We start from the raw sequence: 144179 nt of genomic DNA, 5'->3' as shown, positions 1-144179 counted from the left end.
AGATGGTGTTGAATTCTTCAAAGGACTTTGTACACCAAGAAGAATGATTCAAGAGAAGGTAGTGGCTGGAGAAGATGTAGAAGGCATCAAAGAGGACAAATTTGAAACCACAATTCCCAAGGAAGTTGGATTTTATGACACGGGACAAGTCATAACTTTCGAAGGGGTGTTTATTCTGGAGTTCATTTTGGAGCACACAGGTAAGCCGCCTCCCCGAATTTCAATTTTCTTTTATACTAACATGTGGTTAATGATTCAGGCACCCAATCTGGAATTTAAACTATTACCGGATCATTTCAAGTATCACCGCCCATTCAAAGATAAATTCCATGCCGTTTGATTTTATTTATGTTAATAAAAAAAAAAAAAAAAAAAAAAGAAAGAAAGATACTAAACATGGAGAAAGGTGGAGCTTCACAAAGGTTGTTTACGTGAAGCCCCACTACGAGGCGCAGAAGCGGAAGGCGCAGAAGCGGGAGGCATAGAAGCGGGAGGCATCGGAGCGGAAGCCATCGGAGCGGGAGGCATCGGAGCTAGAGCATTCCAGGCCTCAATACTTGGCCAAGCGCTGGATGACCCAGGAAAAAGGTGCCTCTGGAGATAAGACGCAAGCCTTTGACGGTCACTGTGAATTCGACCCTCAGATTCTTGCAGCTCATCAAGCTTCCTTTTCATCCCCGACGAATAGTTATTTGCAAGCACATGCAAACTTCTATTCTCGTACTTAAGCTGCTGGATCTCTTGCTTAAGTCTTTCCACCTCTGCCATCAACGATTCCACCTGACGAGAGCGGGCAAGCAGGCGTAGGCCCATGTTGGACACAGAGCTCGCACACTGAACACTAAGTGCGAGGGACTCTTGAACGGCCAACTCATCAGACCGTCCTGACAGCAGCCTACTATCTTTTGGAGTGAGGAGGTTCCTAGCTACTATTGTAGCTGTTGTGGCGTCCTGCATCACAGAGTCTTCACCTGAAAGAGGACCGTTAGAAGATAAAAAAGAAGGGCGCCATACGTTACCTTGACGCGGCGCGCCCGTATCACTGCTAAGGCTCAATTCCAAGCTAAGGTTCGATGAGTTTGCCATTTTTTCAAAGGTGTTCAAAGATAGGGGTTGATGGAGTAAATTTTCAAAGGGTCGGAGTCGATTTTCAAGAATGGGAGTTCTTCAGAGTGTGTTTGTTGTGGTGATCGATAGCTCTATAAGAAGCCAAGGCGACGCGTCCACCAATTCAAAAAGCCGGAATTTCCGACGTAATTTAGGCGACGCGTTCTCGGCTTTTCAGAAGACGCGTTCAACTTTGTCTAAAGATTTCTGACAAAGCTGAAAACACGTGGAGGCCATCATCGCAACTACACATCTTTAGCCGACAAGCGCAAAGTTCGGCGACGCTTTCTCTGCTTTTCAGAAAACGCGTGCAACTTTGTGAAAAAGGAGCCGCATCTGCACTACCACGTGTCGTTCAGAAAGCGAAGGGGCGTCGTTCAGAAATCGAAGGGGCGCCTACTCAGAAATCGAAGAGGCGAATTCAAAGATCGAAGAGGCGCCACTATTTCAAAAAGCCGGAGTTGCGGGATCAAAACGTTTGTCGACAAAGGTAAAAAGTACCACCACTTGCTATTATCTCTATATATGTCGACCTTCGTCTTTTATGGCAGGGCAAACCTGAAGAAAATGCCCAACTCTCCCTCACCTCTGAGGGCGCACTCCCAGCAAAGCCTTTCGAAATACTCAATTCTTTCTTCTTCCCCAAAGATGATACCAGATGCCTGGAGTACATATGACCCAGGAGGAAGCAGCACAACAAATACATGTGCTGATTCATTCACCGCTTCTTCAAAAGCAAAGGTATCTCATATCATCAAGGTCAAAAGCAAAAGTATCTCATATCATGCTCTTTCCCTGTCTTTTTCTTTGTCCTTGTTCTTACTCGCATGGCAAAGTAAACGAAGCAATCAGCCGGCATTTGGAGTCAGTCTTCCGTTCTGGAGCCAACTGCCTGGAATCTATTCCTGATTGCTTACCTAGCGTTGCTCTCGAGTAGTCATCTTCAACGGTTGATACACTTCCGGAGAAGGGACCACTTCTGCAAAGGGGAGCGAGTAAGGCAAGTGAAAATGATACATTGAAGCATGTGGAGACAAACATAGGCTGAGTTATCCTCCAACCCTTTTCAATACGAATTGGAAAGATTGAACAAAGAAATAGACCAAAGGGGTATGCTCAGACCTTCGGGGAAGACCAAATGAACCATCCTGCTGCCCAGTTCAAGAAGTAGCACAAAGGAAAATCAACGATGGGCAGAAACCAGTTCAAGAGTAAGCCTGTGGAATCACAAAGATCAAAAGCCTCAATGCAATTACCAAGGAGAAGATGGAATTTACACTCTATAACCAGATTTGCATCTCTAAACTCTTCTCTTTGTTAATTACATTATGCCATGTTTTGTATGTTTAAGTGCTTTTTGTGTATTTACTTATGCTTTGTGTGAATCTATGCTTAAAACATTGAGGACAATGTTTGATTTAAGTGTGGGGGGGGGGGGGGGGTAACTAAGTATGTTGATGCAAATTCGTTGAATTTTATCACCCATAACTTCAAGTGTTGTTCCTTGCTGTTTTAAAAATGTTTTTAAACTGTTTTAGTGTGTTTTGACTTAAAAATTCGAAAATCCCATAAAAATTTGAAAAATTGTCTTAAAAAACCCAAAAAGAGTTGTTTTAAAGTTGTTTTTGTGTGTTTGTGTCGTAGGTCACCTTCCAACACAATGATAAGGATTTGGTTTGTAATTGCATGACTGTTAAAAAGAGTTATAAACATGGAGAAAAGTTTGATTTACTCTTGGTATATGCTTAGTTATGGTTATAATGTATGACTTCACATGCAATCATAAAAGAAAAATTGGTTTTTGTAACATGCTTGAAGGAAGGAACTCGTACAAACGCTACAACCTTGTGAGACTCGAGCTATTACCTTCTTTGGAGAGTTATAATCTGTGATTCTGTGTTTTCTAAAGTTGTTGCATGATCTCATTATTCCTTGCTTGGTTGCTACTTAGAATGCAATTGTATCATGATAGAACTAAATGCTAGAACTTATATCCGTTTCATTCAAAGCATGACATTGAATTGCATAACATATATCAAGATGAAGTTGTGTAGTTGCCATCATAGCCAAATAGCCTTACTTCCCATATTTCGTATACATTAGTTTTAACCCCGTTGAGCCTCGTTTATCCTATTTTCTTTGCTAACCACATCACCCCTTACCTAGCCTAGAGTAGGACTTTCCTATACCCTTGTTCTTAAAGTATAGTAAGCATGACTTAAATGAATTCCTTTTGAGTTACATTATGCAAGAAAATGAGTGTGGGGGAGTAAAAGTTTGTTCTTACGTTTATATGTATGTTCCGAGATTCAAAAAAAAAAAAAAAAAAAAAAAAAAAAAAAAAAAAAAAAAAAAAAAAGAGTGAAAATAAGTAAGAATGAACTCACGAGCGTTGATGGTTGAAGAAAGGGTCCAAAAAGTTGAATATGGCCCTAAGTTTTGTGTGACTTACCCTTGGGTGTTCAAAGTTGATTTTTGCGTTCTAAAGGGAATTCTAAGTGCCTAATTCAAATACTTTGCTCACTATTGCTTTAAGAATGTTTGTTTATCCTTCACCTTTCACTGTTAGCCAATACCCTAGCCCCGTTACACCCCTTTGACTTCTATCTTGAGTGTTGTGTATTTCAATTTGTGGAGTTTGAACTTGGTATGAGCTTATGGTGTCACTGGTTCTCGCGTCTAAGTAGTAGCATTCCATTCATGAGATCATATTCATGTCATTGTCGTAAATCCAGAAAATGCTTTCTTTAATATAACATATGTGAGTGTTAGAATTCATTTTTACATCAATCTTCTCACATATAGCTAGTGTAGGGTGTGTAGTCAGAAAATCTGTGTGAAAAATGAGTGCATATCTTGTAAGGATTTGAGCAAATTCTCTAAGGCATGTTACTACATTCAAAATATAGTTTTAAATGCTTAATTGTGAATTAGTATGTGGTGACTATGATTAAGTATGTACTTAAGTGTAAAGATAACCAAAATCTGTGGGAATAATGATTTTTAACTTGTCATGTGCATTGGAAATCCCTGAGGCAACGTTGGAAGGTTTAAGATTATGTTTTACTTGTTTAGTTTGGTTTTGTTTTGTTTTTCTTTCTGTTTTGCTCGAGGACTAGCAAAAGATAAGTGTGGGGGTATTTGATAGGAGCTTATTTAGGCGACTTACTTTGCTTATTCTCGTGCATTTACGTTGTGTTTCTTTAGTTATTTTAGTCCTTTATGCTTCTTTTGTGTGTTTTCAGGATAATAAGACGTGTTTGACGAAAGGATGCATTGTGGAGTGTTTTGGAGCACTATTGGGCTAAGGATGGATAGCTTATACTTGGAGCCCAAGTGTTGGATGAAATTGAAGGCCTTGTATGCACTTGAAGACACAAAACAATGGCCCTAACCCAATCACATAAACACCTTGCCATGGGCTTAACACAAACACCATTCCTTGCCATGCAAGGAGGAGCAATTTGGGTCCATTTCATGTACTTAAACTCTAGCCCAATCCACATTCACTTCAAAGCCATGCATAACCTTTCAACACCCTTTAATCATCCCCCTTTAAGTTATGATTTTATTTCCTAACCCTACATGCATTATTTATTGCATCTTCACATGCATTCACACACACTTTACACATTCAAACACTAGCCAAACCGTGAGCTCCCATTCCTTTATGCCATTTTCAGATTTTCACCCACTAACCTAGTCATCAACACATGCACTTCCACCTTTCATCCACAATGATTCATGATTCATTCACTTTGCATCCTTTAATTCAATCACATACTTTCCCATTGTATAATACATCCACATGCATCTTTAACCAACAAACATTACAACCACATGCACCCTTTTCTCCACATTCCAAACATTGCCGTGTATCCCCTTCATCAATTCCAGCATCTTCACATGTCTTCTAGCTTTCCCTTTCATTTCCACCACTCATTCTTCATCATTTCAGCCACCTACATGCATTAATTATTAAACTCTTCATCATTGCATTCAGAAAATGAGCAAGAAAGCTTCTCAATGCCGTGTATCCCCTTCACCATTTCAGCACATTCCAACACCTTCACATGCAATTCCAGTTTTCACATGTTTTCCTAACTGATTTTCCATCATTAAATTAGCCACTTGCATCTTAAACAAACAGCCATATGTTCCCTCCACTACTCCTATAAATACCCTTGCATTCATTCATTCAACATCATCTCATTTCATACACAACACACCACAAACACTTCCATTCCTTCTCTTTGCCGTGAGTCCCCTTAGAATCCAAAACCATCTTTCCATTTCCACCACTTCCCAACCCTCCAAACCACTCCTCTACCATTTCCATAATCCCCCAAACCTCACCTTAGACCTTGTGCTACAATAACGAGGAAGATAAGAGGGCCTAAACGTTCATACAATTCAAGTTTGAGTTGTTGGAATGTTTAGGTGTTTCTTTGATTTCAAAGTTTAAATTCAATTCTCTTTGTTTTGTACGTATGAGGAATGGAAGAGAAGAGTGCCTAAACGTTCATACAATTCAAGTTTGAGTTGTTGGAATGTTTAGGTGTTTCTTTAATTTCAAAGTTATGAGGAAATAAACCCCCCTTTAGCTAGGGGGTGATTCGAAACTATGTTTATATTTGCAATATGAATTGATTAACTTTCGTTGGAATTTCATAAGTTGTGGATTCAATTCGTTTAACTGTTTGATTGATAACTTATTTATGTATGTTCATTGAGATTGCAAGCTTAATTTTCATGCATGAATATGACGCTAGAATATAAGTGAGTTTCACCTAAACGTTACGAACTTATATTCACAAGTAGTGGAGGTTGCTCATAAACAATCGCGTTAAACGAATTCTTGGCATAAGTTTCATGCGTATTCCATAGTAACGAATGCCTCGTCGATGTTTATGATTTCCGTTGAACTTAATGATCTTTGTTGAATGTCTCTATCATGCGTATTCCATAGTTAGGGACTTTGATTAAGAATAATTTGGTTGTAATGCGTATTCCATTCAAACCAACGAATCTAGGGAAATCTGAAAGTTAATTTAAGCGAACCTAATTAACTTGGAGCATTGAGTTTCATAATTTATCGAAAGACCAACTGAGAATCAATCTTGTATGCAAGTGTAACATGTATGGAGATGAACCCCTTAGCTAGCATTCATCCATAAACTTCATATTTACATTCTGTCTAGTTTATTAACTTGTTTCGTTATTTCAATTTTCGTAAAAACCTCAATCCCCCTTTTGCTTTAATGTTCATTTTAGTTAGAATTCAATTTAGTTTGTGTTTTTAAAGCATTTTGAGTTTTTGGTTTGTCTTAGTGTTTTAAATTTTTAATTTTGCATTCTTTGAGTCTAGTTTAGTGTTTTAAACTTTATTTTACGTTTTTGAGTCAGTTTCCAAGAGATTTGCAATCCCTCCTAATCCCCGGTCCAGAACGATCCCTACTTGCACTTATACTACAAATCGTCAAAAAGAGGGTTTAATTTGTGTGCGCATAAATCACGCATCACATGTGGGTTAATTAATGAAGGAAATGCATGTGCAATGACAATGTGTTAGAATGGATGTGTGTTATGCATGTTAAGTGATAAGTGATAAGTGATAAGTGATAAGTGATAAGTGATGATGATAAGTGATAAGTGATTATGATAAGTGATATGATAAGTGATGATGATAAGTGATAAGTGATAAGTGATGAGTGATATGATATGTGGTTATGATATGATAAGTGGTGATGATAAGTAATGATATGTGGGAGTGTGGCTGAAATGAATGAGTGGAATGTTGGAATGTTATGCACGGCTAAGGAAATTGGAAAGGTTTAAATGTCCTAAAACTAAAGGGAACAAGGTTCCAACACTTTGGTCTTCAATTAGGTCTTCAATTTCGTCCAACACTTTGGCGCCAAGCATAAGCTATCCATCCTTAGCCCAAAAGTGCTCCAAAAGTCTCCAAAATGCATCTTTTTGCTCCTTTAGCCCTTTGGACCTACAAACACACGAAAATAGCTTAAAGTACTAAAATAACTAAAGAAACATAACGTAAATGCACGAGAACAAGCCATTTAAGTCGCATGAATATGCTCCTATCAATTTCCTCAAAGAAAACCCTATTGATGAAATAGCTATAAAGATGCATTTATACCACTTCACATTTGAGTGGCAAACTTGCAATTAAGCCAAGTTCATTACCCCTCACTCTTATGGCCGGCCTTGATGGGTTTAATGGGCTTTCAAGCTGATGCGAGATTTACTTGACACTCAAATTAAACCCTCGTTTGACAATTGTAGTAGAATGGATAAGTGAGGGATCGTTCTAGATCGGGGATTAGGAGGGCTTGCTAAAACCTTCTAAATTGACTTAAAAACATAAAAACTAAATTAAAATACTCTTAACAAGACTACTATGACTCAGAATGGCTTTGAAAAACTCAAATTGTCTAAAACAATCAAATTGACTCAAATAGAAGCTAGAACTTGATTTAGACGAATTTGCAAGTGTTTATGACTCCAAAAGCTTAAAGATACAAAAATAAAACAAATACGAATGATTAAGACTTAACAAAATAGGGGGGGGGAATTGTGGTTGGACGATATTAAATTAAATGGACAGAATATAATTAAAGGCAAAATGTAAATATGAATGTGATGAAAAATATGGATGATGGAATAGCTAAGGGGTTTTTCTCCACACATGTTACACTTGCATACAAGATTGATTTTCGGTTGGTCTTTCGATAAATTATGAAACTCAATGCTCCAAGTTAATTAGGTCCGCTTACATTAACTTTCAGATTTCCCTAGATTCGTTGGATTGAATGGAATACGCATTACAACCAATTTATTCTTAATCAAAGTCCCTAACTATGGAATACGCATGATAGAGACATTCAACAAAGATCATTAAGTTCAACGGAAATCATAAACATTGACGAGGCATTCGTTACTATGGAATACGCATGAAACTTATGCCAAGAATTCGTTTAACGCGATTGTTTATAAGCAACCTCCACTACTTGTGAATATAAGTTCGTAACTATTAGGTGAAACTCACTTATATTCTAGCGTCATATTCATTCAAACGGTTAAACAAATTGAATCCACAACTTATGAAATTCCAACCAAAAGTAATCAATTCATATTGCAAGCATAAACATGTATTTTGAATCACCCCCTAGCTAAAGGGGGTTTAGTTCCTCATAACTTTGAAATCAAAGAAACACCTAAACATTCCAACAACTCAAACGTGAATTGTATGAACGTTTAGGCACTCTTCTCTTCCATTCTCATACGTACAAAACAAAGAGAATTAAATTTAAACTTTGAAATCAAAGAAACACCTAAACATTCCAACAACTCAAACTTGAATTGTATAAACGTTTAGGCACTCTTTTCTTCCTCGTTGTTGTAGCACAAGGTCTAAGGTGAGCTTTGGGGATTATGTGAAGTGTTTTGGAGGGATGGGAAGTGGTTGGATAGTGGCTGCAATGAAGGAGAAAAACTGCACAGAAAATGGAAGGGGAATTGCGGCAATGGATGTGTATTTGTGTTGTGTGAAGTGTTGTGAATGGAAATATGAGATATGAATTGAATGGGTGAATGCAAGGGTATTTATAGGAGTAGTGGAGGGAACATATGGCTGTTTGTTTAAGATGCAAGTGGCTAATTTAATGATGGAAAATCAGTTAGGAAAACATGTGAAAACTGGAATTGCATGTGAAGGTGTTGGAATGTGCTGAAATGGTGAAGGGGATACACGGCATTGAGAAGCTTTCTTGCTCATTTTCTGAATGCAATGATGAAGAGTTTAATAAATAATGCATGTTGGGTTAGGAAATAAAATCATAACTTAAAGGGGGATGATTAAAGGGTGTTGAAAGGTTATGCATGGCTTTGAAGTGAATGTGGATTGGGCTAGAGTTTAAGTACATGAAATGGACCCAAATTGCTCCTCCTTGCATGGCAAGGAATGGTGTTTGTGTTAAGCCCATGGCAAGGTGTTATGTGATTGGGTTAGGGCCATTGTTTTGTGTCTTCAAGTGCATACAAGGCCTTCAAATTCGTCCATCCTTTTGGCTTCATGGATAAGCTATCCAATCCATGCCCAAAAATGCTCCAAATGGCCTCAAAATGCACTTTCTTGCTCCCTAGACCCTTAGAACCTGAAAACACACAAAAGAAGCATAAAAGACTAAAATAACGAGAGAAACATAACGTAAATGCACGAGAACGAGCCATTTAAGTCGCATGAATATGCTCCTATCAAATACCCCCACACTTAGCTTTTGCTAGTCCTCGAGCAAAACAGGATAAAAACAAATAAACAAAACGACACTAAACACGTAAAACACAACCTAAACCTTCCAACAACCGTCTTAGGGATTTCCAATGCACATGACATGTTAAAAATCATCATTCTCACAGATTTTAGTCATCTTCACACTTAAGTACATTCTTAATCATAGTCACCATATACTAGTTCACAATTAAGCATTTAAAACCATGTTTTGAATGTAGTAACATGCCATAGAGAATTTGCTCAAATCCTTACAAGATATGCACTCGGTTTTCACTCAGATTTTCTGACTACACACCCTAAACTAGTTATATGTGAGAAGATTGATGTAAACATAAAAACGAACACTCACATATATGTATTTCAAAGGAAGCAATTTCTGGAGTTAATAAGCATGTTTAGATATGATCTCATGAATGGAATGCTACTACTTAGACGCGAGAACCAGTGACACCATAAGCTCATACCAAGTTCAAACTCCACAATTGAAACACATAACACTCAAGATAGAAGTCAAAGGGTTGTAACGGGGCTAGGGTATTGGCTAACAATGAAAAGTGAAGGATAAACAAACATTCTTAAAGCAATAGTGAGCAAAGTATTGAATTAGGCACTTAGAATTCCCTTAAGAACGCAGAATTCAACTTTGAACACCCAAGGGAAAGTCACACAAAACTTAGGGCCATATTCAACTTTTTGGACCCTTTCTTCAACCATCAACGCTCGTGAGTTCATTCTTACTTATTTTCACTCTTTTTTTTTTATTTTTTTTTTTTTTTTTATTTTTTATTTTTTTTTTATGAATCTCAAAACATACATGTAAACGTAAGAACAAACTTTTACTCCCCCACACTCATTTTCTTGCATAATGTAACTCAAAAGGAATTCATTTAAGTCATGCTCACTATACTTTAAGAACAAGGGTATAGGAAAGTCCTACTCTAGGCTAGGTAAGGGGTGATGTGGGTTAACAAAGAATAAAGGCTAAACGAGGCTCAACGGGGTTAAAACTTACAATAAATACGAAATATGGGAAGTAAGGCTATTTGGTTATGGTGGCAACTACACAACTTCATCTTGATATATGTTATGCAATTCAATGTCATGCTTTGAATGAAACGGATATAAGTTCTAGCATTTAGTTCTATCATGATACAATTGCATTCTAAGTAGTAACCAAGCAAGGAATAATGAGATCATGCAACAACTTTAGAAAACAAAGAATCACAGAAAATAACTCTCCAAAAAAAAGTAATGGCTCGAGTCTCACAGGGTTGTAGCGTTTGTTTGAGTTCCTTCCTTCAAGCATGTTACAAAAACGAATTTTTCTTTTATGATTGCATGTGAAGTCATACATTATAACCATAACTAAGCATAAACCAAGAGTAAATCAAACTTTTCTCTATGTTTATAACTCTTTTTAACAGTCATGCAATTACAAACCAAATCCTCGTCAAACGTTGGAAGGTTCCCTAAGACACAAAAACAACTCAAAACTCTCTTTTTAGGCTTTTCGAAAAATGTTTTTTTTTTTTTCAAATTTTTATGTGATTTTCGGAGTTATAAAACAAAACACGCTAAAACAGTTTAAAAACACCTTAAAAACATTTAAAACAGCAAGGAACAACACTTGAAGTTATGGGTGATAAAATTCAACGAATTTGCATCAACATACTTAGTTACCCCCCCACACTTAAATCAAACATTGTCCTCAATGTTTTAAGCATAGATTCACACAAAGCATAAGTAAATACACAAAAAGCACTTAAACATACTAAACATGGCAGAATGTAATTAACAAAGAGAAGAGTTTAGAGACGCAAATCTGGTTATAGAGTGTAAATTCCATCTTCTCCTTGGTAATTGCATTGAGGCTTTTGATCTTTGTGATTCCACAGGCTTACTCTTGAACTGGTTTCTGCCCATCGTTGATTTTCCTTTGTGCTACTTCTTGAACTGGGCAGCAGGATGGTTCTTTTGGTCTCTCCCGAAGGTCTGAGCTTATCCCTTTTATCTGTTTCTTTGTTCAATCTTTCCAATTCGTATTGAAAAGGGTTGGAGGATAACTCAGCCTATGTTTGTCTCCACATGCTTCAATGTATCATTTTCACTTGCCTTACTCGCTCCCCTTTGCAGAAGTGGTCCCTTCTCCGGAAGTGTATCAACCGTTGAAGATGACTACTCGAGAGCAATGCTAGGTAAGCAATCAGGAATAGATCCCAGGCAGTTGGCTCCAGATCGGAAGACTGACTCCAAGTGCTGGCTGATTGCTTCTTTTACTTTGCCATGCGAGTAAGAACAAGGACAAAGAAAAAGACAGGGAAAGAGCATGATATGAGATACTTTTGCTTTTGACCTTGATGATATGAGATACCTTTTCTTTTGAAGAAGCGGTGAATGAATCAGCATACTTCAATCCGCCGTTTCCTCCTGGGTCATCTGTACTCCAGGCATCTGGTATCATCTTTGGGGAAGAAGAAAGAATTGAGTATTTCGAAAGGCTTTGCTGGGAGTGCGCCCTCAGAGGTGAGGGAGAGTTGGGCATTCTCTTCAGGTTTGCCTTGCCATAAAAGACGAAGGTCGACATATATAGAGAAAATATCAAGTGGTGGTACTGTGTTTTTACCCTTCTCGACAAATGTCTCTTCGATATCTGAACGACGCCTCTTCGATTTCTGAGCAGGCGCCCCTTCGATTTCTGAACGACGCCCCTTTGCTTTCTGAACGACACGTAGTAGTGCGGATGCGGCTCCTTTTGACAAAGCTGCACGCGTTTTCTGAAAAGCAGAGAAAGCGTCGCCGAACTTTGCGCTTGTCGGCTAAAGAGGTGTAGTTGCGATGATGGCCTCCACGTGTTTCTGAAAAGCCGAGAAAGCGTCGCCTAAATTACGCCGGAAAATCTGGCTCTTTGAATCGGGGGACGCGTCGCCTTGGCTTTTTATAGAGCTATCAAACACCCCAACACACACACTCTGAAGAATTCCCATTCTTGAAAATCGACTCCGGCCCTTTGAAATTTAACTCCATCCCTTCTCTTTGAACACTTTTGAAAGAAAATGGCAAACTCATCGAACCTTAGCTTGGAATTGAGCCTTAGCAGTGATACGGGCGCACCGCGTCAAGGTAACGCATGGCGCCCTTCTTTCTTTTCTTCTAACGGTCCTCTCACAGGTGAAGACTCCGTGATGCAGGACGCCACAACAGCTACAATAGTAGCTAGGAACCTCCTCACTCCGAAAGATAGTAGGCTGCTGTCAGGACGGTCCGATGAGTTGGCCGTTCAAGAGTCCCTCGCACTTAGTGTTCAGTGTGCGAGTTCTGTGTCCAACATGGGCCAACGCCTGCTTGCCCGCTCCCGTCAGGTGGAATCATTGATGGTAGAGGTGGAAAGTCTCAAGCAGGAGATCCAGCAGCTGAAGTATGAGAATAGAAGTTTGCACGTGCTTGCAAACAACTATTCGACGGGCATGAAGAGGAAGCTTGATGAGCTGCAAGAGTCTGAAGGTCGGATTCACAGTGACCGTCAAAGGTTTTCGTCTTTCCTCCAGAGGCACCTTTTTCCTGGCTCATCCAGCGCTTGGCCAAGTATTGAGGCCTGGAATGCTCTATCTTCGATGCCTCCCGCTCCGATGCCTTCTGTTCCTACGCCTTCCGCTCCGATGCCTTCTGTTCCTACGCCTTCCGCTTCAAGAGTAAAGCCACGTAGTGGGGCCTCAAGCAAACAACCTTTGTGAAGCACCATCTTTCTTTGTTTAGCAGTGCCTATCAATAAATCAAACATTTTCTCAATGTTACAATCATAGACTCACACAATTAATAAACAAACAAACAATAACAACTAAACAACCTAACAAGGCAGAAACGAAATAGCAACAAAGAGAAGAGTTTTTTAGAAATCTGGATCTGGAGTGCTTTCTAAGTCTTCCTTTGTTGAATGCATGGGTTGCCTCCCAAGTAGCGCTAAGACACAAACAAACACCAAAATGACTCAAATGACTCTAAAAACACATATTTTTGGGTTTTTCAAAAGATTTTTTTTTTTTTTTTTTTTTTTTTTTTGTTTTTTTTTATCAAATTTTCGGAGTTTTATACCAAGACACTATAAAACACACTAAAACACTCTAAAAAAGCTTAAAACAGCAAGAAACAACATTCTAAGTGAAAGGTGAATAAATCCCACGAAATTCATGCAAATACAAATTGTTTACCCCCCCACACTTAAATCAAACTTTGTCCTCAATGTTTTAAGCAGAAAGTCACAACAGAGCAAGCAAATAAACAAATACGAGAAAGAAAGCAAAGTAAAGGCAGTAAAGAAAAAGAAAGGAATAAAAATAAGTCTCTTAAAGGGGTTTCCAAGTTCTTCTCTATTCGGATGCATGGGTTGCCTCCCATGAAGCGCTTTCTTTTACGTCTTGCAGCCGGACGGTACCTCCGTTTAAGCTTGACTAGGTTCCACGGCATGGAGGGGTACCTCCTCCACGACATGCTCCTCAAACATCTCGTAATAGGGCTTCAATCGATGCCCATTCACTTTGAATTCTTGCTGCGTCCTTGAACTTTTGATTTGCACTGCACCATGAGGGAAAACATTAGTAACAACAAACGGGCCAATCCATTTAGAACGCAACTTACCAGGAAACAACCGTAGGCGAGAGTTGAAAAGTAACACTTTCTGCCCAACTGTGAAGGTCTTGGTTCGAATCATTTTATCATGGAATGCTTTGGTCTTGGCTTTGTACATCCGGGCATTCTCATAGGCTTCATTCCGAATCTCCTCAAGTTCATTCAATTGGAGCTTCCTATGAACTCCCGCTGCATCTATGTCCATGTTGAAAGTCTTCACGGCCCAATGTGCCTTGTGCTCTAACTCTACGGGCAAATGACATGGCTTACCATAGACGAGCCGAAAAGGTGACATCCCAATGGGTGTTTTGTATGCCGTACGATATGCCCACAGTGCATCATCTAAACGTAAGCTCCAATCCCTCCTTGTTGGTCCAACGGTCTTCTCCAAAATTTGTTTGATTTCTCGGTTAGACACCTCGGCTTGGCCATTTGTTTGAGGATGGTAAGGTGTGGAGACCTTATGGTTGACATGGTACTTTCTTAGCAACGCCTCAATGGTCCGATTGCAAAAGTGTGACCCTCCATCACTTATGATTACTCTCGGCATTCCAAACCTAGCAAGAATGTTAGTTTTCACGAAATCTGCAACCACCTTAGAATCGTTAGTACGGGTGGCTTTTGCTTCCACCCATTTAGAAACATAATCAACGGCTAGCAAGATATAAGTGAAACCATAAGATGGAGGGAAAGGGCCCATGAAATCAATGCCCCAAACATCAAAAATTTCAACATTAAAGACAGGGGTTTGCGGCATTTGGTCCTTGGTACCTATGTTACCCATTCGTTGGCAACGATCACAAGACATACAAAAGGTTCTAGCATCCCTAAATATAGTCGGCCAATAAAAACCACACTCTAGAACCTTGAGGGCAGTGCGTTGTGTGCCAAAATGACCACCACATGCATATGTGTGACAAAAGCTTAGAATTGAGTGAAATTCAGAATCATGCACACATCTACGTACAATTTGATCTGAGCAATACTTCCACAAATAAGGGTCATCCCAAACATAGAAACGTGCATCATTTTTAAGCTTATCACGTTGGTGCTTGTTTAGTTCATTTGGAATTTGTTTAGCCACCAAGTAATTCACTAAATCTGCATACCATGGTTCACTTACCTCAATGGATAGCAGCTGCTCATCGGGAAAAGTTTCAGGGATAGGCACGGCATGTTCATGCTCCTCGTGGATCATTCAGCTTAAATGGTCAACCACTACATTCTCGCTTCCTTTCTTATCCCGGATTTCAATATCAAATTCTTGAAGAAGAAGAATCCAACGGATAAGCCTCGGCTTTGCTTCCTTTTTCGTGAGCAAGTACCTCAAAGCTGCATGATCAGAATAAACGATTACTTTAGTACCAATTAAATATGAACGGAATTTATCTAAAGCAAAAACCACAGCTAGAAGTTCTTTTTCCGTCGTGGAGTAGTTCAATTGGGCATCATTGAGAGTCCGAGAGGCATAGTATATGACATGCGGCCGCTTGTCTCTTCTTTGTCCTAGAACAGCTCCTAATGCATAGTCGGATGCATCGCACATGAGCTCGAACGGAAGGCTCCAATCTGGAGGTACAATAATGGGGGCCGAGACTAGCTTCTCCTTGAGTTGGTTAAATGCCGAATTACACTCTTCATCAAACTTGAATGGCACATCTTTTTGGAGCAATCGGCAAAGAGGGTTAGACATCTTGGAGAAGTCCTTGATAAAACGCCTATAGAACCCTGCATGGCCAAGAAACGAACGTACCTCTCTAACCGAAGTAGGAGAGGGTAAGTGACGTACAAGGTCTATTTTCGATTTATCTACTTCAATTCCTTTTTCTGAAACAATATGTCCTAAAACTATACCTTGTTTCACCATAAAGTGACATTTCTCCCAATTCAAGACAAGGTTAGTTTCAACACATCGTTTCAAAATTAAGGTCAGATTATTTAAGCAATTATCAAATGAACTCCCAAATACACTGAAATCATCCATGAAAACCTCAATGATCTTTTCAACAAAATCGGAAAATATACTTACCATACACCTTTGGAAAGTGGCCGGTGCGTTGCATAAGCCAAATAGCATGCGACGATAAGCAAATGTTCCAAAGGGACATGTGAATGTGGTCTTCTCTTGATCATCCGGGGCTATCACAATTTGGTTATATCCAGAGTATCCGTCAAGAAAACAGTAAAAAGCATGACCGGCTAACCTTTCGAGCATCTGGTCGATGAATGGCAAAGGAAAATGATCTTTCCTAGTCATGGCATTTAGCTTCCGGTAATCGATACATACTCGCCATCCAGTCTGAATGCGTGTAGGCACGAGCTCATTCTCATCATTCTTGATAACAGTTACTCCGGACTTCTTGGGAACGACTTGAACTGGAGAGACCCAACGGCTATCGGAGATAGGGTAGATCACTCCGCAATCCAAAAGCTTGATTATTTCCTTCTTCACCACTTCCATCATCGGAGGGTTGAGACGGCGTTGAGCCTCTCGAGTTGGTTTAGCCCCCTCCTCAAGAAGTATACGGTGCATGCATGTGGTAGGGCTTATTCCTTTAATGTCGGCCAAAGTCCACCCTATGGCCGTTTTGTGCTCTCGCAGCACCCTCACAAGCTTCTCCTCCTCCATTGCCGTGAAACTTGATGAAATGATGACGGGCAATGTTTCGCCTTCTTCCAAAAACACATACTTCAAATGGTCCGGCAACGGCTTAAGTTCAAGCGATGGTGCCTGAACAACAGAAGGTAGCATCTTAGTGGAAACTGAATTTGAAAGTGAGAGTGGAACCTTACCATATTGTTGTGGCAATGACTCAAGGGCTGCCACAACCTCAATTATTTCTTCACTAGAACCCATTGCAAAGAATTCCTCCTCATTGCCGTGGCCTTGCATTGGCCCAAATCCTTCATTTTTGCGCTCTATGGCCTTAGTGATGGTTGTTTCCAGGGCGTCCTCGTTCAATTCTTCAAGGTATACCTGCGCCAAAGAATCGATAACATCAATTGAAAAACAAGAATGGTCATCAACGGGATATCTCATAGTTTCAGAAATATTAAAATCAATCACTTCCCCATCGAATTCCATTGTCAAGGTGCCTTTGTATACATCAATCTTCGTTCGGGCCGTCTTCATGAATGGCCTACCAAGGAGAATCGGCAAAGATGTAGAATGGGCTGAATCCTCCATGTCTAGGACGTAGAAATCAGCCGGAAAAATTAAATGGTTCACCTGCACAAGCACATCTTCCAAAACTCCTTTTGGATACGCGTTAGAACGATCAGCCAATTGTATAATTACACCATCTTGTTTTAATTCACCCAAATTCATAGATGCATAAATAGAATAAGGCATGACATTTATGGATGCACCTAAATCAAGCATGGCATGTTCAAAACGATTATGTCCAATCACACAAGGAATCGTGAAACTACCGGGGTCTTTGCACTTGGTAGGTAGTTTACGTTGCAAAACAGCGGACACATTCTCGCTTACCTTCACTACCTCTTTGTTTGCCCTTCTTCTCTTTGTATTGCATAGGTCCTTGAGGAATTTAGCATACTTTGGAACCTGTTTGATTGCATCGAGAAGCGGTATGTTCACTTGCACCTTCCGGAACGTTTCAAGAATGTCCTTCTCGCTTTCTTCCTTTTTTTCTTGCATGAACCTGCGAGGAAAAGGTACATTGGGCAAATTAGGACGTGAAGTACATGAATTTGAACTTAAATTACCTGATTTGGCCGAGTTAGGGTGATCTGCCTCAGGTTGTGTCGTCTCTTCATCTACTTTCTGGGCAGATTTGGGATTGTTTGGCTCGGTCCCAACTTCTTTTCCACCCCTTAGGGTGATGGCCTTGGCGGATTCGAATCCTCCCTTTGGATTGACTGTGGTTGAGCTAGGAAGCTTTCCTTGCTCTCTAATCTGTCCAAGGAACTCAGAAATCTGCCCTATTTGTTTCTTCATATCCGTCATCTCCTTCTCGTTATTTGCTATCCGGTTGTTTTGATTTTGCAACCCCTGCGAAATAGAGGTTAGTAATTGCATAACTTGATCACTTTCCAAGGACGTACCTGAATGAGATGATGCCGAAGGTTGTTGAGGTTGTTGGGGTGCATACGGCTTGGAATAAAAACCAGGGGGGTTTGGCCTAAATCCTCCTTGTTGGGCAGCTTGTTGTGGCTCCCTCCATTTGAAGTTTGGATGGTCCCTCCATCCGGCATTGTAAGTGTTCGAGTATGGGTTGTTTTGATTTTGTCCTTGGAAACCAATTGCATTGGCAGATTCCCACCCACAAACTTGGTGTTCTTGTGCTTTTGGACCAATCACAACCTGAGAAACAAGAGAATTAAGATTAGCAAGTTGTGATTGAATTTCAGAAATAGCACTCACCTCATTTACACTTTGTTGCCGTGGGGCTTCCCTTTGGCCCACTCCTTCATATTGTTGAGCGTTGAGCGCTCGGTTGGCTATGAGAATCTTGGCATCCCTTGGTGTTTTGTCCACCAATGCTCCTCCCGCTGATGCATCAAGCATTTGACGTTCGATAGGAAGGAGGCCCTCATAGAAATATTGAAGGAGAAGTTCCTCCTTCATTTGATGTTGAGGACATGAAGCTACAAGGCCCTTGAAGCGCTCATAATAAGCCGGGAATGTCTCACCATGATTCTGTTGAATACCACTAATTTTCTTCCGTAGGAGAATCACTCTCGAAGTAGGGAAGAATTTCTCCAAGAAAGCACGCTTCATACTCTCCCACGAAGTCACAGTTCCCGGGGCTAGTTCGTAGAGCCAATCTTTGGCCTTGTCCATAAGTGAAAATGGAAAGGCCTTCATCTTCAATATACTCCCATCCACATTGACGGGGGTCATGCTTGAACAAACCACCTCGAACTCCTTCAAGTGTTTGTTGGGGTCTTCCATAGACAAGCCATGGAACTTCGGAATATGGTGTAACAAACTGGATTTGAGTTCAAATTCCTCAGTCTTCCCCTCTGCAGCCGTGGGGTATTGGATACAAAGAGGCAATGCATTATCCAAACCCGAGGCCGAAAGCTCCTTGATGGTTCTATTATCTGCTGCCATGGCTTGTTCTTCTTCAAAAATCTGATCCGTGGGCTTTTCTTCTACACCTACTTCGTCTTCTTCAAGCCCAGGTTGTGGTGGAGGTTGTGGTGGCTCTTGTTGACTCCTCGTTCTCCTCAAAGTGCGTTCAAAATCACCGTCAAAGTCGGAGATGTTCTCTATAATAGGCCGAGAGCTACGAGTCATACATAGTACCTAAAAAACAAGGAAACAAACAAACTAAGAATCTGAAATAAGAATGCACGAAAAACAAAATATAAAAATAAAGACAAAGGATTAGCAAAGTTGCTAATCCCCGGCAACGGCGCCAAAATTTGATGCGAGATTTACTTGACACTCAAATTAAACCCTCGTTTGACAATTGTAGTAGAATGGATAAGTGAGGGATCGTTCTAGACCGGGGATTAGGAGGGCTTGCTAAAACCTTCTAAATTGACTTAAAAACATAAAAACTAAATTAAAATACTCTTAACAAGACTACTATGACTCAGAATGGCTTTGAAAAACTCAAATTGTCTAAAACAATCAAATTGACTCAAATAGAAGCTAGAACTTGATTTAGACGAATTTGCAAGTGTTTATGACTCCAAAAGCTTAAAGATACAAAAATAAAACAAATACGAATGATTAAGACTTAACAAAATAGGGGGGGGGGAATTGTGGTTGGACGATATTAAATTAAATGGACAGAATATAATTAAAGGCAAAATGTAAATATGAATGTGATGAAAAATATGGATGATGGAATAGCTAAGGGGTTTTTCTCCACACATGTTACACTTGCATACAAGATTGATTTTCGGTTGGTCTTTCGATAAATTATGAAACTCAATGCTCCAAGTTAATTAGGTCCGCTTACATTAACTTTCAGATTTCCCTAGATTCGTTGGATTGAATGGAATACGCATTACAACCAATTTATTCTTAATCAAAGTCCCTAACTATGGAATACGCATGATAGAGACATTCAACAAAGATCATTAAGTTCAATGGAAATCATAAACATTGACGAGGCATTCGTTACTATGGAATACGCATGAAACTTATGCCAAGAATTCGTTTAACGCGATTGTTTATAAGCAACCTCCACTACTTGTGAATATAAGTTCGTAACTATTAGGTGAAACTCACTTATATTCTAGCGTCATATTCATTCAAACGGTTAAACAAATTGAATCCACAACTTATGAAATTCCAACCAAAAGTAATCAATTCATATTGCAAGCATAAACATGTATTTTGAATCACCCCCTAGCTAAAGGGGGTTTAGTTCCTCATAACTTTGAAATCAAAGAAACACCTAAACATTCCAACAACTCAAACGTGAATTGTATGAACGTTTAGGCACTCTTCTCTTCCATTCTCATACGTACAAAACAAAGAGAATTAAATTTAAACTTTGAAATCAAAGAAACACCTAAACATTCCAACAACTCAAACTTGAATTGTATAAACGTTTAGGCACTCTTTTCTTCCTCGTTGTTGTAGCACAAGGTCTAAGGTGAGCTTTGGGGATTATGTGAAGTGTTTTGGAGGGATGGGAAGTGGTTGGATAGTGGCTGCAATGAAGGAGAAAAACTGCACAGAAAATGGAAGGGGAATTGCGGCAATGGATGTGTATTTGTGTTGTGTGAAGTGTTGTGAATGGAAATATGAGATATGAATTGAATGGGTGAATGCAAGGGTATTTATAGGAGTAGTGGAGGGAACATATGGCTGTTTGTTTAAGATGCAAGTGGCTAATTTAATGATGGAAAATCAGTTAGGAAAACATGTGAAAACTGGAATTGCATGTGAAGGTGTTGGAATGTGCTGAAATGGTGAAGGGGATACACGGCATTGAGAAGCTTTCTTGCTCATTTTCTGAATGCAATGATGAAGAGTTTAATAAATAATGCATGTAGGGTTAGGAAATAAAATCATAACTTAAAGGGGGATGATTAAAGGGTGTTGAAAGGTTATGCATGGCTTTGAAGTGAATGTGGATTGGGCTAGAGTTTAAGTACATGAAATGGACCCAAATTGCTCCTCCTTGCATGGCAAGGAATGGTGTTTGTGTTAAGCCCATGGCAAGGTGTTATGTGATTGGGTTAGGGCCATTGTTTTGTGTCTTCAAGTGCATACAAGGCCTTCAAATTCGTCCATCCTCTTGGCTTCATGGATAAGCTATCCAATCCATGCCCAAAAATGCTCCAAATGGCCTCAAAATGCACTTTCTTGCTCCCTAGACCCTTAGAACCTGAAAACACACAAAAGAAGCATAAAGGACTAAAATAACGAGAGAAACATAACGTAAATGCACGAGAACGAGCCATTTAAGTCGCATGAATATGCTCCTATCACAAGCCCTTTGTGTTTTCAAGTTGTCATACAACTTGAGTTATTGGACTTGACATTCAAATCCCATTGGACCTTGAGGCCCAAAACTAACCCAAGGTCTAATACGAACTTATTCGTTTGATTAATTAACATATTAATTAATCCTAGCCATAAATAATTAGACCATTTAATTATCCTTACTCATCTCCATTGTTTCTTCAATCTCTACCTTACATGGTGTACGATCCATTAGGTTCCTTTTAGCGAGGCAGTAGGTGATTAGAACTCTTCAAATCTATTGTGAATTGAAACGTACTTTCAATTCTCCCTTTAGTGATTATACACCTTTAGGAGTGACACCTAGCAGTATATCATGGCTACCCAAGCTAATCAAAAGAATGGATAACCTATTCAGTTTAGGATTACAATGCAATACAGTCTTTCTCAAATACAATACTCTTGACCACATTGTTTGGTTTGATAGTTTATTCATGTCTACTATCCAATGTGATTCTCTTACTTATATGATTACTTTGAACGTGAATTGGAACGACTTCCTAAATCTCATTCATACTCTGGCTAGAGATTCTTAATCATATCATAGAGTATTCTCCCTCAAACGGTTTGAAGGTTAGAGATCCCTTGTTGCGTATTCACTTACCTCTATGACTAAGTGGCTTAACCCCAACTATGCTATGGACACCCTTTGACGGAGTGACTTTGACATAGTCAAAGATCAAGGACCTAACCACAAGACAACTATGATGCCTCAAGTCAAAGGACTACTTTGCATTATCCCAACCATGTGTTCTCATGTGACATGAGTATGAGAACTCCTTGTTGATCGCGTTCAGTGAACTCATTCTCTAATGAGCACCTACATGTTTGTCTTGGTGTCAATCACACCAATGACTCGAGACCAGTCACTCTCCCTAAGAGAAAACATAGCACGTACTGATCTTAACGGACTGTCAATGCCCAATTAGCAATCCTATGATCAGAAACTTTTAGGATATGTATAAGAAAGAGAATGGTCTCATGAATCTAACTTTTTTAGATCACATTCTCCCAATTACATATTCCTTGGATTTATCATTTAAACATATAACATTTATATGAGACGGCTTTCAACAATAATATTTTCCCTTTATATTAAACTAGAATAGTTTAACGTGTGAAATTTCCGTAAAGTATGATTATATGATTGGTTTTAGGGCACATTTCCAACAAAAAGGGGATGTTGAATATTATATAACAATTTTTTTTTTATCTTTTCTTTTATTATGACATTTATAATATTTATATAAACTATTTATAAATAGCTGTGAGTTTTGAAGAATGTACTCTTTACCTTTTTTTTTATTAAGATATTTATAATTTTGTTATTCTATTCTTTTCTCTAAGGGTCGTTTCTTTTTTACCTTGTCCCTATTTTATTTTTGCAGAACCTCTGTATATTCTATCTTCTGCCACTCACTACTTTTCTCCCCTTCTCTCTTTGTCTCTCTCTACCAGATCCTAAGAAAGGCTGGGTCGCAGAGAAAGAAAGGCTAGGTCGCATCAACTGATTTGAGGAGGAAGGATGGACTCCAATTTTGGGACTTACCGTCGGTGTTAGGGGCGAAGGCGTTGAGGCTTTCCTGTTGAGATTTTGGGTGTCAAGCAGAAGCATTCAAATCTAGCATTCTTTGTGCGATCTAGATTTTGACAAGGCCCAGAAATCTGACGAAGAGGCCCCGAATTTTGACAAAGCCCAGAAATTCGATGAACGTCCTGCCGCTCCTGTCCCAGAAATCCGAAAAAACTTATAGTCAGAGAGTACGGAAAAGAGACATGGCAAGGTCGGCAACGAAGTCGACGGGGTATAATGTGTAATTTATTTAATTGCTAAGGGCCATTTGGGTATTGGAAAATTTCATTAAAGGCCTTAGCGCCTCTTGCGAAATCAGTTCGCGCAGAAGTTGTGGAAGCAAAACTGGGTTTTACAGCTTTCTGTTTTTGGCTTTTTTCACCCAAAATTGTGAAAAAAAAGTTAAAGTTGAATGTTTACCAAACACAAAAAGGCTCCCAACTTTTTTTGAAACTTTTTTCTTTTTTTCTTATTTCAGAAGCACCTTAGTACCAAAGCAGGGCTTAGAAGTCTCCAACTTTGGAGACTTTTGGAGAATCCATTCTCTAAGAAATCCATAAAGCAAAGAAGCAAGAAGTAGGGCCCTCTCTCTTGGGTGATTAGCCTTTGCTCATGATAGGAACATATTCATGCGACTTAAATGGCTTGTTCTCGTGCATTTACGTTATGTTTCTTTAGTTATTTTAGTCCTTTATGCTTCTTTTGTGTGTTTTCAGGTTCTAAGGGCAAAGTATGCAAAAGGATGCCTTTTGGAGCCTTTTGGAGCAAATTAGAGATTGGAATGGATATCATATGCTTGGAGCCAAGAGGATGGACGAAATTGAAGGATTCCTCCTCCATTGCAGCCACATGCACATTCAATCATTCACACCAAAACCTTGCACATGCTTTCCCATTTCATTATTCATTCACCTTGCAGCCATTCCACATGCTATTTCAGCCACATGCACTCATAATCATTCAACCAACATGTGCACATGCAACCTAGCTGTCATGTTCCCCCCATTTCACCTATAAATACTCATTCATACACTCTTCCATAAACACTCATCCATTGCAGAAATGTAGACCATCAAACTCCCTTGTGCCGTGCTCTCCCTTACAATCCAAACACCATCCTTCCATTTCCACCACTCCTCTTCCATATCTCCACCACTCCCCAAACCATTCACACCATCAAACTCACCTTAGACCTTGTGCCACAACGAAGAGGAAGAGAAGAGTGCCTAAACGTTCATACAATTCAAGTTTGAGTTGTTGGAATGTTTAGGTGTTTCTTTGATTTCAATGTTTAATTTCAATGCTCTTTGTTTTGTACGAATGAGGAATGGATGATAAAAGGGCCTAAACGTTCATACAATTCAAGTTTGAGTTGTTGGAATGTTTAGGCGTTTCTTTGATTCTCTTTGTTTTGTACCATGAGGAACTAAACCCCCATTGGTTAGGGGGTGATTCGAATATATGTTTATGCTTGCATTTTGATTTGAATACTTCTAATTGCGTTTCATAAGTTGTGGATTCAATTCGTTTAACTGTTTGATTGATAACTTATTTATGTATGTTCATTGAGAGTGCACACTTAATTTTCATGCATGAATATGATGCTAGAATATAAGTGAGTTTCACCTAATCGTTATGAACTTATATTCACAAGTAGTGGAGGTTGCTTATAAACAATCGCGTTAAATGAATTCTTGGCATAAGTTTCATGCAATCCATAGTAACGAATGCCTCGTCAACACTTATAATTTTCATAGAGCGTAATGATTCTTGCTTGTACCTCTTCTATGCATTCATGTTGAGGACTTGTGGGGAATGTTTTGAATTGTCGCATGCATCATCCAATTCAATAACGTTAGGAAGATTTGAAGGTTAATTAGTGCATCACGGTTAACTTGGGGTGTTGAGTATCATAGTTTATTGAAATGCAATTGGAAATCATTTTATTATGCAAGTATAACATGTATGGAGATGAACCCCTTAGCCATTCTATCATCCATTCATTCCATTCCATCAAATTCGTTTTACAATCTGTTTAGTTTATTAACTTGTTTTGTTATTTCAATTTTCGTATAAATCTAAATCCCCCTTTACTTTAATGTCCAATTTAGTTAGAAATCAATTTAGTTTGTGCTTTTAAGTGTTTTGATTCATTTTATTTCCCAATTTCGTCCAGATTCACCAAAGTGCTCAAAACTGCCCAGAAAGTGATTTTAAGGCAGTTTTGAGTGTTTTGGGTGATGTTTGAGTCTTTTGGTTTGTTTTAATGTTTTAAGTGTTTAGTTTTACATTCTTTAAGTTAGTTTAGTGTTTTATATTGTGTTTTTACGTTCTTGAGTCAAGTTATTACTTAATTTCGTCCAAATTTGTGTTTGTGCTCAAATCTGCCCAGAAAGTGGTTTTTAGGCAGATTTGAGTGTGTTTGTGTTGTTTTGAGTCTTTTGGTTTGTCTTAGTGTTTTAAAGTTTAGTTTTGCATTCTTTGAGTCTAGTATAGTGTTTCATATTGTTGTTTTACGTTTTTGAGTCAAATCCAAGTGGTTAACAATCCCTCCTAATCCCCGGTCCAGAACGATCCCTACTTATACTTATACTACAATTTGACGAAAAGAGGGTTTAATTTATGCGCGTATAATTCACGCACCAAATTTTGGCGCCGTTGCCGGGGATTAGAAAATTTGCTAATCCCTTGGATTGTTTTATTTTTGTTTGTTTTTATTTTTCCAGATTCTTAATTTTGTTTTGTTTCTTGTTTTAGGTACTAGTTCATGACTCGGAGTTCTCATCCGATTTGTGAACATATCCTGGAGTGATTGGGTTCTTCGTCCGGCTGCAAGACGTAAAAGAAAGCGCTACTTGGGAGGCAACCCAATGCGCTGAATAAAACAAAGCATGTTCATAAAAAATAAAAAAAAATAAAAAATAAAAAAAAAAAGATACTAAACATGGAGAAAGGTAGAGCTTCACAAAGGTTGTTTACGTGAAGCCCCACTACGAGGCGTCGAAGCGGAAGGCGTCGAAGCGGAAGGCATCGAAGCGGAAGGCATCGAAGCGGAAGGCATCGGAGCGGAAGGCATTGGAGCGGAAGGCATCGGAGCGGGAGGCATCGGAGCTAGAGCATTCCAGGCCTCAATACTTGGCCAAGCGCTGGATGAGCCAGGAAAAAGGTGCCTCTGGAGGAAAGACGAAAACCTTTGACGGTCATTGTGAATCCGACCTTCAGACTCTTGCAGCTCATCAAGCTTCCTCTTCATGCCCGTCGAATAGTTGTTTGCAAGCACATGCAAACTTCTATTCTCGTACTTAAGCTGCTGGATCTCTTGCTTAAGACTTTCCACTTCTGCCATCAATGATTCCACCTGACGGGAGCGGGCAAGCAGGCGTTGGCCCATGTTGGACACAGAACTCGCACACTGAACACTAAGTGTGAGGGACTCTTGAACGGCCAACTCATCGGACCGTCCTGACAGCAGCCTACTATCTTTTGGAGTGAGGAGGTTCCTAGCTACTATTGTAGCTGTTGTGGTGTCCTGCATCACGGAGTCTTCACCTGTAAGAAGACCGTTAGAAGATAAGAAAGAAGGGCGCCATACGTTACCTTGACGCGGCGCGCCCGTATCACTGCTAAGGCTCAATTCCAAGCTAAGGTTCGATGAGTTTGCCATTTTTCAAAAGTGTTCAAAGAGAAGGGATGGAGTTAAATTTCAAAGGGCCGGAGTCGATTTTCAAGAATGGGAAGTCTTCAGAGTGTGTTTGTTGGCGGTGATCGATACCTCTATAAGAAGCCAAGGCGACGCGTCCTCCGATTCAAAAAGCCGGAATTTCCGGCGAAATTTAGGCGACGCTTTCTCGGCTTTTCAGAAAACGCGTTCAACTTTGTCAAAAGATTTCTGACAAAGCTGAAAACACGTGGAGGCCATCATCGCAACTACACGTCTTTAGCCGACAAGCGCAAAGTTCGGCGACGCTTTCTCTGCTTTTCAGAAAACGCGTGCAGCTTTGTCAAAAGGAGCCTCATCCGCACTACCACGTGTCGTTTAGAAAGCAAAGGGGCGTCGTTCAGAAATCGAAGGGGCGCCTGCTCAGAAATCGAAGAGGCGTCGTTCTGATATCGAAGAGACATTTGTCGACAAGGGTAAAAGAATAGTACCACCATTTGATATTATCTCTATATATGTCGACCTTCGTCTTTTATGGCAAGGCAAACCTGAAGAACCATGCCCAACTCTCTCTCACCTCTGAGGGCGCACTCCCAGCAAAGCCTTTCGAAATACTCAATTCTTTCTTCTTCCCCAAAGATGATACCAGATGCCTGGAGTACAGATGACCCAGGAGGAAACGGCGGATTGAAGTATGCTGATTCATTCACCGCTTCTTCAAAAGCAAAGGTATCTCATATCATCAAGGTCAAAAGCAAAAGTATCTCATATCATGCTCTTTCCCTGTCTTTTTCTTTGTCCTTGTTCTTACTCGCATGGCAAAGTAAAAGAAGCAATCAGCCGGCACTTGGAGTCAGTCTTCCGATCTGGAGCCAACTGCCTGGAATCTATTCCTGATTGCTTACCTAGCGTTGCTCTCGAGTAGTCATCTTCAACGGTTGATACACTTCCAGAGAAGGGACCACTTCTGCAAAGAGGAGCGAGTAAGGCAAGTGAAAATGATACATTGAAGCATGTGGAGACAAACTTAGGCTGAGTTATCCTCCAACCCTTTTCAATACGAATTGGAAAGATTGAACAAAGAAACAGACCAAAGGGGTAAGCTCAGACCTTCGGGGAAGACCAAAAGAATCCTCCAGCCCAGTAGCACAAAGGAAAATCAACAAGTGGAGGAGACCAAAAGAATCCTGCTGCCCAGTTCAACAGTAGCACAAAGGAAAATCAATGATGGGCGGAAACCAGTTCAAGAGTAAGCCTGTGGAGTCACTATGATCAAAGCCTCAATGCAATTACCAAGGAGAAGAGGGAATTTACACTCCATAACCAGATTTGCGTCCCTAAACTCTTCTCTTTGTTAATTACATTCTGCCATGTTTAGTATGTTTAAATGCTTTTTGTGTGTTTACTTATGCTTTGTTTAAATCTATGCTTAAAACATTGAGGACAATGTTTGATTTAAGTGTGGGGGGGTAACTAATGTTGTTAATGCAAATTCGTGGGATTTTATCACCCATTACTTCAAATGTTGTTCCTTGCTATTTTAATATGTTTTTAAGTTGTTTTAGAGTGTTTTAGTATGTTTTGTTTTTATAACTCCGAAAATACCATAAAAATTTGAAAAAATTGTTTTGAAAAGCCTAAAAAGAGTGTTTTGAGTCGTTTTTGTGTGTTTGTGTCTTAGGGTACCTTCCAACACAATGATAAGGATTTGGTTTGTAATTGCATGACTGTTTAAAAGAGTTATGAACATAGAGAAAAGTTTGATTTACTCTTGGTATATGCTTGGTTATGGTTATAATGTATGACTTCACATGCAATCATAAAAGAAAAATTCGTTTTTGTAACATGCTTGAAGGAGGGAACTCAAACAAACGCTACATCCCTGTGAAACTCGAGCCATTACTTTCTTTGGAGAGCTATTTTCTGTGATTCTTTGTTTTTTTAAAGTTGTTGCATGATCTCATTATTCCTTGCTTGGTTGCTACTTAGAATGCAATTGTATCATGATAGAACTAAATGCTAGAACTTATATCCGTTTCATTCAAAGCATGACATTGAATTGCATAATATATATCAAGATGAAGTTGTTGCCACCATAACCAAATAGCCTTACTTCCCATATTTCGTATATATTAGTTTTAACCCCGTTGAGCCTCGTTTAGCCTATTTTCTTTGCTAACCACATCACCCCTTACCTAACCTAGAGTAGGACTTTCCTATACCCTTGTTCTTGAAGTATAGTGAGCATGACTTAAATGAATTCCTTTTGATTAATATGTTGCAGAAAATAAGTGTGGGGGAAGGGATTTTTGTGTGTATGTATGTGCCTAAGTCTTAAATGAGGCACGGAAAAAAAAAAAGAAAAAAAAATGTGAGAAAAAGAAGAAGAAAAGAAAGAAAAAGAGTGAAAATAAGTGAGAATGGACTCACAAGTGTGATTGTTGAAGAAAGGGCCCAAAAAGTTTGAATATGGCCCTAAGTTTTGTTTGACTTCCCCTTGGGTGTTCAAAGTTGACTTCTGGGTTCTAAAGGGAATTCTAAGTGCCTAATTCAATACTTTGCTCACTATTGCTTAAAGAACGTTTGTTTTCCCTATCCTTTCATTGTTAGCCAACTCCCCAAGCCCCGTTACAACCTTTGACTTCTATCTTGATCGTTATGTGTTCAATAATGTGGAGTTTGGAATTGATATGAGCTTATGGAATCACTGGTTCTCGTTCTAAGTAGTAGCATTCCATTCATGAGATCATATGTATACATGTTAATAATTCCAGAAAATGCTTTCCTTGTTATAACATATGTGAGTGTTCGTCTACATGTTTACATCAATCTTCTCACATATACCTAGTGTAGGGTGTGTAGTCAGAAAATCTGTGTGAAAAACGAGTGCATATCTTGTAAGGATTTGAGCAAATTCTCTAAGGCATGTTACTACATTCAAAACATAGTTTTAAATGCTTAATTGTGAAATAATATGTGGTGACTATGAGTAAGAATGTACTTAAGTGTGAAGATGACAAAAATCTATGGGACTAATGATTTTTAACTTGTCATGTGCATTGGAAATCCGTGAGACGATTGTTGGAAGGTGTAGGTTGTGTTTTGTTCGTTTTGTCTAGTTTCGTGTTCTTTTGTTGTTTTGTTTTGCTCGAGGACTAGCAAAAGATAAGTGTGGGGGTATTTGATAGGAACATATTCATGCGACTTAAATGGCTTGTTCTCGTGCATTTACGTTATGTTTCTTTAGTTATTTTAGTCCTTTATGCTTCTTTTGTGTGTTTTCAGGTTCTAAGGGCAAAGTATGCAAAAGGATGCCTTTTGGAGCCTTTTGGAGCAAATTAGAGATTGGAATGGATATCATATGCTTGGAGCCAAGAGGATGGACGAAATTGAAGGATTCCTCCTCCATTGCAGCCACATGCACATTCAATCATTCACACCAAAACCTTGCACATGCTTTCCCATTTCATTATTCATTCACCTTGCAGCCACTCCACATGCATTTCTAGCTTTTCCTTTGCATTCCCCCTTTAATCAACACATGCATCCACTCACCAAGAAATCATTCATTCCACATGCACCCAAAACACATCCATGCCGTGAGTTCCCATTGCATTTGCAGCTTTGCACATGCATTCACTCACCACAAACAAGTCACATGCATTCATCAACATATCTAGCTGTCATTCACATGCATTTCATTCATCATTTCCACCCCCACATGTCCCTTTAATCATTCAAACATGCAGCCACACCTTCACCCACATGCACCATTCAAACATACACCCAAACACCACCAGAAATCATCATTGCCGTGGGTACCTATCCCATTTCAGATTGTCATTCCACTTCATTGCACATGCATCTTCATAATTCAACACATGCATTCATTATTTATTTACTTTGCATCCTTTAATTTAATCACATGCACATTCAAACAAACACAATCATTCCAGCCATACCTTGCATTTTCAGATTGTTCCTCCATCATTGCACCACAATGCAGCCACATGCACTTGTTCCTCTAACATTTCAGCCACTTGCACTCCCATTCTCTCCCAAAACCGTGCACATGCCTTCTCCTTGCATTTCCAGCCATTCCACATGCTATTTCAGCCACATGCACTCATAATCATTCAACCAACATGTGCACATGCAACCTACCTGTCATGTTCCCCCCATTTCACCTATAAATACTCATTCATACACTCTTCCATAAACACTCATCCATTGCAGAAATGTAGACCATCAAACTCCCTTGTGTCGTGCTCTCCCTTACAATCCAAACACCATCCTTCCATTTCCACCACTCCTCTTCCATATCTCCACCACTCCCCAAACCATTCACACCATCAAACTCACCTTAGACCTTGTGCCACAACGAAGAGGAAGAGAAGAGTGCCTAAATGTTCATACAATTCAAGTTTGAGTTGTTGGAATGTTTAGGTGTTTCTTTGATTTCAATGTTTAATTTCAATGCTCTTTGTTTTGTACGAATGAGGAATGGATGATAAGAGGGCCTAAACGTTCATACAATTCAAGTTTGAGTTGTTGGAATGTTTAGGCGTTTCTTTGATTCTCTTTGTTTTGTACCATGAGGAACTAAACCCCCATTGGTTAGGGGGTGATTCGAATATATGTTTATGCTTGCATTTTGATTTGAATACTTCTAATTGCGTTTCATAAGTTGTGGATTCAATTCGTTTAACTGTTTGATTGATAACTTATTTATGTATGTTCATTGAGAGTGCACACTTAATTTTCATGCATGAATATGATGCTAGAATATAAGTGAGTTTCACCTAATCGTTATGAACTTATATTCACAAGTAGTGGAGGTTGCTTATAAACAATCGCGTTAAATGAATTCTTGGCATAAGTTTCATGCAATCCATAGTAACGAATGCCTCGTCAACACTTATAATTTTCATAGAGCGTAATGATTCTTGCTTGTACCTCTTCTATGCATTCATGTTGAGGACTTGTGGGGAATGTTTTGAATTGTCGCATGCATCATCCAATTCAATAACGTTAGGAAGATTTGAAGGTTAATTAGTGCATCACGGTTAACTTGGGGTGTTGAGTATCATAGTTTATTGAAATGCAATTGGAAATCATTTTATTATGCAAGTATAACATGTATGGAGATGAACCCCTTAGCCATTCTATCATCCATTCATTCCATTCCATCAAATTCGTTTTACAATCTGTTTAGTTTATTAACTTGTTTTGTTATTTCAATTTTCGTATAAATCTAAATCCCCCTTTACTTTAATGTCCAATTTAGTTAGAAATCAATTTAGTTTGTGCTTTTAAGTGTTTTGATTCATTTTATTTCCCAATTTCGTCCAGATTCACCAAAGTGCTCAAAACTGCCCAGAAAGTGATTTTAAGGCAGTTTTGAGTGTTTTGGGTGATGTTTGAGTCTTTTGGTTTGTTTTAATGTTTTAAGTGTTTAGTTTTACATTCTTTAAGTTAGTTTAGTGTTTTATATTGTGTTTTTACGTTCTTGAGTCAAGTTATTACTTAATTTCGTCCAAATTTGTGTTTGTGCTCAAATCTGCCCAGAAAGTGGTTTTTAGGCAGATTTGAGTGTGTTTGTGTTGTTTTGAGTCTTTTGGTTTGTCTTAGTGTTTTAAAGTTTAGTTTTGCATTCTTTGAGTCTAGTATAGTGTTTCATATTGTTGTTTTACGTTTTTGAGTCAAATCCAAGTGGTTAACAATCCCTCCTAATCCCCGGTCCAGAACGATCCCTACTTATACTTATACTACAATTTGACGAAAAGAGGGTTTAATTTATGCGCGTATAATTCACGCACCAGCTCATGCAAAGAGGATTCATCAAAGGTATAATGTTTCTCAACTCACTATGTTTTGAGTTGAGTCTTAGCTCACCACAACTACGAGGCTTTGAATTTCATAGTTTAAGTTTTGTTTTAAAGTGCATAGAAAAATGCTTATGCCATTTAATCGTTAAATGCAGGTATTATGTTGCTTAATGAACGTAATTTTCTAAAAAATTTCCTTCAAGTAGTATCAAGAGCCTAAGTCTAGTAGTTGGTGAACCCTTTTGGGTTTTGTTGTTCATAGCTTTTGATTTGCATGTTGTAATGGTTACAAGCATGTTCTTGCTTCTTTGAATCTAAATTTTGCTTGAAAATTGCCATCTCAACTATTGTAGATGTAGTTCATAGGAGCATGAAACTTGGAGCTAAAATTTGTTGCCTTTTGTTTTGGGGGAAATTCGGCCAAATCCATAGGGTGGATTTTTGGGTTCATGTTTGTCTTGTTAAAAGAGTTTTAAAGTGATATTAGGAACCCCCTAAGTACCCTAGTTTGTTAATATGTTATTTCCCTTAGTTGGAGAGGTTTTGGGGTGTCTTTGGGTGAAAAATGTTCATGGAACTCTTACGGGCTTTCATGGATGTTTTTAAATGTTCTTGTTGTGTTTTTCATGTTCATAACAGGAACGTAAAGATTTGGGTGTTTGATTAAAAATTGTTTTTGAATTTTATTTGAAACTTGTTTGTAATAGTAGATGTGACTTGTGAGATGATTAATGATTCATCAGTATTCCTCATCACTATTCACATCACTATTCAATCACCACCTTACCTCTCGCTTTTTCATCAACACTCGTTAAAACGGTGCATGCAGCAACCTGTCCCAGGATTTACGGAACAAAGGGGTATTTTTGTAATTTCACTAACTTTGGGATGTTTGTTTTGAAATGGGTTGTTTTCAAGCCTTAATTGGTGTGCCAAGGAGCCTACCTTCTGTTTTGTTCCCCCCAGTTCCCTTCTTCATTTTCTGCCACGTGGCAGCTCCCACACCCCCATCACTTCACTCTTTCTCTTACCCGAGTCACTCTCTCAGACTCTCGGATCCCTCTCACTCCCATATATCTCTCTACACCTATTTGTCCCCTCCTCAGCGATCCGCACCCACACACCCATACACCATCCCTTCTGACGAACCACAACATTAACACCATTACCTGGACCTTCTCTCTCCTTCTCCCCCGTCTCTATGAAGCACTGGGACACCTACGACACATCTAGGTTCGGCGAGCCATGTAGTCGAGCTCGAATCTCTGACCAATTCTGTCCTTTCATGGCCATCAAAGGTAAGGAACCTCTCCCTCTCACCTTTACCTTCAATTTCATGGTTAAATCGTACCCTATAGTGTTAGTTGGTCGTTGATCGGAGCACGGAAGGATCCGGCTTTCTTCCCCAACGAGAACAAGCAACCAAGGCCTTTGGGCCTAAACCCCAAGCCCAAGCCTTAGGGTAGCCCAAACCCAAACCCTTGTCTTTCAGCTCTTCGAGCCATGTGGAACTTGGGCCTTTGGCCCTTGAGACTAGAGCCCAACCCAACAACCATTTTATTCATTTTAAAAACCAAAACCCAAAGGCACTAGGGTCGGGCTTTCAAGCCCAAGCCTCTTTTTATGCAACCCAGGGCCCTCGGCTCGTTTAACCCTAAACCATTTTCCTTTGGGCTGGGCTCTAAGCCCAAAACCCAAAACCCATTAACCTTAAACCTTTTCCCCTTGGGTTTGGTTACCAACCCATTGACCCAAAGCCTAACCTGGATCTAACCCAAGCCCAGACCCGGTTAACCTGACCCGACCTGGACCCGTTGACTTCGGTCAACACTGACCGTTGACTTTGACCGATCAACGTTAACTTTTGTTGACTTTTTCGGGTCTGTTTGGGACCCCTCCTAGGCTAGTTTCGACGTCTTGGATCCGTTTTTGACGTCCGTTTTTTAAAATTCAATTGTTTCAATATATTTTTATTAATTTGACCCTTTATGTGTTTAGGGGCAATTGTTGTGGCGATTCCGTCTTTACTAGTTTGCGTGGCTCTTTGGCGGCGAAGTATCTGTGAGTGGATCCCTTCTAAAATGCATGTTTTATTAGTAAAATTGCATACATGAAAAGCATGATTTAATGTTTACGTTTTACGAAACGTTTTATAAGTAAATTGGATTTACATTGTATGATTATCATGCTATATTGAGAATATTTTGGAGTACCATATTTTATCGAACTTATGTTCTTTGTAGTATATATGATGGATGGCTATATACTATTTATGAACATGTTTTCTTCATAATTCTTTATAGTATATATGATGGATGACTATATGCTATGAAGATGATTTTGAGATATATGTACCTATGTTTGGAAAGATTATTCAATGTTTTGTGCACATCTAGTGGTCACTGTTCTGCCAACAGGTGATGAAATTTATATATAGGCCTTTGGGTTGGGTGATATAAGGGCCTTCGGGTCGATTATGATACCACTAGTTAGCACACTATATACGACATATGTTTTATGAAAAGTTTTATGGCATGCTAGGTTTTTCGGAAAAACGTATTATTGAATTTCCATAAAACTTTGGGGGTTAGTATGTTATTGAATAACTGTTTTCGTATTATATATATATATATATATATATATATATATATCAACTTGGTCCACTCATGTTTGTTTTGCGCCCCCTCAGGACTTAGAATCGAGGCATACAATCCTGGCGTCAAGGCAATTCCGCATCGGCATCTTCGAGTCCTCTCAATGTAGGACCCATTCCTTTGCTCATTCAATTTTATATTATTTCCTTTCTAATGTCTTGAATTAATTGTATGCTCTGAACACGTTCCTCATTTATATATTAATTACATTTAAATTTATAAGTCTTATTTATTTTCATTGTTTCTCATGCTTCCTAATATGTCTTCATCACCTTCGAGTGTCGACCAGCACGTGCCTACTCTGGTGTTCGGGGAATATTGGGATCCGGCGTGTCAGTCCACCACTATAATGGGGGTACTTTTGGGGCTTTATTGCAATTACATAAAGTTTCTATACTTTTGTGTATTTGCACTCTGACCCAAAAGTTTACGTTTTTACGTAAAGGCCCAAAATCACTAAAGGACAAATTTTTTTTTTCTCCTTTAATATAGTTTTTTTAATTGTTGAAATTTTTGGGTTCTAGTTGTAATTACATGAATTAGTGAACTTTTGTATTTTTACAAAGTAACCCCAAAAGTTTGTGTTTGCACTATAGCCCAAAAGTTCAGGTTATTGCATTTTGACCCAAATTAGGATGAGAACAAAATAATTTTGGCTCTTTAAATGAGATAGGCCTGCGACAATTGAGTTATGTGATGGGTTATCACTCTTTAAGAAAGAGTGATAATGAACCTCAGCCTACGATAATTGAGCTATGTGATAGGCCATCTTTCAAATTTGTTTAAACCATGGGAATGTGTAGATTAGATTTTGGTTGTAATTTGATTTGATCAAATGTTGTAAAAGAGCATAAGCTCTTCTTTACTTTAAAAGCAATCCACTTATGTTTTATTTGATATGCATGAAATTAGAGTAGTTGGGTCCAACGCTTAATAGGGAAACACACCTTAATATGATTAAACACGCAACTAAAATCAATCACCATCCCTAGACCGAGATCCAACATTAGGCTCGTGTTGGATTAAATCAAAGGTTCATAGTCATCCTAAGGCCCTTAGGCAACTATATAGTCCATCAATGAATGCAAAGCTTATGTTAGTAGTACCATGTACTCTTGCTTTAAAAAAATTTTACATGTGTAGTGGGAGTATCATATACTACTAAAATCAATCACATGAACCAATAGTTGTAATAGGACCAAATTGTTTTAATCTGATTAAGATGCATGCTTATATGTGATGAGATTTAAAACCCTCAATAAAACTGTTACTAAGTTGACAAGCATGAGAGTGCTTTGAATACTCTTTTGTGACCTTCCACCGTGGTAGACTCCAATTGTTTGTGACTCATACACCGTCTTCACCCAGTTCTGGGGAATACAAAGTATGTGCTTACATTCAGGATGGGTTCTATATACATACATGATGTTGTGACATTAGGCAACCTGTATGGCCAATATGATATTCTTCTGAGGCCATTCTTGAACCCCTACATGAATTGGCATAGTGGGAATAACTTAACTAAGTACAATGGTGCCAATATGACATTCTTCTGATGCATCATTCTCTAGAGGCCAAATAAGATGGGTACTTACATGAGATGTAAATGAGTAAGTGAGTCTCCTATACCCTCTGAGGTGGGCCGGTAATAGTGAGTCTCCTATACCTTGCTAAGAGTTTTCTCCAAAACTCTGGAATTGCTTTTGAGGGATATGTAATTTTTCAAAATAGTGGGTAGTGCCATTTGATTTAAAGAACCGGATCAAATGGCTTAAAATCAATCAATTTATGTTCATTATGTATTGTTTATCAGTATATCCAAAACGCTATCCAAAACTTGACAATGAAAAATCAAAGGCTTTAGTTTCCATACTTGGTGCCACAATCTCATAGATTGTCTTGAATAGATTGTATATGTATCTAAGTAGTCTCATCCTCACAATAATCCTATTGATAATGTATCATTGGAAGAACAAGTTAGATATGTCTATCATAAAGAGGATAACACAAAGACATTGACACTTTAAGTGCCATATTTCTTCACTTACCAATCGTTGTATGAAGAAATAAGAGTTGCTTTGAACAACCCTTAGTTAACATAAACACTAGTGCTTGTTTCTTTGTTAAATGAACAAGGAACTTGAGAGGTAAGCACAAGGGCATGGACACTTTATGTGCCATGATTCTTCACGTACAAATTGTTGCATGAAGAAATGAGAGATGTCTTGAACAACTCTTGAAAGTTTGTAATCTTGTTTAGAACAAGATGGTTGTTTGACAAAAATGGTCCATCAATACAACGAATGATGATTTAAAATCATATGGACTTATGATTTTTTTTGAATCATTGAGTGTTGAAGTGTTAAACCATTTCACTAGATAGAAACTAGGTTAGGATTTCACCTTTGTGTGCTTATCCTAATGATTCGCAAAGTTTATTGTAAACTATATGGTGAACCATTACCACGCACTCTCCACATCGTTTGATGTGTATAACACATTTGAAATAAGTTTCAAGACACAGTAGGAGCTTAGGGACCATGACTATTGCAGTCATAAGAGAAGTCAAATGAAGAAGGAAAAATAACTCCAAGGGAACAAACTTTCTTTATGAAGGGATGGATATTGGAAGGGGTAGGATGCAAGAAATGTCTTGCAAGTGTCAAGAACACACATTTTGAAGGTGTAAATTATTCTTGAATGTTTGATTCTATACTAGTTTAAAGCAGTTGGTTCTTCTACTTGAATGTTTGATTCTATACTAGTAACTATGTTTGCAATTGTTGTAAAAGAGTTAGTATGAAGTAGAAGATTAGTGAGAGAAGAGAAAGTACTTCCCATTCAGAATGTGAATAAAGATATGGATACATGTGAAAGTAGTTATTACTTACTTCCTCATTCAAACTACCAAAGAAATTTTAAAAACAAAGATTGACTTTACATTCCAATTTGAATAAGGAACTTAATTCCATCACTATAGTTTTAAGAGATGTATGAATTGTTTTGTTTGACAAAACATTGTTCTTTATTAGTAAATATTTGTATTATTGTAATCCGATTGATTGTCTCTACATCGTAGAGATGATGCGTAAGTGCTAACTATTTAGAATATAATGATGCTTAAAACCCAAAAGGTTATAAGGTCACTAACCCTACTGAATTGTGACACCATGAAAACATAAATTACAAGTTGGCCATATATGGATGCTTTGGATTGTTCGATCCAAATCCAATGCCTTCTTGTTAAACTTGTATAAAGGTGAAATGTTCGAATCTTTATTCTTTTGGAAAGAAGAAATAGTCACAAAGTTGTTGAGCTTAATTCACTTAGATGTTAGTGGCATTTATCCATAAGATAATACTACTTATGTTGTATGACATTCATCGAAGATCACTCTCCATTGGGAGAATAACGAACTCTAATTAGATGTGGTTCGTTAAATATTATCAAATTACCCATATATAGGATACACTTCCAAGAAATATATGATTGTCAATTAGAATGTCTTCCAAAATGTTTCATAACTCCATAAGATGTAGTTTGAAAGAAAGATAAGTCTTAATCAAGTTAAGATTTGGGGTTGCATATGTCAATTGACTTAATGCATGTGTGCTTAAGAGCAATGTTTGTATAAGCATAATCCTAAGATAAAGCAAATGAACGAGAGATAGAACTCAAGGAATGGGTTCTTTTAGAGACAAGATGATACTCAGCAGACCTAACAACGTAGTTCTTACACCACAAGCTCTAAGATAGTTGAGAAGGATCTATAAAATATCTCAGTTGAATGGTTTGAACTTTATGGCTACGTCATAGATGTGGGACCTTGATTTTCGAATGCCAGAGTAAGGCTGATTTGAATATAGTTACCTCAAAATTCTGGTCGTGCACTCACCAGCTCCAGAGCTGTATCAGATGGAGTAGCGGTGCCATCATCACTCTACTTCGGGGCACTAGGCGGAGTTCTGACGACTTCGCTGGATGGCCATGCTTGTTCCACAAGACGCGCGATCTGATTTGGATATGGATGAGATTTAGCAAGTCATTCCAAATCACATTCAAGGTAATCATATAAGTAAGAGAATCACATTGGGTAGTAGACATGAACAACCTATCAAACCAAACAATGTGATCAAGTGTATTATATTAGAGAAAGACTGTATTGCATTTGTAACCCAAACTGAATAGGTTCTCTAACCTCTTCTGATTAACTTGGGCAACCATGATGTACGGCTGGGTGTCACTTATGGCTTGTGGAAGCCCTAAAGATGAATACTCATTAAAGGGAGAACTGAAAGTAAGTTTCAATTCACAATCGATTACTAAGAGTTCTACTTGCACACTGCCTTGCTAAAAGGAACCTAATGGATTGCACACTGTGTAAGGTAATGATTAAAGGATATAACGAAGATGAGTAAACACAACTAAACAGTTTAATTAGATAGGGCAAGGAACCTAGCAGTACATGATGTACTGCTAGGTGTCACTCATGGCTTGTGGAAGCCCTAAAGATGTATACTCACTAAAGGGAGAATTGAAAGTAAGTTTCAATTCACAATCGATTACTAAGAGTTCTACTTGCACACTGCCTCGCTAAAAGGAACCTAATGGATTGCACACCATGTAAGGTAATGATTAAAGGATATAATGCAGATGAGTAAAGACAACTAAAAAGTTTAATTGGATAGGGCAAGGATTAATTACAAGTTAATTAATTAAGAATGAAGGATTTGTTTTAGACCTTAAGTTAGTTTTTGGTTTCAGGACCCAAATGTTTTTGGTCCAAAATGCACATAAGGTTTAAGTTGTGTGATAACTAAAACAAAATGAACAAATTGGTGTGGTAGAAACTAACACACAAATTAAACCCTATAAATTATGCAATGGTAGTACGAGTAAGTAGGGATCATTCTATTCCGGGGATTAGAAGGGATGCTAATCAACACAAATTAAACTTATAAAAATGAAAACTAAGTTAAACTAACATCAAAACAATGAGGGGGGAGATTTTGGACGAATTTAATGAAAACAAAAGTAAATGGCAGCAAGTAAATTAAGTTGTGAATGAAATATGGATGAAAGGATGGCCAAAGGATTCTTCTCCACACATGCATCATATGCATACAAATCGATTTCCAATTATTATTCCTATAAACCATGAATGACAATGCCCCAAATTAACTGTGAACAACACTAATTAACTCTCAGATTTTCCTAAGTTAATTGAATTGGACTCAGCGACGCAACCAAATTATTCTTCTCAGCTTCCCTAACTATGAAAAACAGGATAGAGATACATCTCAAAGATCATTAAGTAATGTGAAAATCATAAGCATTGACAAGGCATTCGTCACTATGAAAAGCATGATACTCCTGCCAAGAATTTACTTAACTCAATCATGACTAGTGACTTTTACTACTTGCGAATATAAGTTCATAACGATTAGGTGAAATTCCTTTATATTCTGGCATCAAATCCCTACATGCAAACTAAACATACAAGAATAAGTTCTCTATACAGCAGATAAGTAAATCGCATTCATGTTTTATGAAACAATAACTAGATGTAATCAATTTATATAAAACATATGATCATGGCTTCGAATTCACCTCCAGCTAAAAAGAAACTCAGTTACGCATGTTCATCGTGACTAAGAAGCAATCTAAAATAAACATTGAAACTTAAAACAAAGAGAGAAAGAACTCTGAAAATTCTAGCAACTTCAATGGATGAATGGTAGGTGTGGCACCCGTTAAATCATTGCAGGAATTTCATATATACAGGGGGAAACGGCTAAATCCAAGGAGGAAAAGGTTTTGGGAATTTTAAATTATTTTAGAACTCTAAGAATCATGTAGAAAGTGTTGAAATGTGATTAGGATTCCTCCTTGTAGCTAGAGAAAAGATAAGATAATGTTGGATAAGATATGATAAGATAAGATAAGATAGGATAAGATAATGTTCCTCTTCAACTAGGATTCCTCTTTCTTGTGTAATTCCTTGTCTTTCAAGCCTCAACTTTAATTTCACCAGAGTTTAGCACATGTTTAACACCATTTAAACACTAAAAACGTCCAACCAATATGCTATCCATGCATGCTATCCAATCCAAGTTCAAAACTGCTCCAAATTGCTCCATTTAGCTATTTATTGTCATCTTTACCAACTGGACCTACAATAATATGAAAATAACTTAAATTACCAAAATAAATGGAAATTAACTAAGTAAATGCAAAGAAATAAGATGACAAAGTGATGCGAGATTTATACGCACACAAATTAAACCCTCTTTTTGTCAATTGTAGTATAAGTATAAGTAGGGATCGTTCTGGACCGGGGATTAGGAGGGATTGTTTGTCACAACCCGTCCCGGAATTTTAATTCCGAGGACGTGAAGTTATGAAAATGCCCTTAAACGGGACTAAGGGGCGTAAAATATGTTGTAACTTGATGATTTGGGGATTGGGTAGGATCCCACCTCCCTCAAATCTCTCCCTCATTCCCGTGCCTTGTCTCTCTCTCTCTCCTCCCTCACAAATCTCTCATTCTCTGAGAGTTCTCTCTCTCTCCTTCGAACTCACACAGACCACCCACAAACCACCCCAAAACTATACCAACGAAGGATCTAAGACCACCATCGTACTCCTGAAGACCACACGAACACGATGGTACCAATTTCAGGTGAGTTTCACTTCGGAAAACATGGATTTCAATTTCACTGTGCGTGTGCACTGTTCATGCACACGTAAAACTTGATGTTTTTGGGATTTTGAAGCTTGTAGGAAGCTTGGTGAGGTCCTAAGGAAGCTCGGAGTGCTTCGTTTGAAGGATTTGAACGTCGGGATCACGAACTGTAAGTTCGGCCGAATTTTCGTATTTTTGGAAAAGTTTGATTCCGTTGTTTTTAGGCCCTAAAACTAGTCCAACGTGGTAGATTATGATTAGGGCTTCATTTTGGTATAGATTACGTGAAAAATGGACGTAAGAACAAGGAGAATGACAAGTTCGAAGTTTGGCCGGAGCTTTCGGGGCTTTTTTCAGCGAATCCACGGCGAGTTAGGGGTCGAGCCAGGTATGGATGTGTTCGTCTCGTCAATACCTTCATTTTGATATATAGTACGTCGAAAATGGTTAAGAAATGAAGAAGTTATGACACTTTGAAGTTTACCCAGAAATTCCGGCAAAACACCCACCGCCGGCGAAACCAGTCCGGCGACGCGAGGAAGAAGACGCGCGCGTGGGCAGCGCGTGAACAGTGCGCGTGGGGGCGCGTGAGAGCTCCAAATTGAGTTCTGAAAATTGTCACGCGTTCGTGACGTCGTGTAGATCACCGTGGTATATTCATACACCCAAATTGAGCAACGTATGAGAAAGTTATGGACGAATGTTTGGTGTATGCGCGTTAAATAACGTCAATTTGGTTACTTTTTGTATAGGTGAAAATTATACAGAGGAAGAATGTAACCAAGCTAGGGGAGGTTCAGAGACCTATGAGACGTCGATGTGATCAGTGAGTGGGCAGTTATTTTTCAGTATATATATATACGTATGCTTGACGTATTTCCCAGAAAACGTATTTTAAAAGAAATACGAATTATATATCTTGTCATATATGCATCATATTTTAATATGTGCATTACCATAATTATGCATACTGTTGCATGGTGCTGAGGAGGCACAGGTAAGTGCCAGGTAAGTGGTATTCATGTTTGTATTTCAGTAGTAGTTTGAGATGCTTAGAGAGCTCATAATCTGCACCCCGGTGTTAGTGCTCCCGCCCAGGGCCAGGGCATAGTCCTTCACGTGATGTTCACCCGCACCACAAGCTCGCCTTGGATCCAAGTTAGGTGCAAGCCTTGTCGTGCAGACCACATTAGGTGGTTCCGACTCGTAGGTGACCCGCGATTATTCGCACAGTCTTCACGTGATCGTAGCACTAGAGCGTATATATTACACCCAGTCCTGTCGTACAGACCACGTTAGGTGGCTCCGACTTGTGTGCAGATTCAGATATTGAGTTGAGATTGGAGCTCTATATGCAGCGGTACATGTCACGTTAGGTGACTCCTGGCTGCCTGATTATATGTTATTAATGTGAATTATGCTTGAGCATTTACATTTATTATGAGATTCTAATGTGGCATATTCTCAAGCATGAATGGCATATTCTCAAGCATGAATGGCATATTCTCAAGCATGAATGGCATATTTTGGAGCATGTTTGGCATATTTGTACATACGTTTATATGTTTATTTTTCTGGGTAATTATATTTGTTTTACGGCGAGGGGTTACAAAGTTTTTGAGAAGTGTTTGGATTTGGAAAAGAATTGTTTTGCTGACCCACTCAACTTTGTTTTGCGCCCCTCCAGGTTTAAGGAAATGCAAAGGTGTGGTGACTACGAGGAAGTTCAACGGTGTTCTGACAGAATGGACCAAATAAGGACTCACCTTCGGGTGTTTCATTTTAGAAGTTGTATTTTTTTTTAAAGCTTCCGAACTGTGCAAATGGTTACGTCACTCTCACGTGACGGCCAGCATGCCCTCCTTCGGGACGGGGTGTGTCAAGTTGGTATCAGAGCCTAGTTTCAATCTTGGACATCTTGAGAAGTTCTAGTGAATTCTGTCAGAACTACACCGCCTTGTAGCAAACCACGTAGTTAGAGGAATTTAGTCTCCCTGATTTAGCTATTAGGGGAAACTATTATTTTGGTGATTCAGTATATTATCTAAAAGGGACATTTTAAGATGGGTTATGAGTTGAATTTGAATCACCTTATGAAATGAGGAACCTGAGGGAGCAAAGTGATGGATTAACCAATTGGAAAAGATGTTTTAGATTATGCAAGTCAAAGGAATCTTTCTTTTGACAGAAGGGTTGAGACGACTACCTGGTTTGAGTTATGAACTTGTATCCTGGTGGAAACAGGAGTATAATTCGTTGTCACCGAAGGAAACAGCCGATTGAGAATTGTTTAAGGACTTGTTTAAAGAAAAGAATTATTCCTTCGGCATCTTATGATGGTAGAAAGCAAGAGTTTGCAAATGTGAGACAAGGAAAGTTGACGGCGAATAAATATTATAGAAAGTTCTCAGACTTGCCTCGTCCCATTCGAATATTGCTGCTATTTTGATTGAAGTGTTATATTATTTTAGGCTGGGTGGCATAAGGCAGTGGTATTTTGGGTGACCACTATCCATTGTAATTCTTACCAGGAATATACAAGATGTTGTTGAGCCTTAAGGACTCTGAGATTATGTTCAGCGAAAGTAAAGAAGAATGATAAAAGAATGGGAATCAAAAGAGGACGATAAAGTTAATGATTCGTCATATCAAGAATATAGAAAGATTCGGAAATTCAAAAGAAGTGAAGCTAATTCTAGTTCTTTTGGCAAAGGTTTTAATGCCATTGATCAGAGGTGAAGTGATAGATGTATTGGTAATCCCAGATCTCAGAGACAAGGTGATTTTAGTAAAGGAAATGTACCTTTGTGCTGTAGGTACAATAATGGACACCTTTGAGAATGTAGGCAAGAAAGCATTGGACGCTTTACAAGTGGATAGATGGGACATAGAACTACAAATTATGTCCAAAGCCAACAGAAGCCCTAGCAGTTTTCTTTGCCACAACTGGCGCCGATCCAGCAAGTTCCTGGATCTATTAATTATGGTCAGTTAGGCCGTGGTGTACACGAGCGAAGTATTTACACTAATAGAGGTTGTGGGAGACAACAACAAGCCCAGGGATGTGTTAACCACACATCACTGCAAGATACTTAGAATTATTCGGATTTGATTAGGAGTACGTTAATTATTCTTAATGACTTAGCTAAAGTCTATTTGTTATTAATGTAGAAATTTTACGTTATTAATGTTATTGCCTAGAAAGTAGTAAATAAACGCGATTGAGACGTGTGTATGTATTTCCTAATGAGTGGCAAAATAGTAATATTACACCCTCAAGAGTTGTTGCTTACTTATCGAGACAACGATGATTTATCAGTATTGCGGGCTGCAGACCGTAATATTAATAACTTATTCGTGGATTCGTTAAGCAAGTAAACCGGTAGGTTATCCTATGTTAGTATCGTACTTATTCAGAGTGCTCAGTATTAGTAGAGTATGTATTGTTGCTAGCTACTTTTGTTCCATTAGATTGTAGATTTCGATGTTGTTCTAGAGCATATTATGTTATTTACAGTGATGAGTTGCAGACCACACGAAGTGGTACTGAATGTGTGCAAGATATATTACGTATATGAGTATATACTTTATTTCCGGGAAACCAATTATTTTCCATCGGTCTGGATGACTAGAGATTACTTTTGTAAGTATGCAAAGTGGAGTGAGGCAGGCCGTTATTTATGCTGTGAGAGCAAAGAGATTATTATCAAAAGGCTGCCAAGGATACTTATCTCATGTGGTGCTAAATGATGTCACTTCTAGTAGTGTGGAAGAAGTGGGAGTAGTCAAACATTTACCTGACATTTTCCCTGAGAATTTACCTGGATTGCCACCAGTTAAAGATGTAGAGTTCACTATGGATTTGTCTCCAGGTACAAACCATATATTATAGAATGTTGCCTTTTGAACTAAGAGAATTAGAAATTGGTTGATAAAGGTTTTTATTCAACCTAGTACATTACGTTGGGGGAACCCCAGTTTATTGGTGAGAAAGAAAATGGACGTTAAGGCTGTGCTTTGATTATAAGCAGTTGAATCGAGTAACAATTGAAAACCGTTATTCGTAACCTCACATTGATGGTTGTTTGATCAGCTTCTAGGTGGTTGTATATTTTCTAAGTTTGATTTGAGGTCTGGATATTATTAGTTGTAGATTATCGGTGAGGATGCCCTTATGATAACTTTCAGGACTCGTTAAGGTCATTTCAAGTTTTGGTGATGCCATTCGGAGTGACGAATGCATCTACTACTTTATGAATTTGATGAATGAAGTATTCCAATGATATCTAGACCGATTTGTTGTTGTTGCTATTGAAAAGATTGATAAGACTAGAGCAAAGTATGCTAAACATCTTAAATCGGTATTGCAAAGATCGAGGGAATGTCGATTGTATGCTAAGTTTAGCAAATGCCAATGTTGGATGAATCAAGTAGCATTTTTGAGATATATTATATCTGTTTCAGGTATTCAAGTGAATTCTTAAAAGGTAGCAGAAATTGAGAATTTAGAACAACCACGAATCGTGAGTGGGATTCGGAGTTATCCTAGCTTAACAAGCTATCATGGACGGTTCGTGAAAGATTTTTCAGTCATTGCTTTGTCATTGACGAGATTGTTGAGAAAAGAGGTTATGTATGAGTGGGAAGGAAATTGTGAGCAAAGGATTCAACAACTGAAGCATTTCCTCACTCATGCACGTAATTTAGTATTCTCAGAGAATAGTGGTAATCATAAATTTTTAGTGATGTTTCTTGAATGGTATGGGATGCATGTTGATGCAAATGTTAGGGTGATTACATACATTTCACGACAAAAGGAACCTCATGAAATGAATTACCCTACTGGTGATTTGGAAGTCATGATTACCATTCTTGCTGTGAAGTTATGAAGACATTATATTTGGTAAGAATGCAAGATTTTTACGGAAAAAAAAAAAAAAAAAAAAAAAAAAAAAGTCTCCAATATCCATTACTTGGAAGGATTTTGATATGAGGCAGCGAAGGTGGATTGAATTGTTTAATGAACATGATTGTACGACCAGGGTGATCGTAAAATTGTTCTAGCTGATGCACTTAGTGAAAAGACGGTGGTAAGAATTAATGTCTGGCACGCTTGCCAAGATTGTCTTCTTGTGGATTGGAAATCAACTAAAGTAAAGTTGAGAATGAAAGATTGAGAAGAAGTTGTAATTGCTAATTTTCAAGTTAAGTCTTTTTAGTAAGGTCGTACTCAAGACTCAAATGGTTAACGACGAAAATTAAGAATTAACCAAGGTAAAGAAAGAAGGGAAAAAGAAAGATTGCTGAGTTCGAGAATAGGATGGTTATGATTGAACTTGAGGTGATAGTTGATCAATGTACCAAGTTAGTACATTTACTCCAGTGTTGAGTAACAACCATAGTACAACAGTACTTATAAGTTTTATGGAGAAGAGATTTGGGTTACGGAACTGCTGAGTTTCTTAAGTATGTTGGTTGCACAGTTTCCAAAGTAACGCCATAAGGACCATGAAATGTGTCGATTTTTGCTGATTTGTGGAAGAAATGCTTCTGGATAGAGAAGATTCGATCACGAAAAAGTTTTGGTAGGACCTGAAACTATGGATGAGTCTTCTCAAAGTATTCAGGTGATTAAGTTTAACTTGAGAGTAGCCAGGAATGGCAAAAGTGATTAAGAGTTGAACATGTCACTAATCGAATGTTTAACGTAGATGATCTTATAATTTTGGAGTTTTCACTTTAGAAAAGTATGATTCGGCTGGGAAAGGAAAGCAAATTAAGTCCTAAGTACATCGGACTTTATGTGATCATCGAAGAGTAAGTGAAGTTGCTTGAATTACTTCCAGAGTTATTGTAAGAGCATGATGTGTTTCATGATTCAACATTTTTAGAAATTTCATCACGAAAAGAAATAGTAAGATTTGGAAAGGAGACAAAATAAGTCTTAAACACATCAGACCGTTTTTGACCACTAAAGGAATCGATGAAGTTGCATACAAGTGGTGATGTCTTCAGAATTTGCTAAGGTGCATAATGTATTATATTTCGATGCGTTGTCACTAGGTGGCAGATTCCTCACATGGAGTTCCGGTGCAACTATTGAGAATTAATCCGGATTAAACTGGTTGAGGAACCAAGGACGACTTTGGATTGGAAAAAGAATGTATTGGGAATTAAGACAGTGTAATTGGTAAAGATTTTGTGAAGAAAGCATTCAGTGGAAGAAATTACGTGGGAAAAGGAGAATCGGAAGAGAGAGATTTATCCGAAGCTATTGTATGAGTTTAGATGATTAAGTTGGTTGTTGGAATTTCGGGGACGAAATTCTAAAAGGAGGGAAGGTTGTCACAACCCGTCCCGGAATTTTAATTCCGAGGACGTGAAGTTATGAAAATGCCCTTAAACGGGACTAAGGGGCGTAAAATATGTTGTAACTTGATGATTTGGGGATTGGGTAGGATCCCACCTCCCTCAAATCTCTCCCTCATTCCCGTGCCTTGTCTCTCTCTCTCTCCTCCCTCACAAATCTCTCATTCTCTGAGAGTTCTCTCTCTCTCCTTCGAACTCACACAGACCACCCACAAACCACCCCAAAACTATACCAACGAAGGATCTAAGACCACCATCGTACTCCTGAAGACCACACGAACACGATGGTACCAATTTCAGGTGAGTTTCACTTCGGAAAACATGGATTTCAATTTCACTGTGCGTGTGCACTGTTCATGCACACGTAAAACTTGATGTTTTTGGGATTTTGAAGCTTGTAGGAAGCTTGGTGAGGTCCTAAGGAAGCTCGGAGTGCTTCGTTTGAAGGATTTGAACGTCGGGATCACGAACTGTAAGTTCGGCCGAATTTTCGTATTTTTGGAAAAGTTTGATTCCGTTGTTTTTAGGCCCTAAAACTAGTCCAACGTGGTAGATTATGATTAGGGCTTCATTTTGGTATAGATTACGTGAAAAATGGACGTAAGAACAAGGAGAATGACAAGTTCGAAGTTTGGCCGGAGCTTTCGGGGCTTTTTTCAGCGAATCCACGGCGAGTTAGGGGTCGAGCCAGGTATGGATGTGTTCGTCTCGTCAATACCTTCATTTTGATATATAGTACGTCGAAAATGGTTAAGAAATGAAGAAGTTATGACACTTTGAAGTTTACCCAGAAATTCCGGCAAAACACCCACCGCCGGCGAAACCAGTCCGGCGACGCGAGGAAGAAGACGCGCGCGTGGGCAGCGCGTGAACAGTGCGCGTGGGGGCGCGTGAGAGCTCCAAATTGAGTTCTGAAAATTGTCACGCGTTCGTGACGTCGTGTAGATCACCGTGGTATATTCATACACCCAAATTGAGCAACGTATGAGAAAGTTATGGACGAATGTTTGGTGTATGCGCGTTAAATAACGTCAATTTGGTTACTTTTTGTATAGGTGAAAATTATACAGAGGAAGAATGTAACCAAGCTAGGGGAGGTTCAGAGACCTATGAGACGTCGATGTGATCAGTGAGTGGGCAGTTATTTTTCAGTATATATATATACGTATGCTTGACGTATTTCCCAGAAAACGTATTTTAAAAGAAATACGAATTATATATCTTGTCATATATGCATCATATTTTAATATGTGCATTACCATAATTATGCATACTGTTGCATGGTGCTGAGGAGGCACAGGTAAGTGCCAGGTAAGTGGTATTCATGTTTGTATTTCAGTAGTAGTTTGAGATGCTTAGAGAGCTCATAATCTGCACCCCGGTGTTAGTGCTCCCGCCCAGGGCCAGGGCATAGTCCTTCACGTGATGTTCACCCGCACCACACGCTCGCCTTGGATCCAAGTTAGGTGCAAGCCTTGTCGTGCAGACCACATTAGGTGGTTCCGACTCGTAGGTGACCCGCGATTATTCGCACAGTCTTCACGTGATCGTAGCACTAGAGCGTATATATTACACCCAGTCCTGTCGTACAGACCACGTTAGGTGGCTCCGACTTGTGTGCAGATTCAGATATTGAGTTGAGATTGGAGCTCTATATGCAGCGGTACATGTCACGTTAGGTGACTCCCGGCTGCCTGATTATATGTTATTAATGTGAATTATGCTTGAGCATTTACATTTATTATGAGATTCTAATGTGGCATATTCTCAAGCATGAATGGCATATTCTCAAGCATGAATGGCATATTTTGGAGCATGTTTGGCATATTTGTACATACGTTTATATGTTTATTTTTCTGGGTAATTATATTTGTTTTACGGCGAGGGGTTACAAAGTTTTTGAGAAGTGTTTGGATTTGGAAAAGAATTGTTTTGCTGACCCACTCAACTTTGTTTTGCGCCCCTCCAGGTTTAAGGAAATGCAAAGGTGTGGTGACTACGAGGAAGTTCAACGGTGTTCTGACAGAATGGACCAAATAAGGACTCACCTTCGGGTGTTTCATTTTAGAAGTTGTATTTTTTTTTAAAGCTTCCGAACTGTGCAAATGGTTACGTCACTCTTACGTGACGGCCAGCATGCCCTCCTTCGGGACGGGGTGTGTCATTGTTAATCACTTGGATTTGACTCAAAAACGTAAAAACACAATATAAAACACTAAACTAGACTCAAAGAATGCAAAACTAAACTTTAAAACACTCAAACAAACTAAAAGACTCAAAACAGCACAAACGCACTCAAATCTGCCTAAAAACCACTTTCTGGGCAGTTTTGAGAATAAACACAAATTTGGACGAAATTAAGTTGTAACTTGACTCAAGACTCCTAAAAACACAAACTAAATTGATTTCTAACTAATGTGACATTAAAGTAAAGGGGGATTTAGGTTTATACGAAATTAAATTAAATGTACAGATTGTAAATTAAAACAGAATGTAAATATGAAATTGATGAAATGGAATGAATGGATGATAGAATAGCTAAGGGGTTCATCTCCATACATGTTACACTTGCATAATAAAACGATTTCCAATTGCATTTCAATAAACCATGAATTCTCAACGCTCCAAGTTAATTAGGTCCACTTAAATTAACTTTCAAATCTTCCTAACGTTATTGGATTGGATGATTGCATACGACAACCCAAAACATTCCCCACAAGTCCTCTACATGATTGCATAATAGAGATACAAGCAAGAATCATTACGCTCTATGAAAATTATAAGTGTTGACGAGGCATTCGTTACTATGGAATACGCATGTAACTTATGCCAAGAATTCGTTTAACGCGATTGTTTATAAGCAACCTCCACTACTTGCGAATATAAGTTCGTAACTATTAGGTGAAACTCACTTATATTCTAGCGTCATATTCATGCATGAAAATTAAGCGCGCATTCTCAATAAACATACATAAATAAGTTATCAATCAAACGGTTAAACAAATTGAATCCACAACTTATGAAACGCAATTAGAAGTAATCAAATCAAAATGCAAGCATAAACATATATTTCGAATCCCCCCCTAGCCAAGGGGGGGTTTAGTTCCTCATAACTTTGAAATCAAAGAAACACCTAAACATTCCAACAACTCAAACTTGAATTGTATGAACGTTTAGGCACTCTTCTCTTCCATTCCTCATACGTACAAAACAAAGAGAATTGAATTTAAACATTGAGATCAAAGAAACACCTAAACATTCCAACAACTCTAACTTGAATTGTATGAACGTTTAGGCATTCTTCTCTTCCTCGTTGTTGTATCACAAGGTCTAAGGTGAGTTTTGGGATAGTGTGAAGTGTTTTGGAGGGATGGGGAGTGGTTGGAGTGGTGTTTGGATTAGTAGGGAGGAGAAAAGTGTTTTGGTGGCTGCTGCAAGGGTGTGGAGAGGTTTTGACGAATTTCTGGAATATGGAAGAGTGAATGAGAATGAATGAATGATGTGTGAAGTGTGTATGGTATTTATAGGGAGAAAGAGAGGGAACATGACAGCTAGGAACTTGGTGGAAATCTGAAATGGTGATGGGAGATGCATGTGGCTGATTTATGCATGTGATTAAAGGGTGGGAATGCATGTGCTTTGACAGAAATGAAAGGGAATGCATGTGCAATGAGTGTGGAGTGAATGATTGAATGCATGTGGCTGATTTATGAAGAGTGAATGCATGTGGCTGATAGGTATGAATGATTATGGTTGCATGTGGGTGGAAATGCATGTGGGAATGCATGTGCAAAGCTGGAAATGCATGTGGAATTAAAACTAGAGTGAATGATGATGAATGCATGTGGATTAAAGAGAGAGAATGTGGTGTAATGATGAAGTGGAATAAGTGCATGTGGATGTGGCTGATTTGATTTATGGAAGATGCATGTGGATTAAAGATGAGTGAATGATTATGGGTGCATGTGGATGAATGTGCATGTGCAAGGTTGTTGTTGTGATAAGTGATAAGTGTATGGTTATGATAAGTGTATGATATGATAAGTGAATGATATGATAAGTGAATGATATGATAAGTGAATGATAAGATAAGTGAATGATATGATAAGTGGATGATATGATAAGTGGTGAATGATATGTAATGATATGTGGGAGTGTGGCTGAAATGAAGAAGTGGAATGTTGGAATGTTATGCACGGCTAAGGATATAGGAAAGGTTTAAATGTCCTAAAACTAAAGGGAACAAGGTTCCAACACTTTGGTCTTCAATTAGGTCTTCAATTTCGTCCAACACTTTGGCTCCAAGCATAAGCTATCCATCCTAAGCCCAAAAGTCTCCAAAATGCATCTTTTTGCTCCTTTAGCCCTTTGGACCTACAAACACACGAAAATAGCTTAAAGTACTAAAATAACTAAAGAAACATAACGTAAATGCACGAGAACAAGCCATTTAAGTCGCATGAATATGCTCCTATCACAAAGTCGCATGAATATGCTCCTATCACAAAGTCGCATAAATATGCTTGTATCACAAATTACCCTAATTAACTAAGTGTGGCCTGCCATAGAGAGAAAAGATGGTGTTGGTGGACTTATTACAAGTTTGCCACTCATTTGAGAAACTTTATAACTCCATCCCTTATTATGGTTTCTTTGAGGAAAGATGAGAGAACATTTTTCTCTCTTTTTCTCTCTAGGAGGTCGGCCACATAAGAGGGATTTAGCTAGCAATCTCCTTCCTATATGTCACTCATCTTCTTCCTTCATCATCCTTGGTGTCGGAACATAGAGGCCTCCAACTTTGGAGACTTTTGGAGAATCCATTCATCCATCCTTCTCCAAGAAATCCATGGAGCAAAGAAGTAAGGAATGAAGACCATCTCTCTTGGGTGATTAGCCTTTGCTCATGCAAAAATGATTCATCAAAGGTATAATGTTTCTCAACTCACTTTGTTTTGAGTTGAGTGTTGGTTCACCACAACTACTAGGTTTTGAATTTCATGGTTTAAGTTTTGTTTTAAAGTACATGGAAACATGCTTCCGCCATTTAATCATTAAATGCATGTATTATGTTGCTTAATGAACTTACAATTTGTTTGGATGAGGAAATTTAAGATGACTAAGGAATTTTACAATCATGGAAATTGAAATGATGAAATTTATTTTTTAGAATGTGTGAATTTTCTTGTTTGGTTAGCCTAAAAGAACAATAAAATTTGAATACATAATTTGTTATTTTTAAACTCTCGCTCATTGAAATTTAGAAATGACACCTATTTACATGGAATTTAACCTTGGGAATTAGAGGTCCAAATTTCAGGTTTTTTTTTTTTTCCACACGGAAACTCTAAATTTCAATGTTTACAAATCCAAACAAGGGAACTGGTGACTTTTGTCACAATTCCAAGCTTATTTCCCTCATCCAAACATAGCATTATTTCTTCAAAAAATTTCCTTCAACCTGGTCATCCAATTTCCTAATGTCTATCCACGTCTACCTAGAATACCGCCCGATCAAGAAGTGGATTCAGTTCTCTTTCACTTAGTTTTGTGTTTTTCCTAGGTTTGAGGAGTAAAGATGAAGCCACAACAAAAAGGATAGATTTTACAATTGAAACGAGTTGTGCCTTGGAAGCAGAAACTATCTGTGCGGATCAGCCAACTTGACGAAATAAACCGTACTTGCTAAGAAGGAACTAGTTGTTCTACCTTATCCTGTTGGAAAGATATGTATGTTAGCTTTAAGAAGAATTTTACGGATTGTGATTTCGAGTTTTCTAAACGATGTTTTGATGATTTTCATACAGGACGTTAGTCAGCCAAGTCTACTAGGAAATTGCAAAGTCTATTGGGATAATTCAGTTGAAGCCCAAAGCCCAAGATAGAACGTGTTCAGCTGACTTTAATCCTCTTTCAAATGGGTCTGAAGTAATTACTTGGGAAGTTTACTCACCACATCATCAGTCGTGCAATACAAATGATGAAAGATATCACAAGAACTAATTATGATAAGATTTGTCTATTATATAAAGTAGAGGTTTTTGGAGAGACCAAAGGGGGGCGTGTTTTGAAGAGGAGAAGTAGCAGCTATAGACCATCGTTTGATTCTTCTATATTTCAATATCGTTCATAAGTTTTCGTACTCTATGAATAACTAAACCCTTTTCTAGGGCTAGGATGATGCCCTAACATGAATCTTTATGGTTTTCAATGACTATTTGATGGATATTTTGTTTTATTGGATGAATTCTTATTCCCTACAAGAATTGAATGCTTTGTGTTGAAGTTTTTTCACTGATCACCTTAGGGCTTTGCATATAGTATTTTGAAGAAGGATTTGAGGCATAACACATAATTTGAACTAGCTTCTTGTGAATAAGGGTTGTGAATTACATAGATGCTGTAACAAGATTTATGGTTGCATGATTCTCTAGTTCTCTTGTACGCAATGACTTCTACTTGTTAAATTTATGCCCTAACCAAATAGACTACATGTTAGGATATATGACCTATGCTCTAACCGGAGAGAATCATATATGTAAGGAGAACTGTGGTTTATAGTGCCTTAACCAGACTTAGATACGAGAATTATCATCTAAGAGACAAAATATTCCATTGAATGTATTGAACCTGAATCGGATTGCTTGTGGTTGATTCTGAATCCCTAGATTTTCATCACTTACCTTAAAATTCAACGTTTTATTCTCTTTAATCTTAGTTTTAGTTTTATGTTATGTTTTTGTTCGCTTATAAAATCATCACAACAAACTCTTCACGTTCTTTGATTGAATTATTAATGAAGATTGAGTCTAGTTTGTTGTTTGGGTTTATATTTTCATGTCTGCATGTTTTTAATATAATTATATTCAATTTAGTTTATCAAATTGGCGGTTGAACTAGAATCCTCGTGGGAATGATACTTGTACTTGCAAAACGCTATATTACAACTATCTTGTGCACTTGCAAGTTTACACCAATGTGATCATAGCAGATGGTTTTCCTGTTGATCCTAAAAGGTTGCAGCACTTGAAAATTGGGAGCATTCACAATATGATATGGAGACACGAAGTTTCCTTGGCCTTGTTGGCTACTATCGGTGCTTTGTGAATGATTTCTCAGCCATAGCCTTACGTTCACAAAGTTAACCCAGAAAGGAGTCAAAGTTGATTTGGAAGATGAATGTGAGCAGAGTTTCAACAGTTGAAGTACTGTCTCACTCAAGCTTCTGTCTTCTTGACGACAACGGTAATTTCAAAATCTAGAGGATGCTTCACTAAATTGTCTAGGCTACATGCTGATGCAACATGGTAGAGTCGATAGGAGCATATTTATGGGACTTAGTTAGCTTGTTTTCTTGCATTTACATAGTTATTTTCCATTTATTATAGTGTTTTAAGCTATTTTCGTGTGTTTGTAGGTTTAAATGGCAAAAGAGGCAAGAAAGTGCATTTTGGAGCTATTTGGAGCAGTTTTGGGCATGGAATGGATAGCTTGTATATGGAGCAAGGTGGATGGATGCATTTGAAATCAAAAGAGGCTAGGAACATGCTACAAATCTGGAGAAACAAGTTCAAGACAAAGAAGATAAGGAAAGAGCATGAAACATGGAACATTATCCAAACAACCTTATCTTATCCTATCCTAATCTTTTGCTACCTTAATTCCAGCTACAATGAGGACTTAATTTCACATTAGAACACCTAGATATATCGTTCTAGAACACCCTACCTGTCCCTAAATGCATGCCGCACCACCTTTTCTAGAATCCCTAGAAAGGTGGCACCTCTTTCTCTTCTAGAAGCTCTAGAACCTGCAATCCTTTTCCCTTCAGATTTTGGTGCACCTAGTCCTTTTCCCACCTGATTTCTACCAAAACCTAGACCTAATTCTGAGGGTTTTCAGCCGTGCATCATACATATATATATATATATATATATATATATATTTAAGTTTGTGCCGCAAGGGGGGATCCATCCATTCACTCATTCATTCATTCATTCAGCCATCTCACACCATAATTCACACCACAAACACCTAAATCTCTCTAGTGCCACAGCAAGGAAGGAAGGAGAAGAAGAGTGCCATGCAATCTGCCATCCAAGGGAGTGCCGCAAGCCTACTTCACTGAACTTGCACTCCTATACTCTTTGACCTACTTAGGCTGAGACCTTTCGATTCCAACACTTTCTGCCAAAGGTTCAGTTTCACTTTTACTCCCCCCTGAGTTTTATCTATTAACACTATTTCGTCTGCGAAAAGCATACACCAAGGAATATCATTCTGGATATGTCCCGTTAACTCATCCATTGCCAATGCAAAAATGTAAGGAATTAAAGATGAGCTTGATGTGACACTACAATTATGGGAAAGCTTTCGGTTTGTCTTTCATGAGTTCTTACAGCAGTCCTTGCTCCATCATACATATCCTTTATAGCTTGGATATATGCTACTTGTACTCCTTTCTTCTCTAAAATCCTCCAAATAATATCTCTCAGGACCCTATCATATGCTTTTTCCAAATCTATAAAGACCATGGCAAATCCTTTTTCTTATCTCTATATTTTCCATCGATCTTCATAAGAGATAGATTACCTCCATGGTTGAGTGCCTTGGCATGAACCAAAATTGTTTGTCTGAGACCCATGTCTCTGGCTCACTCTATGCTCAATTACTCTCTCCTAGAGCTTCATTGTATGACTCATTAACTTAATATCCCTATAGTTCATGCAATTTTGTACATCGTACTTATTCTTGTAGATAGGCACCAAAGTGCTTTTTCGCCACTCATTTGGCATCTTTTTTGTTTTTAAGATCTTATTGAAAAGGTTTGTGATCCATGCTATACCCACGTCTCCTAAGACATTCCACACTTTGATCCGTATATCATCTGGGCCACTGCTTTTCTATGCTTCATCTTTTTCAAAGCTACAACCACTTATTCCTTCTTGATCGGCAGTAGAATGAGCAATTTCTACATTCTTTTGAATTACTCAACTACCCCAAGGAAGTACCCATTTCATGTTCTTCATTGAAAAGGTTATGAAAATACCCTCTTCATCTATCTTTAACCGTGTTTTGTGTAGCTAGAACATTTCCATTCTTATCCTTGATGCACCTTACTTGGTTTATGTCTCTTGTCTTCCTTTGCCTAGCTTTAGATAGTAAAAAAATACACTACACAAGTAGAATTATTAAAAAACATAAATAAAAAAAAAACCACACTTACCAAAAGTACTGCCATCATTGCTTATTTCATGTCAGGCAAGATATTCCTTCATTTAAAGGGTTTCATGGTGCAATGCAGATGATGTTTTCCATCTCGGTAGTCAACCACATGTTAACTTCAATAGGCACACAGATTTTGTGTGTTGTAAATGATAGTGATCCTTCATTGGGTTTTTGATTAAAGGTGTTGATTGTTTTGTAGGCACACTTTCGTCAATATAAAAGACGGCGAAAATTTGCTGCCACAAATTGGTGCTTTCATTGAAAGCTTGATTCAAATACTCGAAGAAAACTCTTGCAATTGGTTTTTGGAACTTTCTGTTACTTTGAATTTCTCCCATGTCGTATCATTTAACTTTTCCTAGAAAAGTTTCTTGATTAGTCCATGGAGAAGGGATACAATGATAGGAAATTCCAAAACTACGACAAATGGGACCCCATATGTTCAAAGGTTTAGACTGGAAAACGGAGACAAGATGTGGACCCATGATGACAGTCCTCAAGGCTCAACGTGGCGGCAGAAGTAGCCTATGGTAGCAACCCAATGGCTAACAGGGACCAATCCAATGCAGGTTCTCAGTGAATAAGTGTGAGCCCAACACGTAGCACATGGCTGGCATCTAACTAGGCAGGTTAGCCATCCCAACGACCCATCTCACGACCTAGATGAGGGGTGATCATTGAAGCAGAGATTGACAAGATACTGAAGGCCAGATTCATCGAAGAAGTGGTACACTCATCTTGGCTGGCCAATGTTGTGCTAGTGATGAAGAAAGAGAATGGAAAATGAAAAGTATGCATGGATTATGTCTACCTCAACAAGGCGTGCCCTAAAGACAATTACCCAATTCCCCAAATCGACTTGTTCGTTAACACAACAGTTGGGAACCAGCTGCTTAACTTCTTGAATGCATACATAAGCTATAATCAAATTGCCATGCACAGGCCTGACAAGGAGAAAACCGCATTCGACATCGAGCGAGGCATAATGAAGTGAGTAATGTCAAAGGTGATGAAGCTTGGAATGTGTGTTTTTCTGTGTGCGCATGTGTGGAGTGAGCAGTGTCAAAAGTGTGGTTTTAATAGGTGAACTCATGCATGAGTGCCTAGAAAAATGGGCCATAAAATGGCTCCAAAACTTGTTATATTGGCCTAGAAAAAAGAGGGATAAATGGAGCCAAAAGACATAAAAGTGGAACACTTTTCCCCATTTTTCAAGGAATTATTTGTGGTAAAAGACTATGTGCTGCCGGCCTTGGGATGAGATTTACCCCTTTTTTAAGGTTTATTATGTTGGAAAAGGCACTAACCTCGTCTTGGTGTAAATTCCAAACTAAAAAGTACTACTTAATTAGCAATAGTTTGGTTCCATGGTTTGTTGCTAAATGGATTGGTGGCTTCATAATCTTAGTGATAAGACAAGGTAGATGTGTTGTACATGTGTTGTAGATCACATCACCTTAACCTAATTGAGTTGTGCATTGTATGTCTTATCTAGCAAAGGTGCCTTACCAATTTCCCTTACTAAAAACACACGTCAACTCATAGATGATTATTATAATATATGACAAAAGTAATGGGTTTTAATTTGTGGTAAAGCTTTTGTTTGGGTACTTAGTTGGGACAAAAAGCAGTGGTAGAGAGTCCTACAAGTTTTGTAAGTCACATGCATCACATCCTCACCACATAAACACCTTTAACACAATCCTTCTTTTACCCATTGGGGTTTCATCCACATCATGCTACACTTGTATAAATAGGTCATTCACGCTCAATTTGCATAACCATTAACCCCATAGCAAAAAAGGCATTCCACTTCTCATATAGCCAAAACAATTCACAACACATACATGTCCAAATTCAATCATGAAACTAATGGTTTTGACGCCAAGTTCCACGAGTGGAACAACATGGAACATCGTCCACTTCTGGGTTCACCTAAGGCAAATCCTATATCATCATTCAGCTCAGTCGACTCGAAGACACTGCTGAAAAATATAGATTAGGTCTATGTGAGACTCGATTATGAGACCAGCATTGCCGTGTATTAGAATCACAAACTAATTAACGCAAAAAATGAGCTTGTGGACCTCAACTGCAAAGCCAATGAAGCAATCTACTGGGCAAACAAGCAGAAGATAAAGGTTAACACGTCTAGAGAAAAGATCCCATTCCTGAATTTGAATTGCCATAGAAGTGTCAAGACCATATTAAGTAGTACAATCGTTCCCATGAGGGAAATACTGAAATAGAGGAGGAACACAACAAGGGGTTAGCTGACATCCTGAGCTGGTTCTTTGAGGGAGTTGGTGATGTAGATTCACACTTAACAAGCTTGTCTTCTTATATGCGCAAGATGATGTTTGAAAAGCTTGGAGTATTGCTTTATGATATGGAGCACACTCCCCGTGTAGATGTCTAAGAGCATAGGCTGTTGTGTTAGTGAGATATGATTAATGATGTAGGGGCCTTGGGTGTGCTAGTGAAGTCTCTCATTGAGAGTCTAAAGAAGTATTTTGATACCATGTTCAGGCTTCACCTTGAGAAGGACAAAGGAATTCTAGACCAATAAGTCAAGGTGATTGAGTTGGAATGCGTCGTTGAGTTGCGATGCAAGGAATTGAAGGCTAAGAGACTTAAATTGAAGAGGTTAGTCCACGGGAAATCAAAAGAAATAGTAGCCTACCTTTAACTTGCAACCGGCCAATTGCGTGCCAATACCCCTAATGGTTCTTTTGAAGGTAACTCACTGTGCTCAGTATTTTGCCTTTCCTAAGTGGTATATTTTGCTATGTTGCATTTGCTTTCTTGACACTTGCTCTCTTTTTATTGGCAGAGCATAAACATCAAGACATTTGAAGTAGCGATCCTGTGAAGACCTTGCCCTGTTTCTTTTCTTTACTTTTGATGTAATTTCCTTCTAGACAACTTGGTTTATTTCTTTGAACAATGGCCATAAGGCTTCTTGGACTTCTATCTTCTTTTTGCTTCGAACATGAACTTCTGATGTCATACTTGGCATGATGCTTTAGAATTTTTTGAATTTGCAATGATGTTGCTATTTTAATTCGTGTGCATGTGAATTCTTGTCGGATGGAACTCTGATAAGTTTTGAGATACATGTTTAAACTCAGACTCATTTTCCTAGGCAGGGATGGTAGACTCTGCCAATTAGTGCCTTGGTAATGAGCTTCTCTAGGGAAACAAGTGGAGGAAATATTTGTGAAAACTAGTTCATTTGAGCAACATGAAGGAAATATTTGTGAAAACAAGTTCATTTGAATAACATCTATGCATGCTATTAACAATTAAAAGGCGGAATCATGCTTGTATGCACTAAAAAACAAAACTTAACCCATGAAATTCAAAGCCTAGTAGTTATGGCGAACCAAGACTCAACTCAAAACAAAGTGAGTTGAGAAATCTTATACCTTTGTTGATTCCTTTTTGCATAAGAAAAGGCTAATCACCTAAGAGAGAGTGCCTTCATTCCTTTCTTCTTAGCTCCCGGGATTTCTTGGAGGAGGATGGTAGAATGGATTATCCAAGTTCCCAAAATAGAGAATCTCTAAGTCTCCAAACCAAGGAAAGCATTGATGAAGAGATGAGTGGCCTTGGATGAAATAGATGCAAGTAATTTCTCCAAGGTGGCCGACCTCCTAGAGAGAAAATGAGAGCTTGTGTTCTCATCTTTTTCTCCAAAAGAAACCCTAAGGATGAAATGGCTATAAAGTTGCAATTATACCACCTCACAATGGAGTGGTAAACTTACAATTAACCCAAGTTTACTACCCCTCACTCTTATGGCCGGCCATATTGGGTTCTTTTGGCCCTTTGTGTTTCAAGTTGTCATACAACTTGAGTTAATGGGCTTGACATTCAAATCTCATTGGGCCTTGCGACCCAAAACTAACCCAAGGTCTATAATGAACATTTCGTTTGATTAATTAATGATAGGAGCATATTTATGCGACTTTGTTAGCTTGTTTCTTTGCATTTAGTAAGCTAATTACTACTTATTATAGTGTTTTAAGCTATTTTCGTGTGTTTGTAGGTCCTAATGGCAAAGTAGGCAAGAAAGTGCATTTTGGAGCCATTTGGAGCAGTTTTGGGCATGGATTGGATAGCTTAACTATGGAGCAAGTTGGATGGACGAATTTGAAGATCAAGAGAGGCTAGGAATGTGATTAACATCTGGAAGAATTAAATTGAAGACTTTAAAGATAAGGAATCAGCTACAAAGAAGGAATATTATCCAAATTACCTTATCTTATCCAAACCTTATCCAACCTTATCTTATCTTACCCTATCTTAATCTTTTCCTACCTTAATTCCAGCTTCAAATAGGACTCCTTTTCACATTAAATCACCTAAATATCAAGTTCTAGAAGCCCTATTTTCGTGCCCAAAGTTTATGCTACATGTAACCCTTCTAGAAGTTCTAGAATCTGCCACAAGGACCATTCCTTGTCCTCCTTGGAATCTGATTGAAAGTGTCCTTGTTCTTTGGTGATTTGGAGCCCTAATTCCTTTCATTTTCAGCCCAAATTCGTGCCTTCCCTTCACCCTATAAATACATGATGCTGCAACACTCATAAACCACCACCCTCTACCCCAAATTCACACCACACTATCCACCACACCTCAAGAGCCTAAATTCACACAAACCCCCATTGTGGGCAGCAAGGAAGGAAGGAGGAGCCACCTGGAGTGTTTCTAGGTGTATTCTATCTTTGTTTTTAATGTTTAAGTTTAATTATCTTTGTTTTGCGAACATGAGGAACTAAATTCGTTTTAGTTAGAGGTGAATTCAAAGCCATGAACATATATGTGATATGAATTGATTTCATCCAATTATTGTTTCATAAATCATGAATGCGATTTACTTATCTGTTTGATTGATAACTTATTCTTGTATGTTGATTAAGGAGGCCTACTTAGTTTGCATGCATGAATTTGATGCTAGAATATAAGGGAGTTTCACGTAATAGTTATTCACTTAAATTCACAAGTAGTCGAAGTCACTAGTCATGATTGTGTTAAGTGAATGCTTATGATTTTCATAGAATTTAATGACTTTTGATATGTATCTCTATCATGCGTTTCATATAGGGAACTTGAGAAAGATAATTTGGTTGTAATGCGTATTCATTCAATTCAATGAAATAAGGAAAATCTGATGGTAGGTTGTGCGATGCAATTAACTTGGGGCATTGTCATTCATGGATTAAAGGAATAATAACTGGAAATCTATTTGTATGCATCTGTGTCATATGTGGAGAATGACCCTCTAGCTAGCTTATCACCCATAGTTTTCCCTAATTTCGTCCAAGTTGTTTAGAGTCTTTACAATCTGTTTGTTTTTACCTTAATTTCGTCCAAAATCCAATCCCCCTTTACTTTGTTGTGTCAAATTAGTTAGAATCTGTCCAAATTGTGTTTTTAAGTGTTTTGAGTCAAGTTAAAAGTAATTTTTGTCCAAATCACCTTTAGAGTCTAGTTTGACTCTTTTTTTTTTTATTGTTTTGTGTTGTTTTGAGTCTTTTTAGTTTGTTTTGAGTCTTATAAGTCTAGTTAAGTGTTTTTAAGTGTAGTTTTGTGTTTTTAAGTAAGTTTAGAGTAGATTAGCATCCCTTCTAATCCCCGGCCTAAAACGATCCCTACTTTCATATACTACAATCATAGGGTTTTAATTTAAGTGTTAGAATATTTCACATCAATTAACATATTAATTAATCCTAGCCATAAATAATTAAACCATTTAATTATCCTTACTCATCTCCATTGTTTCTTCAATCTCTACCTTACTCGGTGTACGATCCATTAGGTTCCTTTTAGTGAGGCAGTGGGCGATTAGAACTCTTCAAATCGATTGTGAACTGAAACTTACTTTCAATTCTCCCTTTAGTGATTATACAGCTTTAGGGCTTTCATAAACCATGAGTGACACCTAGCAGTATGTCATGGCTACCCAGGCTAATAAGAAGAGGTGGAGAACCTATTCAGTTTAGGATTACAATGCAATATGGCCTTTCTCTAATACAATACTTGTGACCACATTGTTTGATTTGATAGTTTATTCATGTCTACTATCCAATGTGATTCTCTTACTTATATGATTACTTTGAACGTGATTTGGAACAACTTCCTAAATCTCATTCATACTCTTGCCAGAGATTCTTAATCATATCATAGAGTATTCTCCCTTAAACGGTTTGAAAGTTAGAGATCCCTTGTTGCGCATTCACTTGCCTCCATGGCTAAATGGCTTAATCCTAACTATACTGTGGACACCCTCTGATGGAGTGACTTTGACATAGCCAAGATGAAGGACCTAACCACAAGACAACTATGATGCCTCAGGTCAAATGACTACTTTGCATTATTCTAACTATGAGTTCTCATGTGACATGAGTATGAGAACTCCTTGTTGATCGTGTCCAATGGACTCATTCTCTCCCTTAAGCATCTACACACTTGCCTTGGTGTCAGTCATACTAAGGACTCGAGACCAATCACTCTCTCTAAACGAAGACATAGCACATACTGATCTTAATGAACTGTTAATGCCCAATTGGGAATCCTATGATCAGGAACGTTTAGGATATGTATACGAAAGAGAATGGTCTCATGAATCTAACTTCTTTAGATCACATTCTCCCAATTACATATTCCTTGGACTTAGCATTTAAGCATATAACATTTATATGAGACAGTTTAAACAATAATCTTTGCCCTTTATATATATATATATATATATATATATATTAAGCTAGATTAGTTTAACATGTGAAATGTTTGTAAAGTATCATCATATGATTGCCTTTTAGGGCACATTTCCAACACAACATCTATGCTCGCAATTAACAATTAAAAGGCAGAATCATGCTTGTATGCACTAAAAAACAAAACTGTACCCATGAAATTCAAAGCCTAGTAGTTGTGGTGAACCAAGACTCAACTCAAATCTTAAAGAAATGAGTTAAGAAACTTTTATACCTTTGAAGCACCTTTTTGTTTAGCAAAGGATATTCACCCATGTGAGGGCCTTCTTTCTTAGTCTCCTTACTCCTTGACTCCATGAATGTGGATGGAGGAACTTTGCTTCTTAGCTCCATGACTTCTTGGATGGATGAAGGAATGGATTCTCCAAGTTCCCAAAATAGGGAAGCTCTAGGTCTCCACACCAAGGAGAGTGTTGAGGAAGAGATGAGTGACCTAGAGGAAGAAAGATTGCTAACTATTTCCTCTAGGGTGGCCAGTTTCTTAGAGAGAAAATAGAGCTTCGTGTTCTCATCTTTTTCTCCAAAAGAAACCCTAAGGATGAAATGTTATAAAGTTCTTTATATAGTCCCTTCAATTAAGTGACAAAAGAACCAAAACCCTTTGTCCTCAAATGTGGCCAGCCTTAAGGGTTCATTGGGCTTTCAAGCCCTTTGTGTTTTAAGTTGTCAAACAATTTGAGCTAATGGGCTTGACATTCAAATCCCATTGGGCCTTGCGGCCCAAAACTAACCCGAGGTCTATAACGAACATATTCGTTTGATTAATTAACATATTAATTAGTCCTAGCCATAAATAATTAAACCATTTAATTATCCTTACTCATGTTCGTTGTTTCTTTAATCTCTACTTTACTTGGTGTACGATCCATTAGGTTCCTTTTAGCGAGGCAATGGGCAATTAGAACTCTTCAAATCGTTTGTGAATTGAAACTTACTTTCAATTCTCCCTTTAGTGATTAATCACCATTAGGGCTTCCATGAATGACACCTAGCAGTATGTCATGGCTACCCCAAGCTAATCAGAAGAGGTGGAGAACCTATTCAGTTTAGGATTACAATACAATACGGTCTTTCTCTAATACAATACTCTTGACCACATTGTTTGGTTTGATAGTTTATTCATCTCTACAATCCAATGTGATTCTCTTACTTATATGATTACTTTGAATGTGATTTGGAACGACTTCCTAAATCTCATTCATACTCTGGCTAGAGATTCTTAATCATATTATAGAGTATTTTACCTCAAATAGTTTGAAGGTTAGAGATCCCTTGTTGTGCATTCACTAGACATAGTCAAAGATCAAGGACCTAACCACAAGACAACTATGATGCCTCAGGTCCAATGACTACTTTGCATTATCCCAACCATGAGTTCTCATGTGACATGAGTATGAGAACTGCTTGTTGATCATGTTCAGTGGACTTATTCTGTATTGAGCACCTACATGCTTGTCTTGGTGTCGGTCACACCAATGACTCGAGACCAGTCACTCTTAGTAAGAGAAAACATAGCACATACTGATCTTAACGGACTGTCAATGCCCATTTGGCAATCCTATGATCAAGAACGTTTAGGAAATGTATACGAAAGAGAATGGTCTCATGAATCTAACTTCTCTAGGTCACATTCCCCCAATTACATATTCCTTGGACTTATTGTTTAAACATATAAGATTTATATGAGACGACTTTAAACAATAATCTTTGCGTTTTATACATATGTTAAACCATATTAGTTTAACATGTGAAATGTCCATAAAGTATCATCATATGAATGGCTTTTAGGGCATATTTCCAACAATCTCCCACTTGCATTAGAGCCAATCAGCTTGTTCATCAGTGATGATACTTTTTCTAAATTGATTTCAAAAATGGCTGAGTAGTAGGCCTAGACAATGGATATCTATATGTTATCCATAGAAGTAACCTTGAGAATAACGACGTCACTATTATACATGATTCTCAATCATGTGGTTTAGTCTCTCATTTAAGTTTGGATCTTGTTGAGACCTTGATTCCCTGGCATGAGCTATCGTCCCATTAGTGTCATAGTGTGGGTACACTAGAGACACCTTCTGGTTGGAACTAAATGGAGAGTTCATAAATGAACTTTCCCATCTAAACAACATTGTTGTAAGCTTCTATATGGCAATATATTGTGCATGCACGATGGAACACACTAAAGTCATTACTTATAATGTTTCCACCCAAATATCTCTTTAGTCATAATAAAGAGATATCCTATCATCTCTTCATTCAAAATGAAGAGACATCCAATGATGGATGATATGAGCATATTTATGCGACTTAGTTAGCTTGTTTTCTTGCAGTTATGTTGTTAGTTCCTAGTTATTTTAGTATTTTAAGCTATTTTCGTGTGTTTGTAGGTTCAATTGGCTAAAGTGGAAAGAAAAGGCAATTTGGAGCATTTTGGAGCAATTTTGTGCTTGAATAGTTAGCACATGCTTGGAGCAAGGTGGATGGACGAAATTAAAGTTCAAGAAGGGCTAGGAATATGCTAAAGAGTTGAAGAAATTAATTCAAAACTTGGAAGACAAGGAATCAGCTACAAAGAAGGAAACATGAGTCAAACTACCTTATTTTGACTTAGTCAATTCTAATATTTTCCTACTTATGTTCCAGCTGCCAAAAGGATCCCTAATTATTGGGACACTTAAATATATGTTCTAGAAGGTCTAATCCTACATCTAAGGGGATGCCGCACCTTTATTTTTCCTTTCCCTTCCTTGCCGCAAACACCATCTCCCTTTTCCTTGCCATGCAAGGCTTTCCCTTTCCCTTTCCCTTTCTCAATTCCTTGCCGTATATCTCCTTCCCTTTTCTCTCTGGGATTATGAATTTATTTGCCTTTTTTCCTTGAGGATTTGGGGGTCCAAATCTTTCCCAAAAACATTTAATTAATGCCTTTCCTTTTCTCTTTATTTTTCTACAATCTGCCGCACAAACCATATTCATTCATCCCTTCACCATTCAACCAACCATTCAGCCATTCATACACACAATCTGTACCATCCATCTATCATATACCACAACCCAATTTCATACCCAAAACACCTTGTGCCGCAACTTTTCAAGGGAAAAGGAGAGAAGACCCCTTGAAGCCGGTCCTGCCATTCAAGATTGGATTGTTGGAACGTTCTTAGGTGTATTCAATCTTTTGTTTTCAATGTTTAATTTAAGTTTTCTTTGTTTGATTGCAAACATGGGGAACTAATTTCATTTGGGCTAGAGGAGAATTCAAAGCCATGAACATATATGTGATATGAATTGATTTGATCCAATTATTGTTTCGTAAAACATGAATGTGATTTGCTTAACTGCTTGATTGATAACTTATTCTTGTATGTTGATTAAGGATGCATACTTAGTTTGCATGCATGAATTTGATGCTAAAATATAAGGGATTTTCACCTAATCGTTATGAACTTATATTTGCAAATAGTGGAGGTTGCTAGTCACGATCGTGTTAAGTAAAATCCATGGCAGGAGTATCATGCTGTTCATAGTTACGAATGCCTTGTCAATGCTTATGATTTTCACAAAGCTTAATGATCTTAGATTGTATCTCTATTATACTATTCATGTAGGGAACTATTGAAGAATAATTTGGTTGCCAATGCGTATTCCATCCAATTCAATGACTTAAGGAAAATCTGAGGGTTAATTAGTGCTGTTCACGGTTAATCTGGGGCATTGTCATTCATGGTTTATTGGAATAATAATTGGCAATCGATTTGCAATTTGCATGCTTTTACTTTAAATTCATAAAAAACCCAATCCCCTTTACTTTGTTGTGTCAAATTAGTTAGAATCTGTCCTAATTTGTGTTTTTGAGTGTTTTGAGTCAAAATCAATTCAATTTTCGTCCAAAGTAAGTCTTAGTGTCTCTTTTGAGTCTTTTTGATTGTTTTGTGCAGTTTTGAGTTTGATTAGTTTATTTTGAGTCATATAAGTCTAGTTAAGAGTCTTAGAGTCTAGTTTTCTCTTTTTAAGTTTAGTTTTGTGTTTTTAAGTCAGTTTAGAGTAGATTAGCAATCCCTCATAATTCCCGGCCTAGAACGATCCCTACTTACATATATACTACAATTGTCAACAAGAGGGTTTAATTTGTGTGCTAGTTTATATCACACCAATGGATATGAATGGATATGATATTAGATTCATAATCTAATACATTTACGCTTCCATTGCGTTACTCTAATTCTTCGTCATTCTTGAGGAATATATCCTTTAGTATTTCTTAAATACTTAAGGACTCACTTGACAGTTGCCATGGTTCTGATCCTGGGCTTGCACCAATATCGTCTTGTATCGATCATGGTACAACTCATATCAACGTTTTTTTATACAATATGAAATCCATAAATCATTGATGTGGTAGAAACTAACACACAAATTAAACCTTGTATATTTTGCAATCGTAGTACGAGTACGTAGGGATCGTTCTATTCTGGGGATTTGAAGGGATGCTAATCAACACAAATTAAACTTATAAAACTAAAAACTAAGTTAAACTAACAAAAAAACAATGAGGGGGGAGATTTTGGACGAATTTAACTAAAACAAAATTAAATGGCAGCAAGTAAGTTAAGTTATGAATGAAATATGGACGAAAGGATAGCTAAAGGATTCTTCTCCACACATGAATCATATGCATACAAATCGATTTCCAGTTATTCTTCCTACAAACCATGAATGACAATGCCCTAAATTAATTGTGAACATCACTAATTAACTCTTAGATTTTCCTAAGTTCATTGAATTGGACTCAGCAACGCAACCAAATTATTCTTCTCAAGTTCCCTAACAATGAAAAGCATGATAGAGATACATCTCAAAGATCATTAAGTTCTATGAAAATCATAAGCATTGACAAAGCATTCATAGCTATGGAAAGCATGATAAAGATACATCTCAAAGATCATTAATTTCAATGAAAATCATAAGCATTGACAAAGCATTCGTAACTATGAAAAGCATGATACTCCTGCCAAGAATTTACTTAACTCAATCATGACAAGTGCCTTTTACTACTTGCAAATAGAAGTTCACAACGATTAGGTGAAGATAATGTTCCTCTCTAACTAGGATTCCTCTTTCTTGTGTAATTCCTTGCCATCCAAGCCTCAACTTTAATTTCTCTAGATTTTAGCACATATCTAGCTCCATTTAAACTACAAAAACGTCCAGCCCATATGCTATCCACGCATGCTATCCAATCCAAGTCCAAAACTGCTCCAAATTGCTCCATTTGGCTATTTATTGTCATCTTTACCAACTGGACCTACAATAATACGAAAATAACTTAAATTACCAAAATAAATGGAAATTAACTAAGTAAATGCAAAGAGATAAGATAACAAAGTCGCATAAATATGCTCCTATCAAATTCCCCCACACTTAACTTTTGCTAGTCCCCGAGCAAAACAAAACAAAACCTAAACCTTCCAACAATTACCTCAGGGATTTCCAATGAAACATGACATTTTAAAAATCATTACTTACATAGATTTTAGAAATCCTTACTCTTGAGCTTATACTTAGTTGTAGTATCACTCTCTAGCTCGCATTTAATCAATTAAAACAACATTTGAAAGTAGTAACATGCCTTAGATAATTCACTCAATTCCTCACCGGATGTACTCTCTATTTTCACATAGATTTTCTTACTACACTCCCCATACCAAGTATATGTGAGAAGATTGATGAAAACATGTAAACTAGCACTCACATATTTTATAACAAAGAAGGGACTTTTTGAAATTATTAATACAAACATGTATATTATCTCATGAACGGAATGCCACTACTTAGGAGTGGGAACCCGAGATTCCATACGCTCGTACCAATTTCAAACTCCACATATTGAATAACATGACAATCAAAATAAAAGTCTAAGGGTTGTAATGGGCTAAAGGTATTGGCTAACAAAGAAAGGTTAAGGATTCCACGAACGTGCAAACTGCAGGAAGAGGAAAAGTTGGATTAAAGGTTTGACTAACCAACATGGATCTTGGGAGTCCAGTGATACGTTTCCAATTCAATGGGTGTATACCAGATTTCGCCGATGATCTGATTGAGGACATAAAGTGCAAAGTATATGATCTTATGAACGGAATGCCACTACTTAGGAGCGGGAACCTGAGATTCCATACGCTCGTACCAATTTCAAACTCCACATATTGAATAACATGACAATCAAGATAAAAGTCTAAGGGTTGTAATGGGGCTAAGGTATTAGCTAACAAAGAAAGGTTAAGGATTCCACCAACATGGAAACTGCAGGAAGAGGAAAAGTTGGATTAAAGGTTTGACTAACCAACATGGATCTTGGGAGTCCAGTGATATGTTTCCAATTCAATGGGTGTATACCAGATTTTGCCGATGATCTGATTGAGGACATAAAGTGCAAAGTTAATGATGATATGAATCGGTCCTTCCTTTCTCAATTTACGGAGAAGGAAGTTTGTGTTGCCTTGTTTCAAATGCATCTGTTTAATTCCCCAGGACCTAACATAATGCCTCCAATGTTTTTTCAAAAATATTGGCACATTATGGGAATGGATGTTGCCAACACTATGATATCTATCATATCCTCCGGTCACATGCTAAAGAAAATCAATTATACCTATGTAGCACCCATTCCTAAGCAACAAAAGCCTCATGAGATGTCCCATCCTCGCCCTATTAACTTGTGTAATGTAACTTACAAGCTGATTTCGAAAGTGTTGACAAATAGGCTCAAACCATTGATGACAAAAGTAATTTCCGAAAATCAAAGTGCTTTTGTTCTTGGGAGTGCTATTTCAGATAACATAATTATAGCCGCTGAGGTGGCTAACTTTCCATATAAGAGGCGGATGGGAAAAAAGGGCTATCTTGCGTTAAAGCTTGATATAAGCAAGGCTTATGATAGAATTGAGTGGAGCTACCTCTAAAACGTCATGCTTAAATTGGAGTTTAATAGGCAGGACGTACATTTGATCATGGGGTGTGTTTCCTCAGTGTCTTTCTCCTTCAGGGTTAACAGTTCATCGATAAGATATATTTTTTTCCGTCGTGATATTTAAGAAAGGGAGATCCCCTATCCCCTATCTATTCTTAATGTGTGCTGAAAGTTTTTCGGCTGTCATCGATAAGGCGTAATAGATGGGTGCACTGCAGGGGGTTGCGATCTGCCCAAATGCTCTGACCATTCACCATTTACTCTTTGTAGATGATTGCCTTATATTTACCAGAGCTTGAAGGGAGGATTGCGAGATGGCTAAAGCTTTGCTTAGGTCTTATGATCGGGCATTGGGGCAAGTGATATATGCAAATATGAGGTCGATCCCACAAAGATTGCTTTAACACCAATTTAACCGATTAATCACGCTAGACTTAAACAAACAAAGGATATATTGAATTGAATAGTTGATTATAATTAACAAGAAAAAGAAAAGACAATTAATTAAAATAAAAACACGACACAAGAAGAAATTGAGAAACAATGGAAGTCTAAGGTTATGAATCCACCAATAACAATCCTAGTTACTTTTCCTAGAGCCAATTACTATCCAATTACCATGCCAATGTTAAAGGTTGTTCTTTCTAAGGTATGAATTAATCCGTGGTTAGGCATCAACTCTTGTATCTCTACATGATAATTATATCCTATTGGTTAGGCATACAATTAAACACATTGATAGGAGCATATTCATGCGACTTAAATGGCTTGTTCTCGTGCATTTACGTTATGTTTCTCTAGTTATTTTAGTCCTTTATGCTTCTTTTGTGTGTTTTCAGGTTCTAAGGGCTTAGGGAGCAAGAAAGTGCATTTTGAGGCTATTTGGAGCATTTTTGGGCATGGATTGGATAGCTTAATCATGGTGCAAAGAGGATGGACGAAATTGAAGCCTTGTATGCTCTTTGGGACATAAAACAAAGGGCCTAGCCCAATCAAACAAATCCTTTGAGCCATGGAAAACCTCTAGCCCAATCAAACAATCCATCAAAGCCATGCAAAACCACCAACACATGCACCCATCACCAAACACTTCCCTCATTGCCGTGAGCTCCCATTCCCTTATGCCATTTTCAGATTTCCACCCACTAACCTAGTTGTCACTCACATGCATTCATCATAATTCACCCTAGCTACCACCATTCACACACACATGCACTCACATGCATTCACACACACTTCACACAAACAAACAACTCAATGTCGTGCCTTCCTCAACCATTTCAGCCACATTCTTCCACTTCCCACTTCATCATTGCACCACATATTCCATCCTTTAATTCACCCACATGCCCCTTTAAATCATTCAATCACACCATCACACATTCATTTTCCAACATTGCACATGCACTTTGCCTTTCATCATTGCACCACAAATCAACCACATTCGCACATCAACCATTTCCTTTGCCGTGCATCCATTCTTTAATCCAATTCAGCCATTTAATCATTCAACCATGCTTTCCCATTTCATTACTCATTGCACATGCATTCACACCCCTTTAATCCACATTCTTTAAACACTAAGCCACATGCAACTCTTCATCATTCATCCACCATCCCTTTTTCCCATCATTACCGTGCACTCCCATCCCATTCCTAGCTGTTTTTCCATCATTATTTCAGCCACATATTCTCCCATTCCCCCTATAAAAACCCATGCATTCATTCACAATTCCACATCTCATTTTCATACACAACACACCACATTCACTCTCTACCTTCTTTAGCCGTGAGTCCCCCTTCCCTTATAATCCAAACACCACTCCTCTTCCATTTCCATCACTCCTCACTCCATTCCACACTTCCATTCCCCCAAACCAACTATCCTTAGACCTTATGCCGCAACGAAGAGGAAGAGAAGAGGGCCTAAACGTTCATACAATTCAAGTTTGAGTTGTTGGAATGTTTAGGTGTTTCTTTGATTTCAATGTTTAATTTCAATTCTCTTTGTTTTGTATGAGGAACTAAACCCCCCCTTGGCTAGGGGGGGGATTCGAAATATATGTTTATGCTTGCATTTTGATTTGATTACTTCTAATTGCGTTTCATAAGTTGTGGATTCAATTCGTTTAACCGTTTGATTGATAACTTATTTATGTATGTTTATTGAGAGTGCACACTTAATTTTCATGCATGAATATGATGCTAGAATATAAGTGAGTTTCACCTAATAGTTACGAACTTATATTCACAAGTAGTGGAGGTTGCTTATAAACAATCGCGTTAAACGAATTCTTGGCATAAGTTTCATGCAATCATAGTAACGAATGCCTCGTCAACACTTATAATTTTCATAGAGCGTAATGATTCTTGCTTGTATCTCTATTATGCAATCATGTAGGGGACTTGTGGGGAATGTTTTGGGTTGTCGTATGCAATCATCCAATTCAATAACATTAGGAAGATTTGAAGGTTAATTAGTGCATCACGGTTAACTTGGGGTGTTGAGAATTAATGATTTATTGAAACGCAATTGGAAATCGTTTTATTATGCAAGTATAACATGTATGGAGATGAATCCCTTGGCTAGCATCCATTCATTCCATTTCATTAATTTCATATTTACATTTTGCTTTAATTTACAATCTGTACATTTTAGTTTAATTTCGTAAAAACTCAATCCCCCTTTACTTTAATGTCAAATTAGTTAGAAATCAATTTAGTTTGTGTTTATTAGTGTTTTGTTTCATTTTGTTTCCCAAATTCGTCCAAAGTACTCAAGGTGCTCAAAACTGCCCAGAAAGTGTTTTTAAGGCAGTTTCGAGTGCTTTGGGGTACTGTTTTTTTGGTTTGTTTTAGTGTTTTAAAGTTTAGTGTTACATTCTTTGAGTCTAGTTTAGTGTTTTATATTACGTTTTTACGTTTTTGAGTCAAATCCAAGTGATTATCAATCCCTCCTAATCCCCGGTCCAGAACGATCCCTACTTATACTTATACTACAATTGTCAAAAAGAGGGTTTAATTTGTGTGCGTATAAATCTCGCACCACACATAAAACCCCATTAAGCATAGAAGAATCAAGTCAACCAAGTAGGGCTAGCTTGATATTGGTCATCCTCACTAGTTTGTCTACTCTTCTTAATCTTAGTTCCAATAAACCTAATTGATTGGTCATATTCATAGATTTATCTAAATCTCTAGATGCAAAATTCCTAAGTCATTAGAAACCCGAATCTAGATAAAATACCCACAAAGATTAAAAATTTAAAATGGCATATAATCGGATAATAATCAACAAAGTACATCGCAAATATTCATGTCATGGCTTCCTCATAAACCTTAGAAAATAACTTAGTTACACATAGAAATAAAAATAAAAGAAAGATAGAACCTGGAATCCATGGCAAAGCACGTCCCTAAGCTCTTCTTCACTAATTGCGGAGATGGTGAATGGTAGTATGGTGCGGTGGTATGGGTTATGCGGGATGATGGATGGATGGATCTTAGAGAAAGCTTAGGGACCTTATTTATACTAGAAAAACCCTAAAAGGTCTGGGAGAAAATCTCCTAAAATAAAACAAGCTCCTAAACAATTAATGACACAAACTAGGAAAGAATCCTTCTTGACTTGGGAAACACGTCATCTGCCTTGCACACCAGTTTTTGGGTCGATTTATCTTCTAAAAAATTCTGTAAAAATATGGAAAAACATAGCTTTATCTCTTATCTTTCCAAGAATATATCACACGCCACTAGGAAAAATAGGAAAAATCAAGAAAGCTAGACTAACCTAGTTTAATATAAAGGGCAAAGATTATTGTTTTAAGCCGTCTCATATAAATGTTATATGAGTAAACGATAAGTCCAAAGAATATGCAATTGGGAGAATGTGATCTAAAGAAGTTAGATTCATGAGACCATTCTCTTTCATATACATATTCTAAACATTCCTGATCATAGAATTGCCGATTGGGCTTTGACAGTCCGTTAAGATCAAGACGTGCTATGTCTTCTGTTAGAGAGAGTGACTGGTCTCGAGTCATTGGTGTGACTGACATCAAGACAAGCATGTAGGTGCTTAACAGAGAATGAGTCCACTGAACACGATCAAAAAGGAGTTCTCAAACTCATGTCATATGAGAACTCATGGTTAGGTCTTTAATCTTTGACTATATCAAAGTCACTCCGTCAGAGGGTGTCCATGGCAAAGTTAGGGTTAAGCCATTTAGCCATTGATAGGAGCATATTCATGCGACTTAAATGGCTTGTTCTCGTGCATTTACGTTATGTTTCTTTAGTTATTTTAGTCCTTTAAGCTATTTTCGTGTGTTTGTAGGTCCAAAGGGCTAAAGGAGCAAAAAGATGCATTTTGGAGACTTTTGGAGCACTTTTGGGCTAAGGATGGATAGCTTATGCTTGGCGCCAAAGTGTTGGACGAAATTGAAGACCTAATTGAAGACCAAAGTGTTGGAACCTTGTTCCCTTTAGTTTTAGGACATTTAAACCTTTCCAATTCCCTTATGCCGTGCATCTCCACCTTTCTCCCAAAACCATACACATGCATTCATTATTCATTCCCTCACATGCTCCTATCACTTATCATAACCACATATCATATCACTTATCATAACCACTTATCACTTATCATAACCATACACTTATCACTTATCATACCCATAATCATCTACACCTTGCAGCCACATTCATCACCAAAGAAACCATCATTTCACCACATTCCCTTGCATTCCAACCAAAACCGTGCACATGCTATCACCATGCATTAACATGCACTTGTTCCTCCATCATTCCATCCTTTAAAACATTGCACATGCACTTTAATCATTCAATTCAGCCATTCCACATGCCATTGTCATTTCACTTTAGCTTTAATTCACATGCACATTCATTCATTCAGAAAATACATCCTTTGCCATGCACATGCACTTCCCACTCTTTAATTCATTTCAGCCACGTGCATTCCCCCTTTAAGCCACATGCACTCCCATCCATTTCATCATTGCAGCCACATATAGCTTTAATTCACATGCTTTCACATGCATTTTTAGCACATTTCCATTCACACACCAACACATCTCCTTTGTGCCGTGCAATAATCATTCAATTCAGCCATTCCACATGCTATTGCAGCCACATGCATTTCTCTTTTCATTTCCAGATTGTCCCCTTGCACATGCAGCCACATATTCATTGCACATGCATTTCCAACCCACATGCATCCTTTAATCATTCAAACATGCAGCCACATTCCCTCCTAGCTGTCATGTTCCCCCCATTTCACCTATAAATAAGCATCCATTGCAGCCACAATACACTCATTCATACACACCTCAATTCATCCCACACTTCCATTTCAGAAATTCATCCATTGTACATACCACAAACACTTCCCCCTTTGTGCCGTGAGTCTCCCTACAAATCCAAATACCATCCTTCCATTTTCACCACTACCCAAACCATTCACACCATCAAACTATCCTTAGACCTTGTGCTACAACGAAGAGGAAGAGAAGAGTGCCTAAACGTTCATACAATTCAAGTTTGAGTTGTTGGAATGTTTAGGTGTTTCTTTGATTTCAATGTTTAATTTCAATACTCTTTGTTTTGTACCATGAGGAACTAAATCCCCCTTGGTTAGGGGGTAATTCGAAATATATGTTTATGCTTGCATTTTGATTTGATTACTTCTAATTGCGTTTCATAAGTTGTGGATTCAATTTGTTTAACTGTTTGATTGATAACTTATTTATGTATGTTTATTGAGAGTGCACGCTTAATTTTCATGCATGAATATGACGCTAGAATATAAGTGAGTTTCACCTAATAGTTACGAACTTATATTCACAAGTAGTGGAGGTTGCTTATAAACAATCGCGTTAAACGAATTCTTGGCATAAGTTTCATGCAATCATAGTAACGAATGCCCCGTCAACACTTATAATTTTCATAGAGCGTAATGATTCTTGCTTGTATCTCTATTATGCAATCATGTAGGGGACTTGTGGGGAATGTTTTGGGTTGTCGTATGCAATCATCCAATTCAATAACGTTAGGAAGATTTGAAGGTTAATTAGTGCATCACGGTTAACTTGGGGTGTTGAGAATTAATGATTTGTTGAAATGCAATTGGAAATCGTTTATTATGCAAGTATAACATATATGGAGATGAACCCCTTAGCCATTCTATCATCCATTCATTCCATTCCATCAAATTCGTTTTACAATCTGTTTAGTTTATTAACTTGTTTTGTTATTTCAATTTTCGTATAAATCTAAATCCCCCTTTACTTTATTGTCCAATTTAGTTAGAAAGTGTCTTAGTTTATGTTTCTAAGAGTTTTGATTAAATTTATTTCCCAATTTCGTCCAAATTCACCAAAGTGCTCAAAACTGCCCAGAAAGTGATTTTAAGGCAGTTTTGAGTGTTTTGGGTGATGTTTGAGTCTTTTAGTTTGTTTGAGTGTTTTAAAGTTTAGTTTTGCATTCTTTGAGTCTAGTATAGTGTTTTATATTGTGTTTTTACGTTTTTGAGTCAAATCCAAGTGATTAACAATCCCTCCTAATCCCCGGTCTAGAACGATCCCTACTTATACTTATACTACAATTGTCAAAAAGAGGGTTTAATTTGTGTGCGTATAAATCTCGCATCAGCCATAAAGGCAAGTGAATGCACAACAAGGGATCTCTAACCTTCAAACTGTTTGAGGAACCGTTTGAGGGAGAGTACTCTATGATATGATTAAGAATCTCTGGCCAAAGTATGAATGAGATTTAAGAAGTCGTTCCAAATTACATTCAAGTTAATCATATAAGTACGAGAATCACATTGGATAGTAGACATGAATAAACTATCAAACCAAACAATGTGGTCAAGAGTATTGTATTAGAGAAAGATCGTATTGCATTGTAATCCAAAACTAAATAGGTTCTCCAACTCTTCTGATTATCTTGGGTAGCCATGACATACTGATATGTGTCACTCATAGTTTGTGGAAGCCCTAAAGGTGATAGGAGCATATTTAAGAGACCTTGCTAGCTTATTTCTTTGCATTTACTTAGTTATTTTCTATTTATTATAGTGATTTAAGCTATTTTCGTGTGTTTGTAGGTCCAATTGACTAAAGTGGCAAGAAAGTGCAATTTGGAGCAATTTGGAGCAGTTTTGGGCTTGGAATGGTTAGCACATGCTTGGAGTAACGTGGATGGACAAAATTGAAGTTCAAGAAGGGCTAGGAATGTGCTAAAGAGTTGAAGAAATTAATTTAAGACTTGGAAGACAAGGAATCAGCTACAAAGAAGGAAACATGAGTCAAACTACCTTATTTTGACTTAGTCAATCCTAATCTTTTCCTACTTATGTTCCAGCTACCAAAGGGATTCCTAAATATATTGGGACACTTAAATATATGTTCTAGAAGCCTAAATCCCATTCCTAAACTCAATGCCTCACCTATTCTTTCCTTTCTTTCTAGGCTTGCCGCATATTTCTTTCCCTTTTCTCTTGGGATTCTAATTTGGTACCCTTTTCTTGTAGGATTTGTGATAGAAGCATAGTTAGGCAATTTAGTTAGCTTGTTTTCTTACATTTATGTTGTTAATTCATAGTTATTTTAGTATTTTGAGCTATTTTCGTGTGTTTGTAGGTCCATATGGCTAAAGTAGTGATGCGAGAATTTATACGCACACAAATTAAACCCTCTTTTTGTCAAATTGTAGTAAGTATGTAAGTAGGGATCGTTCTGGACCGGGGATTAGGAGGGATTGTTAATCACTTGGATTTGACTCAAAAACATAAAAACAAAGTTAAAAACGTTCACAAAGACTCAAAGGACTCAAAACAAGTTCAAAAAACTCAAAACTGCCTAAAAACACTAACTAGGCAGTTTCTGACCTTAAACCCAATGTTGGACGAATTTAAGATTATTGCTTGATTCAAACGTAAAAACACAATATAAAACACTATACTAGACTCAAAGAATGCAAAACTAAACTTTAAAACACTAAAACAAACCAAAAGACTCAAACATCACCCAAAACACTCAAAACTGCCTTAAAAACACTTTCTGGGCAGTTTTGAGCACTTTGGTGAATTTGGACGAAATTTGGGAAACAAAATGAAACAAAACACTTATAAACACATGGTTAATGTAATTCTAACTAATCTAACACTTTAAAATAAATGGGGGATTGGTTTTGACGAATTTAAACTAAAAGAACAGATTGTAAGTAAAAACAGATAGTAAAGATGAATGTGATGAAAATATGGATGGAAGGCTAGCTAAGGGGTTCATCTCCATACATGTTATACTTGCATAATAAAACGATTTCCAATTGCATTTCAATAAATCATTAATTCTCAACACCCCAAGTTAACCGTGATGCACTAATTAACCTTCAAATCTTCCTAACGTTATTGAATTGGATGATTGCATACGACAACCCAAAACATTCCCCACAAGTCCCCTACATGATTGCATAATAGAGATACAAGCAAGAATCATTACGCTCTATGAAAATTATAAGTGTTGACGGGGCATTCGTTACTATGATTGCATGAAACTTATGCCAAGAATTCGTTTAACGCGATTGTTTATAAGCAACCTCCACTACTTGTGAATATAAGTTCGTAACTATTAGGTGAAACTCACTTATATTCTAGCGTCATATTCATGCATGAAAATTAAGCGTGCACTCTCAATAAACATACATAAATAAGTTATCAATCAAACACTTAAACAAATTGAATCCACAACTTATGAAACGCAATTAGAAGTAATCAAATCAAAATGCAAGCATAAACATATATTTCGAATTACCCCCTAACCAAGGGGAGTTTAGTTCCTCATGGTACAAAACAAAGAGAATCAAAGAAACACCTAAACATTCCAACAACTCAAACTTGAATTGTATGAACGTTTAGGTCCTCTTCTCTTCCATTCCTCATTCGTACAAAACAAAGAGTATTGAAATTAAACATTGAAATCAAAGAAACACCTAAACATTCCAACAACTCAAACTTGAATTGTATGAACGTTTAGGCACTCTTCTCTTCCTCTTCGTTGTAGCACGAGGTCTAAGGATAGTTTGATGGTGTGAATGGTTTGGGGAGTGGTGAAGATGGAAGGACGGTGTTTGGATTGTAAGGGAGTGGTGCCTCAAGGCCACGGCACCAAGGGCAGTTTGTGATGGTCTACATTCTGAAAATGGAAGGGTTTGTGTTGTGGTATGTACAATGGATGAATTTCTGAAATGGAGGAGTGAATGAGAATGAATGCAATGGATGCTTATTTATAGGTGAAATGGGGGGAACATGACAGCTAGGAGGGAATGTGGCTGCATGTTTGAATGATTAAAGGATGCATGTGGGTTGGAATTGCATGTGCAAGGGGACAATCTGAAAATGCATGTGAAAGCATGTGTTGGCTGCAATGATGAAATGGATGGGAGTGCATGTGCAATGTTTTAAAGGATGGAATGCATGTGAATATGATGGAAATCTGATATGGTGATGGGAGATGCATGTGGCTGATTTATGCATGTGATTAAAGGGAGTGCATGTTTGAATGATTAAAGGGGGAAGTGCATGTGGGTTGGAAATATAAAAGGGGAATGCATGTGGCTGCAAGGTGTGGTGAATGATGATGAATGCATGTGGATTAAAGAGTGAATGGTGGTTGCAAAGTGAATGAATAATGAAATGGGAAAGCATGTGCAAGGTTTTGGTGTGAATGATTGAATGTGCATGTGGCTGCAATGGATTAGGAATCCATCAATTTCGTCCATCCTCTTGGCTCCAAGCATATGATATCCATTCCAATCTCTAATTTGCTCCAAAATGCTCCAAAATGCATCTTTTTGCTTCCTTAGCCATATGAACCTAAAAACACACGAAAATGGCTTAAACTACTAAAACAACTATGAATTAACAATATAAATGCACGAAAACAAGCTAAGTAAGTCGCCTAAATATGCTCCTATCAAATTCCCCCACACTTATCTTTTGCTCGTCCTCGAGCAAAACAAAAAAACAAAACAAACAAAACGACACTAAACAAGTAAAACACAACCTAAAACTTCCAACAATCGTCTCAGGGATTTCCAATGCACATGACATGTTAAAAATCATTATTCCCACAGATTTTAGCCATCTTTACACTTAAGTACATTCTTACTCATAGTCACCACATACTAGTTCGCATTTAAGCATTTAAAACACATTTCGAATGTAGTAACATGCCTTAGAGAATTTCCTCAATTCCTTACTAGAATGCACTCTATTTTCACACAGATTTTCTGACTACACACCCTACACTAGTTATATGTGAGAGATTGATGTAAACATGAAAGACTAGTATCTCACATATGTTATAACAAAGAAAGCATTTTCTGGATTTACGATAATGACATGAATATGATCTCATGAATGGAATGCTACTACTTAGAATGAGAACCAGTGATTCCATAAGCTCATATCAATTCCAAACTCCACATATTGAATACATAACATCAAGATAGAAGTTGAGGGTTGTAACGGGGCTAAGGGTAATGGTTTAACAAAGAAAGGTAAAGTAAAACAAAGGTTCTTAAAGTAATAGGAAGCGAAGTAATGAAATTGACACTTAAACTCACTTTTAATGGCAGAAATCAACTTTTAAACACAAGGGAAGATTCATGCAACAACTAGGGTCAAATTCACTCTTTTGGACCCTTCCTTCAATAACCAATGCTTGTGAGATCATTCTCACTTATTTTTCAACTCTTTTTTTTTTTTTTTTTTTTTTTTTTTTCTTTTCAACAATTTTTTTTTTCTTTATTTCATTCTTTGGCCGTGCCCTATTATCTTCCCCCACACTTATTTTCTGCAGTATATTGATCAAAAGGAGTTCATTCTAAGTCATGTTTCACTATCCTTTAAGAACAAGGGGTTAACAAAGAAAATAAGCTTGAAAAGGCTCAAAAGGGGTAATCCTACAATACATGTGAAAAGGGATAGGCTTTTTGGCTTTGGCTTGACTAACAACTTCATCTTATTGTATGTTATGCAATCAATATCATGCTTTGAATGAAACGGATATAAGTTCTAGCATTTAGTTCTATCATGATACAATTGCATTCTAAGTAGCAACCAAGCAAGGAATAATGAGATCATGCAACAACTTTAGAAAACAAAGAATCACAGAAAATAACTCTCCAAAGAAAGTAATGGCTCGAATCTCACAGGGATGTAGCGTTTGTTTGAGTTCCTTCCTTCAAGCATGTTACAAAAACGAATTTTTCTTTTATGATTGCATGTGAAGTCATACATTATAACCATAACCAAGCATATACCAAGAGTAAATCAAACTTTTCTCTATGTTAATAACTCTTTTTAACCGTCATGTAATTACAAACCAAATCCTTATCATTGTGTTGGAAGGTACCCTAAGACACAAATGATAGGAGCATATTCATGCGACTTAAATGGCTTGTTCTCGTGCATCTACGTTATGTTTCTTTAGTTATTTTAGTACTTTAAGCTATTTTCGTGTGTTTGTAGGTCCAAAGGGCTAAAGGAGCAAAAAGATGCATTTTGGAGACTTTTGGAGCACTTTTGGGCTAAGGATGGATAGCTTATGCTTGGAGCCAAAGTGTTGGACGAAATTGAAGACCAAAGTGTTGGAACCTTGGTCCCTTTAGTTTTAGGACATTTAAACCTTTCCTAATCTCATTCATCCACCACACATTCCAGCCCATTCCTACACATGTGCCATACATCTCCACAATCCCATTCATCAACACATGCATTTAAATGCTTTCACATGCATTTTTCACATGCATTCCCTTGCACACTCCAACCATTGTCATCCACATTCACATCAACACATGCACCACAGAAAACTCCTTTTGTGCCGTGCCTAATTCCATGCATTCCATCCATATTTCAGCCATGCACATTTAATCATTTCACTCCACTTAATGCCGTGAGTTTCCATCAGATTTTCAACCTAATCCACATGCACTCATAATCATTCACACCTTGCATTCACATGCATTTCCAACCTAATCACTCATCCACACAATCTGAAATCATTCAAACAATCACCATCATTGCCGTGCATTCCATTACCTTTCTCCACTTCATCTTTGCAGAAATCCACATGCATCTCAATTAAATAAACCCCATGCTTGCACATTTCCCTTTTGCCATGCACCCATTATTCCAGAAAACCATTCATCCCATCATTCCATGTGATTCCAGCTCCTCTTTGTCTATGCCGTGCACTTTGATACCCTTTCCAGGTTGTCATTACAGCCTTTGCAGCCAATACACATGCATGATTCAACCAAAATAGCCAAATGCATGCATACTTCCCTAGTGCCGTGAGTCCACTACCTCAGAAACCCATCAATTCCAGCTCATTTATGCACTTCCATCTCACATGTGCAGATCCAAGATCCAATCTGAATGTTGGCAGCCACATTCCTTCCTATAAAACTAGGCACACTTCACACATCAAAATACACAATTCATTTCCCAACAGAAATTGGTCCCTTGGGGCCGTGCCCTTCACAAAGTCCATCCATTCCATTCATACACTTCATCCATTGCAGAAATGTAGACCATAAACCCCCCTTTGTGCCGTGACTCTCCCTTACAATCCAAACATCATCCTTCCATTTCCATAATTCCCCAATCCATTCAACACACCAACAACATCCCTTAGACCTTGTGCTACGACGAAGAGGAAGATAAGAGGGCCTAAACGTTCATACAATTCAAGTTTGAGTTGTTGGAATGTTTAGGTGTTTCTTTGATTCTACATCAGTTTTGCTTCAAGGGTTCTTTCTTCTTATTAATTCTATGTTCATTCATGTTTTATATTTTTATTTTAAATCCTTTGCAAACATGAATTGTAACTAATCCTCCTCTAGGGATTCGATGTAGCCTTGCAAAGTTTGCCATGTAGTTAATTCGGAATTCTCATTTAATCTATCTATTTCTTGGTTCATTTTCTGTTTTAATTGTGACTTAGTGTGTTGATTTTAATGCTTGATCATCATTTGAATTAACCACAGGTTGTTTAGCCAAGATTAAAGCACACATCATGCATAATCTTGGTAGATATGTGAATGAATGAAGGGAATGTTTTGCAAACATCCTGCCGAGTGTTCCTTTTGGTTTTGTGAAAGTTTCTTGTGCACTACATAGTCTTGATTAGGAACCAAAGTTGCACATCACAATTAGGCTCATAATTAGAGACATTTGATCAAATCCACACATCATATGGCTGATCATATCTAAGTGAAACAAACCCAAGAAATAAGTAGAGGGATGAGTATAATCTGACTTAACAAGCATGGACTTGGCTTAGCAATGGTGAAATCGAATCTCTAGCTTCATCTCCATTTGTGCTATCTCTTTTTATTAGTTGTTGATTCATTCATCTTGTGTTTACTTCATTTCCTTATGCTTTAATTTACAATCTGTTTGTTTCCAAGTTTCTGTTTTTATTTCAAGTTTCATTCAAAACCAATCCCCCATTTCTTTTAAAGTGTTAGATTAGTTAGAAATACATTTAGTTTGTGTTTGTAAGTGTTTTGATTCATTTTGTTTCCCAAATTCGTCCAAAGTACTCAAGGTGCTCAAAACTGCCCAGAAAGTGATTTTAAGGCAGTTTTGAGTGTTTTGGTGCTGTTTTGAGTTTTTTTTGGTTTGTTTTAGTGTTTTAAAGTTTAGTTTTGCATTCCTTGAGTCTAGTATAGTGTTTCATATTGTTATTTTACGTTTTTGAGTCAAATCCAATTGGTTAACAATCCCTCCTAATCCCCGGTCTAGAACGAGCCCTACTTATACATATACTACAATTTGACGAAAAGAGGGTTTAATTTGTGTGCGTATAATTCTCGCATCAACAAACACACAAAAACGACTCAAAACACTCTTTTTAGGCTTTTCAAAACATGTTTTTCAAATTTTTATTTGTTTTTCGGAGTTATAAAAACAAAACATACTAAAACACTCTAAAACATCTTAAAAACACCTTAAAACAGCAAGGAACAACATTTGAAGTTATGGGTGATACAATCCCACGAATTTGCATCAAATATACTTAGTTACCCCCCCCCCCCCACACTTAAATCAAACATTGTCCTCAATGTTTTAAGCATAGATTCACACAAAACATAAGTAAACACACAAAAAGCAATTTAAACATACTAAACATGGCATAATGTAATTAACAAAGAGAAGAGTTTAGGGACGCAAATCTGGTTATGGAGTGTAAATTCCCTCTTCTCCTTGGTAATTGCATTGAGGCTTTGATCATAGTGACTCCACAGGCTTACTCTTGAACTGGTTTCCGCCCATCATTGATTTTCCTTTGTGCTACTCTTGAACTGGGCAGCAGGATTCTTTTGGTCTTCCCCGAAGGTCTGAGCATACCCCTTTGGTCTGTTTCTTTGTTCAATCTTTCCAATTCGTATTGAAAAGGGTTGGAGGATAACTCAGCCTATGTTTGTCTCCACATGCTTCAATGTATCATTTTCACTTGCCTTACTCGCTCCCCTTTGCAGAAGTGGTCCCTTCTCTGGAAGTGTATCAACCGTTGAAGATGACTACTCGAGAGCAACGCTAGGTAAGCAATCAGGAATAGATTCCAGGCAGTTGGCTCCAGATCGGAAGACTGACTCCAAGTGCCGGCTGATTGCTTCTTTCACTTTGCCATGCGGGTAAGAACAAGGACAAAGAAAAGGACAGGGAAAGAGCATGATATGAGATACTTTTGCTTTAGACCTTGATGATATGAGATACCTTTGCTTTTGAAGAAACGGCGAATGAAGCAGCACATGTATTTGTTGTGGTTGTCTCCACATGCTTCGATCGACCGTTTCCTTCTGCCTCATTTGTACTCCAGGTTTCTGTTATGTTCTTTGGGGGAGAAAAAATTGAGTATTTCAAGAGGCTTTGCTGGGAGTGCGCCCTCAGAGGTGAGGGAGAGTTGGGCATTTTTCTTTAGGTTTGCCTTGCCATAAAAGACGAAGGTCGACATATATAGAGATAATATCAAGTGATGGTATTGTTCTTTTACCCTTGTCGACAAACGTTTTGATCCCGCAAATCCGGCTTTTTGAAATAGTGGTGCCTCTTCGATTTCTGAACGACGCTCCTTCGATTTCTGAGCAGGCGCCCCTTCGATTTCTGAACGACGCCTCTTTGCTTTCTGAATGACACGTAGTAGTGCGGATGCGGCTCCTTTTGACAAAGCTGCACGCGTTTTCTGAAAAGCAGAGAAAGCGTCGCCGAACTTTGCGCTTGTCGGCTAAAGATGTGTAGTTGCGATGATGGCCTCCACGTGTTGTCTGAAAAGAAGAAATCTTTTGACAAAGTTGAACGCGTCTTCTGAAAAGCCGAGAAAGCGTCGCCTAAATTACGCCGGAAATTCCGGCTTTTTGAATCGGTGGACGCGTCGCCTTGGCTTTTTATAGAGCTATCGATCACCACAACAAACACACTCTGAAGAATTCCCATTCTTGAAAATCGACTCCGGCCCTTTGAGAATTAACTCCATCCACCCCATCTCTTTGAACACTTTTGAAAAATGGCAAACCCATCGAACCTTAGCTTAGAATTGAGTCTCAGCAGTGATACGGGCGCGCCGCGTCAAGGTAACGTATGGCGCCCTTCTTTCTTATCTTCTAACGGTCCTCTCACAGGTGAAGACTCCGTGATGCAGGATGCCACAACAGCTACAATAGTAGCTAGGAACCTCCTCACTCCAAAAGATAGTAGGCTGCTGTCAGGACGGTCCGATGAGTTGGCCGTTCAAGAGTCCCTCGCACTTAGTGTTCAGTGTGCGAGTTCTGTGTCCAACATGGGCCAACGCCTGCTTGCCCGCTCCCGTCAGGTGGAATCATTGATGGCAGAGGTGGAAAGTCTCAAGCAGGAGATCCAGCAGCTTAAGTACGAGAGTAGAAGTTTGCACGTGCTTGCAAACAACTATTCGACGGGCATGAAGAGGAAGCTTGATGAGCTGCAAGAGTCTGAAGGTCGGATTCAAAGTGACCGTCAAAGGTTTTCGTCTTTCCTCCAGGGGCACCTTTTTCCTGGATCATCCAGCGTTTGGCCAAGTATTGAGGCCTGGAATGCTCTAGCTCCGATGCCTCCCGCTCCGATGCCTTCTGCTCCGATGCCTTCTGCTTCAATGCCTTCCGCTTCGACGCCTCGTAGTGGGGCTTCACGTAAACAACCTTTGTGAAGCACCATCTTTCTCCATGTTTAGTATTTTTTTTTAATATATGAATTTTTTTTTTTTTTTTTTTTTTTTTTTTTCAGTGCATTGGGTTGCCTCCCAAGTAGCGCTTTCTTTTACGTCTTGCAGCCGGACGAAGAACCCAATCACTCCAGGATATGTTCACGAATCGGATGAGAACTCCGAGTCAGAAACTAGTACCTAAAATAAGAAACAAAACAAGATTAAGAATCTGGAATAAAAACAAACAAAAATAAAACAATCCAAGGGATTAGCAAATTTTCTAATCCCCGGCAACGGCGCCAAAATTTGATGCGAGAATTTATACGCACACAAATTAAACCCTCTTTTTGTCAAATTGTAGTAAGTATGTAAGTAGGGATCGTTCTGGACCGGGGATTAGGAGGGATTGTTAATCACTTGGATTTGACTCAAAAACATAAAAACAAAGTTAAAAACGTTCACAAAGACTCAAAGGACTCAAAAAAAGTTCAAAAGACTCAAAACTGCCTAAAAACACTAACTAGGCAGTTTCTGACCTTAAACCCAATGTTGGACGAATTTAAGATTATGGCTTGATTCAAACGTAAAAACACAATATAAAACACTATACTAGACTCAAAGAATGCAAAACTAAACTTTAAAACACTAAAACAAACCAAAAGACTCAAACATCACCCAAAACACTCAAAACTGCCTTAAAAACACTTTCTGGGCAGTTTTGAGTACTTTGGTGAATTTGGACGAAATTTGGGAAACAAAATGAAACAAAACACTTATAAACACATGGTTAATGTAATTCTAACTAATCTAACACTTTAAAATAAATGGGGGATTGGTTTTGACGAATTTAAACTAAAAGAACAGATTGTAAGTAAAAACAGATAGTAAAGATGAATGTGATGAAAATATGGATGGAAGGCTAGCTAAGGGGTTCATCTCCATACATGTTATACTTGCATAATAAAACGATTTCCAATTGCATTTCAATAAATCATTAATTCTCAACACCCCAAGTTAACCGTGATGCACTAATTAACCTTCAAATCTTCCTAACGTTATTGAATTGGATGATTGCATACGACAACCCAAAACATTCCCCACAAGTCCCCTACATGATTGCATAATAGAGATACAAGCAAGAATCATTACGCTCTATGAAAATTATAAGTGTTGACGGGGCATTCGTTACTATGATTGCATGAAACTTATGCCAAGAATTCGTTTAACGCGATTGTTTATAAGCAACCTCCACTACTTGTGAATATAAGTTCGTAACTATTAGGTGAAACTCACTTATATTCTAGCGTCATATTCATGCATGAAAATTAAGCGTGCACTCTCAATAAACATACATAAATAAGTTATCAATCAAACAGTTAAACAAATTGAATCCACAACTTATGAAACGCAATTAGAAGTAATCAAATCAAAATGCAAGCATAAACATATATTTCGAATTACCCCCTAACCAAGGGGAGTTTAGTTCCTCATGGTACAAAACAAAGAGAATCAAAGAAACACCTAAACATTCCAACAACTCAAACTTGAATTGTATGAACGTTTAGGTCCTCTTCTCTTCCATTCCTCATTCGTACAAAACAAAGAGTATTGAAATTAAACATTGAAATCAAAGAAACACCTAAACATTCCAACAACTCAAACTTGAATTGTATGAATGATGCGTGATTTATGCGCACACAAATTAAACCCTCTTTTTGACGATTTGTAGTATAAGTGCAAGTAGGGATCGTTCTGGACCGGGGATTAGGAGGGATTGCAAATCTCTTGGAAACTGACTCAAAAACGTAAAATAAAGTTTAAAACACTAAACTAGACTAAAAGATTCAAAACAAGTTCAAAAGACTCCAAATACTTAAAAACATAAAATAAGACAAATCAAATGATTAAAACTTAACAAAATAGAGGGGGGAATTGTGGTTGGACGAGATTAAATTAAACGGACAGATTATAATTTAAAACAGATAGTAAAGATGAATGTGATGAAAATATGGATGATGGAATAGCTAAGGGGTTCTTCTCCACACATGTTACACTTGCATACAAAATTGATTCTCAGTTGGTCTTTCGATAAATTATGAAACTCAATACTCCAAGTTAATTAGGTCCGCTTAAATTAACTTTCAGATTTCCTTAGATTCGTCGGATTGAATGGAATACGCATTACAACCAAATTATTCTTAATCAAAGTCCCTAACTATGGAATACGCATGATAGAGACATTCAACAAAGATCATTAAGTTCAACGGAAATCATAAACATCGACGAGGCATTCGTTACTATGGAATACGCATGAAACTTATGCCAAGAATTCGTTTAACGCGATTGTTTATGAGCAACCTCCACTACTTGTGAATATAAGTTCGTAACGTTTAGGTGAAACTCACTTATATTCTAGCGTCATATTCATGCATGAAAATTAAGCTTGCAATCTCAATGAACATACATAAATAAGTTATCAATCAAACAGTTAAACGAATTGAATCCACAACTTATGAAATTCCAACAAAAGTTAATCAATTCATATTGCAAATATAAACATAGTTTCGAATCACCCCCTAGCTAAAGGGGGGTTTATTTCCTCATAACTTTGAAATTAAAGAAACACCTAAACATTCCAACAACTCAAACTTGAATTGTATGAACGTTTAGGCACTCTTCTCTTCCATTCCTCATACGTACAAAACAAAGAGAATTGAATTTAAACTTTGAAATCAAAGAAACACCTAAACATTCCAACAACTCAAACTTGAATTGTATGAACGTTTAGGCCCTCTTATCTTCCTCGTTATTGTAGCACAAGGTCTAAGGTGAGGTTTGGGGGATTATGGAAATGGTAGAGGAGTGGTTTGGAGGGTTGGGAAGTGGTGGAAATGGAAAGATGGTTTTGGATTCTAAGGGGACTCACGGCAAAGAGAAGGAATGGAAGTGTTTGTGGTATGTTGTGTATGAAATGAGATGTTTTTGAATGAATGAATGCAAGGGTATTTATAGGAGTAGTGGAGGGAACATATGGCTATGTCATTTGTAGGTGAAGTAGGTGGATGTTGTAGGTGAAGTAGGTGGATGTTGTAGGTGAAGTGGATGTTGTAGGTGAAGTAGGTGGATGTTGTAGGTGAAGTGGATGTTGTAGGTGAAGTAGGTGGATGTTGTAGGTGAAGTAGGTGGATGTTGTAGGTGAAGTAGGTGGATGATATGTTAAGTGATAAGTGATAAGTGATATGATATGTGGTTATGATATGATAAGTGGTTAAGTGGTGATGATAAGTGATAAGTGATTAAGTGATATGATATGTGGTGATGATAAGTGATAAGTGCATGTGGGTTAACTAATGAAGGAAATGCATGTGCAATGACAATGTGTTAGAATGGATGTGTGTTATGCATGGCATGATTGGGATTAGGAAAGGTTTAAATGTCCTAAAACTAAAGAGAACAAGGTTCCAACACTTTGGCTCCAATTAGGTCTTCAATTTCGTCCAACACTTTGGCTTCAAGCATAAGCTATCCGTCCTTAGCCCAAAAGTGCTCCAAAAGTCTCCAAAATGCATCTTTTTGCTCCTTTAGCCCTTTGGACCTACAAACACACGAAAATAGCTTAAAGTACTAAAATAACTAAAGAAACATAACGTAAATGCACGAGAACAAGCCATTTAAGTCGCATGAATATGCTCCTATCAATGAACGTTTAGGCACTTTTCTCTTCCTCTTCGTTGTAGCACGAGGTCTAAGGATAGTTTGATGGTGTGAATGGTTTGGGGAGTGGTGAAGATGGAAGGACGGTGTTTGGATTGTAAGGGAGTGGTGCCTCAAGGCCACGGCACCAAGGGCAGTTTGTGATGGTCTACATTCTGAAAATGGAAGGGTTTGTGTTGTGGTATGTACAATGGATGAATTTCTGAAATGGAGGAGTGAATGAGAATGAATGCAATGGATGCTTATTTATAGGTGAAATGGGGGGAACATGACAGCTAGGAGGGAATGTGGCTGCATGTTTGAATGATTAAAGGATGCATGTGGGTTGGAATTGCATGTGCAAGGGGACAATCTGAAAATGCATGTGAAAGCATGTGTTGGCTGCAATGATGAAATGGATGGGAGTGCATGTGCAATGTTTTAAAGGATGGAATGCATGTGAATATGATGGAAATCTGATATGGTGATGGGAGATGCATGTGGCTGATTTATGCATGTGATTAAAGGGAGTGCATGTTTGAATGATTAAAGGGGGAAGTGCATGTGGGTTGGAAATATAAAAGGGGAATGCATGTGGCTGCAAGGTGTGGTGAATGATGATGAATGCATGTGGATTAAAGAGTGAATGGTGGTTGCAAAGTGAATGAATAATGAAATGGGAAAGCATGTGCAAGGTTTTGGTGTGAATGATTGAATGTGCATGTGGCTGCAATGGATTAGGAATCCTTCAATTTCGTCCATCCTCTTGGCTCCAAGCATATGATATCCATTCCAATCTCTAATTTGCTCCAAAATGCTCCAAAATGCATCTTTTTGCTTCCTTAGCCATATGAACCTAAAAACACACGAAAATGGCTTAAACTACTAAAACAACTATGAATTAACAATATAAATGTACGAAAACAAGCTAAGTAAGTCGCCTAAATATGCTCCTATCAAGTAGCAAGAATATGCATTTTGGAGCCTTTTGGAGCAAAATTGGATTTGGAATGGATAACATATGCTTGGAGCAAAAGGAATGGACGAAATTGAAAACTTAAAGATGTTAGGATTCCTAATCAAAGAAGGATTCCTAATCAAAGAAGGTTTCCTACTTGAAGTAGGAAAGTTAAGCCAAGGTTTCCTATTTTGGCTCGACCCTTCCTAATCCTAAATGTCCTTAAGTTCCAGCAACATTGAAGGTCTCTTATGCATTCTAGGACACAAACTAAAGGTTCCTTGCACCATTCTAGTCCTTGCCGCACTCACCTTAACCTTTCCCTTCCTTGCCGTGCAAGGGAAACCACATTCCCTTTCCTATTCTTCCTTGCCGCAAGTTTCCCTCCCTTTTCCCTTGGGATTCTGACTTTAATTCTCCTTTTCCTTGAGGATTTGGGGTCCAATTCTTTCCTAAACTAATTAATTAAAGTTAAGATCCTTTCCCTCAATTATATAATCCTTTGCCGCCCCCATATACAACCCTATTCACTCATATACACAACCAGCCATCATTCATCCTTCCACACTCACTCAGAGCCGCAACCTTCATCACCTTCCTTACACTATTCCATGCTCTTCCCTTCATCATACATTCCTGCCATACATCTATCCTTGACCCTACTACACTAAAAACCACTTTCCACACCCTAAAACCTTTGTGCCGCAGCCTAGCAAGGAAGAAGGAGAGGAGAAGAAGCCTTGGACGTTTTTGCATTCAAGTTGGATTGTTGGAATTTTAGGTGTAATCTATCTTTTATTTTCAATGTTTAATTTAAGTTTTCTTTGTTTTGCTATGAACATGAGAGGCTAAACCTACTTTAGTTAGGGGAGGCTTTGAAACCATGATTATATTTGTGATATGGATTGATTAATTCCAGTTGTGATTTCATAAATTGTGAATGCAATTTACTTAACCGCTTGATTGAGAACTTATTCTTGTATGTTGATTAAGGAGGCCTACTTAGTTTGCATGCTTCAATTTGATGCTAGAATATAAGGGAGTTTCACATAATCGTTACAAACTTATATTCACAAGTAGTAAAGGTTGTTTATCACAATCATGTTAAGTTAAATTCTTGGCATGAGTATCATGATGTCATAGTTATGAATGCTTTGTCAATGCTTATGATTTTCATAGAACGTAATGATCTTTGATTGTATCTCTATTATGATGTCATGTAGGGAACTTTTGAAGAATGCTTTGGGTTGTCGAATGATGTCATCCAATCTAGTAACTAAAGGAAAATCTGAGGGTTAATTAGTGATGTCACGATTAATCTGGGGTGTTGAGGTTCATGGTTTATTGAGAAAGCAATTGGAAATCAATTTGTGTCCAAACGTATCATGTGTGGAAAACAATCCTCTAGCTAGCTAATCATCCATAGTTTTTCCCCAAATTTGTCCAAACTTTGTTCAAGTCTTTAAGTTACTTGTTTTACTTTAAATTCGTCCAAAAACCCAATCCCCTTTATTTTGTTGTGTCTAAATAGCTAGAATCTGTCCAATTTGTGTTTTTAAGTGTTTTGAGTCAAAACCAATTCTATTTTTGTCCAAGTTAAGTCCTAGAGTCTAGTTTGAGTCTAGTTGATTGTTTTGTGTTGTTTTGAGTTTTTTCAATTTGTTTTGAGTCATATAAGTTTAGTTAAGAGTCTTTAAGTTTATTTAAGTGTTTTTAAGCCTAGTTTTATATCTTTGAGTCAGTTTCCATTAGATTAGCAATCCCTCCTAATCCCCGACCTAGAACGATCCCTACTTACATCTTTACTACAATTGTCAATAAGAGGGTTTAATTTGAGTGCTATTATTTATCACATCAATTTGGAGTCTTAAAACCTTTCCCAATTCAATTTCCAGCAATGCCCTTCCTTCCCAGATACAAAAAGAGCCTTGGGGGGATCCATTCACTACTATTCATACTTTCAGCCATTCTTACATACAATTCATCACTCAAACCTTCACCCACACCTTGTGCTGCAGCAAAGAAGAAAAAGGAGGACCCTGGGATGTGCTTGCGATTCAAGCTTGGATTGTTGGAGCGTTTCTAGGTGTATTTAATGTTTTGTTTTCAATGTTTGAGTTTAATTATCTTTGTTTTGCGAACATAAGGAGCAAAACTGGTTTTAGCTAGAAGAGAATTTGAAACCATGATTATATTTGCAATATGAATTGATTACTTCTAGTTGTGATTTCATAAATTGTGAATGCAATTTACTTAACTGTTTGATTAAGAACTTATTCTTGTGTGTTGATTAAGAGGGCCCACTTAGTTTACATGCATGAATTTGATGCTAGAATATAAGGGAGTTTCACATAATCGTTACGAACTTATATTCACAAGTAGTGAAGATTGCTGGTCACAATCATGTTAAGTTAAATTCCTACCATGACTATCATGATGTCATAGTTACGAATGTCTTGTCAATGCTTATGATTTTCACAGAGCTTAATGATCTTTGCTTGTGTCTCTATTATGCAGTTCATGTAGGGAACTTAGGAAGAATAATTTGGTTGCCGATGCGTTATCCATCCAATTCAATAACTTAAGGAAAATCTGAGGGTTAATTAGTGATGACACGGTTAATCTGGAGCGTTGAGATTCATGGTTTATTGGAAAAGCAACTAGAAATTGATTTGTATGCGAGTGTGTCATGTGTGGAGAAGGACCCTCTAGCTAACTTATCACCCCTCAAAACACCCAATTCGTCTAAAGTTGTTTAGAGTCTTTAATTTACTTGTTTTTACTTTAAATTCGTCAAAACCCAATCCCCTTTACTTTGTTATGTCAAATTAGTTAGAATCTGTCCAAAAATGTGTTTTGAAGTGTTTTGAGTCAAAATTAATTCAATTTTCGTCCAAAGTAAGTCTTAGTGTCTGTTTTAAGTCTTTTTGATTGTTTTGTGCAGTTTTGAGTTTGATTAATTTATTTCGACTCATATAAGTCTAGTTAAGAGTCTTCGAGTCTAGTTTTCTGTTTTTAAGTTTAGTTTTATGTGTTTAAGTCAGTTTAAAGTAGATTAGCAATCCCTCATAATCCCTGGCTTAGAACGATCCCTACTTACATCTTTACTGCAATTGTCAATAAGAGGGTTTAATTTGAGTGCTAGTTTATAACACATCAAATTTTTTGCGCCGTTGCCGGGGATTAGCAACTTTGCTAATCCCCCATGTTTCTTTTTCATATATTTTGTTTAGTTTCTGACTTTGTTTTGTTTTCTTGTTTTTAGGTACTAGTTTATGACTCGAAGTTCTCAACCAGTTTGTGAGCATATCTTTGATTTTGACGACGGCTTTGAGCAAACTTTGCGAAGAAAGAGGAAAGAGTCAGAACCTAATTCACATAGTTCTAGCTCAAAATCTATGTTTGAAGTGGAAGAAGAGGTCATGGCAAGGGAAGAAAAGGAAGAAGGTCATGGACAATCGAACAATCAAGGAACTTTCAGCTTTGGGATTGGACAATGCCGTACCCCTATGCATTCAATATCCTATGGCAGCTCAAGACAAGACCGATGAATTCGAATTGAAGTCTAGCTTGCTGCATCATATTCCCAAAGCCTATATATGCCAATAGTTAACCATTTAATCAAAGCCTATATATGCCAATAGGTTTTGTAAGTACCACCAAATAATTAATTGCTTTTTTCTTGATAAGTACTTAAATATTTACACTTTCAGTTTAACAGAAAATGATAAAGAGGAATTTGTAACCTAATAAATCAATATTAGCAAACCCATAAACTTATTTCCAAGGTTCTAAAAAACGCTAGGCACTAGTCGGGCATCGGGCTAGCTGATAGGAGCATATTCATGCGACTTAAATGGCTTGTTCTCGTGCATTTACGCTATGTTTCTTTAGTTATTTTAGTACTTTAAGCTATTTTCGTGTGTTTATAGGTCCAAAGGGCTAAAGGAGCAAAAAGATGCATTTTGGAGACTTTTGGAGCACTTTTGGGCTAAGGATGGATAGCTTATGCTTGGCGCCAAAGTGTTGGACGAAATTGAAGACCTAATTGAAGACCAAAGTGTTGGAACCTTGTTCTCTTTAGTTTTAGGACATTTAAAACCTTTCCTAATCCCAATCATGCCATGCATAACACACATCCATTCTAACACATTGTCATTGCACATGCATTTCCTTCATTAGTTAATTCACATGCTCCATACTTATCATCACCACTCATTACTTATCACATATCATCACCACTTATCACTTATCATAACCACATATCATTCACCACTTATCATATCATACATTCATTTATCACTTATCATAATCATTCACTTATCACTTAACATATCATACACTTATCACTTATCACTCATAATCATCTACACATTTCAACCATTTAAACACATGTACTTCACCTACAACATCCACCTACTTCACCTACAACATCCACCTACTTCACCTACAACCTCCACTTACTTCACCAACCTCACACACTTACTTCACCTACAAATGACATAGCCATATGTTCCCTCCACTACTCCTATAAATACCCTTGCATTCATTCACTCCCCATTCCATCTCTCCATTTCTCACACCACAACTAACACAAACACTTCCCCTTAGAATCCAAAACCGTGAGTCCCCCTTCCACCATTCCTCATCCATTTCCATAATCCCCCAAACCTCACCTTAGACCTTGTGCTACAACAACGAGGAAGATAAGAGGGCCTAAACGTTCATACAATTCAAGTGTGAGTTGTTGGAATGTTTAGGTGTTTCTTTGATTTCAAAGTTTAAATTTAATTCTCTTTGTTTTGTACGTATGAGGAATGGAAGAGAAGAGTGCCTAAACGTTCATACAATTCAAGTTTGAGTTGTTGGAATGTTTAGGTGTTTCTTTGATTTCAAAGTTATGAGGAACTAAACCCCCTTTAGCTAGGGGGTGATTCGAAACTATGTTTATATTTGCAATATGAATTGATTAACTTTCGTTGGAATTTCATAAGTTGTGGATTCAATTTGTTTAACCGTTTGATTGATAACTTATTTATGAATGTTTATTAAGAATGCGCGCTTAATTTTCATGCATGAATATGACACTAGAATATAAGTGAATTTCACCTAATCGTTATTGATGCGAGATTTACTTGACACTCAAATTAAACCCTCGTTTGACAATTGTAGTAGAATGGATAAGTGAGGGATCGTTCTAGACCGGGGATTAGGAGGGCTTGCTAAAACCTTCTAAATTGACTTAAAAACATAAAAACTAAATTAAAATACTCTTAACAAGACTACTATGACTCAGAATGGCTTTGAAAAACTCAAATTGTCTAAAACAATCAAATTGACTCAAATAGAAGCTAGAACTTGATTTAAACGAATTTGCAATTGTTTATGACTCCAAAAGCTTAAAGATACAAAAATAAAACAAATACGAATGATTAAGACTTAACAAAATAGGGGGGGGAATTGTGGTTGGACGATATTAAATTAAAAAGACAGAATATAATTAAAGGCAAAATGTAAATATGAATGTGATAAAAATATGGATGATGGAATAGCCAAGGGGTTCTTCTCCACACATGTTACACTTGCAAACAAAATTGATTCTCAGTTGGTCTTTCGATAAGTTGTGAAACTCAATGCTCCAAGTTAATTAGATCCGCTTAGATTAACTTTCAGATTTCCCTAAATTCGTTGGATTGAATGGACTACGCATTACAACCAAATTATTCTTAATCAAAGTCCCTAACTATGGAATACGCATGATAGAGACATTCAACAAAGATCATTAAGTTCAACGGAAATCATAAACATCGACGAGGCATTCGTTACTATGGAATACGCATGAAACTTATGCCAAGAATTCGTTTAACGCACTTATATTCTAGCGTCATATTTATGCATGAAAATTAAGCTTGCAATCTCAATGAACATACATAAATAAGTTATCAATCAAACAGTTAAACGAATTGAATCCACAACTTATGAAATTCCAACCAAACGTAATCAATTCAAATTGCAAATATAAACATAGTTTCGAATCACCCCCTAGCTAAAGGGGGTTTAGTTCCTCATAACTTTGAAATCAAAGAAACACCTAAACATTCCAACAACTCAAACGTGAATTGTATGAACGTTTAGGCACTCTTCTCTTCCCTTCTCATACGTACAAAACAAAGAGAATTAAATTTAAACTTTGAAATCAAAGAAACACCTAAACATTCCAACAACTCAAACTTGAATTGTATGAACGTTTAAGCACTCTTTTCTTCCTCGTTGTTGTAGCACAAAGTCTAAGGTGAGCTTAAGGGCTTTAGGTGTATGTGGAATGGAGTAGGGAGTGGTTGGAGATGGAAGAATGAAGAGAAAATATGCAGAAAATGGAAGTGGGACTCACGGCAATGGAATGGTATTTGTGTTGTGTGAAGTGTTGTGAATGGAAATATGAGATATGAATTGAATGGGGAGTGAATGAATGAATGCTAGGGTATTTATAGGGGTAGTGGAGGGAACATATGGCTGTTTGTTTAAGCATTTGTGTGGAGGAATGATGGAAAAACAGCTAGGACACATGTGAAAACTGGAATTGCACAAGGGGAGCAAAGGGAACCCACGACATGGATGGATTTGCATGTGTTTGGGAAGCTTTCTTGCTCATTTTCTGGATGCAATGATGAAGAGTTTAATAATTAATGCATGTAGGTGGTTGAAATGATGAAGATTGAGTGGTGGATGTGTGAATGATTGAATGTGCATGTGGGTGAATGTGAAGGGAATGCATGTGAGGATGCTGGAAATGCAATGGAACTCACGGCACAAAGGTTCTTTGGTGATGAATGTGGTTGATTTAATGGAGGAACAAGTGCATGTGTTGAATTAGTGGTGCATGTGATTAAAGATGGAGAAGGTGGTGTAATGATGAAGTGGAATGGCTGAAAATGCAAGGGGGAGTGAAGGCCACGGCAAAGGTGTTTTGGTGCATGTGTTGGCTGTTTTGTTTGTTGGTTAAAGCTTGTGTTTGCATGTGAATGTTGTTTTTGTTTTAAAGAATGAATGGTGGTGTAATGATGAAGTGTGATGAGTGATAAGTGTATGATATGTTGAGTGATAAGATAAGTGGTTATTGATATGTAGATGAATGAATGATATGATAAGCAATGAATGAATGATATGTGGTTATTGATAAGTGAATGGTTTGATAAGTGATAAATGAACTAGTTTAAAGGGCTAGGGTTTAAGTACATAGAATGGGCCTAAAATAGGTTGGTTTGTATGGCATAATGTGTTGTGTCTTCAAGTGCATACAAGGCCTTCAAATTCGTCCATCATCTTGGCTCCATGGATAAGCTATCCAATCCATGCCCAAAAATGCTCCAAATGGCCTCAAAATGCACTTTCTTGCTCCCTAGGCCCTTAGAACCTGAAAACACACAAACGAAGCATAAAGGACTAAAATAACGAGAGAAACATAACGTAAATGCACGAGAACAAGCCATTTAAGTCGCATGAATATGCTCCTATCAGTTATGAACTTATATTCACAAGTAGTGGAGGTTGCTTATAAACAATCGCGTTAAATGAATTCTTGGCACGAGTTTCATGCTCATCATAGTAACGAATGCCTCGTCAACACTTATAGTTTTCATAATGCTTAATGATCTTTGATTGTATCTTTATTTTGCTTTTCACGTAAAGGACTTTTGGAGAATGTGGTGAATTGCGTTGCGCTAACCCATCCAATTCATTAACTTAAGGAAAACTTGACGGTTAATTTAAGCGGACCTAATTAACCCGGGGCATTGAGTTTCATAATTTATCGAAAGACCAACTGAGAATCAATCTTGTATGCAAGTGTAACATGTGTGGAGAAGAACCCCTTGGCTATTCCATCATCCATATTTTCATCACATTCATATTTACATTTTGCCTTTAATTACAATTTGTCCATTTAATTTAATCTCGTCCAAACACAATCCCCCCTTTACTTTATTGTTCAATTTAATTAGAAATCAATTTAGTTTATGTTTTAAAGTATTTTTGAATTCTTTGAGTCTAGTATACTGTTTTATATTGTGTTTTTACGTTTTTGAGTCATATCCAAGTGATTAACAATCCCTCCTAATCCCCGGTCCAGAACGATCCCTACTTATATCATTACTACAATTGTCAAAAAGAGGGTTTAATTTGTGTGCGTATAATTCACGCATCAAATTTTGGCGCCGTTGCCGGGGACTAGAAAATTTGCTAATCCCTTGGATTGTTTGTTTCTGTATTGTCTTTTAGATTTAGTTTTTTTTTTATTTGTGTTTTGTTTGTTAAGAACAACATGGCACTTGATAACGCTTCTCTTTTGTCACAGCTCATGGAAAGGTCACAAATGCAAAGAGTTGATATATTTAATCTTCAATCAAGGAATAACGTGTTTTCCAATACTTACAATTCGGATTGGAGTGATCATTCAAACTCTATGTGGTGGGAACCTCAAAATGATCAACAAGGAGGATATTGGCAGCCACCACAACCTCATATTCAATATGCCCAACCAAATTTAAGTTCGTCAATAAATTATAATCAAAAGCTTGATGAATTAATTTGTTTGGTGCAGGGCTTACAAAATCAGGACAATGAGGCTCAACAAGAAGGATATTGGCAGCCGTATGAGGAGTTCTATTCAATGCCTATGCAGCCATCACAACCTGCCCAAAGTAATGTAGGTAATTCAAATGATAATGATACGATTTTTCAATTACTTACTACTCTGGAAAAGCAAATTGGGCAGATAGCGGAGTTCGAAGGACAATTTTGCGACCAAGGCAAACTCCCTAGTTCAACCATTGTAAATCTGAAGGGAGAATTTGAAGCACCTTTGCCAGAAGCACTTATTGCTCCTACGCCATCTAATTCAAGTAAGGTTGTTCCAATTAGTTCTAACCCCATTCCACCTAATATCCCTATTCCTTGCAGGTTCATGAATTCCAAGGAAGAAGAAAGTGAAAAAGACATCTTGGAAGACCTTCCAAAGGTGCAAAGTAGGGAATTTCATGAATTCATCAAAGAGGATATACTTGAGACAACAATGCCCAAAGAAGTTGAATTTGATGACATTGGACAAGTCATAACCATCACATGCAATCTGGCCAAGTCCAATATCCCTGAAACTTTCAAAGGAGTGGTGTTTGTCATTGAGTTCTTGTCAGACAAAACAAGTAAGTCATTTTTTTCAAATTCCATTACATTTTATACTAACTTGTTGTTTTTTATGAATCAGGCACCTACATTAGAATTCAAACCAATGCCGGTTCACTTCAAGTATCACCTTCCATTCAAGGACCAATTCCATGCCGTTTGATTTTATTTATGTTAATAAAAAATAAAAATAAAAATAAAATAAAATAAAATAAAAAAGAAAGATACTAAACATGGAGAAAGGTGGAGCTTCACAAAGGTTGTTTGCGTGAAGCCCCACTACGAGGCGCAGAAGCAGAAGGCGCAGAAGCGGGAGGCATAGAAGCAGGAGGCATCGGAGCGGAAGCCATCGGAGCGGGAGGCATCGGAGCTAGAGCATTCCAGGCCTCAATACTTGGCCAAGCGCTGGATGACCCAGGAAAAAGGTGCCTCTGGAGATAAGACGCAAGCCTTTGACGGTCATTGTGAATTCGACCCTCAGATTCTTGCAGCTCATCAAGCTTCCTCTTCATGCCCGCCGAATAGTTATTTGCAAGCACATGCAAACTTCTATTCTCGTACTTAAGCTGTTTGATTTCCTGCTTAAGACTTTCCACCTCTGCCATCAACGATTCCACTTGGCGGGACCGAGCAAGCAGGCGTAGGCCCATATTGGACACAGAGCTCGCACACTGAACACTAAGTGCGATGGACTCTTGAACGGCCAACTCATCGGACCGTCCTGACAGCAGCCTACTATCTTTTGGAGTGAGGAGGTTCCTAGCTACTATTGTAGCTGTTGTGGCGTCCTGCATCACAGAGTCTTCACCTGAAAGAGGACCATTAGAAGATAAAAAAGAAGGACGCCATACATTACCTTGACGAGGCGCAACCGGATCGCTGCTAAGACTCAAATCTAAGCTAAGGTTCGATGAGTTTGCCATTTTTTTCAAAAGTGTTCAAAGAGAATGGGTGGATGGAGTTAAATTTCGAAGGGCCGGAGACGATTTTCAAGAATGGGAGATCTTCAGAATGTGTATGTTGGCGGTGATCAATAGCTCTATAAAAAGCCAAGGCGACGCGTCCACCGTTTCAAAGAGCCGGATTTTCCGGCGTAAGTTAGGCGACGCTCCCTCGGCTTTTCAGAAAACGCGTTCAACTTTGTCAAAAGATTTCTGACAAAGCTGAAAACACGTGGAGGCCATCATCGCAACTACACATCTTTAGCCGACAAGCGCAAAGTTCGGCGACGCTTTCTCTGCTTTTCAGAAGACGCGTGCAGCTTTGTCAAAAGGAGCCACATCTGCACTACCACGTGTCGTTCAGAAATCGAAGGGGCGTCGTTCAGAAATCGAAGGGGCGCCTGCTCAGAAATCGAAGAGGCGTATTCAGAGATCGAAGAGGCGCCACTATTTCAAAAAGCCGGAATTGCGGGATCAAAACGTTTGTCGACAAGGGTAAAAAGTACCACCACTTGATATTATCTCTATATATGTCGACCTTCGTCTTTTATGGCAGGGCAAACCTGAAGAAAATGCCCAACTCTCCCTCACCTCTGAGGGCGCACTCCCAGCAAAGCCTTTCGAAATACTAAATTTTTTCTTCTTCCCCAAAGATGATACCAGATGCCTGGAGTAAAGATGACCCAGGAGGAAATACATGTGCTGATTCATGCACCGCTTCTTCAAAAGCAAAGGTATCTCATATCATCAAGGTCAAAAGCAAAAGTATCTCATATCATGCTCTTTCCCTGTCTTTTTCTTTGTCCTTGTTCTTACTCGCATGGCAAAGTAAAAGAAGCAATCAGCCGGCACTTGGAGTCAATCTTCCGATCTGGAGCCAACTGCCTGGAACCTATTCCTGATTGCTTACCTAGCGTTGCTCTCGAGTAGTCATCTTCAACGGTTGATACACTTCCGGAGAAGGGACCACTTCTGAAAAGGGGAGCGAGTAAGGCAAGTGAAAATGATACATTGAAGCCTGTGGAGACAAACATAGGCTGGGTTATCCTCCAACCCTTTTCAATACGAATTGGAAAGATTGAACAAAGAAATAGACCAAAGGGGTAAGCTCAGACCTTCGGGGGAGACCAAAAGAACCATCCTGCTGCCCAGTTCAAGAAGTAGCACAAAGGAAAATCAACGGTGGGCAGAAGCCAGTTCAAGAGTATGCCTGTGGAATCACAAAGATCAAAGCCTCAATGCAATTACCAAGGAGAAGATGGAATTTACACTCTATAACCAGATTTGCGTCTCTAAACTCTTCTCTTTGTTAATTACATTATGCCATGTTTAGTATGTTTAGTTGCTTTTTGTGTGTTTACTTATGTTTTGTGTGAACCATATGCTTAAAACATTGAGGACAATGTTTGATTTAAGTGTGGGGGGGTAACTAAGTATATTAAATGCAAATTCGTGGGATTTTATCACCCATAACTTCAAATGTTGTTCCTTGCTGTTTTAAGGTGTTTTTAAGTTGTTTTAGAGTGTTTTAGTATGTTTTGTTTTTATAACTCCGAAAATCACATAAAAATTTGCATTAACATGTTTTAAAAAAAGCCTAAAAAGAGTGTTTTGAGTTGTTTTTGTGTGTTTGTGTCTTAGGGTACCTTCCAACACAATGATAAGGATTTGGTTTATAATTGCATGACGGTTAGAAAGAGTTATAAACATAGAGAAAAGTTTGATTTACTCTTGGTATATGCTTGGTTATGGTTATAATGTATGACTTCACATGCAATCATAAAAGAAAAAAATTCGTTTTTTGATGCGAGATTTATACGCACACAAATTAAACCCTCTTTTCGTCAAATTGTAGTATATGTATAAGTAGGGATCGTTCTGGACCGGGGATTAGGAGGGATTGTTAATCTCTTGGAAACTGACTCAAAAACGTAAAAACACAAAATAAATGTATTTCTAACTAATCTAACACTTTAAAATAAATGGGGGATTGGTTTTGGATGAATTTAAACTAAAACAGAAACTTGGAAACAGATTATAAAAACGAAATTGATAAAATAGAATGATGAAAAACTAGTTAGAGGGTTCCTTATCCACACATGAACATAAGCATATAATTTGACTCCCAGTTATGACTTCAACAAACGATGAATGACAATGCTCCAAGTTAATTAGGTCCGCTTAAATTAACCTTCAGATTTCCCTAGATTCATTGGATTGAATGGGATACGCATTACAACCAAATTATTCCTAATCAAAGTCTCTCACATGGAATACGCATGATAGAGACATTCAACAAAGATCATTAAGTTCAACGGAAATCATAAACATCGACTAGGCATTCATAACTATGGGATACGCATGTTAATCCAGCCTAGGGTTTACTAAACACAATCGTGACTAGCGATTTTTACTACTCATGAATATAAGTTCATAACGATTAGGTGAAATTCCCTTATATCCTAGCATCAAGTTTTAGGCATGCAAATTAAGTGTCGACCCTCAACCCACATACATAAACAAGTTCTTAATCAAAACAGGAAAGTAACCCACATCTAAAGTTCATGAATTCATAACTGGAGTAAATCAAATCATAACCAACATATGTCCATGGCTTCAAATTCGCTTCTAACTAAAAAGAAATTAGTTTCACATGTTTAACATAATTGAATAACAAGTTAAATTAAACATGAAAACAGAAACAAGAAAAGAAAGAACAAATGGATGGAATTGGATGGAAAGTTAGCTACGGGGTTCATCTCCACATATGTTATACTTGCATAATAAAACGATTTCCAATTGCATTTCAACAAATCATTAATTCTCAACGCCCCGGGTCAATTAGGTCCGCTTAAATTAACCGTCAAGTTTTCCTTAAGTTAATGAATTGGATGGGTTAGCGCAACGCAATTCACAACATTCTCCAAAAGTCCTTTACGTGAAAAGCACAATAAAGATACAATCAAAGATCATTAAGCATCATGAAAACTATAAGTGTTGACGAGGCATTCGTTACTATGGAATACGCATGAAACTCGTGCCAAGAATTCATTTAACGCGATTGTTTATAAGCAACCTCCACTACTTGTGAATATAAGTTCATAACGATTAGGTGAAATTCACTTATATTCTAGCGTCATATTCATGCATGAAAATTAAGTGCGCATTCTTAATAAACATTCATAAATAAGTTATCAATCAAACGGTTAAACAAATTGAACCACAACTTATGAAACGCAATTAGAAGTAATCAAATCAAAATGCAAGCATAAACATATATTTCGAATCACCCCCTAGCTAAAGGGGGTTTAGTTTATTATAACTTTGAAATCAAAGAAACACCTAAACATTCCAACAACTCAAACTTGAATTGTATGAACGTTTAGGCACTCTTCTCTTCCATTCCTCATACGTACAAACAAAGAGAATTGAATTTAAACATTGAAATCAAAGAAACACCTAAACATTCCAACAACTCAAACTTGAATTGTATGAACGTTTAGGCCCTCTTCTCTTCCTCTTTATTGTAGCATAAGGTCTAAGGATAGTTGGTTTGGGGGAATGGAAGTGTGGAATGGAGTGAGGAGTGATGGAAATGGAAAGATGGTGTTTGGATTACAAGGGAACTCACGGCAACAAGGGGGGGTTTGGATGTGTTTGTGGTATGTACAATGGAATGGATGTGTTGTGTGTGGAATTGTATGAAAATGAGATGTGCCTTGAATGAATGAATGCAAGGGTATTTATAGGAGTAGTGGAGGGAACATATGGCTATGTCATTTGTAGGTGAAGTAAGTGTGTGAGGTTGGTGAAGTAAGTGGAGGTTGTAGGTGAAGTAGGTGGATGTTGTAGGTGAAGTAGGTGGATGTTGTAGGTGAAGTACATGTGTTTAAATGGTTGAAATGTGTAGATGATTAGTGATAAGTGATAAATGAATGTATGATATGATAAGTGGTGAATGATATGTGGTTATGATAAGTGATAAGTGGTGATGATATGTGATAAGTAATGAGTGGTGATGATAAGTATGGAGCATGTGAATTAACTAATGAAGGAAATGCATGTGCAATGACAATGTGTTAGAATGGATGTGTGTTATGCATGGCATGATTGGGATTAGGAAAGGTTTTAAATGTCCTAAAACTAAAGAGAACAAGGTTCCAACACTTTGGTCTTCAATTAGGTCTTCAATTTCGTCCAACACTTTGGCGCCAAGCATAAGCTATCCATCCTTAGCCCAAAAGTGCTCCAAAAGTCTCCAAAATGCATCTTTTTGCTCCTTTAGCCCTTTGGACCTATAAACACACAAAAATAGCTTAAAGTACTAAAATAACTAAAGAAACATAACGTAAATGCACGAGAACAAGCCATTTAAGTCGCATGAATATGCTCCTATCAAATACCCCCACACTTAGCTTTTGCTAGTCCTCGAGCAAAACAAAACAACAAGAGAACACGAAACTAGACAAAACGAACAAAACACAACCTACACCTTCCAACAATCGTCTCACGGATTTCCAATGCACATGACAAGTTAAAAATCATTAGTCCCATAGATTTTAGTCATCTTCACACTTGAGTACATTCTTAATCATAGTCACCACATACTATTTCACAATTAAGCATTTAAAACCATGTTTTGAATGTAGTAACATGCCTTAGAGAATTTGCTCAATTCCTTACAAGATATGCACTCGATTTTCACTCAGAATTTCTAACTACACACCCTAATCTAGTCATATGTGAGAAGATTGATGTAACATGAAAACGAACACTCACATATATGTATCACAAAGAACGCAATTTCTGGAGTTAATAAGCATGTTTAGATATGATCTCATGAATGGAATGCTACTACTTAGACGCGAGAACCAGTGACACCATATGCTCATACCAAGTTCAAACTCCACAAATTGAAATACACAACACTCAAGATAGAAGTCAAGGGTTGTAACGGGGCTTGGGGTATGTGGATAACAAAGAAGGGATATGGAAAACAAAGGTTCTTAAAGAAATAGTGAGCAAAGCATTTGAATCAACTTAGAATTCACTTTTGAATGAAAACTCAACTTTTGAACAAAAAGGGAGAATTTAGACAATTTACGCTCAGAATTGGTGTTTTGGAACCTTTCTTCAATCACTTATTCTTTCATTTTTTTTTTTTTTTTCAAGCTCTTTTTTCTTTCTCTCTTTCTTTTCTCTTTTTTTTTTTTTTCTTTTCTTTTTCTTTTCTTTTGAATCTCAAAACATCAACACTTAAACATTCTCTCCCCCACACTTATTTTCTTTCATAATGTAACTCAAAAGGAATTCAATTAAGTCATGCTCACTATCTTTTAAGAACAAGGGTGGGGATTGTCCTAAATTAGGCTAGGTGAGGAAAATGTGGGTAAACAAAGAATAAAGGCTAAACAAGGCTCAACGGGGTTAAAACTTACAACATATACGAAGTATGGGAAGTAAGGCTATTTGGCTATGGTGGTGGTCACTACACAACTTCTTCTTAAATATGTGTTATGCAAATCAATAACATGCTTTGAATGAAATGGGCATGAGTTCTAGCATTTAGTTCTATCATGATACAATTGCATTCTAAGTAGCAACCAAGCAAGGAATAATGAGATCATGCAACAACTTTAGAAAATAAAGAATCACAGAAAATAACTCTCCAAAGAAAGTAATGGCTCGAGTCTCACAGGGATGTAGCGTTTGTTTGAGTTTCTTCCTTCAAGCATGTTACAAAAACGAATTTTTCTTTTATGATTGCATGTGAAGTCATACATTATAACCATAACCAAGCATATACCAAGAGTAAATCAAACTTTTCTCTATGTTTATAACTCTTTCTAACCGTCATGCAATTATAAACCAAATCCTTATCATTGTGTTGGAAGGTACCCTAAGATACAAACACACAAAAACGACTTTTAAAACAACTCTTTTTGGGTTTTCCAAAACAATTTTTCAAATTTTTATGGGATTTTCGAATTATAAAACAAAACACACTAAAACACTCTAAAACAACTTAAAAACACCTTAAAACAGCAAGGAACAACATTAGAAGTTATGGTGGATAAAATCCCACGTATTTGCATTAAATATACTTAGTTACCCCCCCCCCACACTTAAATCAAACATTGTCCTCAATGTTTTAAGCATAGATTCACACCAAACATAAGTAAACACACAAAAAGCATTTAAACATACTAAACATGGCAAAATGTAATTAACAAAGAGAAGAGTTTAGGGACGCAAATCTGGTTATGGAGTGTAAATTCCATCTTCTCTTTGTTGATTGCATTGAGGCTTGATCTTGATGATTCCACAGGCTTACTCTCGAACTGGTTGCCGCCCATCATTGATTTTCCTTTGTGCTACTGGGCTGGAGGATTCTTTTGGTCTTCCCCGAAGGTCTGAGCTTACCCCTTTGGTCTGTTTCTTTGTTCAATCTTTCCAATTCGTAATGAAAAGGGTTGGAGGATAACTCAGCCTATGTTTGTCTCCACATGCTTCAATGTATCATTTTCACTTGCCTTACTCGCTCCCCTTTGCAGAAGTGGTCCCTTCTCCGGAAGTGTATCAACCGTTGAAGATGACTACTCGAGAGCAACGCTAGGTAAGCAATCAGGAATAGATTCCAGGCAGTTGGCTCCAGATCGGAAGACTGACTCCAAGTGCCGGCTGATTGCTTCTTTTACTTTGCCATGCGAGTAAGAACAAGGACAAAGAAAAAGACAGGGAAAGAGCATGATATGAGATACTTTTGCTTTTGACCTTGATGATATGAGATACCTTTGCTTTTGAAGAAGCGGTGAATGAATCAGCACATGTATTTGTTGTGCTGTTTCCTCCTGGGTCATATGTACTCCAGGCATCTGGTATCATCTTTGGGGAAGAAGAAAGAATTGAGTATTTCGAAAGGCTTTGCTGGGAGTGCGCCCTCAGAGGTGAGGGAGAGTTGGGCATTCTCTTCAGGTTTGCCTTGCCATAAAAGACAAAGGTCGACATATATAGAGAAAATATCAAGTGGTGGTACTGTGTTTTTACCCTGGTCGACAAATGTCTCTTCGATATCTGAACGACGCCTCTTCGATTTCTGAGCAGGCGCCCCTTCGATTTCTGAACGACGCCCCTTTGCTTTCTGAACGACACGTAGTAGTGCGGATGCGGCTCCTTTTGACAAAGCTGCACGCTTTTTCTGAAAAGCAGAGAAAGCGTCGCCGAACTTTGCGCTTGTCGGCTAAAGAGGTGTAGTTGCGATGATGGCCTCCACGTGTTTTCAGCTTTGTCAGATATCTTTTGACAAAGTTGAACGCGTCTTCTGAAAAGCCGAGAAAGCGTCGCCTAAATTATGCCGGAAAATCTGGCTCTTTGAATCGGTGGACGCGTCGCCTTGGCTTTTTATAGAGCTATCAATCACCCCAACACACACACTCTGAAGAATTCCCATTCTTGAACATCGTCTCCGGCCCTTTGAAATTTTAACTCCATCCCTTCTCTTTGAACACTTTTGAAAAATGGCAAACTCATCGAACCTTAGCTTGGAATTGAGCCTTAGCAGTGATACGGGCGCGCCGCGTCAAGGTAACGTATGGCGCCCTTCTTTCTTATCTTCTAACGGTCTTCTTACAGGTGAAGACTCCGTGATGCAGGACGCCACAACAGCTACAATAGTAGCTAGGAACCTTCTCACTCTAAAAGATAGTAGGCTGCTGTCAGGACGGTCCGATGAGTTGGCCGTTCAAGAGTCCCTCGCACTTAGTGTTCAGTGTGCGAGTTCTGTGTCCAACATGGGCCAACGCCTGCTTGCCCGCTCCCGTCAGGTGGAATCATTGATGGCAGAGGTGGAGAGTCTTAAGCAAGAGATCCAGCAGCTTAAGTACGAGAATAGAAGTTTGCATGTGCTTGCAAATAACTATTCGTCGGGCATGAAGAGGAAGCTTGATGAACTGCAAGAGTCTGAAGGTCGGATTCAAAGTGACCGTCAAAGGTTTTCGTCTTTCCTCCAGAGGCACCTTTTTCCTGGATCATCCAGCGTTTGGCCAAGTATTGAGGCCTGGAATGCTCCCGCTCCGATGCCTTCCGCTCCAATGCCTTCTGCACCGATGCCTTCTGCACCGATGCCTTCCGCTCCGATGCCTTCCGCTTCAATGCCTTCCGCTTCGACGCCTCGTAGTGGGGCTTCACGTAAACAACCTTTGTGAAGCACCATCTTTCTCCATGTTTAGTATTTTATTTAATATATGAAATTTTTTTTTTTTTTTTTCAGTGTATTGGGTTGCCTCCCAAGTAGCGCTTTCTTTTATGTCTTGCAGCCAGACGAAGAACCCAATCACTCCAGGATATGTTCACGAATCAGATGAGAACTCCGAGTCATAAACTGGTACCTAGAACAAGAAACAAAATAACATAAGAATCTGGAATAAAATAAAAAGAACAAACGAAAATAAAACAATCCAAGGGATTAGCAAATTTTCTAATCCCCGGCAACGGCGCCAAAATTTGATGCGAGATTTACTTTACACTCAAATTAAACCCTCGTTTGACAATTGTAGTAGAATGGATAAGTGAGGGATCGTTCTAGACCGGGGATTAGGAGGGCTTGCTAAAACCTTCTAAATTGACTTAAAAACATAAAAACACAATATAAAACACTATTTAATGCTCGAAGAAAGCAAAACTAAAAATAAGAAAGATTAAGACTAAGACTTCAACGAAATAGGGGGGAATTGGATTTGGACGAATTTAAACTAAAATGAATACTTGGAAACAAAACAAATTGTAAATATGGATTTGACGGAAATGAATGGATGGGAAGCTAGCTAAGGGTTCTTTCTCTACACATGATATTTATGCATATGAATCAATTTCCAGTTATTCCTTCATTGAATTATGAACGACAATGCCCCAAATTAACCGTGACATCACTAGTTAACCCTCAGATTTTCCTTATATTATTGGATTGGATGGCATCATTCGACAACCCAAAACATTCTCAAAAGTTCCCTATATGTCATCATAATAAAGATACAATCGAAGATCATTAAGAATAATGAAAACTATAAGTGTTGACGAGGCATTCGTTACTATGGAATACGCATGAAACTCGTGCCAAGAATTCATTTAACGCGATTGTTTATAAGCAACCTCCACTACTTGTGAATATAAGTTCATAACGATTAGGTGAAATTCACTTATATTCTAGCGTCATATTCATGCATGAAAATTAAGTGCGCATTCTTAATAAACATTCATAAATAAGTTATCAATCAAACGGTTAAACAAATTGAACCACAACTTATGAAACGCAATTAGAAGTAATCAAATCAAAATGCAAGCATAAACATATATTTCGAATCACCCCCTAGCTAAAGGGGGTTTAGTTTATTATAACTTTGAAATCAAAGAAACACCTAAACATTCCAACAACTCAAACTTGAATTGTATGAACGTTTAGGCACTCTTCTCTTCCATTCCTCATACGTACAAACAAAGAGAATTGAATTTAAACATTGAAATCAAAGAAACACCTAAACATTCCAACAACTCAAACTTGAATTGTATGAACGTTTAGGCCCTCTTCTCTTCCTCTTTATTGTAGCATAAGGTCTAAGGATAGTTGGTTTGGGGGAATGGAAGTGTGGAATGGAGTGAGGAGTGATGGAAATGGAAAGATGGTGTTTGGATTACAAGGGAACTCACGGCAACAAGGGGGGGTTTGGATGTGTTTGTGGTATGTACAATGGAATGGATGTGTTGTGTGTGGAATTGTATGAAAATGAGATGTGCCTTGAATGAATGAATGCAAGGGTATTTATAGGAGTAGTGGAGGGAACATATGGCTATGTCATTTGTAGGTGAAGTAAGTGTGTGAGGTTGGTGAAGTAAGTGGAGGTTGTAGGTGAAGTAGGTGGATGTTGTAGGTGAAGTAGGTGGATGTTGTAGGTGAAGTACATGTGTTTAAATGGTTGAAATGTGTAGATGATTATGAGTGATAAGTGATAAGTGTATGATATGTTAAGTGATAAGTGAATGATTATGATAAGTGATAAATGAATGTATGATATGATAAGTGGTGAATGATATGTGGTTATGATAAGTGATAAGTGGTGATGATATGTGATAAGTAATGAGTGGTGATGATAAGTATGGAGCATGTGAATTAACTAATGAAGGAAATGCATGTGCAATGACAATGTGTTAGAATGGATGTGTGTTATGCATGGCATGATTGGGATTAGGAAAGGTTTTAAATGTCCTAAAACTAAAGAGAACAAGGTTCCAACACTTTGGTCTTCAATTAGGTCTTCAATTTCGTCCAACACTTTGGCGCCAAGCATAAGCTATCCATCCTTAGCCCAAAAGTGCTCCAAAAGTCTCCAAAATGCATCTTTTTGCTCCTTTAGCCCTTTGGACCTATAAACACACGAAAATAGCTTAAAGTACTAAAATAACTAAAGAAACATAACGTAAATGCACGAGAACAAGCCATTTAAGTCGCATGAATATGCTCCTATCATTTTTGTAACATGCTTGAAGGAAGGAACTCAAACAAACGCTACAACCCTGAGAGACTTGAGCCTATAATGTTCTTTGGAGAGTATAATCTGTGATTTCTTGTTTTCTAAAGTCGTTGCATGATCTCATTATTCTTTGCTTGGTTACTACTTAGAAGGCGTTTCATCATATAGTTCCAAATGCTAGAACTCATGCCCATTTCATTCAAAGCATGTTATTGATTTGCATAACACATATTCAAGAAGAAGTTGTGTAGTGACCACCACCATAGCCAAATAGCCTTACTTCACATACTTCGTATATGTTGTAAGTTTTAACCCCGTTGAGCCTTGTTTAGCCTTTATTCTTTGTTTACCCACATTTTCCTCACCTAGCCTAGTTTAGGACAATCCCCACCCTTGTTCTTAAAAGATAGTGAGCATGACTTAATTGAATTCCTTTTGAGTTACATTATGAAAGAAAATAAGTGTGGGGGAGAGAATGTTTAAGTGTTGATGTTTTGAGATTCAAAAGAAAAGAAAAAGAAAAGAAAAAAAAAAAAGAGAAAAGAAAGAGAGAAAGAAAAAAGAGCTTGAAAAAAAAAATGAAAGAATAAGTGATTGAAGAAAGGTTCCAAAACACCAATTCTGGGCGTAAATTGTCTAAATTCTCCCTTTTTGTTCAAAAGTTAGTTTTCATTCAAAAGTGAATTCTAAGTTGATTCAAATGCTTTGCTCACTATTTCTTTAAGAACCTTTGTTTTCCATATCCCTTCTTTGTTATCCACATACCCCAAGCCCCGTTACAACCCTTGACTTCTATCTTGAGTGTTGTGTATTTCAATTTGTGGAGTTTGAACTTGGTATGAGCATATGGTGTCACTGGTTCTCGCGTCTAAGTAGTAGCATTCCATTCATGAGATCATATCTAAACATGCTTATTAACTCCAGAAATTGCGTTCTTTGTGATACATATATGTGAGTGTTCGTTTTCATGTTACATCAATCTTCTCACATATGACTAGATTAGGGTGTGTGATAGGAGCATATTTAGGCGACTTACTTAGCTTGTTTTCGTGCATCTTTGTTGTTAATTCATAGTTGTTTTAGTAGATTAAGCCATTTTCGTGTGTTTTTAGGTTCATATGGCTAAGGGAGCAAAAAGATGCATTTTGGAGCATTTTGGAGCAAAATTGGGCTTGGAATGGATAGCATATGATTGGAGCCAAAGTGTTGGACGAATTTGAAGATCTTGTATTCACTTTGGACATAAAACAAAGGGCCTAGCCCATTCTCTCTTAAACCAACCCCAAGGCCATGCATTTCCTTCCAATTCCAAAACCCACAATCACTTCAAAAGCCATGCAAATCCATATTCAACACCCTAAACTACAACCATGCATCATTACACCACCTTCTCCATCTTCATTCCACATGCATTTCAACTCACATGCACTCATCATCATTCAACCTAGTGTCACTCCCATACTTTTCCATTGTATAATTCATCCACATGCATCTTTAATCATTCACTCACAAGCTTTAACCAACAAACAAATCATCCAACACATGCACCCATCTTCATTGCCGTGGCTTTCCCCCTTAATTCCAGCTTCACAACCATGCACAACACATGCATTCCCACCCTTACAAGACCCTAATCATTCATCCATACAATCTTGCATAATTCACAAACACATAATCATTCACCCTAGCTTTAATTCACATGCATTCACACACTAACAACATCTCAATGCCGTGTATTCCCTTGCCTTTCCACAACTTTTCCTAGCTAATTTTCACATGCATTCACTTCATCATTACACCACCACTCATTCTTTAAAAATCCACATGCACATTCAATCATTCATTCAAGCCCCCTTGTGCCATGTTTCCCCCTTTGTTCCCACCCATCACATGCATCATCATCAAACAAACACTCAATGCCGTGGGTTCCCTTTGCTCCCCTTGTGCAATTCCAGTTTTCACATGTGTCCTAGCTGTTTTTCCATCATTCCTCCACACAAATGCTTAAACAAACAGCCATATGTTCCCTCCACTACCCCTATAAATACCCTAGCATTCATTCATTCATGCAGATCTCATTTTCATACACAACACACCACAAACACTTCCATCTTCTCCCTAGCCGTGAGTCTCTCCGTTTTCTGCACCATTCCATTCCCTTTCTCCTCCATTTCTTCCATTTCCATAATCCCCCAATCCATTCAACACACCAACAACATCCCTTAGTCCTTGTGCTCAAACGAAGACGAAGAGAAGAGGGCCTAAACATTCATACAATTCACGTTTGAGTTGTTGGAATGTTTATGCGTTTCTTTGATTTCAATGTTTAAATTCAATTCTCTTTGTTTTGTAATATGAGGAATGGAAGAGAAGAGTGCCTAAACGTTCATACAATTCAAGTTTGAGTTGTTGGAATGTTTAGGTGTTTCTTTGATTTCAAAGTTATGAGGAACTAAACCCTTTTTGGCTAGGGGTGATTTCAATACCATGTTTATTTATGTGATATGAATTGATGAATTCCGGTTATGAACTCTTGATTCGTGAATGCAATTGGCTTAACTATTTGATGATTAACTTATTTGTGTTTGTTGATTGAGGGTCGACACTTAATTAGCATGCATGAATATGTGGCTAAAGTTTAAGAAGGTTTCACATAATCGTTACTAACTTATACTTGAAAGTAGTGAAGGTCGCTTGTCACGATCGCGTTAAGTTGAATTCTTAGCATGAGTAACATGATGTCATAGTTACAAATGCTTTGTCAATGCTTATGGTTTTCATTATTCTTAATGATCTTCGATTGTATCTCTATTATGATGACATGTAGGGAACTTTTGAGAATGTTTTGGGTTGTCGAATGATGCCATCCAATCCAATAATATAAGGAAAATCTAAGGGTTAACTAGTGATGTCACGGTTAATTTGGGGCATTGTCGTTCATAATTCAATGAAGGAATAACTGGAAATTGATTCATATGCATAAATATCATGTGTAGAGAAAGAACCCTTAGCTAGCTTCCCATCCATTCATTTCCGTCAAATCCATATTTACAATTTGTTTTGTTTCCAAGTATTCATTTTAGTTTAAATTCGTCCAAATCCAATTCCCCCCTATTTCGTTGAAGTCTTAGTCTTAATCTTTCTTATTTTGAGTTTTGCTTTCTTCGAGCATTAAATAGTGTTTTATATTGTGTTTTTATGTTTTTAAGTCAATTTAGAAGGTTTTAACAAGCCCTCCTAATCCCCGGTCTAGAACGATCCCTCACTTATCCATTCTACTACAATTGTCAAACGAGGGTTTAATTTGAGTGTCAAGTAATTCTCACATCAAATTTTGGCGCCGTTGCCGGGGATTAGCAACTTTGCTAATCCTTTGTCTTTATTTTTATATTTTTTTGTTTTTCGTGCATTCTTATTTCAGATTCTTAGTTTGTTTGTTTCCTTGTTTTTTAGGTACTGTGTATGACTCGTCGCTCTCGGCCTATTATAGAGAACATCTCCGACTTTGACGGTGATTTTGAACGCACTTTGAGGAGAACGAGGAGTCAACAAGAGCCACCACAACCTCCACCACAACCTGGGCTTGAAGAAGACGAAGTAGGTGTAGAAGAAAAGCCCACGGATCAGATTTTTGAAGAAGAACAAGCCATGGCAGCAGATAATAGAACCATCAAGGAGCTTTCGGCCTCGGGTTTGGATAATGCATTGCCTCTTTGTATCCAATACCCCACGGCTGCAGAGGGGAAGACTGAGGAATTTGAACTCAAGTCCAGTTTGTTACACCATATTCCGAAGTTCCATGGCTTGTCTATGGAAGACCCCAACAAACACTTGAAGGAGTTCGAGGTGGTTTGTTCGAGCATGACCCCCGTCAATGTGGATGGGAGTATATTGAAGATGAAGGCCTTTCCATTTTCACTTATGGACAAGGCCAAAGATTGGCTCTACGAACTAGCCCCGGGAACTGTGACTTCGTGGGAGAGTATGAAGCGTGCTTTCTTGGAGAAATTCTTCCCTACTTCGAGAGTGATTCTCCTACGGAAGAAAATTAGTGGTATTCAACAGAATCATGGTGAGACATTCCCGGCTTATTATGAGCGCTTCAAGGGCCTTGTAGCTTCATGTCCTCAACATCAAATGAAGGAGGAACTTCTCCTTCAATATTTCTATGAGGGCCTCCTTCCTATCGAACGTCAAATGCTTGATGCATCAGCGGGAGGAGCATTGGTGGACAAAACACCAAGGGATGCCAAGATTCTCATAGCCAACCGAGCGCTCAACGCTCAACAATATGAAGGAGTGGGCCAAAGGGAAGCCCCACGACAACAAAGTGTAAATGAGGTGAGTGCTATTTCTGAAATTCAATCACAACTTGCTAATCTTACTTCTCTTGTTTCTCAGGTTGTGATTGGTCCAAAAGCACAAGAACACCAAGTTTGTGGCGTGTGCTCAATTCAAGGGCATCCATCCGACAAGTGCCCTCAACTAATCGAGAATGGTGGGTGGGAATCTGCCAATGCAATTGGTTTCCAAGGACAAAATCAAAACAACCCATACTCGAACACTTACAATGCCGGATGGAGGGACCATCCAAACTTCAAATGGAGGGAGCCACAACAAGCTGCCCAACAAGGAGGATTTAGGCCAAACCCCCCTGGTTTTTATTCCAAGCCGTATGCACCCCAACAACCCCAACAACCTTCGACATCATCTCATTCAGGTACGTCATTGGAAAGTGATCAAGCTATGCAATTACTAACCTCTATTTCGCAGGGGTTGCAAAATCAAAATAACCGAATAGCAAATAACGAGAAGGAGATGACGGATATGAAGAAACAAATAGGGCAGATTTCTGAGTTCCTTGGACAGATTAGAGAGCAAGGAAAGCTTCCTAGCTCAACCACAGTCAATCCAAAGGGAGGATTCGAATCCGCCAAGGCCATCACCCTAAGGGGTGGAAAAGAAGTTGGGACCGAGCCAAACAATCCCAAATCTGCCCAGAAAGTAGATGAAAAGACAACACAACCTGAGGCAGATCACCCTAACTCGGCCAAATCAGGTAATTTAAGTTCAAATTCATGTACTTCACGTCCTAATCTGCCCAATGTACCTTTTCCTCGCAGGTTCATGCAAGAAAAAAAGGAAGAAAGCGAGAAGGACATTCTTGAAACGTTCCGGAAGGTGCAAGTGAACATACCGCTTCTCGATGCAATCAAACAGGTTCCAAAGTATGCTAAATTCCTCAAGGACCTATGCAATACAAAGAGAAGAAGGGCAAACAAAGAGGTAGTGAAGGTAAGCGAGAATGTGTCCGCTGTTTTGCAACGTAAACTGCCTACCAAGTGCAAAGACCCCGGTAGTTTCACGATTCCTTGTGTGATTGGACATAATCGTTTTGAACATGCCATGCTTGATTTAGGTGCATCCATAAATGTCATGCCTTATTCTATTTATGCATCTATGAATTTGGGTGAATTAAAACAAGATGGTGTAATTATACAATTGGCCGATCGTTCTAACGCGTATCCAAAAGGAGTTTTGGAAGATGTGCTTGTGCAGGTGAACCATTTAATTTTTCCAGCTGATTTCTACGTCCTAGACATGGAGGATTCAGCCCATTCTACATCTTTGCCGATTCTCCTTGGTAGGCCATTCATGAAGACGGCCCGAACGAAGATTGATGTATACAAAGGCACCTTGACAATGGAATTCGATGGGGAAGTGATTGATTTTAATATTTCTGAAACTATGAGATATCCCGTTGATGACCATTCTTGTTTTTCCATTGATGTTATCGATTCTTTGGCGCAGGTATACCTTGAAGAATTGAACGAGGACGCCCTGGAAACAACCATCACTAAGGCCATAGAGCGCAAAAATGAAGGATTTGGGCCAATGCAAGGCCACGGCAATGAGGAGGAATTCTTTGCAATGGGTTCTAGTGAAGAAATAATTGAGGTTGTGGCAGCCCTTGAGTCATTGCCACAACAATATGGTAAGGTTCCACTCTCACTTTCAAATTCAGTTTCCACTAAGATGCTACCTTCTGTTGTTCAGGCACCATCGCTTGAACTTAAGCCGTTGCCGGACCATTTGAAGTATGTGTTTTTGGGAAAAGGCGAAACATTGCCCGTCATCATTTCATCAAGTCTCACGGCAATGGAGGAGGAGAAGCTTGTGAGGGTGCTGCGAGAGCACAAAACGGCCATAGGGTGGACTTTGGCCGACATTAAAGGAATAAGCCCTACCACATGCATGCACCGTATACTTCTTGAGGAGGGGGCTAAACCAACTCGAGAGGCTCAACGCCGTCTCAACCCTCCGATGATGGAAGTGGTGAAGAAAGAAATAATCAAGCTTTTGGATTGCGGAGTGATCTACCCTATCTCCGATAGCCATTGGGTCTCTCCAGTTCAAGTCGTTCCCAAGAAGTCCGGAGTAACTGTTATCAAGAATGATGAGAATGAGCTCGTGCCTACACGCATTCAGACTGGATGGCGAGTATGTATCGATTACCGGAAGCTAAATGCCATGACTAGGAAAGATCACTTTCCTTTGCCATTCATCGACCAGATGCTCGAAAGGTTAGCCGGTCATGCTTTTTACTGTTTTCTTGATGGATACTCTGGATATAACCAAATTGTGATAGCCCCGGATGATCAAGAGAAGACCACATTCACATGTCCCTTTGGAACATTTGCTTATCGTCGCATGCCATTTGGCTTATGCAACGCACCGGCCACTTTCCAAAGGTGTATGGTAAGTATATATTCCGATTTTGTTGAAAAGATCATTGAGGTTTTCATGGATGATTTCAGTGTATTTGGGAGTTCATTTGATAATTGCTTGGATAATCTGACCTTAATTTTGAAACGATGTGTTGAAACTAACCTTGTCTTGAATTGGGAGAAATGTCATTTTATGGTGAAACAAGGTATAGTTTTAGGACATATTATTTCAGAAAAAGGAATTGAAGTAGATAAATCGAAAATAGACCTTGTACGTCACTTACCCTCTCCTACTTCGGTTAGAGAGGTACGTTCGTTTCTTGGCCATGCAGGGTTCTATAGGCGTTTTATCAAGGACTTCTCCAAGATGTCCAACCCTCTTTGCCGATTGCTTCAAAAAGATGTGCCATTCAAGTTTGATGAAGAGTGTAATTCGGCATTTAACCAACTCAAGGAGAAGCTAGTCTCGGCCCCCATTATTGTACCTCCAGATTGGAGCCTTCCGTTCGAGCTCATGTGCGATGCATCCGACTATGCATTAGGAGCTGTTCTAGGACAAAGAAGAGACAAGCGGCCGCATGTCATATACTATGCCTCTCGGACTCTCAATGATGCCCAATTGAACTACTCCACGACGGAAAAAGAACTTCTAGCTGTGGTTTTTGCTTTAGATAAATTCCGTTCATATTTAATTGGTACTAAAGTAATCGTTTATTCTGATCATGCAGCTTTGAGGTACTTGCTCACGAAAAAGGAAGCAAAGCCGAGGCTTATCCGTTGGATTCTTCTTCTTCAAGAATTTGATATTGAAATCCGGGATAAGAAAGGAAGCGAGAATGTAGTGGCTGACCATTTAAGCCGAATGATCCACGAGGAGCATGAACATGCCGTACCTATCCCTGAAACTTTTCCCGATGAGCAGCTGCTTTCCATTGAGGTAAGTGAACCATGGTATGCAGATTTAGTGAATTACTTGGTGGCTAAACAAATTCCAAATGAACTAAACAAGCACCAACGTGATAAGCTTAAAAATGATGCACGTTTCTATGTTTGGGATGACCCTTATTTATGGAAGTATTGCTCAGATCAAATTGTACGTAGATGTGTGCATGATTCTGAATTTCACTCAATTCTAAGCTTTTGTCACACATATGCATGTGGTGGTCATTTTGGCACACAACGCATTGCCCTCAAGGTTCTAGAGTGTGGTTTTTATTGGCCGACTATATTTAGGGATGCTAGAACCTTTTGTATGTCTTGTGATCGTTGCCAACGAATGGGTAACATAGGTACCAAGGACCAAATGCCGCAAACCCCTGTCTTTAATGTTGAAATTTTTTATGTTTGGGGCATTGATTTCATGGGCCCTTTCCCTCCATCTTATGGTTTCACTTATATCTTGCTAGCTGTTGATTATGTTTCTAAATGGGTGGAAGCAAAAGCCACCCGTACTAACGATTCTAAGGTGGTTGCAGATTTCGTGAAAACTAACATTTTTGCTAGGTTTGGAATGCCGAGAGTAATCATAAGTGATGGAGGGTCTCACTTTTGCAATCGGACCATTGAGGCGTTGCTAAGAAAGTACCATGTCAACCATAAGGTCTCCACACCTTACCATCCTCAAACAAATGGCCAAGCCGAGGTGTCTAACCGAGAAATCAAACAAATTTTGGAGAAGACCGTTGGACCAACAAGGAGGGATTGGAGCTTACGTTTAGATGATGCACTGTGGGCATATCGTACGGCGTACAAAACACCCATTGGGATGTCACCTTTTCCGCTCGTCTATGGTAAGCCATGTCATTTGCCCGTAGAGTTAGAGCACAAGGCACATTGGGCCGTGAAGACTTTCAACATGGACATAGATGCAGCGGGAATTCATAGGAAGCTCCAATTGAATGAACTTGAGGAGATTCGGAATGAAGCCTATGAGAATGCCCGGATGTACAAAGCCAAGACCAAAGCATTCCATGATAAAATGATTCGAACCAAGACCTTCACAGTTGGGCAGAAAGTGTTACTTTTCAACTCTCGCCTACGTTTGTTTCCTGGTAAGTTGCGTTCTAAATGGATTGGCCCGTTTGTTGTTACTAACGTTTTACCTTATGGTGTAGTCCACATAAAAAGCTTAAGGAATGGCGTAGAATTCAAAGTGAACGGACATCGGTTGAAGCCATATTACGAGCATGGTGTGGGGCAAGTGGTGGAAGACATTCCTTTCCATTCCGTGGGCTCAAATGAAGATTAAAAGAGGGTACTCGTCCGGCTGAAAGACGTAAAAGAAAGCGCTTCGTGGGAGGCAACCCATGCATCCGAATAGAGAAGAACTTGGAAACCCTTTAAGAGACTTATTTTTATTCCTTTCTTTTTCTTTACTGCCTTTACTTTGCTTTCTTTCTCGTATTTGTTTATTTGCTTGCTCTGTTGTGACTTTCTGCTTAAAACATTGAGGACAAAGTTTGATTTAAGTGTGGGGGGGTAAACAATTTGTATTTGCATGAATTTCGTGGGATTTATTCACCTTTCACTTAGAATGTTGTTTCTTGCTGTTTTAAGCGTTTTTAGAGTGTTTTAGTGTGTTTTATAGTGTCTTGGTATAAAACTCCGAAAATTTGATAAAAAAAAAAAAAAAAAAAACTCTTCTCTTTGTTGCTATTTCGTTTCTGCCTTGTTAGGTTGTTTAGTTGTTATTGTTTGTTTGTTTATTAATTGTGTGAGTCTATGATTGTAACATTGAGAAAATGTTTGATTTATTGATAGGCACTGCTAAACAAAGAAAGATGGTGCTTCACAAAGGTTGTTTGCTTGAGGCCCCACTACGTGGCTTTACTCTTGAAGCGGAAGGCGTCGGAGCGGAAGGCGTAGGAGCGGAAGGCGTCGAAGCGGAAGGCGTAGGAGCAGAAGGCATCGGAGCAGGAGGCATCGAAGATAGAGCACTCCAGGCCTCAATACTTGGCCAAGCGCTGGATGAGCCAGGAAAAAGGTGCCTCTGGAGGAAAGACGAAAACCTTTGACGGTCACTGTGAATCCGACCTTCAGACTCTTGCAGCTCATCAAGCTTCCTCTTCATACCCGTCGAATAGTTGTTTGCAAGCACGTGCAAACTTCTATTCTCATACTTCAGCTGCTGGATCTCCTGCTTGAGACTTTCCACCTCTGCCATCAATGATTCCACCTGACAGGAGCGGGCAAGCAGGCGTTGGCCCATGTTGGACACAGAACTCGCACACTGAATACTAAGTGCGAGGGACTCTTGAACGGCCAACTCATCGGACCGTCCTGACAGCAGCCTACTATCTTTTGGAGTGAGGAGGTTCCTAGCTACTATTGTAGCTGTTGTGGCGTCCTGCATCATGGAGTCTTCACCTGTGAGAGGACCGTTAGAAGAAAAGAAAGAAGGGCGCCATACGTTACCTTGACGCGGCACGCCCGTATCACTGCTAAGGCTCAATTCCAAGCTAAGGTTCGATGAGTTTGCCATTTTTCAAAAGTGTTCAGAAAGAAGGGGTGGATGGAGTTAATTCTCAAAGGGCCGGAGTCGATTTTTCAAGAATGGGATTTCTTCAGAGTGTATTTGTTGGGGTGATCGATAGCTCCATAAAAAGCCATGGCGACGCGTCCACCGATTCAGAGATCCGGATTTTCCTCCGCAAATCTCGACGACGCATTCGCGGCTTTTCAGAAAACGCGTTCAGCTTTGTCAAAAGATATCTGACAAAGCTGATAACACGTGGAGGCCATCATCTCATTTACACGTCTTTAGCCGACAAGCGCAAAGTTCGGCGACGCTTTCTCTGCTTTTCAGAAAACGCGTGCAGCTTTGTCAAAAGAGCCGCACCCGTGACTACTTTTGCCATGCAGAAATCGAAGAGCCGTCCGTTCAGAAATCGAAGAGACGTTTGTCGACAAAGGGTAAAAGAATAGTATCACCACTTGCTATTCAGAAAATCCCTATATTTGTCGACCTTCATCTCTTATGGCAAGACAGACTTGAAGAAAATGCCCACCAACTCTCTCTCACCTCTGAGGGCGCACTCCCAGCAAAGCCTTTTGAAATACTCAAAAATTTTCTTCTTCCCCAAAGATGATACCAGATACCTGGAGTACATATGACCCAGGAGGAAATACATGCGCTGATTCCTTCACTGCTTATTCAAAAGCAAAGGTATCTCATATCATCAAGGTCAAAAGCAAAGGTATCTCATATCATGCTCTTTCCCTGTCTTTTTCTTTGTCCTTGTTCTTACTCGCATGGCAAAGTAAAAGAAGCAATCAGCCGGCACTTGGAGTCAGTCTTCCGATCTGGAGCCAACTGCCTGGAATCTATTCCTGATTGCTTACCTAGCGTTGCTCTCGAGTAGTCATCTTCAAACGGTTGATACACTTCCAGAGAAGGGACCACTTCTGCAAAGGGGAGTAAGCAAGGCAAGTGAAAGTAGGGCATTGAAGCATGTAGAGACAAGCAATGCTGAGCTATCCTCTAACCCTCTTCAATACGAATTGGAGAGATTGAACAAAGAAACAGATAAAAGGAGGAAGCTCAGACCTTCGGGGGAGACCAAAAGAACCATCCTGCTGCCCAGTTCAAGAAGTAGCACAAAGGAAAATCAACGATGGGCAGAAACCAGTTCAAGAGTAAGCCTGTGGAATCACCAAGATCAAGCCTCAGTGCAATCACCAAGGAGAAGAGGGAATTTACACTCCATAACCAGATTTGCGTCCCTAAACTCTTCTCTTTATTAGTTACATTCTGCCATGTTTAGTTTGTTTAAATGCTGTTTATGTGTTTACTTATGTTTTGTGTGAATCTATGCTTAAAACATTGAGGACAATGTTTGATTTAAGTGTGGGGGGGTAACTAAGTATGTTGATGCAAATTCGTTGGATTTTATCACCCATAACTTCAAATGTTGTTCCTTGCTGTTTTAAGGTGTTTTTAAGTTGTTTTAGAGTGTTTTAGTATGTTTTGTTTTTATAACTCCGAAAATCACATAAAAAAAAAAAATAAAAAAAAAAAAAATGTTTTGAAAAGCCTAAAAAGAGTGTTTTGAGTCGTTTTTGTGTGTTTGTGTCTTAGGGTACCTTCCAACACAATGATAAGGATTTGGTTTGTAATTGCATGACGGTTAAAAAGAGTTATTAACATAGAGAAAAGTTTGATTTACTCTTGGTATATGCTTGGTTATGGTTATAATGTATGACTTCACATGCAATCATAAAAGAAAAATTCGTTTTTGTAACATGCTTGAAGGAAGGAATTCAAACAAACGCTACAACCCTGTGAGACTCGAGCCATTACCTTCTTTGGAGAGTTATTTTCTGTGATTCTGTGTTTTCTAAAGTTGTTGCATGATCTCATTATTCCTTGCTTGGTTGCTACTTAGGATGCAATTGTATCATGATAGAACTAAATGCCAGAACTTATATCCGTTTCATTCAAAGCATAACATTGAATTGCATAACATATATCAAGATGAAGTTGTGTAGTTGCCACCATAACCAAATAGCCTTACTTCCCATATTTCGTATTTGTTGTAAGTTTTAACCCCGTTGAGCCTCGTTTAGCCTATTTTCTTTGCTAACCACATCACCCCTTACCTAGCCTAGAGTAGGACCATCCGTACCCTTTGTTCTTGAAAGATAGTGAGCATGACTTAATTGAATTCCTTTTTATTAATATGTTGCAGAAAATAAGTGTGGGGGAAGGGATTTTTGTGTGTATGTATGTGCCTAAGTCTTAAAGGAGGCACGGGAAAAAGAAAGATGAAAAAAAAAAAAAAAAAAAAAAAAAGAAAGAAAAAGAGTGAAAATAAGTGAGAATGGACTCACAAGTGTGATTGTTGATGAAAGGTTCCAAAAAGTTTGAATATGGCCCTAGGTTTTGTGACTTCCCCTTGGGTGTTCAAAGTTAACTTCTGCGTTCTAAAGGGAATTCTAAGTGCCTAATTCAATACTTTGCTCACTATTGCTTTAAGAACGTTTGTGTACTCTACCTTTCTTTGTTAAACCATTACCCTTAGCCCCGTTACATCCCTCAACTTCTATCTTGAGTGTTATGTGTTTCAATTTGCGGAGTTTGAAATTGATATGAGCTTATGGAATCACTGGTTCTCATTCTAAGTAGTAGCATTCCATTCATGAGATCATATTCATGTCATTATCGTAAATCCAGAAAATGCTTTCTTTGTTATAACATATGTGAGATACTAATCTTTCATGTTTACATCAATCTTCTCACATATACCTAGTGTAGGGAGTGTAGTCAGAAAATCTGTGTGAAAAACGAGTGCATATCTTGTAAGGATTTGAGCAAATTCTCTAAGGCATGTTACTACATTCAAAACATGGTTTTAAATGCTTAATTGTGAAATAGTATGTGGTGACTATGATTAAGAATGTACTTAAGTGTGAAGATGACTAAAATCTGTGAGAATGATGATTTTTAACATGTCATGTGCATTGGAAATCCCTAAGACAATTGTTGGAAGGTTTAGGTTTTGTTTTGTTTTTCTGTTTTGCTAGAGGACTAGCAAAAGATAAGTGTGGGGGAGTTTGATAGGAGCATATTTAGGCGACTTACTTAGCTTGTTTTCGTGCATCTTTGTTGTTAATTCATAGTTGTTTTAGTAGATTAAGCCATTTTCGTGTGTTTTTAGGTTCATATGGCTAAGGGAGCAAAAAGATGCATTTTGGAGCATTTTGGAGCAAAATTGGGCTTGGAATGGATAGCATATGATTGGAGCCAAAGTGTTGGACGAATTTGAAGATCTTGTATTCACTTTGGACATAAAACAAAGGGCCTAGCCCATTCTCTCTTAAACCAACCCCAAGGCCATGCATTTCCTTCCAATTCCAAAACCCACAATCACTTCAAAAGCCATGCAAATCCATATTCAACACCCTAAACTACAACCATGCATCATTACACCACCTTCTCCATCTTCATTCCACATGCATTTCAACTCACATGCACTCATCATCATTCAACCTAGTGTCACTCCCATACTTTTCCATTGTATAATTCATCCACATGCATCTTTAATCATTCACTCACAAGCTTTAACCAACAAACAAATCATCCAACACATGCACCCATCTTCATTGCCGTGGCTTTCCCCCTTAATTCCAGCTTCACAACCATGCACAACACATGCATTCCCACCCTTACAAGACCCTAATCATTCATCCATACAATCTTGCATAATTCACAAACACATAATCATTCACCCTAGCTTTAATTCACATGCATTCACACACTAACAACATCTCAATGCCGTGTATTCCCTTGCCTTTCCACAACTTTTCCTAGCTAATTTTCACATGCATTCACTTCATCATTACACCACCACTCATTCTTTAAAAATCCACATGCACATTCAATCATTCATTCAAGCCCCCTTGTGCTATGTTTCCCCCTTTGTTCCCACCCATCACATGCATCATCATCAAACAAACACTCAATGCCGTGGGTTCCCTTTGCTCCCCTTGTGCAATTCCAGTTTTCACATGTGTCCTAGCTGTTTTTCCATCATTCCTCCACACAAATGCTTAAACAAACAGCCATATGTTCCCTCCACTACCCCTATAAATACCCTAGCATTCATTCATTCATGCAGATCTCATTTTCATACACAACACACCACAAACACTTCCATCTTCTCCCTAGCCGTGAGTCTCTCCGTTTTCTGCACCATTCCATTCCCTTTCTCCTCCATTTCTTCCATTTCCATAATCCCCCAATCCATTCAACACACCAACAACATCCCTTAGTCCTTGTGCTCAAACGAAGACGAAGAGAAGAGGGCCTAAACATTCATACAATTCACGTTTGAGTTGTTGGAATGTTTATGCGTTTCTTTGATTTCAATGTTTAAATTCAATTCTCTTTGTTTTGTAATATGAGGAATGGAAGAGAAGAGTGCCTAAACGTTCATACAATTCAAGTTTGAGTTGTTGGAATGTTTAGGTGTTTCTTTGATTTCAAAGTTATGAGGAACTAAACCCTTTTTGGCTAGGGGTGATTTCAATACCATGTTTATTTATGTGATATGAATTGATGAATTCCGGTTATGAACTCTTGATTCGTGAATGCAATTGGCTTAACTATTTGATGATTAACTTATTTGTGTTTGTTGATTGAGGGTCGACACTTAATTAGCATGCATGAATATGTGGCTAAAGTTTAAGAAGGTTTCACATAATCGTTACTAACTTATACTTGAAAGTAGTGAAGGTCGCTTGTCACGATCGCGTTAAGTTGAATTCTTAGCATGAGTAACATGATGTCATAGTTACAAATGCTTTGTCAATGCTTATGGTTTTCATTATTCTTAATGATCTTCGATTGTATCTCTATTATGATGACATGTAGGGAACTTTTGAGAATGTTTTGTGTTGTCGAATGATGCCATCCAATCCAATAATATAAGGAAAATCTAAGGGTTAACTAGTGATGTCACGGTTAATTTGGGGCATTGTCGTTCATAATTCAATGAAGGAATAACTGGAAATTGATTCATATGCATAAATATCATGTGTAGAGAAAGAACCCTTAGCTAGCTTCCCATCCATTCATTTCCGTCAAATCCATATTTACAATTTGTTTTGTTTCCAAGTATTCATTTTAGTTTAAATTCGTCCAAATCCAATTCCCCCCTATTTCGTTGAAGTCTTAGTCTTAATCTTTCTTATTTTTAGTTTTGCTTTCTTCGAGCATTAAATAGTGTTTTATATTGTGTTTTTATGTTTTTAAGTCAATTTAGAAGGTTTTAGCAAGCCCTCCTAATCCCCGGTCTAGAACGATCCCTCACTTATCCATTCTACTACAATTGTCAAACGAGGGTTTAATTTGAGTGTCAAGTAATTCTCACATCAGTGTGTAGTTAGAAATTCTGAGTGAAAATCGAGTGCATATCTTGTAAGGAATTGAGCAAATTCTCTAAGGCATGTTACTACATTCAAAACATGGTTTTAAATGCTTAATTGTGAAATAGTATGTGGTGACTATGATTAAGAATGTACTCAAGTGTGAAGATGACTAAAATCTATGGGACTAATGATTTTTAACTTGTCATGTGCATTGGAAATCCGTGAGACGATTGTTGGAAGGTGTAGGTTGTGTTTTGTTCGTTTTGTCTAGTTTCGTGTTCTCTTGTTGTTTTGTTTTGCTCGAGGACTAGCAAAAGCTAAGTGTGGGGGTATTTGATAGGAGCATATTCATGCGACTTAAATGGCTTGTTCTCGTGCATTTACGCTATGTTTGTTTAGTTATTTTAGTACTTTAAGCTATTTTCGTGTGTTTATAGGTCCAAAGGGCTAAAGGAGCAAAAAGATGCATTTTGGAGACTTTTGGAGCACTTTTGGGCTAAGGATGGATAGCTTATGCTTGGCGCCAAAGTGTTGGACGAAATTGAAGACCTAATTGAAGACCAAAGTGTTGGAACCTTGTTCTCTTTAGTTTTAGGACATTTAAAACCTTTCCTAATCCCAATCATGCCATGCATAACACACATCCATTCTAACACATTGTCATTGCACATGCATTTCCTTCATTAGTTAATTCACATGCTCCATACTTATCATCACCACTCATTACTTATCACATATCATCACCACTTATCACTTATCATAACCACATATCATTCACCACTTATCATATCATACATTCATTTATCACTTATCATAATCATTCACTTATCACTTAACATATCATACACTTATCACTTATCACTCATAATCATCTACACATTTCAACCATTTAAACACATGTACTTCACCTACAACATCCACCTACTTCACCTACAACATCCACTTACTTCACCAACCTCACACACTTACTTCACCTACAAATGACATAGCCATATGTTCCCTCCACTACTCCTATAAATACCCTTGCATTCATTCACTCCCCATTCCATCTCTCCATTTCTCACACCACAACTAACACAAACACTTCCCCTTAGAATCCAAAACCGTGAGTCCCCCTTCCACCATTCCTCATCCATTTCCATAATCCCCCAAACCTCACCTTAGACCTTGTGCTACAACAACGAGGAAGATAAGAGGGCCTAAACGTTCATACAATTCAAGTGTGAGTTGTTGGAATGTTTAGGTGTTTCTTTGATTTCAAAGTTTAAATTTAATTCTCTTTGTTTTGTACGTATGAGGAATGGAAGAGAAGAGTGCCTAAACGTTCATACAATTCAAGTTTGAGTTGTTGGAATGTTTAGGTGTTTCTTTGATTTCAAAGTTATGAGGAACTAAACCCCCTTTAGCTAGGGGGTGATTCGAAACTATGTTTATATTTGCAATATGAATTGATTAACTTTCGTTGGAATTTCATAAGTTGTGGATTCAATTTGTTTAACCGTTTGATTGATAACTTATTTATGAATGTTTATTAAGAATGCGCGCTTAATTTTCATGCATGAATATGACACTAGAATATAAGTGAATTTCACCTAATCGTTATGAACTTATATTCACAAGTAGTGGAGGTTGCTTATAAACAATCGCGTTAAATGAATTCTTGGCACGAGTTTCATGCTCATCATAGTAACGAATGCCTCGTCAACACTTATAGTTTTCATAATGCTTAATGATCTTTGATTGTATCTTTATTGTGCTTTTCACGTAAAGGACTTTTGGAGAATGTGGTGAATTGCGTTGTGCTAACCCATCCAATTCATTAACTTAAGGAAAACTTGACGGTTAATTTAAGCGGACCTAATTAACCCGGGGCATTGAGTTTCATAATTTATCGAAAGACCAACTGAGAATCAATCTTGTATGCAAGTGTAACATGTGTGGAGAAGAACCTGACACACCCCGACCGAGATCGGAGCGTGCTGGCCGTCACACAAAGGCGACGTAGCCATGTGCACGTGCGGAAGCTAATAGAGTAGTAATATAGAAGTACGAATAATTAAAAACTAGCATACAAGTACTAGAATAGGTGCTAGTTAGTGCGATACAAATTCAGAGCAGGTCTATAGCAGTCCAAATAAAACAACAACAGTAGTGCGCCCGAAGGCGACCCTACAATGTGGAGTGTCTGTCAGAACGCCGAAAAGCTCTCAAGGGAAACCACCGCAACGGCTAAGCAACTAAAACCTGGAGGGGCGCAAAACAAAAGCGTGAGTGGGCAAAAACAAAGCTCTTTGAAAACCATTTAGCAAAACACAATCTAACCCCTCGCCGTAAAACCTGTATACTTCCCAGAAAAATAACATATGTACGTATGTATAGATATGCCCAATCATGCTCAAGGGTATGCCAATCATGCTCAATATATATATGCTATGTCAAAATCTCATAATGATATGCAAGTGCTCAGGTATGTGTCGTATCAATCACATAATCCTCTGGCAGCCGGAGTCACCTAACGTGACCTGTACGGCTGTATATAGAGCTCAAATCTCAATCTCAATAACTAAACCTGCCCACGAGTCGGAACCACCTAAAGGGGTCTGTACGACAGGCCTGGGTGTAACATGTATATACGCTCTAGTGCTACGATCACGTGAAGGCTGTGCGAATAATCGCGGGTCACCTACGAGTCGGAACCACCTACTGTGGTCTGTACGACAGGCCTATGCACCTAGCTTGGATCCAAGCTGAGCGTATGGTGCGGGAGGTGAACAACACGTGAAGGACTGTGCCCTACTCTGGGCGGGAGCACTAACACCGGGGGTGCAGGTTATGAGCTCTCTAAGCATCTCTAAACACTATGTAATGCAATCGTTAACTAACGCTTACCTGGCACTTACCCATGCCTCCACAGCACCCACATACAAATATATATAACATATGCATATGTATATGTATGCCACAAATAATGCATGCAAAGATGCATAAACGATAAATGATAAAGTACATGGCATAAGGCAAATAACCCTTTTAAATCAATTTCTGGGAATATAAATGTATATAGGTATATACGGAAAACAAAAGCCCACTCACTGGTATGTAGAAGGGTCGTAGCCCCCCTGTCTCGCATGTGCACGCTCGTCCTCTGGGTACGTGTCACCTAGATGCGAAACAACTATAAAAACGTTAACTTTAAAGCACATAACCCGTTTCTCGTAATAACTTCTCATACATTGCTCGAAATGGACAAATGAATATACCAACGTGCTCTACACAACCTCAGGATCACAACCATATTTTTAAAATAATTTTTGGACCCCGCACGCGCCAGCACAGGCACGGACCTACGCGCCACCCACGCGCGGCCACGTGCCAGGCACACTGACGGTGTCAACAGACGCCGTCAGGAATATTCCGTTAAATCTAACTGGTTCCGTTAACGGCGTTAGGAATATTCCGTCAGAATTGACGGAATATTCCGTCGCCTTCTTCCTTCGATCGCCGGCAACGTCGCCGGCGCCGGAAACTAGGAAAACCTGCAACTCAGGTTTTCTCACTCATTTTTCAACCGTTTTTCGTGATTTTTGGACCAAATGAAAGCCCTAGACTAGAAGAACAAGTCCCAACAAGTTTTAAGGGCTAAAACTAAGAGATTATACCTGCCCAAAAACTCCAAGTTCGGCCAACTTCGAACCAGGCCTTCCCGACGTCCAAAATCGTCCAACGAGCTACTCCGACACTCCTGGGAACCTCACAAACACAACTACGAGTTCAGAAAACCCAAAAACTTAATGTACAAACTTTGCATGAACAGTACACAATTCGGACCACTTCGAAACGACGTGAAAATGGTAGTTTTCTTACCTGAAAATGGTACCACTAGACTCCTCTCAACTTCACGAGCTTGAAGGTGTACCTAGCTTCCTCGATCTACTAAGATTTGAGGGGTTTTGGGGTTGTCCGTACCGTTTCTAAGGAGAAGGGAGGAAGAGAGCACGGGAGAGACAGAGAGAAGACAGAAGGAGAGAGAGAGAGACAGTGTCTGTCTGTGGGAGTGTGTGTGTCGTCCAACACATGCCACACCACACCAAAACAACCCACAACGTGACAAAAAAACGAACTAAGGGCAAAAAGGTAATTTCACACGTGCGTTTAATAATCCCGGGACGGGATGTCACAGAACCCCTTGGCTATTCCATCATCCATATTTTCATCACATTCATATTTACATTTTGCCTTTAATTACAATTTGTCCATTTAATTTAATCTCGTCCAAACACAATCCCCCCTTTACTTTATTGTTCAATTTAATTAGAAATCAATTTAGTTTATGTTTTAAAGTATTTTTGAATTCTTTGAGTCTAGTATACTGTTTTATATTGTGTTTTTACGTTTTTGAGTCATATCCAAGTGATTAACAATCCCTCCTAATCCCCGGTCCAGAACGATCCCTACTTATATCATTACTACAATTGTCAAAAAGAGGGTTTAATTTGTGTGCGTATAATTCACGCATCACTAGCGCCTAATGCCTAGGCGGGATCTAGGCGGCCTAGGCGAATTTAGGTAAATTTCTTGTATATTTTATAAATAAGTGCATATTGACACTTACAAAAAATTATACTCGTATGATATCCATGGATAAGATAATAAAAGAATGATAAAATGAAAAAAAAAAGTATACAACAAGTCTAAAATTTAAAAGCACATTATGCATATATGCCATATAACCATAGTAAGGAGTATTGTAGGATGACACGCGAGAAAAATATACTCGAGAAAAATTATGAAAAAGAAACACAAAACAGCCACATTGAAGAATCAAACTTTTGACCTGAAAACAGAGGAAGACACGTTGACCAACACGTACAAGGCCACACTTGTGTCAATCGTTTGCAACAGCTACAATAAAAGTTGTTGTAGTAGCTTCATTTGACATTTGAAAAACCCTAGCAGCTACACCCATTCTCATTTTAGCTTTGATGACCTCGAGCCCAGAGCCCAAACGGCTTTCCCTCTCTCTAATTCAGATCATCGCTCCTCGGGTAGCATGGAGGCTTAGGATGCGCACACGTGTCATACATCCCTCATTTTCTGATTAAATTGAGAAACCCTAGGTCTCTATCTCATTTCCAATTAAATTCAGAGGTTACTTTTGTGTTGATAAGTGAATGTCTTCATTGTGAACTACAGATATTAGATCTGAAGAAAAAACAAGAAAACCGGGTCCAACTTTTAAATGAGAAACAAAAAAGTGATGAAGCAGCGCTGTTGCAAGGTGAAATTCAATATATGAAATTGCAGAAGGTTGGTTCTATTTTTCCTACATTAGGCAGTTACAAGCCTTGCTTCTAACTCGGTCTAAGGCTTCTTGGGAGACATCTCCCAAGAAAATCAGAAGCTTCTCTCTTTCTAAAAACCGAAATAAGTCTCTCATTTATCTTCGCCCTCTCTTACATCAACATAAACCATAAACCTGAGCCCAGCTCACCTATTTCAGCCATTATGGTTTGCCGATGCAGAAAGGTAAAACGCATCAATCTCTTCTTTGCTCATTAATTTCTTATTTCCAACGTACTCCAAGTTCACAACTTAGACTTATATAGGATTTTTTTTTTAATTTCAAAAAAAAAAAAAAAAGAAAAAACAGCCTAGAGCCTAGCCGATTTATTCAACCGATTTGCAAGAAAATGCCTTGGGTCACCATCGCCCAGCGCCTAGGCGCCGCCTGGCAGCCAGGCGATACCTCCACTTAAGCTTCAATAGGGCCAATGGCATGGAGGGGTACATCTTCCACGACATGCTCCTCAAAATTCTCGTAGTATGGCTTCAAACGATGTCTATACTTGGAATTCATGTACTGTCTTTAAACTTTGAATTTGGACTGCACCATAGGGAAAAACATTAGTAATAACAAACGGGTCAATCCATTTAGAACGCAACTTACCCGGAAACAAATGAAGGCGGGAGTTGAAGAGTAACACTTTCTGCCCCATAGAAAACGTTTTACTTCGAATCATCTTGTCATAGGCAGCCTTTGTTTTCTCCTTGTAAATGAAAGCATTCTCATAAGCCTCGTTCCAAATTTCCTCAAGCTCATTCAATTGAAGCTTCCTGTGGATTCCAGCAGCATCAATGTCCATATTGTTAGTTTTGACGACCCAATGTGCACAATGCTCTAACTCAACGGGAAGATGACATGGTTTCCCATAGATGAGCCGAATTGGGGACATCCTAATTGGTGTTTTGTAGGCTGTATGATACGCCCACAGTGCGTCATCTAAACGTAAGCTCCAATCTTTCCGAGTCGGCCCAACTGTTTTCTCCAAAACTTGCTTGATTTCTCGATTCGAAACCTCGGTTTGCTCATTTGTAACCTTATGTGTGACATTGTACTTCTTGAGCAGAGCCTCAATGGTTCGATTGCAAAAATGGGAACCTCCATCATTAATCAGTACCCGCGGCATTCCAAACCTTGCAAATATGTTAGTTTTAACAAAATCTGCAACCACTTTAGAATCATTAGTATGGGTGGCTTTTGCTTCCACCCATTTCGACACATAATCCACAACAAGTAATATATAAAGGAAACCATGTGAGGAAGGAAAAGGACCCATGAAATCAATACCCCAAACATCAAAAAGCTCAACAGAATATATAGGGGCCTGCGACATTTGATCTCTTGGACCTATATTCCCTATTCTTTGACAACGATCACAAGTTATGCAAAAAGTTCTAGCATCTCTAAAGATAGTAGGCCAATAAAATCCACATTCTAAAACCTTAAGTGTTGTGCATTGTGTATCAAAGTGTCCTCCACATGCATAAGTGTGACAAAAAGTTAAAATTGAATTAAACTCCGAATCATGCACACACCTGCGAAGAATCTGATCAGGGCAATATTTCCACAAGTACGGGTCATCCCACACATAAAACCATGCATCATTTTTAAGTTTGTCACGTTGGTGCTTATTTAGGGTGCTTGGAGCTTGTTTAGTCACTAAATAATTCAACAAATCAGCATACCATGGCTCACTTACCTCAATGGACAACAATTGCTTATCTGGGAACGTTTTTGGAATGGGTAAGGACTCCTCATCTTGCACCAAACGACTCAGGTGGTCAGCCACCACGTTCTCACTTCATTTCTTGTCCCGAATTTCGATATCGAACTCTTGGAGAAGAAGCATCCAGCGAATTAGCCTTGGTTTGGCCTCTTTCTTTGCGAGTAAATACTTTAACGCTGGATGATCAGTGTAAATTATAACTTTAGTTCCAAGTAAATAAGAACGAAACTTATCTAAAGCAAATACAACAGCAAGAAGTTCTTTTTCAGTGGTGGAGTAGTTCAATCGGGCATCATTCAAGGTCCGGGATGCATACTAAATGACATGCGGCTGCTTATCCTTCCATTGTCCCAAAACAGCTCCCAATGCATAATCCGAAGCATCACACATCAGCTCAAAAGGAAGACTCCAATCTGGTGGAACTATGATGGGGGCCGAAGTGAGCATCTCCTTGAGGTGATTGAGGCCTTCTCACATTCCTCATTGAACTGGAATTGCACATCTTTTTGGAGAAGTCGGCAAAGGGGTTGGGAAATCTTTGAAAAATCTTTGATGAATTGCCTATAGAATCTTACATGCCCAAGAACAAAATGAACCTCTCTCACCGAAGTGTGAGAGGGTAAGTAGAGTACAAGATCTATTTTGGATTTATCAACTTCAATTCCCTTTGCTGAAACTATGTGACCTAAAACTATGCCTTGTTTTACCATAAAGTGACATTTTTCCCAATTTAAAACAAGGTTAATTTCAATGCATCGTTTTAAGATTAAAGTGAGATTAGATAAGCAATCATCAAACGAATCACCAAAAACACTAAAATCATCCATGAATACCTCAATGATCTTTTCCACAAAATTTGAGAATATACTTACCATGCACCTTTGAAACGTGGCTGGTGCATTGCACAAACCAAATGGCATTCGACGATAGGCAAAGGTACCAAAGGGGCATGTGAATGTGGTATTTTCTTGGTCATCCGGAGCTATAACAATGAATGGCAGCTAACCTTTCAAGCATTTGATCAATGAATGGCAAAGGGAAGTGATCCTTTCTTGTGGTGGCGTTGAGCTTCCTATAATTGATGCACACTCTCCAATCGGTTTGGATACAAGTGGGCACAAGTTCATTCTCTGCATTCTTCACCACAGTGACTCTAGATTTCTTTGGAACAACTTGCACCGGTGAAACCCAATGACTATCCTGATGTTGAATTAACTAACACACAAATTAAACCCTATAATTGTAGTATACGTAAGTAGAGATCGTTCTAGGCCGGGGATTAAAAGGGATGCTAATCTACACAATTTAAACTCTAAAACACTAAACTAGACTCAAAAATAGAAAACTAGACTCTAATAACTCAAAACAAGCTAAATAGACTCAAAACACACAAACTAAGTTAAATTGACTTAAAACAGGTACTAGAAAGTGATTTGGACGAAAATTGAACTAAAAAGACTCAAAATACTAAATAGGGACATATTCTAACAAATTGAAACTAAACTAACACAAATAAGAACTAAAGGGGTATTTGGACGAATTTTAAACTTAACTTGACTGAAGACACTAATATAAATAGACTTAAACAAATTCTAACTAAGTTCAAACACAAAATATTAAAGGGGGATCGGGTTTGACGAATTTAATTAAACTAAACAGATTGCATAAACTAAACAGGTTGGACATGAAATTGGGTGTTTTAAGGGTGAAAGGCTAGCTAGAGGGTTCTTCTCCACACATGACACATATGCATATAAATCGATTTCCAATTATTATCCCTTTAAACCATGAATGACAATGCCCCAAATTAACTCTCAGATTTTCCTAATTTCATTGAATTGGACGAACAACGCATCGGCAACCAAATTATTCTTCAATAGTTCCCTACATGAATAGCATAATAGAGATATAATCAAAGATCATTAAGCTTTGTGAAAAGCATAAGCATTGACATGACATTTGTAACTATGAATTGCATGATACTCCTGCCATGGATTTACTTAACACAATCATGACTAGTGACTTCCACTACTTATAAATATAAGTTCATAACAATTAGGTGAAATTCCCTTATATTTTAGCATCAAATTCATGCATGCAAACTAAGTGTGCACCCTTAATCAACATACAAAAATAAGTTATCAATCAAACAGATAAGTAAATCGCATTCATGTTTTACGAAACAATAACTTGAGGAAATCAATTCATATCACATAGGCTTTGAATTCACCTCTAGCTAAAAAGATTAGTTCCTCATGTTCGCAATTAAACAAAGACAATTAAATTTAAACATTGAAAACTAAGATAGAATACACCTAGGACGTTCTAGCAATCCAAGCTTGAATGTGATGGCACGGCTCAGGCTCTCCTCTCCTTTCTCCTTGCTAAGCTGCGGCACAAAAGGGATTTGTATGTGTGATGGATGTGTGTTGTGAAATTGTGATGAAAGATGGGGTGTGGAATGAAGGCTGCGGCACACTCTATTTATAGGGAGAAGGGAAGGCCCGGCAAGGCTCAGAAAGAGGAGAATTAGGACTCCAAATCACCAAAGAACAATGACACTCTCAATCAGATTCCAGGGAAGATAAGGAATGGTCCTTGTGGCAGGAAACATAGCTTCTAGAAGGGATAGGTGCGGCACGAATGTAAGAGAAGGATAAGGCTTCTAAAAACCTGATATTTAGGTGTTCTAATGTCATTTGGATGTCCCCCTTGTAGCAGGAATTGAGGTAGTGATACGTAAGTTTATACGCACACAAACTAAACCCTATTTGTGACAATTGTAGTAATGATGTAAGTAGGGATCGTTCTAACCGGGGATTAACTAGGGGTGCTAACCTATTTTGAATTGACTTGAAAATACAAAAACTAAATGTAAAGACTCTTAACAAGACTACTATGACTCAGAATAGCTTTGAAAGGCTCAAACTGCTTAAAACAATCAAATTGACTCAAATAGAAGCTAGAACTTGATTTAGACGAATTTGCAAGTGTTTATGACTCCAAAAGCTTAAAGATACAAAAATAAAACAAATACGAATGATTAAGACTCAACGAAATATGGGGGAAATGTGTTTGGACGATATTAAATTAAAAAGACAGAATATAATTAAAGGCAAAATGTAAATATGAATGTGATGAAAATATGGATGATGGAATAGCCAAGGGGTTCTTCTCCACACATGTTACACTTGCATACAATATTGATTCTCAGTTGGTCTTTCGATAAGTTGTGAAACTCAATGCTCCAAGTTAATTAGGTCCGCTTAGATTAACTTTCAGATTTCCCTAAATTCGTTGGATTGAATGGAATACGCATTACAACCAAATTATTCTTAATCTAAGTCCCTAACTATGGAATACGCATGATAGAGACATTCAACAAAGATCATTAAGTTCAATGAAAATTATAAGTGTTGACGAGGCATTCGTTACTATGGAATACGCATGAAACTTATGCCAAGAATTCGTTTAATGCGATTGTTTATAAGCAACCTCCACTACTTGTGAATATAAGTTCATAACGATTAGGTGAAACTCACTTATATTCTAGCGTCATATTCATGCATGAAAATTAAGCTTGCAATCTCAATGAACATACATAAATAAGTTATCAATCAAACAGTTAAACGAATTGAATCCACAACTTATGAAATTCCAACCAAAAGTAATCAATTCATATTGCAAATATAAACATAGTTTCGAATCACCCCCTAGCTAAAGGGGGTTTAGTTCCTCATAACCTTGAAATCAAAGAAACAACTAAACATTCCAACAACTCAAACTTGAATTGTATGAACGTTTAGGCACTCTTCTCTTCCATTACAAAACAAAGAAAATTCAATTCAAACATTGAAATCAAAGAAACACCTAAACATTCCAACAACTCAAACTTGAATTGTATGAACGTTTAGGCACTCTTCTCTTCCTCGTTGTTGTGGCACAAGGTCTAAGGTGAGCTTTGGGGATTATGTGAAGTGTTTTGGAGGGATGGGAAGTGGTTGGATAGTGGCTGAAATGGAGGATAAAAACTGCACAGATTGGAAGGATATGCACGGCAATGGATGTGTATTTGTGTGGTGTGTTGTGTTGTGAATTGAATGAGATGTCCTTAGGTGATGGGAATGCAAGGGTATTTATAGGAGGAGTGGAGATGTATATGGCTGTTTGTTTAAGGTGTTTGTGGCTGCAATGATGAAGAGTTAGAGCTGGAAATGAAAGGGAAAGCTGGAATGTGGAATGGTGCCCACGACAAAGTGTTTTGGTGCATGTGTTGGCTGTTTTGTTTGTTGGTTAAAGCTTGTGTTTGCATGTGAATGATAGCTAGGGTGTGTGATGATGAGTGTATGTGGAATAAAGAATGAATGGTGGCTGAATTGAATGAGTGGGAAGCTGGAAAGTTGAAGGGGATACACGGCACAAGGTTTTCAGGATGCATGTGTGTGTGAATGGTGGTGAAAATGCATGTGATGAAGAGTGAATAAAGAAATGCATGTAGGGTTAGCTAGGTTGGCTTTGTTTGGGTGCATGTGTTTGACTCAATTATATTGTTGGGAAGGCATGTGGATTAGGTGGAATGTAGGTGGGCTATAATGATGAATGCATGTGGAATTGCAAGGAGGAAAGGTGCAGAAAATGGGAAGAAATGCACGGCAATGTGTTTTGTAAAAGGGAAGATGGTGTGTGAATGCATGTGAAGATGCTAATAAATAATGCATGTAGGGTTAGGAAATAAAATCATAACTTAAAGGGGAATGATTAAAGGGTGTTGAAAGGTTTTGCATGGCTTTGAAGTGATTGTGGATTGGGCTAGAGTTTAAGTACATGAAATGGACCCAAATTGCTCCCCCTTGCATGGCAAGGAATGGTGTTTGTGTTAAGCCCAAGGCAAGGTGAATGAAATTGGGTTAGGGCCATTGTTTTGTGTCCTCAAGTGCTTACAAGGCCTTCAATTTCATCCAACACTTGGGCTCCAAGCATAAGCTATCCATCCTTAGCCCAATAGTGCTCCAAAACACTCCACAATGCATCCTTTCGTCAAACACGTCTTATTATCCTGAAAACACACAAAAGAAGCATAAAGGACTAAACTAACTAAAGAAACATAACATAAATGTACGAGAACAAGCCATTTAAGTCGCATGAATATGCTCCTATCAAATACCCCCACACTTAGCTTTTGCTAGTCCTCAAGCAAAACAGAAAAACAAAATAAAACGAAACGAAACAAACCAAACACAATCTTAAACCTTCCAACGTTGCCTCAGGGATTTCCAATGCACATGACATGTTAAAAATCATTATTCCCACAGATTTTGGTTATCTTTACACTTAAGTACATACTTAATCATAGTCACCACATACTAATTCACAATTAAGCATTTAAAACTATATTTTGAATGTAGTAACATGCCTTAGAGAATTTGCTCAAATCCTTACAAGATATGCACTCATTTTTCACACAGATTTTCTGACTACACACCCTACACTAGCTATATGTGAGAAGATTGATGTAAATATGAATTCTAACACTCACATATGTTATATTAAAGAAAGCATTTTCTGGATTTACGACAATGACATGAATATGATCTCATGAATGGAATGCTACTACTTAGACGCGAGAACCAGTGACACCATATGCTCATACCAAGTTCAAACTCCACAAATTGAAATACACAACACTCAAGATAGAAGCCAAGGGTTGTAACGGGGCTTGGGGTATGTGGATAACAAAGAAGGGATATGGAAAACAAAGGTTCTTAAAGAAATAGTGAGCAAAGCATTTGAATCAACTTAGAATTCACTTTTGAATGAAAACTCAACTTTTGAACAAAAAGGGGGAACAAGCTCTTTTTCCTTTCTTTTCTGTTTTTCTTTTTTTTTTTTTTTTTTTTTTTTTTTTTTTGAATCTCAAAACATACATATAAACTTAAGAACAAACCTTCCTTCCCCCACACTCATTTTCTTGCATAATGTAACTCAAAAGGAATTCATTTAAGTCATGCTCACTATCTTTTAAGAACAAGGGTGTGGACAGTCCTAAACTAGGCTAGGTTAGGATAATGTGGGTTAACAATGAATAAAAGCTAACAAAGCTCAACGAGGTTAAAACTTACAACAAGTACGAAAAATAGGAAGTAAGGCTATTTGGCTATGGTGGCAACTACACAACTTCATCTTGATATATGTTATGCAATTCAATGTCATGCTTTGAATGAAACGGATATAAGTTCTAGCATTTAGTTCTATCATGATACAATTGCATTCTAAGTAGCAACCAAGCAAGGAATAATGAGATCATGCAACAACTTTAGAAAACAAAGAATCACAGAAAATAACTCTCCAAAGAAGGTAATGGCTCGAGTCTCACAAGGTTGTAGCGTTTGTTTGAGTTCCTTCCTTCAAGCATGTTACAAAAACGAATTTTTCTTTTATGATTGCATGTGAAGTCATACATTATAACCATAACCAAGCATATACCAAGAGTAAATCAAACTTTCATCCATGTTTATAACTCTCTTTAACAGTCATGCAATTACAAACCAAATCCTTATCATTGTGTTGGAAGGTATCCTAAGACACAAATACACAAAAACGACTCAAAACACTCTTTTTAGGCTTTTCAAAACATGTTTTTCAAATTTTTATGTGATTTTCGGAGTAAGAAAATAAAACACACTAAAACACTCTAAAACAATTTAAAAACACCTTAAAACAGCAAGGAACAACATTTGAAGTTATGGGTGATAAAATCCCACGAATTTGCATTAACAACATTAGTTACCCCTCCCACACTTAAATCAAACATTGTCCTCAATGTTTTAAGCATAGATTCACACAAAACATAAGTAAACACACAAAAAGCACTTAAACATACTAAACATGGCAAAATGTAATTAACAAAGAGAAGAGTTTAGGGACGCAAATCTGGTTATGGAGTGTAAATTCCATCTTCTCTTTGTTGATTGCATTGAGGCTTGATCTTGATGATTCCACAGGCTTACTCTCGAACTAGTTTCCGCCCATCATTGATTTTCCTTTGTGCTACTCTTGAACTGGGCAACAGGATTCTTTTGGTCTTCCCCGAAGGTCTGAGCTTACCCCTTTGGTCTGTTTCTTTGTTCAATCTTTCCAATTCGTATTGAAAAGGGTTGGAGGATAACTCAGCCTATGTTTGTCTCCACATGCTTCAATGTATCATTTTCACTTGCCTTACTCGCTCCTCTTTGCAGAAGTGGTCCCCTCTCTGGAAGTGTATCAACCGTTGAAGATGACTACTCGAGAGCAACGCTAGGTAAGCAATCAGGAATAGATTCCAGGCAGTTGGCTCCAACTCGGAAGACTGACTCCAAGTGCCGGCTGATTGCTTCTTTCACTTTGCCATGCGAGTAAGAACAAGGACAAAGAAAAAGACAGGGAAAGAGCATGATATGAGATACTTTTGCTTTTGACCTTGATGATATGAGATACCTTTGCTTTTGAAGAAGCGGTGAATGAATCAGCACATGTATTTGTTGTGTTGTTTCCTCCTGGGTCATCTGTACTCCAGGTATCTGGTATCATCTTTGGGGAAGAAGAAAAAATTGAGTAATTCGAAAGGCTTTGCTGGGAGTGCGCCCTCAGAGGTGAGGGAGAGTTGGGCATTTTCTTCAGGTTTGCCTTGCCATAAAAGACGAAGGTCGACATATATAGAGATAATATCAAGTGGTGGTACTGTTCTTTTACCCTTGTCGACAAATGTCTCTTCGATATCTGAACGACGCCTCTTCGATTTCTGAACGACACGTAGTAGTGCGGATGCGGCTCCTTTTGACAAAGCTGCACGCGTTTTCTGAAAAGCAGAGAAAGCGTCGCCGGATTTTGCGCTTGTCGGCTAAAGATGTGTAGTTACGATGATGGCTTCCACGTGCTTTCTGAAAAGAAGAAATCTTTTGACAAAGTTGAATCACGTCCTCTGAAAAGCCAAGAAAGTGTTGCCTAAATTACGCCGGAAATTCCGGCTTTTTGAATCGGTGGACGCGTCGCCTTGGCTTCTTATAGAGGTATCGATCACCGCCAACATACACACTCTGAAGATTTCCCATTCTTGAACATCGTCTCCGGCCCTTTGAAATTTTAACTTCATCCTCCCCTTCTCTTTGAACACTTTTGAAAATGGCAAACTCATCGAACCTTAGCTTGGAATTGAGCCTTAGCAGTGATACGGGCGCGCCGCGTCAAGGTAACGTATGGCGCCCTTCTTTCTTATCTTCTAACGGTCTTCTTACAGGTGAAGACTCCGTGATGCAGGATGCCACAACAGCTACAATAGTAGCTAGGAACCTCCTCACTCCAAAAGATAGTAGGCTGCTGTCAGGACGGTCCGATGAGTTGGCCGTTCAAGAGTCCCTCGCACTTAGTGTTCAGTGTGCGAGTTCTGTGTCCAACATGGGCCAACGCCTGCTTGCCCGCTCCCGTCAGGTGGAATCATTGATGGCAGAGGTGGAAAGTCTCAAGCAGGAGATCCAGCAGCTTAAGTACGAGAATAGAAGTTTGCATGTGCTTGCAAATAACTATTCGGCGGGCATGAAGAGGAAGCTTGATGAGCTGCAAGAATCTGAAGGTCGAATTCAAAGTGACCGTCAAAAGCTTGCTACTTATCTCCAGAGGCACCTTTTTCCTGGGTCATCCAGCGCTTGGCCAAGTATTGAGGCCTGGAATGCTCTAGCTCCGATGCCTTCTGC

Source organism: Pyrus communis, chromosome 1, assembly GCF_963583255.1.
Source record: "Pyrus communis chromosome 1, drPyrComm1.1, whole genome shotgun sequence".
Lineage (NCBI taxonomy): Eukaryota > Viridiplantae > Streptophyta > Magnoliopsida > Rosales > Rosaceae > Pyrus > Pyrus communis.
The sequence above is the reverse complement of the archived record's forward strand: the minus strand, read 5'-3'. Positions refer to the sequence as shown.